The sequence below is a fragment of the Falco rusticolus genome, chromosome 5 (genome assembly GCF_015220075.1).
Source record: "Falco rusticolus isolate bFalRus1 chromosome 5, bFalRus1.pri, whole genome shotgun sequence".
Taxonomy (NCBI): Eukaryota; Metazoa; Chordata; class Aves; order Falconiformes; family Falconidae; genus Falco; species Falco rusticolus.
This window is the reverse complement of record NC_051191.1, coordinates 56,640,911-56,783,670: the sequence shown is the minus strand read 5'-3', so window position 1 is coordinate 56,783,670 and position 142,760 is coordinate 56,640,911. Positions and strand designations below refer to the sequence as shown.

The window sequence follows — 142,760 nt, the reverse complement described above, 5'->3', positions numbered from 1 at the left end:
CCTGTGAATAAAGCCCTGTATGCTCTTAGCTGCCTATGCTGCTGGCACAGAACGTGTACTCCTGAACCTTGCTTTGATTTAAAGCATGCTGTCTGATTTGGCCAGTTGTGGGATCTGAGTGGGGATTGCCCAGGCTGACGTGGCTCAGCATCTCTGCTGTGTATTTGGCATGTAGGAGAGGCAGTCTCCTGGCGGGTGGTAAGGGCTCTGAAGGTAAGGTGGAGTTGATGGCAAGGTCAGCAGTGAAAGAGGGAGGTTTGATAGTGAATGGAAGCTATTACAAAACGATCTGCTGCTTGGGTAAGGACAAGTTTGCCCCTTTTAGGGAAAAGCCAACAACCCCCCCCGCTCATAATCCCTCAGTCTGAAATCATGAAATTTTGGCATCTATCATTTAGTAGCATTATATCAGACCCATTGGAAACAAAGCACTTTGAGTTTCTGTGGCCAGATACTCATGGCTGAACACGTGCTGCCAGGTACCACTGAAACACTCATTTAGGTCTGCCAGGTAACTGTCATGGTGTCAGTCTGTCATGCAGGAGGTCAGTTTAAATAATTTCAGTCCTCCAGCAGTCTTAGGTCTCTCTGAGTGTGGTCAAGGGCAGAAAACACAACTGCAAAAGTGCTGCTGAAGCAATCTTTCCTGTGGACTTTAAATTCTGAATGCCAGTGTAGCATGACAGACCTTTGCTGTTCACGCAATGGAAGCTTGTCTTCATGCAAGCAGATGTTCTCACCTGCGTGGCCTGGCGTGACTGCTGAGCTATGAGTTCACAAAAATATAACCTGCAGCAGATGTTCAAAAGCTGTTTTACTTCCAGTGCTGGTTTTATACGACTGTGTGATTATGGGCTAGAATTATTCATTTGTACATCTTTGCTGTGTGTAAGTAGCTGAAGCGTGATATTAATGAATTACAGGGCGTTTCTTAAGCAGGTTGAATATTCCAAAATATGGTAGAAAGTCAGCAAGATGAATAACTGACAATTTGTAGGGAGAAGCCATTCAGAATGCAAGCAGAGTCCCCTTTCTTTTGAATTTGGTTACAAATTGTGTTTAGGGTCTGTAGGAGGATACTAGAAAATGGAGATGTAGGAAATTCCTAGGAGCCTGGAAAGAGTGCAGTATCCTGATGTAACCTGAAAATAATAAAAACCTTGTTTCAAAGCTCAGAGATAGGACTTGCTGAAGCTGTGCGCTGCTCACATTTGGGGGAATCTCCAGTGGAACCAAGGACTTAATGTTTTAACAGGTTGAAAGGCCTCACTAATGAATTAGGTAGGCCAGCTGGTGGCCCGTGAACTGTAGGAGTGCCCCTGTGCTTCAAGTGATTTCCCGTTTTGGGTCTCTGTCAGAAAGTAGGGCTTGACTGAAGGAGAGCTGCTGTCTAAGGGCTTCAGGCTGGGGTAGGAGGTGATCGAGGTGAATTGGCCACCCTCCCTCAGCAACATGAGATACATGGTGGCTCTTGGCTGTGTGGCAGCTGCCTGATGTGGTTGGTTGGCAAAGGAGCTTGGAGTTTGTCCATCCCCATGCTGCAAAGCAAACATTCACCAGGTACTTCAGGGCTGTGATGGATGTTGTTTTACAGAGTCTTTTAAGGCTGGCTGAGCGGGTGGTGGATTGCTGTTATTTGAGCCATTTTGGTAGCACCTTCCAGACCAGAGCACCCATTGAGTGTAAAGAGAGGAAGATCTTGGAGGCAGAGCCGTGACTGCAGGGACTAATGAGCTGTAGCAGGAGACGGAGGGAAGGGGATGGGTACTGTGATTCTCTCTGCCTCTGGGGGGGTCTCCTGTTCCTTGGCCTGTTGACACACGGTCTGGAGAAGACTCCCTTAATCCAAGAGCGAGGTGACTTTGTGTCAAGGTGGGAACTGGACTTTGCTGCTCAAGGAGTTGGAGCCCTGGTACTCTCTGTCCACTCCTGGTAGGACTCTTAAGCCCCCAAGGAGGGTGGCAGAGCATACAGGCAAACAGGTTTACGTGATGCTGCATCAGCAAGGGACTATGTGTACCTTTTTTCCTGTAGCTATGTAAAGGCAGCCCACAGGCCCCTGGCAAAAACACCTGCAAACATCTTTATCCGTGGAGTGCTAAATGCTCATGATTAGTTTTAATTCCAGCTATTTTCAGCGATTAAAGCACTGGTTTCCTTGCATGGCCTCGTGCTTTTAATTAGCCAAAGCAAACCCATGTGCTATAAAATCCTTTCCTTTGTCCAAATGGAGAGGAGTTTTATCATTTCTGCCACAGTTTTCTCTTCCAGTAATGCAAAGCAGAATCCAGTAGCTGGCAAACCCAGTAGCTGCCAGGAGCCAGCGCTGCTGCAGGCTGTTTCCCTGGCGTAGGAAGAGGGGGATGGAGGACCCTGTCTGCGTGTGTCTGCTCCACTCCTTGGTGAGCTTTGCCTGGGACAGTGGGGACCAAAGATCTGTGATACACATATGCTGTCTCCCCTGGGCTGCTTGCTGTCAAGTGGCATATGCAGTGCCACCAGGCAGTGCCCACCTCATTGTTCTAGCTCAGGTACCTTTGCAGACCTCCTGCCTGCTGTTTCTACAGGCGCCCTTTCTCCTCCTTTCTCCTCTACTGTAAGCACAGATTTTCAGATAAGTGATACAATATCATCTTATTTTGTGTGCTATCTGCCGTGCTAGCCATATTCTCTGAACACAATAGCACAAATTACTTTACGTAACAGAAGTAGGGAATTCAATAATAGCAACAGTGGAGAGGAGGGGGAAATCAGCCACTGAAAAAACAGGAGATGTTTCCAGCTACAAGCTTTAATATTCATAGGAGTTAAATTCAATGCAAGATTGATTTTTCCTTTTTTTTCCCTCTCTTTTTTTTTTTTTTTTTTTTTTTTGGTGGGCCAGTCCTAAAACCACTGAAACACCTTGGTAGGAAGTGGTATGTGGGGAAACCTGGGTGGCTGTTTTGCCTGAAACACAGTGGAGAAGGTAGGGACATGGGGAATGGCCTTAGGCCAGATTCGGTACTCCCATCTACAAGAGCTGTCAGTGTATCTCCTCTGAGATAGTGTAGTGTGATTATGGTCATGGCTATGTTTTACCCAGCCTCCCCATTTCTGTTTCTTTTTCCTTTGAGATGGTGACCAGCACTGCATATCATAATTTTGGTGTGATCCCACCCCAGAATTATAGAGGGCTCAGCATAGTCTTTGTATCATTTCATCCTGTGCCTCCTGTGTTCTGACATCATGGCTGAGTTTTTTGGCACAGCTGCACAGTAAGCTGAGCTCAGCATTCCTATTGCCGTCTTGATTCCTTTCTTTGGTAAGACAGTTATTTCATAAATCTGAAAGATGCGTGAATAATGTACGGTTTCCCCCTCTTCAGAGGTATAATTTGCATTTACTAACATTGAATATAACTTATTATCACATTGTCTATTTGCTTAGGTCTCACTCAGGTTCTTCCTTGTTCCTTCTGGTCTTGGCTACCTTAAATGAGTTGGTGTTGTCTGCAATTTTGTCACTCACTGGGTGTTCTCATTTCTGAATAAGTGTGTTTAAGTGGTATGTGACACAGCCTAGAAATGAATCTCTATCCATCACAAAATTATTTTACTGCCATAGTAAGGATTTTAATCCTGCTGGGACATAAACATTGACCAATTTCATTCATTCACTAACTTGTCCTGTTTAAAGTATTCAGGGGGTGGTAAACATACATGATTTTCTTTAGTGTGTATAAAAAAAAAATAATCTACAGCATGTTCTTCCAGACGTTTACTCTGCTTTTAAAGATTGTTTCATCACATTTTCTGGGCCTAACTTGAAAACTCCCTTGTCTAGAGGTCTCTGGGTTGGGTCCTGAGATGCTTTCCAAATGTAACATGTACCCTGTTAATTCCCCAATTTGGTTGACATTACTGATTTTTTTAAGTGATGGAGCTGCCTCATAGTGCAAGTCATTTAGAGGACATTGGTGTAATAGTTGGGAGTAGCAGCTTCTTGTTTTTTACCATATTAATCTGTTCCTGAGCCACTTCTCCTCCTGGCCTCTCAGTCTTCAGCAGTATTGTTTCACTTTTAGTGCTGAAGAGGATGGAAAAGAGTCCAGAGGAGAAATTATAAGAAGGGGGAATATTAAACTATTTTCAATGAATTGGAGATTAATGAATCTATTCAAGTGCAAGAAAGATGACAGCTTTTACTTGTACAACATCAACAGTAAGAGAGTGGTAGTGGTAGTAGGGGCATGTTTGAGTGAGGTGGCACTTGAGGCAAAATAGGGAAACGGGTCAGGATAAGGGGAAATGAAAGCACGGATGAAGGCTGCAGTGGAAGGGAGACTCAGGGAAACTAATGATGATTAATTTATTAGGCTTCTCTACTAAGTAACATTTCCCATCTGTGCGTCTGAAAGCCATTCAGATGTGCAGCACACATTTAGAGGGTCCTACAGGTAATAAAGAAAATTAGATATGAAGTTACAAATCAATGTATCAGAACAAAAGTTCAGTGCAGTCTTGGGCTGCGCTATTAATGCTATTACTATTGTTATTTTTAGCTCTATTTCCTAAGGAAATGGAGGTGATTGATGTTCCCTGTAAGAACCTGTTGGTCGATTTCAGTCTCAACTTGTGGGTGGATGGAGGAGGGTGGTCCTACTGGTGCCCTCGCTAAAGGAAGGATGAGCAGAGCAGGGTCCTCATCTATTCTGCTTCGTCCACCAGCCACTGCAAGGCAGTGACTGCCTGACCAGCCAGCCTGCCATGCCAGATGGCCAGCCAGCACTTGTGCAGTGCAGAAGCAGTCACAGTGGCTGCTGCTTGCCATGCTGGTAGGGCATGCTGTGCTGGTTAGGGTGCATTGGTAGGAACAAGGAATGGACCTAGGCTGGGAAGGTGGTAACTGTTGAGAAGGTGGTGGGAAGATAGGAAGTAAAATGTTGTGGTGTGATGCAGAGTATACAAAGTTGCAGGAGAAGTTGACCTGAGATGTGTTGCAAGGAAGATGGGAAAACCGAGAGAGGATGAAGAGAGCAGTTTTGTGAGCAGCAGAACTAACGATGCCTCATGTTAGTGTCTCAGCCCCTGCAACCCTCTCTTTCTGAAGCAGGAAGGCTGACCCTTAGGAACGCTGAGTCAGAGACCTGTTCCTGAAAAGGGGGCTTTTGGGGACATAAGATGCAAATCAGAAAAGCTTAATAAATTCTGAACTGCGGAGCACCTTGCTGTCACTATTATGTAGGAGGATCAGGAACCAGTTGTGGTAGACTGTGCGTAAACACAGGAAGAGAAGATGGTCCCTGCCTTAAAGAGTGTGTTGTTTAGGTGTACGACAAGACATCATACGGTAGACCTGGCATGTAGTATTGCTTTTTCCTATGGGATTGGGGTCATTTACACATGTGAGTACGCTCAGCTCTGGGGGCATTCTGGGAAGAGTGAAATGAGAAAAGCAGTGAAAGGGAAAATAAGGGAAATGTTGAAGGATCTGAAAGAATTGAGGTTTTTTTCAGCAGGAAAGATTAAAAGTGCCAGTTATGGGTTTTTTGACTTAGTAACAGGTCAAGGGGTTGCCTTGAAAAAATTTATGACAACAGGAAAAGTTTCTGTCCAAGGGATGGAGAGGACTTACTTTGTGCTTATGTAGAAATCTAGAGCTTATGGAGGAGGAAAGGGACAAAATAGTTTGAATATTCAAAAGAGCTTTGTGCATGTGCAGTTGTTAAGCTGATGAATGCCCCATGGCTTGTGACACTTGCAACCCAGTTCGAACGCGCTAGAAACTCTGTTGCTAGGATCCTTGTAGCTGGAGCCTAGAGAAAGGCCTGATTGCTGCGTGTGCCTCTTGCTGCTGACTCGCATATTTGTAGAGAGAGAAGCATCAGCTCAAGCACAAAATTAAGAAGGAATATGGCAATATTCCAGTCAGTCATACTAGAAGTCCTATCGCTGTTTCCTTGGCTGTAGCCAAAACCCACAAGTCTTAAGAGAGTCCTAGATTTTACTGGATACTATTGTCAGGAGTGATAAAGGCTGAGAGCACCCTCATCCACAGTGGCAGCAGTTTCTAGGTATTGCTGCAGTCCAGGAGGGACCACTTATGGTTTTGTTTTAAGAAAGGGGATCAGAAGGCCACAGCAGGCAAGAGCACATATGGAGACAGCACAACAGAGAGTTACCTACCAAAGGAGGGAGAGCAGCTGTATTGCAAATGAGGAGAAGCTGGGCAGGAGCAAGAGATGTCAATGCTGAATTCCAGGAGGATGCAGCAGCTCAACATTTAAGGCTATGCTAAGGTCAAAGAGAATGAGCCAAGAGAAAAGCTCATGGTTTGCAGAAGATGAGATCATTAGCTATCCCAGGCAGCTCTGGTGTTCTGGCTCTGTCAGAGCCTGATCTAAAAACAGGCTGGGTTTATGCTGTGTTTAAAATTAGGGGTAGCATTTTCCCCTTCCCTGCTTTCCTCAGAAGAGGGAGGGCTGAAAAGTGAGAATATGTCAGGGCAAAGGTGGGGATGTGCAAGGGGTGTAAGTAGTGACATCTAGCAAGGTGCAGGAGGGTAATGGAGGAGAAATTTGGTATTGTGACAGTGGTGTAGCAGAGCTGGGAGAGTGGTGGAAGGAATGGTAAGTAGTGCAAAAGGAACACGAGATGAGGAATACCCTGAGGGATGTGAGAAGGAATAAATGATATCTTGGGAGCAGAGAAAAGCAGCAGCAGGCAGGGGGTGACATTATTGAGACTTAGACCAATCTCACACTGAAAGGAAATGACATGTGCTCTAGCTGCTCATAATACATGTGTGTAAGCTGCAATCCTGCATGCATATGCTTTTTCAGTGATAAGGAAATGAGTAGCAAATTAATTAAGACTTGGAAGCACTGTTCAGACTGGCTGGCTGGCAATCCATAAAGAAAAGATGGTCAAGTGCCATGACTGAAAAGGAGCTTGGAGCTCAGAGAAGGCTTGGACATTTGGCACTCAGGCTAACTGAGCTAGATAAAACATTGCAAAAAATTTGGCTGGCAAAGCAATCTTCCTGAAACTGGCTTATGACACTGCAGCATCCCAGTGCAATACAACCTTGTAGCTGCATTTTCCCTGGACAATGAGCAAAAGCAAATATTCCTCCACCAGTTTATCTTACAGAAGAAGCTGGTGTGAAGAGGATAAGGATGTTGGGCACTTCTAGTGCTGGCCTAAGTCTGAATTGTTGGTTTGACCTCTCTGACAGTGACTGGTGTGGAAGGTGACAGCTGTATTGCCTAGCATGAATCACAGCAGCTGTGCTAATACAAACAATCATTTTTTTATAAATTGAGAATGGGGTATTAAGCAGGGTTTGCTTGGCCTGATCTGTGAAGGTCTGACTCAAAACCAAATAGAGCAAATTGATCCTGGAAGGGAAGGAAAAACCAGAATGAGAATCAGAAAAGTTAATGCTGATGCCCACTTCATCTGCTGTAACTCACAGCTGCCCTCACGTGATGCCTTATTTGCTCCGTGCTCTGGCTCAGACGCCTGCTGCTTGTCTGCCTGTGACCCCTGTATACTTAGGCACTTCAAGAAAATCAAGCGGTAAATGTGATTGCCTTGATTAGAAATGTCATCCAGCTCAGATGAAAGAGGAATGGCTGAGCTGTGGCTGGTCCAGTACATAACTGCTGGTGATTAAACACAGCAGGGAGTACCTCACAAGGTGTCCAGACCTCACTGCAGGTGGGTGTGGATTAATCCCATGTGTATGACTTAGAGATTGGTGTAAGTGCTGGGGCTTTGAGTCTCTCTGCTGATAATTCTGGATATGCTTTTATTTTCCTGTGGATTGGTTGGTCCTATGTTGAATAGTGTGGGGACCCTGGTCTTGCTGCCTTCCTGTGGCAGTGAGTTCTGCTGTTTAATCACATATTGAAATGGGGAGACCAGTATTTTGCCTCTTCCAAGGGGGAATTGGATTTGGATTTGCTGTCTTCTAATGTCACCGTGTATTCTCTTGGCCCTGTGCTGGGAGCACAGAAGTTCCTCAGTGACCATTTTTTGTTGTTTTATACACTTCCATGTTTTTTTCTGTCCAGAGGAGCTCGGGACCAAAAGGGATGGCTGGAGTTGCCTTGGGCAGCACCCTGCAATCACGAGCCACTGTGCTGTTAAGTCCAGAATGAGCTGCCAAAAATGTACTCTCACATGTCAGAGGTCGTGAAATATTTCTGTGTGCTCTACAGCAGATGTATGACCTATTCAGTAGCAGATCAAAAATAGCAGTTCTCAAACAGTAATATACTGTGGTGGCAGTCCTGGGAGAAATAAAGGGTATTGCTAATGTATTGGTGCTTGTAGTGGGGAAGAGGATTTCCTTGGTAAAAGGGACCAGAAACCAGCCCAAAGTTGCCCCTCTCCTTGCAGAGAACAGTGTTCCCAGGCTGTCCTTCATTTCTGTCACCTTTCTCTGAACCTCCTCAGGTTCTACAAAATCCAGCACAACCTGAGGTAACCAGTCCTGCCTAGTATCTGTGGCCTTCCTCCTCCAAGTCTTTTGCTGCTGGACACCTTGTTTGATGGCAGCGTGCTTGGCCAAGGAGCACAGGGCTTTGTGTAGGAACCCCAGCTTCGTTGTACACGCTGTTGCTGCAAGATGACTTGGCACAGCTTTTAATGCTGGTTTTCTAAGATAATTTTGTTTTTATTGACACAGTGTCACCTATCCTTGTGTTGGCCATCAGCCTCACTTGGTTAAGTCTCACTCCAGTACCCGAGAGTCCTCTCTTGTCTTGGGGCTCTTTTGACCTACGCAAAATAACCTGTATCCTCTGTAGATTCTGTGACCCCCTGAGAGCTCCCTTCCCACATCACTCATACATTAAAACCATCTGTGCAGCACTTGTTTCCTTTAGTCTGAACTAAGGTCCTTTTGAATGACTCTCATTGTACTCTAAATGCTTCCCTAAAATCTCATGTCACTTGTGTATCTCTTCATTCACTGCCGCCTCCTAGGACATAGTTGTTAATTAAGTTGTGAACTGTATTACTTAAGGGCTCAAATATTGTGACTTCTTGAGTTAGTTCCTGCATGTTGCTGAAAACTAAGTCAGGAATATCTGCTTTTGCTTGTGGGTCCTCGAATTAGTTGTTTCAAAAATCAATTGTTTAAAGCACTGAGGAGCTGCTGTGTTCTTTGTGCCAGCTTACAGGTGAATTTCTCCATCTTAATTTTCTTTAAATTGTGCCACTGTTTCTTTCAAAACTGCACACCCAGTTGTTTTTATCTAGCGCCCTAATGATAAATGTGCAGCATGGGATTATAAATGTATTACAACTCCTGGGGTTGTGAATTCATGCAGAGTTGATGGTGTTATCTTCTGCACTTAGTTTTCCCCCTTAAGAATTTTTAAGGTTTCTGAATTAACTCCACGGAGGAATTTAAAAGACTGCATTATTCCTCCAACCCTTTGGCTTGAACCCACTTTTCTATATAACTTGCAGCCAGGTATTATAATATCCCATTTTCTTTTTAACGTTCCACCAAGTTTCTGTCATTCATAGTGTATTAGTCATCATCCATTGCCAGGATTTCTAGTTCACCTTAAAATCAGCCCATTTTCAGATGTTTAAAGCTGGGCTTGAAGGGGAGTGGGGGGATTAAAAGGAGGGGAAAAAAGGAGACAGTAGTAAAAATGCTAATGTTGAACCTTCCTCCCTTATTTAAGAGTCTGTGTAAGATGTGACTTGATCAGTCTTTCCTGCTCCTGTCTCCTCTGAAACTGCACAAGTTGCTGAGGGAATGTAATTTCTGGGTTTGGATTTGCCATCTGGTTTAAGTTTTTATCTGCTGTAATGAAAGCAAGCAAGTTGGAGTCAGGCAGGTGAGAAGTAACATTCAGTAATTCCCCTTACTCCGTTCTGCTGTATAAACCTGCTGGATCTAAGGGGCTGAGAGCTATGGGGCTCTGCTGTGTGCCCCTGTTGGCATGGTGCGCTGTGCTGGGAGCAGGACTGCCCACTCCAGGGTGTTGAAAATGAGGGTGCAGTCTCCTGCCCTCACCCCACTGCAAACCCTTGTGTCCTTCAGGCTGGCCCTTCCCTGAAGGGGATGGTGGGCACTGCAAAGGGGCCAAGCCAAAGGAAAACAGGATTAGGCATCCTGGGGAATGGGATAGCTTCCTCCTGGGGGGGCCACATGCCATAGGCTGTGAGATTGCACCAGTCCTTCTCTGTAGGGGTCTGCAGGGAAGAGGCTGATGGGATCTCCCACAGATTAATCTGGTTAAACTGTTCTTCACAGGGCAGATAGTCTCCGTGTCAGCATTTGAGAATTCAGACCCACTGACGAAAGCTCTTCTGCAGCCAGCTGGGAGCTGGATAAATAGGGCAGATACTGCCTAACATAATGGCTTTCAGCACTCTGTACAAACTGAGCCAAAAAAAGGAGCTCAGTGGAGAAAAAGGGACCAAAATTGGGTGTTTTAATCTGTCCGTACATGCATGGTGTCTCAGGTGTGCATTGGAGACAGCATGTGAGTTCCTGCTGGTGCTTCTGGAGAACTTTGCCCTGGAACTGGTTTCAGCTGAAAATTGCTGATTCAGTGAAATCAGCATAAATTTATTGTCACCCTTCCACCCCCTGGAAATGATGTGTATGCTTTAATCAGCCCAACGTGTTTCCTTTTGGCTTTGTACGGTAATGTAAAAGTCAACATGGTCATGGGTGATAGTCAAAACCCTTAGGTCAAAACAATGTACTTCAAACAAGTCAAAGCAAAATGTATTTTTGAATGTATTGTTTCAGGCCATTGCAAATTAAGAAGATGCAGGTTTATGGCACATGGCGTGACATTTGACTTCAAACAGCCTATTAGGAATCTGTGGCCTTAATGTCCAAACAAACACTCAATAAGGTTCAGTTTGTTTCTCTTTTATTTTTTTTTTCAACATAGTTTTGATAACGGCTGCGGGGCTGACAGCTCTGAAGGATGAGCCTTATTGCATTTCTGCAACTCACATCTTTAAAGCTTGATGTGTCCTGGCAATTCCTCCTTAGTTTCTGAAGCTATCTTTTTTTTTTTTTCTTTTTCTTTTCTCCTCTCTCTTCCCTCCTCCCTGCTTTCAAAGCTTGTAATGTTTCAGAGGTAGACATGAACTACATCCATCAAAGTACAAGTTCCGCTGCAAGGTGGACAATGGGGTCTGCATTGCAGCCATGTGTTTTTCCACATGTTGCTGGCTCCAAGCCAACCTCTTGTGCAGGCTTGGAGGGTTTATACTGTGCTCAGGCTGCTTGTGACTGCCCATCCAGACTGCACAAACGAGAAGAGGCAGTGTGTGGCTGGGAGTGCAGAGTCTATGCTGGCACAGGAACTTATTGTGGCCACCAGGGTTTGCAGGAGAGGTAAGGATGAAACCTAGGAGGGAGAGCAGCTTTAGGACCCCTGTTCAACCCACCTGTCCAAAACATTTGCTATGCTTTCAGTTGATTTTGGATAGGAGACTGCTTGCAAGCTCACATTGTCAGAATGGGGACAACCCCGCAGGAAACAAGGCAGGGATGAGTCCCCAAGGGGGGGCTTCCCACTCATCCTCCTGCTATCCCTGTAGGAATGGAGAAGGCAGCAGGGTGAGTCATCTGCAGGGACAAGCCTTAGCATATCCAAGTCCTTCTAGCTCTTTTCTTGGCTGGTGTTTCTCAGAGAAGGGGTGAAATAAGGGCCTATGTTGGAAACCAGGCAGGACACAGGAGGAAGAGGTAAGGAACAGGACCAGGCACGTCAAGGGTCCTTATTGGGCAGAAATGAAGATATCTCGCTGGAGATCTCAGCAGCGTGAACTTGTTCCCATAGAGCAGGGCCTGTACCACCCCTACTCCCATATCCTTCCCGATGCCCATGCAATGTGGGGCAGCTGCAGGGGAAGCAGAGCATGAGCTCTCTTCCAGGGCTGGAGTGCTGCAGGAAGAGGTACAAGTAATGGAAATTGAAATGCAAATTTTTCTTCTGAGTGGAGAAAAGGCCCCCATAAATCAGGAGTGACAGGAACACAAAGACACTATCAGGATGCATTTGCACAATCAAGGGATGTTTCATATATCAGAGAGAACCAAGGCACAACCTCCGCTCCTGAAATAAACAAAATCCATTTTTTTTTCTCATCACCGAAGCAGTCTCTGAAATTCCCTGTTTGAAGAGCAACAGAAAACAGAAAAGAGATTTGAGTTAAATTTTACTCAGACGTGGCATGTTTTCTAATCCAGACAGGAAAACATTTGTTTTAAAGGGTCAGTGAAAACCAAACAATTCCTCCCTCCCTACACATCTAGCAACATGGTAGGGCATCTTCAAATAACACTGCTGCTGAGAACCTTCATAAATGACCCTTTGTAATGTAGTTGTGTAGTCTAGAAGCAAAAAATAACCTCATGACAAAGAGCAGAAATGCTTGAACAGAGATCCTGTCCACAGGACACCAGCAAAAGGAGCCTGTCAGCACAGAGAGCTTTTTCCTAGGCTTGAACATGTAAACGCAACTAAACATTTCACCAGCCTGTGTGTAGGGCTGGGCAAGGTGGAGGTGCTGCTCTAGGAAGAGGTGGAAGTTTTCATCTGAAATCAGAATTGACAGAGCTAAGTGATTGAATCTGGTCTTGCAAGACCTGCCCTGGATTTTAGCTTCTCTCTTCATCATGCTGTCATAAGCACGAAATCCATCCAGCTTTTTCTGTGGTAACTGATAAAATCACTGCGTCTTGCTGCCTTCCATGTTAGCTGAGAAAGGTCTTTCAGGCTTGCCAACTGGCTTTGCTACCTAGACAGTGTGTGCTGGGTGTTTCTTTGCTTCCATTTAAACATTTCTAAGGAGCCCAGCTCCTGTGGGTATGAGATCTTTATCCCAGACCTCCTATGAGGTAGATTTTTCATGTGCAGTTTTCAGTGTGTCTCAAAACCAGGTCGAGGATGTCCAACACTGTCTCAGCGTTGCAGAAAATCTGATTATGTATGTGCAAGTGGTCTAATAAATCAACCATAACAAATTTGAGCTCTGCTTTTGACTGCAGCTCTGTGGTCTTGTCCCACAAATGTAGTCTTAGGTTACACTGGTAAGACTGACGCAGTTGCCATCTTCTGTTCTTCGCCCTATCCCTTTGCTGGAGTCCCCTGCAAGCAAGAAGGGCTGAGCGGGATGTGTCTCTGCCCCTGTGCTGCAAGATATGTGAATTGGTGGAGAGCTCTGCTGACTGGTGGAGGTATAGGCTATTCCTGCCCAGGTACAAATACAGACCCTTTTGGAAAGCCATTGGGTGGTAAGCACTGAAGTTGTCCCAGTTTATATTTCCTCAAGCTGAGCCACCATTCTTTCCTATTCCAGCTGTAGAATAGGGGGATTAGGCAGGCAGGCTTTAACATGATTTGGGATGGATTAAAACTTACAGTTGAGTTACGCAGGTTCTGTGTTAATAAAACCTTTCCATCACACCACCACATGCTCTAAAGCCCATTAGGAAGTGGCTGCATTATGAAGGGCTTGGGGAATTCAGATTTGTTTTCCTGCAGCTGTTTTTCTCTCCCTGCCAGGGTCAGGTGTGTAATGTGGATATTAGGAAAAATTTCTTTACTGAAAAGGTTGTCAAGCATTAGAACAGGCTGCCCAGGGGAGTGGTTGAGTCACCATCCCATGAGGTATTTAAAAGATGTGCAGATGTGGCACTTGGGGACATGGTTTAGTGGTGGACTTGGCAGTGCTAGGTTAGTGGTTGGACTCAGTGATCTTAAAAGATCTTTTCCAACCTAAATGATTCAATGATTTTTGTGTGCCATCAGCCTCACTCTACTGGGGCTGGAAAGAACCATCTCTGTTTCTAGAAGATGACCCACGATAGCTTTTCCAGTGCTAAGCTGCATTTTTACTGCTTTGAACCTTTTCATAACTAGAAGGCAATCAGGAGCATCGCTATAAAATGGGAGGCTCCTTCCTGTGGAAGGGTGATTCTCTCTCCCTGGATCAGGTACAAAACTGGCTGTGTTTCTATGGGAATAACATGCTTTTAATGGGTTCTTGCTCTCCTCTGTCCTGGTTGCTTTATCACTGTTTTGTGCTGTGTCTCACCACTCTGCTGGTGGGACTGTCTGTGCTGAAGTGCTCTGGAATGAGAAACAAAAAGCAAAAAACTGACCCAGAGTGCTCACAGTCACTGGGTGAAAAGGGAATGATTTAGTTTCACTCTTCCCTCAACAAGCAAACGTGTACGTGCATGTCCATACTGCTCCCTCTTTACGTATTGAGCAACAAATTAAATATGGATCCCCAAATTTATGTGGTATTGAGATTAGAGGTGTGGTGGCCAAGATTTGACTGGGGGCTGGAAAGGGGAGCTGGAAATGGTTGTCTAGCCCCACCTCAGATTGTCAAGGTCTTCTCTGTGTTTGGAGAAGTTCAGTGTCTCTGTGCTGTGGGCTGAAAGGTGGTTGCTTTACTCAGGACCTTGTCTGTGCACCATGTAGGGGTTTGCTGGTTCCAGTGGCTTTGTTTTGGAGCTTGATGGTGGTAGTTACAAGGGAAGGTGCTAAAGGCCCACAGCATTTCTTCTATAGATCTGCAGCGTTTCAATGCAGTGCGGATAGGGAATAATGATCTTTTTCATTTCTCTGTTCCTTTTAAATTAGGGTTAATTGGAAAAAGTAGGAGGACTCTTATACATGGAAAGAAAAGGCCTTCTCAAGAGAAAGGTTAAGTTTTCAAATAGGTATGACTGACTTAAAATAGAGGACTTTAACCATTTAAAAAAAATGTGTGCATCAAATGTGTCATCAAAAGGCCTGGGTATGCTAAGTGAAGAAATAAAATACTAGGCAAACCATCAAAACACCTGAATGTACTTGCCTTCCCAATGAAAGATCTCTGTCAGCTGATGATTGTCCTGTGTACGTGGCCTATATCCTTGTATCCATTACACATGCATTGGCATACTTCCTTTGAAAAGCTGTCATGCAGTAGCCTATAACAGGGCCAACCAAGTCTATCATTTCTTTTTTTTTATACACCTTCAAACAAAACCCTGTAAGGCAGCATCCAGGAAGCTGAAATGAAGGGTGTGAGAAAGAAGTGTGACTGCCAATGGAGGAGGGAAGAATCAGACATGTATGTGTGTGGGGAGGCTTCCTGGAAATAGTCTTAAAGCACAGTGAGATAGACAGGACCAGCAAAGAGCTTTGTACATGACAGTGCAGCCTGGCATGATGATTGTCTCTTGGAAATTTATGGTTCTGTGAGGCTAAACAGTGTATTTGAAGGGTCGCTAGAACTAACTATCCTGGAGAAATAAAGCTGGACTTAAAAAAAAAAAAATAATAGGGGTCACAGTGCTCAAAATACTGGTGCAAATTTGTGATTTTCTTCCGTACCCTCTTCCCCAGTCTTAGTGGCAGGTGGGTGGGAAGGGTGAAGTGCAGGGGGTGGGAGTGGGGTGGGAGTGGAGAAAGCCTTACCAGCCTGGCACAGTGTGCAGGGGTTCATACACCTGGCTGGCTCCAGACCTGGCACACTGTGGCTGCCCTGGTCACTGTCTGGAAAGAGTCCCTTGCCCCCATGGGGGCACAGGACTTTGGCTACCTGGCTGCTGGCTGGTGACTTGTCATCTTCCCTGTTGGTGGAGGGGCTATGAGCAGAGCTGGCTTTAGGGACAGGCTGTTCTTTCTGGCAAAGTGATGGGGGCTCTTTTGCACTCATTTTTCGAGATTTACTGTTGGGTCCACAGCAGCTGGCTCCTCCAGGCATGCCAACTCTGTATTTACTATCCTGACCTATACTCTGTTTTTTCTTTTCCTTCCTCTCACTGTCATAAATAATGTGAAAGCTCTTTAAATGTGGTGAAGCTAAGTGGGTGCTCAAAGTGCGCCTAAGAGGAGGCTGTGCTTTACATGCTGTGGAGGTGCAGGTGCCTCCTGCTGTAGGAACAGGCACGGCAACTTCTTTTCCAAAGAACTAGTGGTGCAGAGGGGTTTTCTCCTCTTCCAAAGAGGTGCTGTGATAGGACTGTCCCTTCTTTTCATCCCCAATGAGCAGGGACCCGAGGTGAAAATGTTTTGGTCCTTTACCTGACTCAGACCAAAATAGACATCCTTCCTGCACAGCACAATGACCCGTGGGAATGGGCATGTGAATGAGTGTGCTTCTTGGCAGCAAAATGGGTGGATGCTTGAGGCACAGGTCACAGCAATGACTTCTCATCCCTCAGGCCTCTTTCTGCCTCCTGACTCTCCAGGAAAACTGTTCTTTTCTGCATTTTTATGGTGTTGTCAAATCCTGTCATGGCTGAGTTGCCACAGGTAAACTGAAGTGGGACAGGGCTGTGATCTACGTGGGCTTGGAGAAGCACATGTGTGTGGTCAGCAGAGTACTAGACATGCAACTAGAGGAAGGGAGTCTTTCCATCCAACTCTGAACTTTCCTCTCCAGAGCTGCCACCAAGCTCAGTAGCACCCTGCTGATGGTGACGATGAGGATGCGCTTGGTACTGTCAGTCTGTATCTGCACTGCTTTCCCAGCTAGGTGACATTCTGGGTTTCAAACATCAGCTTGTATGGGAGCACAGACAGCTTCTGGTTTGGGTTTGATAGTCACTGTATGGGCTGCACATGCTGAGTGGATGTGGTGTGCAAACAGGTTATGGGAGAGGAGATAAATCTATTGTCTGGAATGCAGACAGCTGAATGTGTGATGGCCATGAGACCTGTAAGATAATTTGCTTACTGGATACAAGGGTGTCAAGTCCCACAAGGCATGCAAGCATATTAGAGACAGCTGTGAAGGAGCTTTGATCATGGCACATCTTAGTATCAGTGATACAAGAATCTGTAGGAAAGAAGTCTTGAAATGTAAGGGTAGATTATTAGCAAGAAAAGTTAAAGCTTCTACGGTAGTCTTTTCTAGTGCACTGGCTTCATGTCTGATTGTATCTGGACAGGAAGAATCATTCTCAGATGAAAGAAAAGATTGTGCAGAGAAGTGAGCTTTAAGTCACTGCTAAATCTATTTGGAAAGGGATACACTGGGCGTAAGGGGTAGGAGAATAAATTTGCAGAAGGTGATGGGTCTGCCAACTGTAGGTATCCTGAGCCTAGTAGCAGCTGGTATGTTATTTCTGAGAACAGCACAAGAAGCTACTGTTCCTGATGGGCCCTTGGCAGGGCTGCACGGGGTGTGGAAGCTGTCCTAATCCATGAAGAATCAATTTATCACATGTATCTGCTCACTGGTGCCCACCGTTGCTAATGTCTCATCTTGTTGAGCTGGGCAAGTTATCAATTGGTGTCTCTTTGGTTTGGTGATCTACTGATGCAGAGGGTTTCAGAGGTGAAATGTCTGCATCACGACACAGCCTTCTCTGTGGTGGACCTTTGCAGGCTGCTCTGACCCCACCTGAGACCTGTCCTCTGGCGCTGGGAAAGATGGCTGGGTATTGTGCTCTGCTCACCAGCATTTTGTACTTGCTATGTCCGAGCTAAACAATCATCTTTATAGTAAAGTCACTTAATTGTTATAAGCAAAAGGGAAGCAGCCTTCTAGAAATAAAGTAGTTAGGTGTGCAGTACTTAAACGGTATATGTGCTGTGGAGATGGGGGAGGAATCTGAGGGTAGCGGACTTATGGAGAAGGCAATGAAACCGGCATGGGACAATGCCGAGTACCACAGCATCACTCGCATTTCCAGTTACTGTGACGGAAGATGGATGGCTTTAAGACTGTGAAGAGTAATCCAATAAAGCAGAGCAGCTCCTTCAGAGTGACACAGAATAGGGGATGATTATTAAAAATTAAAAAAAACCCCAAACCTATAGGCTCGTTTCGTAAGAGACTCTGAAAAGAGAAAGGTAAATACTTGGCATGGCTGGGAAGGATGGGGCAGTGAGCTAGGCTGTAACTGGTATGTCCAGAATGAAATGAAATTCATGCACATTCATAGTTTCCAACTGGAATCTGTACAGGGAAAAATAACTTAAGCTGTAAATAAGAGGAAGAAGCATATATTTCCAGGCACTGTCAAAAACTCCAGAATAAATAGTGTGTGAAGTCAAATCTATATGAAAGCAAATAGGCCACAGGAATATGAATGTGGTAACAGCAGTGTACTACTAGTTCTAAATCTGATGACAGGTGACGAATACAACAAGCAGAGACATCAAAGAGGTAGCAAAATTATTCCATGCTGATGATGGAGCCTTTAGCTAGCCTGCGCGATCAGTAACTTGCTGTGTAGGAACCACCTTTTTTCTGAAGCTGATTGTTCTGCAGTCAAACATGTTGGTACTTTGTCCTTTTACATAGCATGCTTTTATAGAAGGAACCTGGAGCACTCTTGGAAGCAGCAAATTCTTTGGCATATTGGAAAAAAGACAGATGTGTGGGTGTTAGACTGGACTTGATGTTACGCTATCGTAACTATGGAATGAATGTTATCTTGAGATCCCAACAAAGGTATTGGTGGAAGATGGAGGTAGAGCATAGGTCTTCTGGTTCCCGACTGTCTGTGCACTGCACACCTGACCAGCCAGAGACCTCTCTGGCTGCAGGGAGCCCTACATCTATGATAATCTGTATGCAGTATGTCACTTGACTCTCTGAAGTGGAACTTGGACACTTTTTGCACTGTTCTTAGGAAAGATTTATGGGAGAACCATTCTCCCTGCAGGCACTGTCCTCACCAAATACAGTTGTGAGATGGAGAACAGTCTTTGGTCAGAGGTGCTGCACAACAAATTGGGAGATTCTTGTTCAGTTCCTAGTTGTGCTCCATTGTGTCCTAACTGCCCTTGGGTAAATCCACTCATTTCTTTGTGCTCTGGCTTCTTGTGTGCAAAGCAGAGATCGTAATGCATCGTTAACCTGTCCTGTTCGGTTAGATGAAAAGCTCCTTGGAGCAGGCAGCATGTTTTACCGCATGTTTATGTAACATTTTGCATAATTTGAATTTGATCTTGGCTAGTGTCATCTAGGACATGTGGAAATACCTCATAAATAATACTAATAATATTTTAATATTGATAATGCTTAGCACATTCACAGCATTTAACCCCCCTAAACCAGCACTCAATACTGTTGTCATTGTGGTGATTGAGGATGAGTCATGTTGGCTCCTTTCCCTGGCATGGTGCAATCTGTCACCGAGCCAGAAAGCTGAAGGGTTTAGTGAGTATGTACTGGGTGTCAGGAACACCTGAATTTTAATGTAGTCCCAGGCAGTGACTTACTGTACGATCTCTAGGTAATGTTTTTTCTAAAGGGGACTCTGATCTTTGGCCATCTGACTTGAAGTGGTGGGAGCCAGATGCTCTGAAGTTTCACAATTCTTTTTGGCTGTGTTAGAAATGACAAGTATTACACACTCCTGAAAACTAGGCTTTAAGAAACTCATGCGTCGGAGAATCCAAATCAGGTGCCACATTGGAAAAACCTGCTCCTCTCCTGCTTGCTTTCTTATCACTAACAAAGGGGAGGTATTTATGTACCTTAAGAGGTATTTGTGGAAATTAGTAATTTATGCAGTGTTTTGAAAGAAGCACTAGATGGTTTAAATAATCTCATTTTCACTGAGTACTCTTTGTTGCAGAATGCAAGAGGAGGGAAAGATGAGAAAGAGCAGATGTACAAGGAGAGTACCGGCACATCTGCTTATCCACCACAGGGTCCCTTCTCAGATAAGAAGCTTAAATAATGAGCATCTCTCCCGCCCCTCACAGGTACCTCTGCCATACATACACATCAGGAGCTTCCTTTCCAGGAGACCGTCCATAGCCCATTTGCGTCCTCAAGGAGGTTCCAGCAGCTGCTGTGAGCCTGTGTGCTGGCTGGAGCGCCCAGCCTCCAGTTATCTGCTGAGACAGATTGCAAATGACTGAGCCAATCAGTCCTTCCTCCAGGCATGTGTCCTGCCGGCCATCGTTGCCGGTTCTTCCAGCATACCCTCTGGGAACCAGGGCAAAAGGGCCAGTTACAAGCCTTCAAAAAGTCAAAAACAGGGAGAGAAAAATACGCATTCAAAGTAGGGGGTGGTGGCATCTTGAAACTCCCAAAATTGAGTTTTATTTAATTACAGCTAATAATGAAACAAACAGGAGCTCATACCCAGCTCTTTCTGTTATCATCCTGCATTTTGCTTAGACTGCATGTAATTTCTTCTGGGTAACCTTACCAAGCACTCCCTACACTTCTGAATTAATCTTTACTTACTTTGCTGCAAAGCTTTGTCACCCCATGACTTTCTTTTCTGTACTGAAGCACTCGTCAGAAAAAGCCTGCTAAGCTAAGCATGAAGCACACGATTTAGTGATGCTGTATCCATTGAAATCATTACCTAGCTGGGAGAAGGGAGAAAGGCAAAGTGGCCTTAACCTGTCTTTCTGCCTCTCTAATTCAGGACTGCTACTGGAGTAGCAGTCTTAGAGTACCTTCTAATATCAATTAGTCTTGGAAACTGGTTGTCTGGAGGAGCAAGGTGCTCACTTCCACATCCTTCACCAAGCAATGTGCTGGGGTACAAGATACTGCCCTGGCACCTGCAGAGAGTTCCTGTGCGGAAGAACACATACACATTTTAAACTGTGAGAAGGTCCGTAATCAGTCCTTTGTGCTTTCTTCGTGATCTTCACATTCCTGCAAGCTGAGATGGCCTTTATCAAAAGTGCCCTGCACTCCCTTCAGACATATTTGAGTCACGCGTCCCTGTGAGCTCAGCTTGGATTCTTGTGACCTTTGCCAAAGGTAGGTGGGAAGCTGCAAAGAGTGGAAAAATCAATCTGTAACATCTGAAAACTTGGATAGACTAAAAAGACAACAGTGATGAACAGAGAGACTAGTGCAAGAAAAAAGAGCAGGAAAGGAAGACAGTGTTTGGTGGGCTTTAGACCTTCAGTGCTGAAGAGGTTTCTTCTACTTGTTTTTTTTTTCTCCAGGGAAATGGCTTCTAAAAGACAGATGTTTCCACCATCCCATTGTATTTGCTGTGAAGTAGTAGGGGAGGAAAACGACCCTCAAAAGCAAGACCCAGGACCCACATCTGTCTGTCCTCCAAATTTCTGTGCTGTAGTGCTGGAGAGGTGACCCCCAGCTCTCGAAGCCTTGGCAGTGACAGGCAGCTACATAGCAGCACCTGTTTCAGGAGGTTCATTGGAATATCCTTTGTGCTCCATAGTGTTTTGCAAAGCCCACTGGGCCTAAAACCTGTAACAAAGAGGACAAAACTCACACCCATAAAGCACCAGAAAGAAAGATGAGAAGACACCCCTTTACTGGGAAGGTGAAAGTTGTGCTGGATATGGAAGGAGTCTACCATGCTTTAAACTTTGCTTGGCACTGTGCAGCCTACTTTCCCCACTTCACCTGTGCCTTCCTTTCACCTGTTTGTGTTTGTGAGCTACCGGAGAGCTCATTTGGTAGGCTGGAAGGGCACAATGTGGTCTCACCAAAATCAATGGGAGGCAGGGATCTGTATGCTCAAAAGGTCCCACAAAAATGTTCTTGTGCGTCCTTAAGGGCCTGCATGTCTTCTAGAACCTAGCCCTTTGTTCCTGGTTCCTGAAGAAACATTTATTCCCTTCATTATGATGTTTCATTCCAAACATTTAAGCATTTTTTTCCAATAGAGTGGGAGGAGGAGAGCTCTGGAAAGCAAAACAGAAAAAGACCAAAGCAGAAGAAAAAAACCCCCAAAACCAGAAAATACTAGGAGCGGTAGGGAGGGGAAAAAGTAATGCCTTCCATATTCTTTTTTTTTTTTTTTTAAATTCTCTTTCTTTCCTTGCCCTCCCAAATCCATTATCACTAGTTCTTTCCTTCTCCCTTTCTTGAAGCTGAGTCACACAGACAGTGCTATTATACTGCTGTGTTTATGTGGTGGATACATCTAGTGGATCCACCCAAGGTGAGGACCCCATTCAAACCTATCATGACATGAAGGCCAAAGAAGGGACTGCAGTACTGCCAGACACGGCAGGACTGTTACATAGTTGGACAGGTGCTGGGCAAGACTTGCACAACTTTGGATGGTGTTTCTGGGAGGCAGGACAATGAAGCACAGAATGAGGAGGATTTGGAGATACTTACAATTTTCTTGCAAAGCACTTTGTGTTTTCACACTTAAAGGTAATTTCCATCAAGTAAGCTTGACCACATCTGTCTGAAAGCAGATAAAAAGCCAACAAAAAAAACCTCAAACCCACTATGACTCAGGATCCAGTTTGACAGTGGTGACTCCACCTGTGTCTCTGGTCTTCTCACTTACTGGGGTCATGCGTGATGGGGGCCCTGTATCAGAGCATTCAGCTGCCCCATTCAAATTCAGATATTTTTTTACCCTGGACCACATCAAAAAGTCAAATAAATCCTGGACTGCAAACACCTTGGCTTGCCAAGTTGAGGTCTTCTCTAGAGCAGAAGTCCAACTGAGTGCAGAAACAAAGACTAACTCTTGTAAGATCTCTACTTTGCCACTGATGTCAGGAGAGAATTGCCTCCACAAAGAGAAATATCAGTAAGTAGCAAGAGCTTTAGAGTTTGCATCCCAGTTTTGTGGTTCAGGGGCTTTTCTCTGGTGTCCTTCCCTGGTGTCTGTTACCCCTAAAACTCCATCTGCAGCAGGAAGCAGCTGCTGAACCCGCCACTTTCGCTGGGAGATTTTGAAGCAAAATTCTTTTGTACTGTCATACAGCATAATAATGTTCCAAGCTGCAGTCCTGTAACTTCATGCTGTGACCTTGTTGAAGCTCCTAACGTGAAGCCAGGCCAGATTTTGGATGGCGATCTCCAAGGCAGAGCCAGAATGCTGCAGGAGGTGCCATTTGGGAGTCAGCAGGAGGTGCAATTCCTCAAGTCAGTCCTGAACTGATCCCACAGCATGGTGGAGTATTGCTTTGCTGGCAAGTAAGACATGCAGCCGCAGTCTCAGCCATCTGAGGATATTAAAAAGCTCTTTCTCCAGGAACAGTCATTACCTCTAATACCCTGCTCAAGTTTAAATTTGGGTAATTACTTTCTTCTGACCTAAAAAAAGATTGTTGGGTGTTTTTTTTTCCTGGATACTATATTTTTTTCATGCTTCCTATAGTAAACAGCTTTGTTGGAATGTTACATGCTGTTAAACAGATGCTCTGTTGCACCCTGAAAGCTAGATGCAATTTGGAGGTGGGTCATTATCAGTAGAGAAGCTCTGGGGCCCAGCTGCTACAGGCGGGAGGTAATCATTAGTAGTAGGGCTGTGTAGCTGCTACACAGCATTGATGAAGATACATGGTATTTGTGACATATTTGAATAATTAGCAGTGGGATCTGCACACCTCTTCTGAAGAAAGCACCAGGTTGCTTTAGAAGACCAACATATATCCCATCCAGGTGGTGTGACAGCCAGCCAGAATTTTTGACATAACTTGTGCTGGCTTTAGGATCGATGGGCTTTCCTGTGGTCACTGGTGAAGAGCGCTGTAAAGAAGCCTTGCTTTCCATCTGCAGCCTCCCATCTGGTTAGGGGCCCTCTGTGGCCTGTTGTGCCCCTACACTGGGTCAGAGCTTATTTGCTTTCTATTTCTGGAATATCTGAAGACTTTCCTCATTTTGTTAATACACCTTCTGTCTATTTGCTCTTCAGATTCCTTCTTAGCTTCTTAATCTCCATTGTACGTTTTTCCTGCCAGAGGTTAAATACCTTTCTATTAGTTTTGGTTTTGCTGGGCTTGAGAGTTTAATGGATGCAATTATCAGGTCTGAATAAATCATTATGGAAAGAGTTTTAAGAAATGAGATATTTGCTTCATTTTGTTACTGTAATACTGTAATTAAAAAACCCCCACCTTTCCAAAAGCTGTCTTCAATGCTTGTCTAACTCCACAGGGTGATACGATACGGTGTATGAGATAAAACTGACTAGTTCTCATTAGTCTCTAAGCTAAATCTGAATTTGAGCTATGCATCTAAAAACCTGTGTGGCCTGGTACAGGATCTGCTTTCTGAGCACTCCTGGAGAGTTAGACTGATCAGGGAGGCTGACCTATGGTGCTTTGTCATGTTGGTGTTAATCTGATTTAATATGGCTACAACTTTTTTCTAGTGAATCTATTTTTGATGTGAGGTCCCTTCCAAAGGGCAGAAATACAGAAGTATTGCCAAACATTTAAAATCTCTCTACTGCCTCCCTCTTCTACAGTTTGTCCTGCCCCCCAGCGCCACCATCACAAGTCACGTAAGTCTTCCATAGTGCCTCTCAAATCTGTAAGTCCTGTTGTGTTTGGCAATACTGCAATCCTTTCCTTGGCATCAGTATTGTGAAGACTTGAAGACCTTAGCAATGCATATGTCAGCTGTCTAAAGTTCAGGTGCTCCTATTTCATGAGAGGAGTGTATAAATGATGACGTGATGAAAACGAACATGTACAAGAGATTACCTGACATGGGAACACCTAGAGCATGTCGTCCTTGAGGGCTTTCAGAAAGGCTTTATAAATTGCTCTTTATGGCTTGGCCACCATGACATATTGGCATTTAATTTCCAATTGACTCAGAACTCAAAAAGAGAGAGTTCCAAGTCAGGTCAAAAAACCACAACCTTTTTTCTGTAATGTTGCAACACTTCTTTGCACTAAAAAAGACAAAGGAGAAATGTTTCAGCCTTTCTAAAATAGAATTTTTAAAGCTTTTGTTCTGAAAAATGTTTTGATTGTTTTGATGTATTTGAACACAAGCACATTTTGAGATGTGTTTCCCTTTGGGTGAACATCAGGTGTTACATTCAACTTTTCATAGTGGGTTAGCTTAGCAGATTGAGGCTGAAGAGAAAGAACCCTGTTGCTTCTGTTGACTTCTTTTGTAGAAAAAACCCATGAAACTCCTATCCATCAGCACAGAAGGAACACAAAAGTGAGTGGTGGTAAAAAAAAGTGGGAGGGAGAAAAAACCATGAAACTCACCTGTGAGGGCATCTGCAAAACCCAGCAGCAACGAGGGAGAGAAAATAAGCACTTCTTTCCCTGGAGCTACTTGCTTGTCTGACCTTCACAAAACAAATCACTCGTTCAGTTATAAATGAGATATTAACTGTCCTGCTGCAGTTAGAGCATCCTACTGGCTTCTTGCAGGAGGGTCACAAAGCAGAGGAGGAAAGTAGGGAAGGAATGCAGCGCTGTCCTTGGCTTATTTCAAAAGGAGGGAAAGAAAATGCAGTCACTGTGAACTGGGATCACAAGCTGCAGCCATTTAGCTGGTGGGAAGCGTGGTGGGATGAGAGGTAGGTGAAGAGAAGCCCAAAGGGGAGGTGGAGAGGAGTGATCATGCAAATGTGATGTCTCACCTGCAGGGTGCCCCCAGCAGTGCCTGCCTGGCAGTAGCTTAGAGGTGGGAGGCCACAAGGAGTTGCGTGTATGGGTGGCTGGTGTTTGGGATCCATTGCATGGGGGCTCCCATGTTTCCAGTTTAGTCACTGGAACTGCTCTACTGCAGCAGGCTCTTTTCTCTGTTTTGGGGCAGACAGAGGTGCTGCCGTGACCAGCCGCACCACAGGGCTGGCTTTTCCCCCTTGCTGTAAGTGCTTTGTAGCCAAGGCATTTCTACTGCAGGTTAAACAGGTCTGAGATACTCAAGACATGAACTGGCACAAGGCATACCCTAGGAGTGATTTGGAGATGGCAACAGGAAAGACTGAGGGATTGTCATGCTTGTAAAGCTTATATATTTTCTGTGCCGTTGGGAGCGCCAGCCACTGGGGAGCTGTGCCTGGTGTACTCTTACTCTTCAGCTGATGAAGGAGGAGGAGAGGGGACACGAAAGTATTGCTTCATTTGGCTCTGTTGTATTTTTGTCAGTGGTAAAAAGCAGAGATTGACGCTGATCCAAAGAACATTGTGGTACCCAGTTTTCCAGGCACATGCTATTTACAGCTCCAATATGGCATACCTTGCCTCTGCTATTTGTCGTTCAGTAATCGAGCCCAAAAGCTTTGCCTGTATCCCATCACCTGTTTCTGACATCATCTCACATTACATGGTCATGTTATCAAGCACTACTGCAACATGTCCAGTTCCCAGAAATGCCTGTAGATCTCCTTAACTGTCTTGCAACTTGTGGCTTTTGACACTGACTCTATTCCAGACAATTTGGGGTGGATGATGGTTATTTCTTGGTGTGTACTGGTGATGCATGGCCCTCTTGAGTCTCTCCCTATCCCAAACTTGCTGTCTATTGGAAAACATGATGGAGGGTCAGTAGATACACAGTGGCTGCCTCTGGCCAGCAGCTAGCTGGGCCCTGCTTGGGGCATGGAAGGACAAGGATGGCATCCATTGGCAAAACAGTGTCACTGGCACAGATAGGCACCAGCTATAGAACCAGTGTAAGGAAACGTATTTTAGGTAAAATATAATTAACCTAGAGATAGAACTTGATGCCACATGATGATGCTGAAGCCAAGAGCTTAACAGGACCTTTACAAGGACAACACACTTCTGTGGATAATGAGAATAGCCCTTTTTCCCAAAGAAGAAACCTTTCTTCTTTGCTGTTTTTTCCTTTCATGACCCCTTTATCTGTAAGGGCTTGAATCAACTATTAGCTATCATGGTTAGGGGGAAAAATCTTCCCTCTAAGGGCAAGTTATTAGACAGTGGATTGCTGTGGGTTTTCTGGTACTTTCCTCTGAAGCATCTTGTGGTGGCCAAGAGAGAGGAGCTGACTGTGGGCAGAAATGCCTGGGTCTCCTTTTCATTTCCAAAGCTTGTTGGAGACCCCAGACCTCACTGGGAAAGGTACTGTTAGCAGGGCCATGGGAAAGGAGAGCAGTGGTGAGGAAGGGCTGGAGCAGCAGGGGAGAACATGTGCACGGGTTTACTTGTAATTAGGAGATTTGAACTTTGAAAGAAGTTGATTAATAATGAAACTTTTGACTGAATGATGCAGATTATGAAGACTGGCTTTGTCAGCAGCTGCAATTAATTACAGGCTCAGGCACAGGGAAAAGGAGGGGGTGACGGATGCAGAGAAGGGGAAGCATCACCAAAAGATAGATGATAAACCTGGCTGTAGGCTGTTGCCATGGTGATGGGAGGCAGTCACTGTGGTTGACAGTGGTGACACCTGAAGGTAGTAGGTACTTCTGATTACCCCCTCCACCGACCCAAGCAAGTGGCAACTGTTTCAGACCGGGGGGGGTGTGTGTGCGGATGGGGTGAGGTGGGGAGGGGAGGGGGCAGGAGATGCTCTGGTTTTCTCCTCATGCTTTCTTCTCCACTACAGGTTGGATGTGCCTTTCCAGGGTCTCTGCCTCCTCTGAAAGGAAAACTGTGGGGCTGCAGTTTTTCCTAATGTCAGTTTAATAGCCTGAGAGCAGCCAGTGGTTCAGCAGCATCCTTGGGAAGCCTGGACAAATGCTGGCAGACTTTCAGAGAGGTGGTAGTCAAACAACAGGGGAGGAAAAATTGAGTGCAGCCAGCCACAGCTTTTTGAGCAAGATGCTTGCAAGATGAGCAAGACTTGCACATCTGGCCCAAGTTGCAACATTTTTGGGAGTGCTGGCCAGGTCTTGTCCTTTGGGCTCTTGCCAGCTGCCTGAAGGCACCCTGCCATGGTTGGGGGTGGGGGGCAGGGGTGGGACCACAAGGGGAGCAAGAGGAGCAAAGGTAGTACATGTGTATTCTGACCATGCGTGTGTTGCTGCTGAAGCATGTGCACAACAGTGTAGATTTGTATGAAGTAAACCCCTGACTTTGAGCCCCTTTGCCTGAATTCCCTGACTTCAGCTGTAGTCAGAGTGTACTCCCTGCCTCTGGGTCTCCTGTGTCACATTTTCTGAAGAAAAAGAACTGGCTTCTAAAACAATTTCTGCTTTTTGGTTTTTACATATTAATTTGATCCAGGGTTGTTCAAAGCACTGGCTCTGTCACTACCTCTCCTGACTGTCTTACACCCAGGGAGAGGGACTTCTGCAGCTATGGGCTCAGCCCACACTGGAACATTTTTGGCCCCATGAGCAGTGTTACTTCACACTGATCGGAGCCTCCATCAGGGCTCCACTGGTGCTGCCTTTCCAGTAGCTGTCAAAACACCTGCTGCAAAATGGAGAGGATGAGAGAGCTGGGACTGCTCAGCCTGGAGAAGAGAAGCTTCAGGGGGATCTTATTCTTGTGTATAAATACCTGATAGGAGGACTGAAAAAGGCTGCTCAGTGGTAGCCAGTGACAGGGCAAGAGACAAATGGGCACAGCCTAAAATGTGGGATATCCTATTTAAATGTAAGAGAACACCTTTTCACTGTGTAGATAGTAAAACACCAGAGCAGGCTTCCCAGAGAGTTCTAATGCCTCCGTCTTTGGAATTATTCAAAACCCAGCTGGATGCAACCTTGAACAATCTGCTGTAGTTGATGCTACTTTGAGCAGGGGGGTTGGACAAGATGACCTCCAGAGGCCTCTTCCAACCTCAACCATTTTGTGGGTCTGTAATTCTGTGAAGGACGACGCCAAAAAGATTTTGAACGGTCCAGAAGAGAATTGCAATCCTACCTGTAAAGTCTGTGGGAGCTAGTGGAAACCTCTCCAATTGCTTTCCTGGGCTTTGGATCAAATCGTTAAACCCACGTGTACAAGAAAAGGTGGAAAGCTGAAGTTGTGCTGTGTGGACCTCTGAAAGCAAACATTTTATTTGTGCCCTTTTGGTGTATTCCTTTCAGAAAAGGCCTCTGGTTTTGAAGCCTCCACCGAGGGTGGGTTCCATGAGCATTACTTCGTACAGCACTTGCCATTATTTAGTGAGGGATAGTGATAACATGTTCTTGAAACAGCCTCATTGCATAATTGGCACAGTAGAGCTGGTGCCCTGCTCTTGCCTGATTCTGCAGCTGAGGGTAGCTTGCTAAAAACCAGGTGGGGGAGAAGAGAAAGAATTAATAATCTTCTAGATCAGATTGTGCGGGTTAGTCATGAATCACTGTCAGAGAATGAGCACGGAAGAGTTGCTTAGAATGAACCATAGATGTTGAGTGTCTTTCAGAAGTGACCAGAGATACAGGCCACCGATTTGGAATCATTTCTGCAAGGACTGAAAATGGGTGCACTCAGTGGGTTGTATTTTAAATGGATTTAAATTTTAATTTCTTGGCTCTGTTATTTTAATTATTTTTTTAAATTGTCTGAAAATGGAAACTGAGCAGATATGTTTTTTGCGATGTGTGTTAAAATACCCAAAAAGGATGGTTCTGTTAGAGGCTGGAGGTCCATTCTCATGAGATCTACATCACTGCTTTGCAATGTGAACTCTGTAAAGATATCATAGAAACATCCCTACTTTTAGAGCTAAAATACTGTAAATGAATTCTTGGATAAGTATGTATCAGGTCTTAAGACTCCTTCAGGAGGAGAGGGATGGTGAAGAGGAGGCAGGTAGAGGCTGTGGACAGCACAGGGAAGGACACACAAATACACCATTTTCATCCTGTTCTGTAATACATAAATAAAGTAGCACTTGATGGAATTAGAAAGCAAAGAATTAGAGAATAAATAGGAGGAAACAATTTTGAATATAAAGTATAATTAGCCAATGTAGCTCACGGCTGCCAACTATTATCGAAGCAGATATTTTAGTAAGATTATCAACAAAGGATTCAAATGAATAAGCAAAGCATCTGCAGGGACACCAATGTAGCTGTGAAAACAATTACAGGGGCTATCAATCCTCATGCTGTAGGGTATAAACAGATCATCAGCTGGGGTCAGAAATGCAGTTTTCCCCCATGGTTACTGAATAACTTAATTAGGCACATTGTGGAGTTTCATCCAGTATGGGTCACTGCTGGAAGCAGAATAACAGATTAGATGGACCATTGACCTGTTCTAATATGGCAACTCTTTATCTCCAAGTTCCTGTAGGAAGGGAAGAGGGAGACTTCTAGCTTTGTGCTGTATCCCTTTCCTAGAAGGGCAGTAATCACTAGGCTCACATAGATTTGACTGTCTGTTTTGATTTAGATCCCCAGATCATAGACATCTGTGCTAGATTTGGGTATAGTCCACCATGGAAAGTCTCTTCCGTGTGTTTGGAAGAGTCAGTAAACTGACAAGGGAAGGGACTCAGCAAACCAACAGGAGAGGAGTGAGCATGTGCTTAGCTATGGGAATAATTTGACTTTATAAATACCATAGGTGTTTGTGTTACCTCTGCTTCCTTCTTTTCAAAAGAGTTTTGGCTTAATCAAGAAGTGGAGTAGAGAGGAACTGAGGGGGGGAAAACATAAGAATGTAATAAATCGGCTTACTAGCAGTTGTTATTTCCCTTAATGTTCCTATTTTGTCACCCCGAGCCTAGAGGAAGCTTATCTCAGACATGATGGTTTTACAGAAATTTTCCTTGACTCTTTTCCACGTGGTTTGAGTGTGTCAGCATGATGGTGATTTTGTTAAACTGCGTTACCCTGGGGATGTACCAGCCATGTGAGGATATGGACTGCCTTTCTGACAGGTGTAAAATCTTGCAGGTAAGCAGACTTCCTTCTTGTTGTGATGGTGCCTCAGTCCAAGTCACAAATTTTCATGCATGCTTTCCTTCAGCATGTGGGCAACACCTTCCTAGACAGATTGGCAAGAATGTCCCTGGCAGTAAGCGATCCTGTTGTAAAATGGCAGGAGTTTGCTTTCGGGAGGGGAATGGGGTGAGGGATAGATAATGAATTAGGTCTACTTGTGACCCTGCAATACAGACCAGTTGTTAGCCTTCCTGATCCGGTGCATAAGCAGGCATTTCCTGATATAGACAGCTACAACATACATAGCTCAGAGAAATAATTAAGGTTACAATATCCAGGCAGGAGAGAATAACAGCCTCCCAATGCATTCAGTACTCGGGACAGTAAGAGTACTAAGTCTTCAGGTAATGTTGCATTCAGGATGCCCAAAGGGAGAAGAAACAAAAGGTATGCCAAGAAGAGCCATGGGGACGTCCAGCCTATGAATGCACTAGCTGTGCTTGCTGCTTCCCCGAAGAGAAGGTGACAGTAAATGTCATCTGTAGTGTTGCTAAGGCTGTGACATTCAGATACCTGAAGCTTCCATCTGTGTTTGGTATGTGCAGCTCAAGGTGTATATGAAGCTGCACTATGTCCTTAGCTGAGCTGTTTGCAGCAGAGTGATGGGAAATCACTCCTGGGAGACCTTGGAAAGGGCACTGTTTCCCTGGCCAGGTTTGGGCCTGCTGGTGCTGAGCAAACACCTCCTTTTCAAGTACCTGTAAGGAGTCTCTGAGTCTACAGCGATATCTTCACCCATGGGGAAAAAACCAACTATAAAAGCTCCTTGCTTACTTGAGCAGCAGGAAGCTGTGATGCTAGGGCTGCATGGAAGAAGCTTTTCCAGCCCTGTCTCCAAGTAATTTTTCAGAAGTACTGAAATTTGTATTTACCTCACATTTTGTGTTTTAAAGTCCAAGGCTGAGAATGCTTATCAAATGTACTCTTGGGTTTCTGTTTGGCAGGTATTTGATGACTTCATCTTCATCTTCTTTGCTATGGAAATGGTCTTAAAGATGGTGGCCCTGGGGATCTTTGGCAAGAAGTGTTACCTTGGAGATACCTGGAATCGCCTGGATTTCTTCATTGTTATGGCTGGGTAGGTCGATGGTTTCTGGGATTATTTGTTCAGTGTTTGCTAGAGTCTTGCATGGAACAGAAATGATGTACCTGAGGGGAAGGTTTCCACGTTGGTGCTACTCCAGTACATCTGCTGAGCTGGAATCAGACTCCTTAGGGTTAGCAGTCTATGGAAGAAACATTAGACAATGTAGCTTGGCTCCCCAGCTCATGTGCAGCCATCTATCTTGCACAACTTCAGTGAAGGGTGTTATTTTGTACCAGCTGAAGAGCTAGCCTGGAACCTTTTTTTTTCCGGTTAAAATGTCTGAGTGGAACAGGTGTAACCTTTACCAGGACTAAGCTAGCTTTGTTTCCAGCAGCAGTGTTTCAAAGGTAGGAATGTAATTTTTGTTACTCTTTTTTTTGTCTTTGTATTGCACTGGCCTTACCCATGGTACTATTGGGACAAGTTGACATTTGAGCGTTTTTTACAACAAAGTTGCTATGGTGAAGCTCAGATTTCCCCTCTACGTGTATGAAGTGGAAAGCCTACCAGGATTTGTCTATTGAATCACAGCCAATGTCCATCTCCCCATCTCCAATGCCAGTGGGCATCTGCTTTTGTGAATTTGTCCATTTTCAATTAGATTGCCTTGTGGTATAGTTAATAAAAAAAAAAAAAAAAAAAGAAGGGTCAGAAATAAATACTTAATATTGCTGTTCTTACAGCAAACAAGTGAATGTCTGTTCGGAGAGAAACCCCAACTTTCTTCTTCCTTCCAGCAAGTAATTACCTGCATTTGCTGTCACCTGAAAGTGTGTGTATCACTGACTGAACCAGAGTGAGTTTGAGCTCACTTTGCAGAGTTTTCCTCTGTGGTGCAGCGCAACACTGTCTTTATATTTGCTTTTGACACAGTTCTATAGCAAGACTTGAAAGTCATTCTCTCTGGAAGGGTGTATAATTGTTTGCTTCTGGAGGGAGCAGAGATTTTCAAACTCAGTTCGGGAGTAAAAGTTGGAAGGCTGATTCTCAGCCAGCTTGTGCCTGAAAGGGGAACAGGCAGATGAAAGTTGTAGCTTTTTCTGAATTAACACAACGTGTGAGATGGGAAGACCTTTCTTGTGGCTGAGCCTGCTGTGATTAGCGTCTGATTTAAAATGGCCCGACATGGGGATTGTGAGTTCATTGGGAAAGGCTAAGTTAAAGCTCCTGACACGTGGTGGTGTCAGGTGCTAGCACAGACAATGCCAGATCATTGCCTGTGCTAGCCTGAGCTCCTGGTGGCAAAACTACTGGTGACTGGAGTCCCTACCACATCAGCCTTTGAGGAGGAAAGGGAAAAACAGGTGTGTTGTGTTTGGAAGGGGGACCTTGGAGCCCACAGTGCTCCTCCGTGTGGGTGATGTGCTGCAGTATGCTGGGAGGAAGGCTTTGCTCCAAGTGGGCACGGGATCATTGGTGTATGGGGTAAAAGGCTTGGGAACTGAGGGTTTTGCTCTGCTTAGTGTCCCTGCAAACATGGTATGTGGGTGACGTGATCCGGAGAGATGAAGAAATCGGTGGGGCAATGCTAAAAAATGAGAGTGAGCTCAAATGCTTACTCCATGCAGAAAATTAGTGAAATTCATCCTGCCTAGGTGAGAAGGGAGTAAACCCCATTTATATGTTTCCCTCAGTTGCTGTTGCTGGCAGAAATTTGAACAGAGAGTCTTTTGTGCATCTGATAGCAATACTAGGAAAAAAGCTCGTATCTGAATTCCTTTCAATGCCAAGGAGACTTAGAATCAACTCCTTAGATATGAAATAATCAGTGTGGAGGATTTTTCATTTCAGGTCCAAAACTGAAAGAAATTTGTTTCCTGATTTCTATACAATTTTCCTCATGAGGTGTCAGGCTGAAATGATAGTAATCTCATTAGAATATCTGATCTCAAAAGACTTCTGCTAAAGAAAGATTTTTTTCCATTTGGTTATATAGAACTAATGACTATATAATGTATTTTGAGTTACAAAAGCTTGTGGTTATTAATTCATTATTCTTTGAAATTCATTAAATTTGTCTGCGCTGTTTAAATCAAATCCAAGGCTCAAAATTGCCCTTACATACAGACTATAGGCTTTTACTTAACCTCAAATTTAAGCCCCAAGCTTTATCCTGATTGGTCCCACACCTGGATCTCAGCTTCACCTTACTCTGGGTCCAGATGCTGCCTTAGCCTGCTGACTACGAAAAGACATCCTGCATTAGATCTTGCATCTTTTCTCTATGCCAGTGAGTTAGATCGTGATCCAGAGGCTAATCAGTTTTCTCTAAGGGCCTTCTCCTTTTTCATGGTCCTGGACTGTCACTGCCTTTAAGGGAGGTCATAAATTTGGCTCTGAAGAAAACACCCATGATGTTGGGAAGTAATGCACTGCCTAAAAGATATGCAGCTTCGCTCCATTTCAACAATAAGGACTATACTTCCCAATCTCTGCTCTTCCCTTCTCCCTTTCCAAACAAACACCAACAGGGCAGCAAAAGTTGGAAGAATAAACTGTAGCTTGGAAAAGCAAAGTGCAGGCAAGGGACTGTTCTGTCGGGTGTTCCTAGGCAGCTGAGATACCTCCATCTGGCTTGCTGCATGACAGCATGTTTTATCAAAGAGCATAATGACTATTTGCTGCTATTGCCCCAGACGTGTCTTGGTTACATAAACCATGTATTCAGGCATTCATTCGTAGTTTTCTCCTCACTCCCTTGGAAAGCCAGAAGCTATAGTTTTAGTTAGATGAATTCCCTCATGTGCCCCTGCCCTGCTTGCCCCTGCTCCCCACGCAACCCAGCAGCTCAAGGAGGAAGACTCCATTGTCACTAAAAATGTTCAGTTTCCATGGCGATAGGAGCTGACATCACCAGAACTTTCTCCCCTTTCGCACACTCCCTCCCCCAACCACCTTCAACATGTTTTTTTTTCAGAAAGGATTAGAAAAAAATCAAAACAACAGTCCTAAGTCAATGCTGTCCTTCATTGTTTCCCTCGGAGCTCCTAAAACCAAGCGAGGTAATTTGGGTTGAAGAATGCTGATGCCCTTGTGCACACAAGCAACCAGCGCTGCAGATTCAGCTTGCCGATGCTTCATTTCCCAACTGCTTGCTGGCAACAGGAGGTTGCAGGTTCCCAGACATTTCAAGCAGACTGTGCTCATCACCAGCTGTCCTGGTGGGAGTCCCTCTTCCCCTGTGTTTGTGATTAGGTCTTGTCTGTCATCATGTTTCCCACAGTGATGGGTGCATTTAGAGAGCTCGATCTGAGGCAACTTCAGAGGGCAGCATCCTAAAGTTGAGAGCCTACTACGTTTTGAAAGTTGAGATAATGTGAACACTAATCATATTGGAAATGTCAGCCAGTATCTATACGTGCATTAATTTTGGAGAAGAGTCACTTATTTCTGGGCTAGCGCTCATGTATTTTTTAAGCCAGGCAGTTCTCTAGCAAAAAAAGAGAAAAAAGAGTAAGCAGTTTCTCCTGCTCACTCTGCTCGGTGAGACAGCTTCGTTCACATGTGGTTGGAGATGATGCCACTGCCCTTTTCTGAAGGGAGATGTCCCTTTACATGACTGTCCTGAGTATCCCCATGCAAGGAGTGACTTCATGCAACCTGCCTGGCCTTGGGGACATTCATTCAACCGAGTGGTGGTTCTGCCTCCCTTAAGCCATGGGCTGTAATTAAAAATCTGTGGTGGGAATTATGTCTGTCTCTGCCCTCTTCTGTGGCATCCCCATGACATGTTCTGGTATGCAACTTAGCAGGGAGGTAGGTTAAGGGGGAGAAGGCTTCACTATGTGGCTGGGGGATGATTGTGATTACAAGTGTGTGCCCAAAATACGTCCCAAATCTTTCCTTAACTGCTTGCTGGTTGGAGTCCAATGGCTGAGGAGAAGGCTGGTCTGTCTTTCAGAGGATGCCTCATCTTTGCCCCTCTCCATTATCACACTGGAGCTTGCCACGTAGGATTTCCTAAACTGTGGTTGAATCCCATCCTGACCTTGCCTTTGAGAGGAATGGCATGACTTGTATGTTTTGGCATTTTGAAATATACTTGCAGTGTTTTTTAATAGCTTTTAAAAGTGGTGGACATCAGAACAAGACTCAGCACTCTGTAGCTGCTTCAGTGCAGTTGTGGTTTAACCCTGGCTGGCAACCAAGCCCCACGCAGCCACTCACTCACTCCCCCTCACCCAGAGGGATGGGGAGGAGAATCAGAAAGGACTGTAGAACTCAGGGGTTGAGATAAGAACAATTTAATAGGTAAAGCAGAAGCCACGCACGCAAGCAAAGCAAAACAAGGAATTAATTTGCTACTTCCCATGGGCAGGCAGGTGCTCAGCCATCTCCAGGAAAGCCGGGCTCCGTCATGTGTAACAGTTACCTGGGAAGACAAATGCCGTAACGCCGGATGTCCCTCTGCCCCCTTCCTTCTTCTTTCCCCCAGTTTATATACTCAGCATGATGTCATATGGTATGGAATACCTCTTTGGCTAGTTCAAGTCACCTGTCCTGGCTGTGTCCCCTCCCAGTTTCCTGTGCCCCTCCAGCCCTCTCACTGGCAGGGCCCAAGAAACTGCAAAGTCCTTGACTTAGTATAAACATCACCCAGCAACAACTAAAAACATCAGTGTGTTGTCAACATTGTTCTCACATCAGAGCCAAAACACAGCACTGTACTAACTACTAAGAAGAAAACTAACTCTATCCCAGCTGAAACCAGGACAAATGTCTTCAGTGGTAATACTGTGTCTCTATTCCAGCCTGAAATTTTATACTTCTTACAGCCAAGCATTGCAGTAGCCAACCTAATCAATCACAACATCTCCCTATCAATTTATTCAGCTGCTTTCTCCATTGGTTCCAAGTTTGGTTGGTTGTTTTTTTTTTTCCTCTGTCGTCTCTTCTGATGAGAGAAAATCCTTTCCTATTAGTAGGAACAGCAAACTTTGTTCCCAGATATATGCTGTTCCATTTGTTCACACTGGAATACATATTGTTTGTATTTCCAAAGCAGTTCATACTGTTCTATATGGCTGACTTGTCCTCTTCATTTTGTTTCTGTTCTCCCCAAAATATGCTTCAATGGCAAAATCCATCAGTGATTCTTTTTTCTTTTTTTTTTTTTTTTTTTAATTTTCTGCCAGGTTGTGATAAATAAAGAACAGAGCAGCAAGAATTGTGCATTACAGAAGTACATCTGCTCATGAATGAGTCCCCATTTACTGTTGCATGTGAGGTTTATTACTTAGCCAGTTTTTCTCTAGCTAATGTATGTCATGATGATTTCATATCATTCCAGCCATATCAACATAATTACTTGTGTGAACCAGACTTGTAATCTCATACGAAATTATAGCACATTAGTTTGATGATGTCTATTTTTCCTTAAACCTGTGTTGATTATGGTTAATTTTATTATCCACCTTTAATCTGTAATCTATCAAAGCTGCATATCAGCAATTTCATTACTGTACTGTGATCAGCATCAGTCCAGTCAGCCTACTGAGATCACTGCATTTCTAAAGTACTGGCACAACATCAGAATTTCTTTGACCCTTGGATGCTTTCCCAGTTTTCTGAGACTAATCAAAAATCATCAGTACTGGTTCAGATCTTTTCTGGCCATCTCTTTTAAAACTCTTGGATATAAATTGTCCAGGCCTGCTTATCTTAGCATATTCCTATTTTGATAGGCACAGCTTAAAATACTTGATCACAGCTGGAGCTGAAACTAGCTCATTATCATCTATGGTACACATAGATCATCTGACCTTCCCCATATAACTTTTTTTAATTGAAGCTTTCTGCCTTTTTACACTATTTGTGACAATTCTGTTTTCTTGTTCCAGTGATTAACTTGTACCATTTTATGTCCTCCTTCTTAGAAATTTTCTACAATTTCCTTCTCCTAATTTATATTCATTGGTATTAACTTCCCCTCTCTTGCTATTACATCACTGCTTTTGCTTTCACTTATGTGGTACTATCTTTTTAGCCTATTCAGCTTTCTTGTCTCTATTGAAACTTCTTGGATACCTGATAAATATTCCTAAATACCACTTGATTGTCATCCACAGTTCATGAATCAAAGTCCTTATCCTGACTGGTTTGATGCATAGCTGTTTCTGTGTGTTTTCAACTTCATGAATATGGCCTCTTTAATCCAGCAAGTACATCTAGTAATGTTGATAACCTTACTTGATTTGTACATAACACACATATAATCAAGAGGTCTAGCTTTAAATTCTGTGATATAAAAAAACCCAACCCAGCACTTAATAGACAATCTCTGTATCTTCCATCTTTACATGCAATTTTCTTTGAGTTGTAGAGCACATCGCTGTACATGCTAGGAAACTGCAAGGAGATTTAGGTGTCTCCAAAACATGTTGCCCAAATTCAACTCTTGCAGATGGATAAGGAGAGGGTTTTTCCCCTGTGGATTACAGACCAACACCAAGACAGCTAGTCAGTCTGTTTTTTAGTGTGATCTGGGCACACCTAATCACGTTCATAGGTTCATAGATAATTCAGATTGGAAAGGAGCTTGTGAGGTCTCAGGTCCAATCTTCTTGTTCAAAGGGGAGTCAACAGCAAACTCAGATTAGGTTGCTGCTGAAAGTTGTCCAGTCCAGTCTTGAAAAACACCCCAGACAGAAACTGCACCACCTCTCTGTGCCCCAGCCCCACTACTGTTTTATATCTGTAACTAGTCTGAACCTCCCTTCCCTGCTTGGATTTTTGTCCATTGTGTCACAGGGCAAGTGCTCCAGCCCCCGAGCATCTTCATGACCCTGCACTGAAATTGTTCCAGTGTGTCAACATCTTTCTTGTACTGGGGGATGCAAAACTGAACGTGCTATTTGGTCTACCAAGTGCAAAGTAAAGGGGATAATCCCTTCCCTCATCTACTGGCTGCGCTCCTGTTGGTGCATCTTGGTACGCCATCAGCTTTCCTTGCATGGATGGTGTGTTGCCTACTGTCCCCCAGGAGCCCCAGGTCCTTTTCAGCAGAGCCACTACCTGTTAGCTCTTGGGCAGCAGCAGGTCAGGCCAGCACAGGTGCAGGACCTTGCATTTGTCTGTTGAATTTCATAAGGCTCCTGTCAGCCCATTTCTCTAGCCAGGATGAATTCTCTACTTTATGTGGCAGAAAATGAATCCATAAGTATTAATTTCCAAATTGTCACTGATTCTGTCCTAGAAAATGCCATTTCTGACAGCGTGTGCTACTTCCCCTCCCTTTCTGTCCACTTGAGGCTCCCTAGCTAGGTTAAAATCCTTGATTTTAATATTCCTTTCATGCAGATCTTCCCACCAGGCTTTTTTAACGCCATTTAGGCTGTTTATGCTCATAAAATGAACAATTCCTATTCTCTTTATTACTCAGGCCGCTGGCACTGGTGTGTAGACGATACATATTTCTCCTCTTTACATCTTTCAGTATCTTGATTAGTTTTGTTCTTGACATGGAGGCTCTGTAAGAATTAGCTTTTTTTTCCTAATCTCATCACTTTTCCCTTTGGTCTTTCATTTAACAATCTTCTGACTGGTCTATCTCTGTTCCTTGAAAAAATAATTCTTCTTCTAATGAAATGCTGGTTAATATTTTTACTTCTCCAGGGGTAGCCCAGTGCTCTGCAAGTCTCCTGCGCTATATGGCAGGCCAAGCCAGCAGTTTGTGACCGTATTCCTCTATTATCTCCTTTGTCTTTTGGCAAGGATGGGCCACCAAGCAGCTCAGCTGAATATTTCTTGTCTGTCTTCTTCAGAAATTGTCTAAAATCGGTGGCATATCATGATAAGAAAAATAATTTTAAAACATATCATCATGGGTAAGTATTGTCCTGGAAGTTTGAAACCTTCCCAAGTTTGCTTTTTTAGTCTCATTTCACATAGAGTATGGCAGCACAGCTGTCCCAATATCTTCATTTCTTTTCCAAAGCATCCTTTCTTATCTGAGTAGTTATGCAGCCTTTGGAGATTTTTTTTCTGGCATCTTTGTACAGCTGGAGATGCCTTCTTGGGCATGCCTGATGGCCCCTTAGATTGAGCAGAACATTTCTGCTTGCTTCCTGTGCCTTTTGGCTAGTAACTTCTTCAGGAGCACTTTATGCAGCTTCCACACTGGGAACCTGGAAAGTATTATTCTTTATTAACTAAGATTATTATTATTATGGTTTGTAACTTCTCTCTCTGATAGTTATCTACTGTCATTGATTTCTGCTTCCCATAATTCCTCAGATATCACATCCTTTCTTCCGTAACCCTGCAGCGATGCTGCTTCCTGAGTCCATCCATCCATCCAAGCTCTTTTCAAACCTGTGCAGCATCAGTGTGTGTGCAACAGACTCTCCCCTTAACACAAAGCTGCTGGTTTATACTTACACCGCCAAGTTCATCCCTCTGCATTTCAGCCCAGGAAAGGGGGCTGGCAGCTTTCTGAAGGAGGAGAGGTATCAGCCCCCCAGCCTCAAATACCCTCCTGTTCCCAGGAAACAAAATTGGCATCACGTGGTGCCCATCCATGCTGGGAAGATGCCACTTAGCCTGAAACACACCAGTTGGCCTTAATCTCGCAAGGCGGGAAGTGTGTTGCCAATCTTCTACTTTCTCTTTGCTTTTAATTAAATACGGTCCTTCAGGGACCTGGCCAGAATTTGCATAGTTATGACTTAAAAATCTCAGATCATTAAATACTTATTAGCAGCAGTGTAAACAGCAGAATGCTCAGAAAATCCTACTTAGCTAATCTTCAATGCCAAGTGAAAGTTTCTATGAAATTATGGCAAGTTAAAGAAAACTGTAATAAATACAGCAATTAGGTGTTTCAAGCAGTGATCAGATAAAGATGGAAACCAGCAAGCAGCAGGCTAAATAGTATCTTCACCAAAGGCAGAAATATCAGCAGCACAGCCCTCCCCCCCAACATGCACTCACTTTTTCCTCCTTAATGATACTAATTATTTCATTTGCTTTCTCCTAGTAAAACTATCCATAGATTTGCAACATATTGAAATGAAAGCAGTCATCAAAATGAAATGAATCACACCAGAGAAGAATCAAAATAAGGAGGCAGTGGTACCCTGCATGTGTTATGCGTAGTTCTCAATTATTGTCTCTGAATTCGTTTGCCTCCCTAAAAGCTAATTCCCTACCATGTGAATCTTTAGCTTTATTAAAGGGGGAAAAAAAAAAAAAAAAGGCAACACTAGCAGGCTCGCAGGACTGAAATGCAGACACCCTTTCTTTCTTTTATTTCTCTCCCCCCTCGTAAGCAATGAAATACAGAGCTCAGAGCCTGTGTTCAGACTCCTGGTTTTCAAAAGCGAGGCCCTGTCGCTCGTCTTCAGTCATCTGAGCTTGGCGAGTCCCTCTGGCTTTCTTATCACAGTGTGAAAACCTGCTTATGTCTTTTCATATCATGTCTCCAAAACTATTAAGAAACTCTGACTTTTCTCTTAGTACACAGTTTGGAGAGAAATCTGAGTGTTCAGGGGTGTGAAATAATCACATTCCAGGCAGCAAGGGACCAGTCTCATAGGCTCTGGAAGCTTTCAGCAGCTTTTGGTTGCAGAGCAATTAAGAAAAAAAAAAAAAAAAGGTAAAAAAAAATGTTTTTTACTGGGGGGGCAGTTGCAGGTTATTTTTTTAAGAATACTAAGCATCATAATTCTGGAGCTGACTGTTTAATTAGCAATTGATTTATCACTCCCTGAAGAAATGTCTTTTTACTAACAATTATAGCCTCTTTTTTTTTTTTTTTTAATAAAGGGGAAAAGAAGATGTAATTTTTGCAGTCTTCATTTTACTACCAATGGATATTTTTTTTTCTTCTATCTTTCAGCTTTTATGTTAGCAGAGAGTTGTCTTTTTGCAGCGTGATGAGCTCTAACTTTAAAAGAGATAAGCAGGACTACTTAGCTGAGTACACTGTGGCTTGCAGAGTAATATAGAAGCCTACTGTGTAACGTCAGGGCACATCCTATGCGATGTTATTGCATCCCTTTTACAGTAGTTGTTGAAAGGGGTTCAGCTCATCTGTTTAGGGTGCATTTTGAAGCCTGGCCTGGAGGCACTGAACTGTGCAAAATTTGTGCCTCCTGCATGGCTTGCTCTTCGAATATATATCAAGTGAGCTGATAGTGGATTCAGTGCTGGGGGCTGCCTGGCAGCCCTATGCCTTCTGCACCACGGAGCAATCTATGTCTATATAGCAAAAGATCAGGCCCAAATAACCTGTCAGTTGAGAGCCAGAGCATCTGTGAAGGCAACATTTTTAAGGAGGGGTCTACAGGTGACTGCAGCCCTGACATGGCTGGGAGCTGCATGTGCTTAGCCCAGACCCCACGTGGGCTGGTGTACCATGCGGTCTGAAATGCCTGCCCGTTCCCAATGCACTGGTAAAGGTTGTGCTGCCTTGCAGCTGTGGGCAAGTGAGGGAGGTGGGAGCACAGGCCACAACACAACTTTCTGAGCAGGGAAAAGGGGACACCTAGAAAGAGTCTTTAATTTCTGCCATAGCCCCTGGGACCTTTGGGGACAAGGAAGGATGTGGTTCCAGCTGTAGAGCAAAAAGGCTGGCATGGTGCAGAAATCTTAAAAAATAGGTCCTGCTCAGGAGCCCTGCAGTCCTGGGGCTGGCAAGTAGCCTGCTTGTATGCACTGTGTGTTTTTCCTCTCTGCTGGTATGTGTGTCCTGTAGCTGCAGACTTGAGGTGGAAGCAGTAGCTCTCCTGTCTTGTCGAGCATCTGGGCAGGCCTTGTCAAAATCTCCTGGCTCTGCTTCTGACATCTCCAGATGGGCTTGGGAAAGATCGGATTCATTCCTTAATGGTGCTTGCCTGCTTACAGCTTTCCTTGTGTGCAAGCTAGGGCACATCCAGCCTTAGCAAGGGCTGGCAAGAGGTGTCTTGAATGCCACATGTGTCCCATGCTCTAGCTGTTCAGCTGTGTGCTCTTCCTCCTGCCTCCTTGGTGTTGCTCCAGGGCTCATGGTCCCCCCTATCTAGGCAATCGTGGGCACCACAAAGTGGATTTTGCAGCCTGCCCTCCTCTTTTTTCCACACCACAGATTCAGTTGATAGAGAGCCCCTGGGGGAGCCTGGCCAGCCCTGTTCTCCATGTCCCCTGCCCACTGCTACACCTGTGACCAACAGAGGACCAGGACTGGGTGGATCTAGAATACACATGCTTTCCAATTTCCTTTCATCAGAACAGCTCATTAATATAAGAGGGGAGATACGGGATCACTGGACTACGTCGTCTAGTGAGAGGACTGGCTTTACTCCTTTGCATTGTAGCCACAGTCTTTGAAGCCAGAGCAGAGGCAGTGAGACCTTCCTTTCATTCTGGTGTGTACTACAGAGGTGGGAGGATTTAGGGGTAAATCAGTCTCCCATCACCACCCCACAAACTGCAGGTGGGAGATTTGAGCTGTGGGATGGCTCATACGTGGCTCACATATCAGGGGGATGGACACTTGGTAAATGGAGAGATGTCAGCTGTAAATTTTGGTGCTGGTATCTGAATTAGAAGTTCAGACAGGGAAAACTGGCAGACTTAGTCTTATATTTTCCCTGTGACTCCTATGTTCTGGATCTTCAAAGTGGTAGAAATTGCAGTTTGTGAAATTTGATGGCCGAATCAAGGAGCTGAGGACAGAAAGGCATATTCTTGTATGCAGAAGGCATTAGTAAAATTGCATCTAGTCGTGGTATAGGTAGGTCAGGCTTTAGACCCCTGGCACAGCTGAGATACTGAAGGAATTTGGAGCCGAGAGCAACCAATCTTCTGCCTTGGTCACCCCAGGTGCTCATAGATGCAAGGACCAAATAAAAGTCCAGAGGCAGGAAAAGATGCACTTTGTACAGAGACTCTTAGCAAGCCTGAAATTACAGCTAGGAAGTCACAGCCACAAAGTTTCTGGCTTCAGTGCCAAATCCAGATTTATATGACACAGAAATATGAATTGATTAGACTGCAGTTAATTAGCTTTCAATTGAAATCCCATATCAGAGAAGGGGAATTACCTTTTGAATTTGACAAAAAAATACTGGCTTCATGTCATAAGAAAAATACTGCCTTGGTATTTTTCATGAATGCTTCCAGAATGTATTTTAAATATTATTTCTTGGCTGCTGATTTTCAGCAAATAGAAATTCAGGAGCCAAGATTAGGGAATTTAATAAGTACTTAATAAAGGTGTAAAGAGATGTAAATATGAAGAACTAAATGGTAATATTTGAACTGTTTTAATCATGGATTTCATCAAATGTAATTGCAAGGAAGCTGCTAGGCAGGCATTGTACAAGTACATTGTCTTGAGTTACCTGTACAGCAAGATAAAATCTGAATTTTCTGGACTCTTTACATGGTTTTTCATATTCTCATTATGTCTGTTTTAAATAGTCTTAGTTTTTATTCCTCCATGCTGCTGGACAGTCTGCTCTCCTATGCCTGGCACAGGTCCACACTGGCTGTGCATTTCTGCTGTTGGGCAATGAGCATCACTCTTCTCTCCTGAGTTTCATTGCTGCTGGAGAAGTGAGAGTGCCAAGGCAGATCCAAGCCCACTCTCGAGCTCACAGGTGCAGAGGAACAATAGAAGTGCCAAGATGTAGCTGATGAAGCTATTCTGCTGTTGTAGAGACCTCATGAGCAGTGAAGGTTTGCAATGCTGGTGGTTTATGTGCCTCCTTGTCCCTGTGTGCTCACTGTCTGCTCCAGTGGCTTGGCATGGGATGGAGGTACACCAGACCAGTGTTTTCTGGTCTGTGCTAACAAATTGCTCACTTGTTCCCCACACTAGCTTGGACTTGTCTCAGTTAAACTCAAGGTCTCTTGTGTGTTCAGCTAAGCAGACTTACCTGGGCATAGGCTAATGTTTATTAGCAAGGCAGAAACTAAGTTGGAGGGGAAAGCAAGAAGGTGATGTGTAGGGAAAGGGACAAAAGGAATAAAGAGGAAGATGGAAAAGGAAAGAAAGGATTGAAAAGGGAATTGAAGGGTATGAAGCAAAGTGGGAAAAGGTAAAGGAAAGGCAAAGGGTGAACGAAAAAACTGGAAGTTAAGGAGGAAGATTAAAATGAGAGGTAGAAGTGTTGCAGGCAGGCATGAGTCAGAGGGGTGTAAAAAGACAGAGGGGATAGGGAGGAGGCGGGATACCTTGAGAGTGGGAAGGGAGGCAGAGCTCAAAGAGGCATTCCCTGCCAGGCATTCCCCCCTGCTTATGCAGAATGAACCCATGCATGCATCTAGTGCCCCTGTCCCATTTCCCACCCTGTCAGCGTTACCACCATGCATCAGCCTTGAGCTGTATGGCTTGGGGATGGTGTGTGCATCAATCCCCTCTCTTTCCAGAAGCATTTCATGTGGAAAGTTTTGAAGAAAATCTCTAGCAAGGGAAGAAGAATTACTGTATAAATTCAATTATCTTGACAGCTCAGTGCTCAAATTCCATCACAGATCAGGAGTTTCTCTCTGATTTAGCATAGTTCCAGCTTCCTAACCTGCCCCTGCACTTCCACCCACACCAGAGGACGCAAAATATTTTAGTGGTACCAGTAATGAGCTGCTGTTTCCCTTGGGAGAGATGCATTCCCTGCTGCTGTGTCATGATAAGGGGAAAAGACTGCTCACAACCAGGATAGGCTTCCCCCCCGCTATCCTAGACTTTGTCTGACTGCCCCTGGACCTTAAAGAAACTAAGGCTTTTACTTTTAAAGCAGCCAAAAAAGAGAGAAGAACTAGATGAAGGGCAGTCAAGTCATGGGGGCTACCCTTGTTCATGGCACTGAGCTGCTACAAAGCAAGGACAAAGAACCTGGAAAACTCCTGTAGTTCAATAAGGAGGCAACAATTTTGTACTGGCTTTAACATTTCTGTGCTCTTGGTTTGTGAACAGCCAGCAAACACACGGTTTTCCAGGTTGCTGGTGTGATAAAGATCCGAGCACCAAAGGCCTGAGAGTCCAAGTAGGCACTGTGCACCTAATCCACCATCGCAAGATTTTGAGACGCAGACATGAGAAAATGTGAACCTTCTGACATAAATATGCTGCCAGTTTCTGACTGATCAATTTTTGCAATGAGCCCTTCTGACTCTCTGTCAGCCTGTCACCACCTCCACATGTGGCAGCAGGAGATCAGGTGCAGCCCAAACCTAGAGAGTGTTAAGAGTACAGGATTTCCAGGCAGCGGGGAGCAGGGCTGGCTGGAGAAAGATAAGAGCAAAACCAGCTCGGCTGGCAATTCCTGAACAGCTGCAGATGCCCAGAGACTCCAGCAGAGTCACTTGAGATCTTATTTAATTAAAGAAAGGATGCAACATTTGGATTTGTCGGCTTTACCTACACAGAAAATGTTTGTACTTGTTAATTAATAGAGTATTATTTCACCTTGGTCGCATGTAGGCCATCATGATGTGCACATGCTACCCTTGTGCAAAGAGAAGTGTGAACATCAGTTGATGTTAAAGCCATCACTAGGAAAGGAAAGGCAAGGCAAGAACAAGTGGCCCTAATGCAAAAATTGCACTGGAATTGCATTGGAGATTTTTTGGATATGATTTATGCGACTACAACAGGCATAACTCATCTACAGGGATTTAAGTATCCTCGATGTGTCTCTGTTATTATAGCCAAGATCAGGAGACCTCAGGAAGAACCATAAGCAGAAGAGGTTTGCTAAGTGAGCTGAAGCCCTGGGGCCTGCTAGGGCTGAGCTCGCTTTTGTTAGAAGTTGCTCTCTGAAAAATTTAACAGTTGCCCTTCTATGACCCATCCTTGGGAACAGCCTGCTGTTTTCATTGGCAGAGTGATTGACTATTTGGTCTTTTTTTTTTCTTTTTCCCTAGCTAAACTGGAATGTAATCACAGCAAATCCGCAGCCACCGAGGGCTGCAGGAGGCTGGCTGGCAGGCTGGCTGTCTGAGCGGCACAGTCACAGTTGCAGCTACAGTAGCATTGGTCTTGCTCTGAAAGGACTGTGCTCGCTGCTTTGACGATTATTAGTTTTTTAGTAACACACAGGCTGTGCCACGTAGGTGACAAGCTCATGGTAGCTAGGGGAGAGCAGTGACGTGCACCTGGTTAAGGTTACACCCGTTGTAATGCCAGCAACATGGTTATAGCCACAGGAGGGACAAAACTCGAACAGTTTTGTAAACGGAGGTTCTATTTTTTAATGGATTTTATGTGGCTAAGTCTAAGAAAAGATGTCACTTCTGCCCGCTGGTTTCATCTCAGCCCTAGCCCTGTGCTGTTCCCCTGCGCTCAGTTACTGTGAGGGTCACAGCGTCCTGCAGGACTTCTCATTTGGTCGCTTGCAGTTCAGAAAAGACCACTTTTTGAAATAAGGTTATTTGCTTATTTAGCATCTGACAGAACATGTTTCAGGTTGTTCTGTCACTGCTCAAAAATATTTTTTTTGCCTTCAGAGGTCTAACCTCAGCCTAGTGCTCTAGGGGATGTGGGTTTTTTAGGAGAGGAAAGGAAGTTCTATGGGACTTCACCAAACTTGAAGACCTTCATGTTTCTGTGCTCATACCTACCCCCATAGCAGCATGCAGCGTCGGGACTTCTTCAGTCATGAAGCTGCTTCTATGTGTCAGGTCTCTGTGCTACAAAGAGATGTTAGCCCACACCCCTGGGGCCATACAGCCATGCCTATACAGTGCTTTGCCTTTAACCATAGTTCCAAAGTTTCAGCAGGTCTCTAATTCCGGAGCAACCACACACTGATGAGGCAATCTTGCTTTATGCTTTTGGAGCAAGGTTGATTAGTGCTTGCTGAAGGCTCTTTGCACTGTGTTCTTTAACACCATGCAGGTGTGTCCTTTGTGTGATGCCCTGTAGTCATGCCTGTGCCTTTGTATCTGTGTGCATTCTTCCTCCTTTCATACCCACTTCCCAGTTTCATCTGACTGGATCCTAAGCCTCTGTCTATTACTAATGTTTTCTGTAGGCTAGCTAAATATTGCTGTTTTGTTTGGCGTGGGGTTTTTTTGGGTGGCATTTTTTTTTTTTTAATATTTTGCTTATCTGCATGAAATCCTTCCTTTCTCCTTCTACAGTCAGTATATGTGGAACTGACAGCTCCAGGGAGGTAAATGAATGCCACAGAATTTCAGAGGAAGAATTATTTCATGCAATTACCCTAAAAGTGCATGAGAGAACAGAGTGAAAGGAATGAGGGAGAGAAAGAAAGAGAGCATGAGAGAGAATAATCACAACACTTTGACAAGTTTACCCCGTTGTATTTGAAAATCTATCACTTTGACAAGTCCCCTTTGTGAAAGGTGTAGACAGATGACTAGACATTTGCTCTTCAAGGTCCTTTTGAGTGAAGAAGGTAATCGATAGAAGGATCGGTCCATTTCATTTAAGTTTCACTCAGGTCCTCTCCCTGGTATTTCTTACAGACTGGCTGTACTACATTTCCCCCTCAGCATCTCACTTAAGCTCTCTTATTGACTCCTCAATGGTTCCTGGGCAGAGGGATTTGGGTGGACTTTAGATTACAGGACCATTGACTTCTAGATCTTTTAATATAAATTATGGTTTTGGTTTGAGAAGGGGTTCGGTAACAAAAGGCTGTGTTCCCTGATCCCTCGCCATTTCTTGAGCACGTTGAAAGACCAAGGAAAAAGGACCTTTTTGTAGCTTGATTATTCACATCTGAGAAGGGATTCAGGAGAAGCAGTTCCTGTCCTGATTCTGCTGCTGTTTCACCTGCCAAATTTGTCACCCTCTTGATCCCTCTGCACATCAGGGTCACTCCAGGGAAGCTGGTGACAACAGCCCATGTCTTCCTGGGGGCCTCACACACCTATGTTCGCTAAAATGCTTTGAGATCCTCAGGTGGGAATTGCTGGTCAGGCTAAATGGTTAGTATAATCCAGTTTCTCACCATGCTTTCCAAGAGGCAGGCAAGTTACTGGACATTTGCCGTACTGGGCAAGGAGGGGAATGCTGGGCTAAGGGATGCTGGGCCAGGTCACTTTTTTTACCTGCACCTGCTGCTCATGCAGCAAAGCCAATGCGTTAGTCATAGCTGGTTGCACTTTGGGGTGATTTAGGGAGCATGCTGTTGGGTTAGGAAAGCTAAGGTCTAGCATATGTCCTAAAATTAGGCTTTTCCCTTTTTGGTTGGTATCAGAAAGGAGTGATTCACAGTGGTGGGAGAAGCCTTCCCATCTAGAGGAACTAGTTACTGCTTTAAGTAGAGAGTTTGCTTCTAGATGAGGTAAAACAGGTTAGCTGCAGCCACCTCCAGGGACCTCATGCTGCACTATGAGACGAGGGGAACACAGGAAGCACCCCACTGTGCTGCTGCAAGTAACGCTTAGCAAAACCAGCTACACAGCCCCCCTCCTCCTGGTCTTGAGGGAAATGTCCACCGTGTGTGCGTGCTCTCGCCAGGAGTGCATGCTCCTTGTCGGGGCATCTTCACACAGCTACTTCCCCTCCTGACAGTCACAGCAGGTGAAGTGTTACCGCAGCTCCTGGCCTCCATCCATATGGCATGCTCTCACCACTCATTGCCTTGCTGTGGACAAGTTGCGTTTTCTGCCAAGGGAGCTGTGGGCTCTGGTCCTGCTCCCAGAGGGCTCCTGGAGACTTCAGCTTTGCTTCCCAAGATTCAGGCTTCACCCCGATGAGTTCCAGAAACACTTCAAGGAAGAAATGATGACTCTGTAGCTGAAACCATAATTTTGGATTCTTTTAAACTTTCTTTTTCTCTCTCCCTTTCTACAGGATGGTGGAGTACTCTCTGGATCTCCAAAACATTAACTTATCTGCAATCCGTACTGTCCGTGTCCTGAGACCCCTGAAAGCTATCAACCGTGTGCCTAGTAAGTCATGCTTTCCTCTCACACCTGCTTAGCTTGGGTTGTGGGGAGTACGTGATCAGTAAGGCTGTGTGCGGGTGTTCTCTAGGCAGGGTTCAAGTGCAGACTGAGTGGAGGCTGCTGCATGGTGTGTGCAGGCTTTTTCCCATTGTGGGGCCAAGAGGTGTCATTGGATGGGCAGGAAAACTACAGTCTCCCAGCATATCTGCCCTAGTTATCCTTTGTGCAGGGGCAAGCTGATGGTTCAGCAGCTGAAGCTGAACAATGTGCAGTAGAGGAAAGGGTTTTTTTTCTCACTCTTACTGAAGGACAACGCAGGTTTGATAAAGTCTGCAGCCTGAAAAAGGTGTGTGTGTGAGATCTGGAGAGGGGTGAGCTGAGGGAAGCAGGGAGAATTGGTTTGCTCAGGCTTTCACACACTCTTCCAGATCCTCTCTGAAAAATTTTCACGCCGTTACAGCTTAGGGGCATGTAGCACCAGCTATTCTTTCTCTCCTCCTCACCCTGTGCTTTGTACTCTTGTCTTTTGTGCCAGCTGTTTCCCCTGTGAGCTGGTGTGTGTGTATGAGCAGGACTGAGCGCTGCTGGGCACAGGGCTCCGCCTGAGCCTGGATGTGTCAGCAGCCGAACTGTGCTTACTGGTGCCATTCAGGTCTGAGATGCAGTCCCCAGCTCAGGTCTGCAGGCAAACCAGAGGGGTGTTGCAGCCCTGGGGCATGTGCCACACACACACACTGCTCCCATAGTGGAAGTGGCTCCTCCATAACCTTCACTTCCTTCCTTCCCAGAAGATGGGGACAAGACCAGCCTCTTCGCCGTGCTTTGCAGTTTTTATTGGTGCTGAACTGTTTCTTCCCTTCCTTTGCCTCTCCCCAGACACCCCCCACCCCCCTTCTCTCAAGTCAGTGTTGTTCTCCCTGCAGTCCTGGAGTGAGTAAGCAGGTGTTGCTGTTGTTACTTAACTGCAGGAGACATCGATGGAGGTGGGTCAGGCTTTGCAGTGGTTGCGTCCAGGTGGATGGAAGTGAACTGGTGGGCAGGTTGCATACCGTTGGTATCAGGGTGTTGCAAGAGCACTGAACTCGTCCCGCTGTGTCACTCTGTTTCTGCCTTCCCTGTGCAAAGGCAGCAGCTGCCACATGCAGCCCTGTGAGACTTCAGGCATTTCTTCTGCCTTGCAGAATGGCAGAAAGTCTCTTTGCTGTTCCCCATAATCTCCCTAATCAGTCTGTCTGCAGTGGCTAAGACCTTGCCAGAGCTCTCCTGATCCTTTTCTCAAGCTCACATACTGCTTTTTCTTTTCCAGATCTGAGGAAGTTTGCACAGGCAATCTCCCCAGTCTACATCATATGTTTTCCTTGCGTCAAGGTCACTTTCACGATGCCAGCTATTTCTTGAACATGCTATGGAGGAAGATTTCTGGGTCTCTGGCTCCATGCCCGTCTAGAAAGGGGTCTTGAGTAAATGAAAGTAGGGCAACAGGACAAGTGTAATGGTTTTAAACTGTAAGAGGGTAGATATACATTCAATATTAGAAAGAAATTCTTCACTGTGAGGGTGGTGAGGCACTGGAACAGGTTGCCCAGAGAAGCTGTGAATGCCCCCATCCCTGGCAGTCAAGGCCAGGCTGGATGGGGCTCTGAGCAACCTGGGCTAGTGGAAGGTGTCCCTGCCCATGGCAGGGGGGCTGGAACTAGATGATCGTTAAGGTCTCTTCCATCCCAAACCATTATATTATTCTGCGATAAAGGTGTGATGGAGGAACAGAGGCACAGTCCTGTGTGCCCAGCGTGGCAGGAGGGTGCCAGGCAGAGGAGCAGCTGGTTTGGGCACTGAGTGCCCCCGCTCAGGCAGATAACAGGTCCATCACAGCATGATAACGATGGGAGCCAAGAACAACTTTTTGGCTATCAACTGTCAGCTAAACAACTACCCCAGCCTGTCTCCATCTCTCTGGTCCTTCTCCAGAGAGGAGAGAGCTGGGACCCAGTTACGGTTCTGGCTGTGGACATGCACAGCAGTGGTGGTGGGGCATCTCTTCGGTCAGGAGGTGGCCCAGAGGTCATGCATGGCAGGCTCATCTCTTCCAGGCTGGCTGTGTGAGGGCAGTACCACCTTCACATTATGCAGCCCACTTTCCTCCCTGCTTCATAAGGAGTCCTGTGAGTCTGTGATCAAAGATGACTTTGAGGCTGATCTCTGTTATCAGGGTAGACTTAACCTTGGTGGTGAGTGGGAACATCTCAAATGATATCCAATTGACTCCTGCAGACATCTGTCATGCTAATTGCTGTACACCAGTGGTCAGGAGCAAAGTTTGACTGACAAAGTTGAGGCCTTGTTTTATTTGTTTATCTCCCAGAACAGCTGGAGTTACTCCCCCATCATCAGGAGCTGCCCCAGGGGGGCGGAGTGATGTGAGTGGCATCAGAAAAGACCCACCATGGACCCACTCCATCCATGTGAGGGCATCAGGGGTGCTTTTAAACACCTCACCTGACCTTTGCAGAGCACAGGCCGTTGAATTTCTCCTGACTGTCCTGGCCGTGGTGCGGTGCCTATCTGTTTATTTTATCAGTATAAAACTTTACTATGAAATTGATGCTGTTTTAATTCCCACTCTGTGGTTAAACTTCTATGTATCTTTCTCGTTATGTAATTCTGTGGTTGTATGCAGAGAACATTTTGGAAGAAAGGCATCCTGCCGTTAATTAAAAAAAAAGAATTAAAAAAAAATCTGATTCCCTGGGAGAGGAAGCACTGACCTGAGGGTTGAAAACTGGTGAAGAGGCTGTAAACAAAGGCTTGTGATAAATGGAATGAGGCTGCATTGGAAAAGGTGCCTAGTGGGGTACAACAAACATAATCAATGGGACCTTTGGCCACAAATCTTTTTTAATGTCTTTTTAAAGTTCTTCATTACTGATCTGAAACAAGAGGGAAGTCTATTAGTGAGATATACTGGTGATACCAAGCTGGAGGTGTTGCAGGTGCTAGCAAAGAAAATGGGAAATAAACCAGCAGGAGGCAGAGGGAGATTGATGTCTTGGTGAGAGTGTGAGATATTGGGGGAGGGGCAGGGGAGTTAATCCCAAAGGCAGATATTCAGCCATGTCAGAAGGCTGTGACGGGACAATGTGGCCAGCATTCACTGGTGGCCATTTCAAAGGCTTCCAGGTGGGCACCCAGGTAGGGACCGATTTTCACTGAATAATTGCAATTTATTATCAGGAGAATGGACAAAGTGATTAGGAACCGGAGTGGTTACCGCATGAGTGGAAGAGTGCTGAAGTGGTCTGTCTGTGTAGATATTTAGCACCAAAAGAACAGTAACACTAATAATCAGCCAGTGTTTGAAAAGTCCACATACTGAAGTGAGAAATTTCAGAGCACTTTCATACTATATGAAGCAAAACAAGAAGCAATGCCAGAAGATTGTGAGGGAGGAAATTCAGAATGACTCTAAGGAAATGGTAGCAACATGGTAGAGGAAGAAGTATCACCTGTTAAATAAGTTAAATTAACTTATAAGTTGGCAGGTGGGCAAGGCTGAAGTTTAAATGCCCAAATTGGCTATGTCTGAATTCTGCTTACCTGCGTTCATTCCTAACATGCTGCTGAAAGCCCTTCCTTCCAGTGTGACTTGTGAGGCTTTGAAACAATATCCCACAAGGAGCTGACAAATGCTGTTTGTGTTTGCTGTACGTGTTATGTATAGTATAGAGGATGCATAGACTCTCCTACCTGAATCACGACAGAAGAAGAAAAGGACATCCAGTGTCACCAAAAGGTGGCAAATCTTCATTAAGGAACAAGTTCTCCACCCAGATCATTATTGGGCTGTAAAACTCACTGCCTTGGGAAGTCCTCCCATCCCCAAATCAAGTAAGAGGCACTGTGTGAGTGAAGTAAGTAAAATGGGATTGTCCAAGAGATGAGAGCTCACATGGAGACACTTAACAGATTTCAAACCTCCTCACATCAGGGTTGGAGCTGCTCTTTAGCTACTGGTTGCTGGCAATTGATTGTGTTTCTTGCAGTTCTCACCAGGATGTGCTACTGACCATTTTGGATTTCACTTCTGGATGAAGAAGTCTGTGGGTCTGCCCTGCCCGATCATTCCTCCATTCGCATGTCATCTTTGAAGTGTACTAGAGAATATGTGAAGTACCCTAGTTTTGTAATACATATCACACTTTCATTAGTATTCCTTCCTGCTTATCTCTTACATTCCTGACTACAGGTCCAGGAATGCTGCCTTTTGGAGTTCTGTTTGAAAATGCATGAAACAAAAAATTAGAGATTGTTCTGGTCCTGTTACCATGTGATTCAATTCCATGGCATTGAGCTGGTGTGACAAGCCCTGTGAGTCCCTGAATAAGTCTAAAGAGGGAAAAAATACCCTCCAGGTCTCTGTTAGAGCTCGTTGCTTTCTGCTCTGGGCATGTCTGTGTCCTGGGCTTGGGGTGAAATTCCACATCTATTTGTTGTTGTTATCCTTTTGTGATTGTGTGGCAGGTTGCTAGGTGAAATGTTGCTGTTTCTGCTAGTTTTTCATTCCCTCTTCTCATGGCAAGGCATGAGGTTTAGAGGGGAGGCTGGTTTTGTTTTATTTCTGCCTGCTTTTGAGCAGGGAGTCTGTAGTAAATTCTGATTATTTGCTTCTGTTACTATGTTTTTTGGCCATTGGGGTAGGAAACGTTTCTTCAGTTTACTCTTTCTTGTCACATTGGTCTTCTGTAAAGAAGAGTCTTTGCATTGTTTGATGTCTTCCAGTTTCCACTTACAATTTAGTAACTGATTCATCATTTGGAAGCAGATTACTTCAGCTGAGCACACTGTGCGGAAGTGAAGGACTCTGTTGCAGTGTTGTGTGGCCACTTTATTGAATAGAAAGTGTATACATGTGCTAATACTTGGTGTGTAAGTGCAGTAATACTTATGTGGAGGTATAGGCGTTAGAAATCTAATGTTATATTCTTATTACTAGTTGTGCAGGAAATAGAATTTCAAATTTGTGGGAAGTTCTGCTCTTTCTAAATGTGTATTTTCTCAGTCAGAACAAGAATAAGCATTTCCCTTCCATTTTAATATGGTTTTATTGTAATTTTAGGTGGTTTGTTGGGCTTTTTGATTTTTTCCTATACTTCATCATGACCAAGAAGTTTAAAAATCAAAACTCCTCAACCATGCCATTCTAGTATAAAAACACTTTCCTTTCCACTAAATGTTGTTTCAATAACTATCACAACACTGAAGTGTCTCCACTTCAATGAAATAGTGTTTTTTGCTGGTAAGTGCTGTGTAGGAAAATCTTGGCCTAGATCCATTTTTCTTTATTAATTATTGTTGTTATAGTATCTCCATGGGTCCAGATAGTTTGGAGTTTTCTACCTTTCTTCTACATATCTCAGAGTTATTAACCAAGTCTTGTTAGCTTAATCTTTCTCATGTTTCAGACCAGGTGAGTGAGACCCAGTGAGCGTCACCAACAGACTCAGAAATACAACTGACGTCTCCTAACCCTGTGTTCAGCTCACTAGACCCAATCACCAGTATAAAAATAGTCTGAAGCAGTTGAACCCTGGAATGGGAAAAGCAGATGTTTTGTATTTATATGCCTGCCTAAAATCTGTATTCCACACTGAGCTACGTGTGTTTGGTGCTGTAACAGTGTCGAAGACAGAGTGGCCTGGCTACGCATCCCACACTTGGCACAGGGGAAAAGTGATGACATTTACTTCTCTAAATGTGTTTTTGAAGAACTAATTTCACTGATGAGCGTGTGTGAAATTAGCTTCTGACTGAGATATATTAGGCTGTAAAACAGTCTCATTTACAGTTAGATTGGACAAAAAGCAAGCACATTTGACAGGCATGGTCCTGCCCTAGCAGTTGGAAATGCAGAGAGATTATAAAATTCCTCTTCTAAGACCATCTTACAGGGCCTTTGCTTCAGAAGCCACAGTCTTTCTGAAAAAGGACTGTCACTTTCTTGTTCACTTCCAACACCGATTCCCTTTCAAAAATGTACTCTTCCATTTGACTCATTTGGAAGTACATTTTTTCCCCTCACAGCTTTATTTGTGAAGTGATAACTGAAACTCAGATACTGTTTTGTTTTCCAAATATTTAAACTTACCGCATCCACAATTCTTCTTATAAGCTGCTCTGTAAATATTTGTTATCGCATCTCAGTGACACACAAACTGTACTTACAACTGCGTGCAAATGCATATATACACAGATTTATCCACATGCAGCCACAGTCCTGAGCAGCTTAGTACAGGGACAGGCTTGCAGCATCCATACACAAAAGTTAAGAGGTCCAAAAGCCCTTTTTGTTCCCTGGTCAGGCTATGTGTGGCTGAAATCCATTCAAAGACGAAGCTGCCAGCTTTCTGTAGGCTCTGTCCCAGGCAGGCAGTGAAAGGGTGGAGAAAAGTCGACAGGGGATGGACTTTACTGATGGGGTCAAGTTCAGTCTATATCCTCCCTTCCCAACCCAATATCCTAGCCAAGCAGCCTGAGGCACTGAAGAGAGCAGTGTGATTTGTGCCTAGAGCAGGCTGTTAAAAGATGCCTTTCCTCAGAGAGGGGGATGGCTTGGAGGTGGAAATGTAACTCAGAGCTGCACTTTCCTGTATGTGCAGCTTTTTATCAAGTAAGTTGAGCCCTAAATCAGACAGGTGTTTTCAGGATACAGGGAAACAGTGTGAGGGGGAGCAGAGCAACTTGAGGATTAATAGAAAGGAGAACAGAGAAGGAGCGGGGCTCGAAGGAGAAAGGCACAGGAGGCAAGTGGCAGGGTTTGCGAGGCACAACACATGAAGGTGTGTGTAGGATAATGTGCAGAAAGTGGGGGTGCAGGGAGGGAGAGAAGGGGAGGAAATCAAGACTGAAACAAGGGCAAGGACTAGTATAAAGAAAATCTGTTGAGTCTCAGGTACATATGCTGGATGGGTTTGCAGATCAATGCTTCTGGGCTTTTTAAGAGAGAGGGCTGTTATAGACCGACATCTTGTAGGGCTGGAGGAAGTCTTCAGTCACTGAAGACAGGCTCCAGTTTTATTTACTTGTTTTCTGATCTTGGTGCTGTTTTTCACGTGTATTCTACAATGTCCAATATATTGTCATTTGTTGAAATGGATAATCAAAGTAAATTTGGGAGAAAAAACCAACCCAAAACAAAATTGCATCCCTGTGTTAGTATAGCATCACGGCAGGAAGCTGGAGAACGCTCTGAAGTCAGGAAATTTGGACCTGGTAATGCCTTGTTTTGTACCATACGTTGCTTAGATCCTTTTTTTTTTTGCAGTCACAGATCATGGGGAAAAGTAATCTTTCCCTCTCTGAACTAGTCTGCTCAATTTCATCATTATTATAAACAACTAGTCAAAAGTCACAAATTGAGTGCTTGTAGGTTGTCAGATGGGTTTAAAATCATGAGATCTAAAAAATAAAAACAAATAATAACAGATTATTTTTATTTTTCCCATGGCTTTCAGATCTTTAGACCTGTGACTCAGATCTCGTAGTCCTCTTCCCCCCCCCCCTAATACTGAGGAATAGAAAATACTTTTTTTTCTCTCTCTCTCTATTTTTTTTTTTTAACTGTGATCTGAGATTGTCAAGTCATAGCAAGATTTCACGCCTAAGGGTCCATGCCACGCATCCCAAGACTCCTGATAAAAATCACAAGGGTTAGCAGCATTTCAGAGTTTTTGTTATTGGAAATAAACCAAGCCTGGAAAAAAAAATCCACCTCAAACCAAAAATCAGTCATAAAGAGACCTTTGCTGGAATCTTTATTTCTCCCTTCCCCTCTAGGGGAACTGCACAGCCAGAATTTTGAAAATGCTGAGCACCTCGCAGCTCCCATTGTGACAGTTCTGCTGCCTGTTCAAACAAGCTCAGCCTCCAGTGTACGCAGTGCTCTCGAAAGCCTAGCCACCTATTTTGCTGCCTAAATGGAGCTGAGCTGTTTTGCAAAATCTGTCCCATGGGACCTATCAAGCAATGGATACCATGGAAATGTGAGCAATAATGACAGTGTATTATGGGGTGAAAGATAATGTCGTATTACACTAATGCAAATTACACTTTGTGTGTGTGGGCAGGGCAATTTACAACCATAACCTTAAAATTCTTGATCTTTGTGTATTTCAGGCCCAATTCTCCTCTTCGCGCACATTTCACCTAATGTCACGTCACTGCCTGCAGCAGAACGTGATTCATGCTAGTGACAGCGAGGGAAATTAGTTCTCTTAAATCTTAACCAGAAGTTGCATTAACTGTTTTACATAATATTTTGCATTATTCTGTCCTACTTACACAGCGCTAGAGATGTGTAAAGAACTTATGGGTGTTTATAGAACGGAGGCAAGTGGCTCGCAGCCACAACACTGGAGTTACCTTTTGTCCCTGGTGTTGGGTGACTCCTGCAATTCTGAAAGAAAAGCTGGCACTGTATGTTTTTAATAGAGTTTTCACTGAAAGTGAATCCAGTCATCATTGCAGTGATAAATGGGGGAAAAATGAGATGAACAGTGAATGAACAACAGTAGCAGGTGGTAGTAGGTGTTGCTTATTAGATGTTCAGTCTTGGAAAAAAGAACAGAATGACAGCAATCCCCCAGAGAGACACCTCTCTAAGAAATAATCTGACACCTGGTGTCACTCTTCAAGACAAGATTACTTAACAGCCCAAAGCTTGCAAGGGGTTAATGGGGTGAGAGAGCAAAGAAAGGGGGCTCCTGACTGAGACCTTTGCCTGCGTTCATTTCTGCTCATGTCACAGATTATGTGGCTATCAGCCATGCTATAGTGGCATGTACTGAATGTGAGTGCCTGTGGTGGGTGAGCTTTCTGTTGCTCGCAATGTTCCTAATAGGGTGCAGCCTGCTTCAGCGCTGGGGTGTCTCCTCCTTTTTGGATCACAGCAAAGCTTGGACTGAGGCCCCTCTTTTTCCAGAGATGTCAGCATTTAGGTGTTGAGGTAAATGCTCTGGATTTTGCCCTTGTTCTTGTGGTCACTGTAACCCTAGAGTGAGGTCTGCAATTAGGAGGTCTCACCTCTGTGCTTGCTTGTTCAAAGCACTTGGCATGGCTCCGGTTTCTGGCCCCTCTCTAGGGCTGGGGAGGCTCCAGCTCAGCAGGGAGGAACTAGTTAGTCAACTGAGTCTTGTGCATCTTGGGCAAAGCTGAAAAATATGAGAGCTCAGGACTGCTGTTTAGGCCACCATGTTCTGTGAAAGACTTGGAAGGTACAACAATAGTATGACCCTTCAAGCCACAGTTCATTTTTGGCATTATTTATGATCTAGTGAAAGGATCATTTTCCATTACCTTGGCGTATATTTCTCATAGCATTCTCCAAAAGTTTTGATTTTGGGTTGTTTTTTTTGCTTTTGACATCTTGATATTATCTTTTTTTTTTTTTTCTTTTTAAAAAAGATCATTTATGAAGAGATCTTTGCTGTGCTGTGTTGGAAGCTAGGCCTGTTTCTCTGTAGGATTTACTGAAGGTCTCCAGCAAGGAAACGTGGCAACAACTGCCTGCAATGTTAAGCCAGGCCAGGGCTCCATGGGACTTGTTGCTATATACCATGCTAAAGGGAATTACAGTTTTCAAGGTTGCTGACACTTCTGTGTGCTAAGTCTCACTAGGAGGGGTGTATTTCCTTGATGTGTGTATGACATTAGATGGGCAGGTAGGAAGGAGAACTCTGAGGAATTCAAAATATCAAGATTCAGCCCTGGCTCTGGCAGCTGAGCCACCTTTGGCAGTGCGCTGAGCGTCGTGGCTATGCAGCACCCATGTGTTTGTTTTCTCAACTCTCTCCCAAGGAAAACAGCGTGTCTTGAGTTTCATTTGCACGCTCTTTTTGGCGGTTGTTTTAGCTAAGTGTGTGTTGGGAGGTGTCGTAAGTGGTATATTTTTCCCCCCTTCTTCCTTTTCTTTTTGATGCTCATATTGCCCTGACCTGATCCATCTAAGGTAGGTGTCTTGTTCTCAGAGTGAAAAGCAGTGAGGTCTGTGCTAGTCCCTGGCTCCCAAAGGAATTGTTTCTAGAGCCTCAGAGCAAGCTTGAGAGCACTCTTTCTTTTACATCATTACACTGTAAACCTACTCTGGAGAGTTCTGCTGTCCCAGCAGGGTGAAGTTCTGGCCAACGGCATGTTCCTGGAGCTTTAGTCTCTCTTTTGTCTCCCTCAGGCTTAAGCTGAGGAGTACCTTGAAGATAAGGACTGAGGACACTTAATGCTTGAACTTGTTCAGTGTCCTAAGGGAAGTCACTGCAGCAAGGTGAGGCTTGATGTGCCCATGCTACTGAGAAAATTAACAACAGCTTTTTGTACTGACAGAAGATTTATAAATGCTAGAAGTGTCATGCTTTGATATTTTCTGTGATCAAGCTGAGGAGTGACAAAGATTTTGATAAATGGAGGTTAGGTCATCAACATGCTGTGCAGGATGAGGTGTCTAAGCTGCTCAGAGATGCTACGAAGCAAGTTTTGGGTGTTGGCAAGGCAAGAGTGGGGTGTTGGTGAGAAACTTAGTGGCACTTGTAAACTATGGATCACGCTGACAACCTGCAAGTGCAAAACCCTCAACCCTAAATGTATCCTACAAATGCACCGGGAATCTGACAGCAAGATCAATGGAAAGACTTTGCTTGTGTCTGAACAAGGCCAGCATTTCACTTTTGTGTCTGGTGCAGCTTTTCCTTGGCAGCGGAACTGGATCAAGGTCTCTCACTACCTTGTACTGTCAACTAGACCTGTTCTTCTGTAGGGTTTGTTTAATCTGGGTCAGGCCAGCCATCTGGACATGCTCGCTCTTGCATAGGTGCAAAACAGACAGTCTGCAATATGAGTGAGGCTGGCTTTGCAGCTTGAGGAGAAGGCATCTGGAACTGCATACTGCCTTTTCCAGCCAAGCTCCTCTTGCTTACATGTGTGCTTGCAGGAGAGGCCTCAGTTAGGAGGAATGCAGCAAAGGGAAAAAGACCTGAGTGGTGAAGGAAGCTGAACGATGAACTTGGCAGTGCCTCTGCTGTTGCATGCACAGCTGATTGGTTTCTCTCTGCAGTAGTTTGCACCCACATTTTAGCTGATGTAAATGAATGCAATGTGTGAAATGACAGCTAAGCCTCAGATCAGCAAGAGATCAGCGAGGAAGGTCACAAGTTGGAGCACCACCTTGCACTGTGCACACAGACTGAGATTATTTTAACTGCAGGGATTGGCCACAAAAAAAAGATGCATCCTCTGTCTGTGCTTTCTGCACAAATACAGTCTTATCTGCTGGAATGGTTCCTCAGTTCTGAAAATTCCCATAAAGGAGCATGCATGGGAAAATCTGGCCAACCCCATGCTAGTTGGGTGGGCTGCCATGTGTCCTGGGGCGGGGGGGGAAGGAATGAAGGCACGCTTGGACAAGCGGCCTGGCTGAGGGACAGAATGATGCTTCAGTCTCTGCACTCTGCAACATGGCCTGCCAGCCACAGTCACAAGTGCCGACGGGGAAGAGATTTGCTTTTGCTCCAGTTAAAATGACACTTGGTGGCTTGGCCCATGATGCAGATAAGTTGGGTGCTGAGAATTATGTTCTCTTCTGTCTGGTTTACCCTAAGCAAGGTAACGATTGCCTCCAACTTCTGTCTCCTTTTGACTCTGCACTTACTGGCTTTGTCCCTCGCTGTAGATCTGGGGAGGACTCAAAAGCCTCAGAGGTAGGTGAGATGTAAGAAACCAGAAAGAACAGGATTTCTTACTCTGTCCTGAGACAATGCCCTGTTTAGATCACGGGGTGATTAGTGCTAGGGAGTGAATCAGCTCAGCTGCTGATTCTTAATCTTGGAAAGAGGTAGGTGTGGAGAAGGCAAAGCAACAGTGATGCCGAGCAGGAGCAGGGGGAGGCAGTGGTACGCCAGCAGGCACACCTGCACAGTGCAGCTGGCTCCAGCGGCCTGCAGCTCACCTCCTCCCCAGCCCTGCCCCGGCTGCCACACTTTCTCCAGGGCTGGTGCATGCCAGGCGAATCTGCTTAGCTGTGATGGCCAGGCTAATCAGGGTTGATGGCAAGTGTCTTCAGGGAGCTACAGTCACTGTAGCATCTGCAGAGTTTGTCAGGGTCTCTGGATGCCGTTGGGGCAAGGCAGAGGATTTGCTTTGCCTGAATCCAGAGAGGAGTTCAGGGACTTTGTTTCGTCTTTTGGCTTTGCTCAGCCCTGTGCTTCGCTCTGACAGCTCACTCCCTGGTGTTCCTCTCACCCTCCCACCGCTTCTCCTCCCTGCGATGTACTTCCCCCCACAACATCCACTGCTGTGCTTGTAGCTTTGCTCCCACAGGATATCCTAGCAGGAGTAGCCCTACTGGTGAGGTCCCATCGAGCACTTTTCCCTACCATGGGTGAGGCCAGCAGGGAGGCATTGTCTGAGCATCATTTTATGAGGATACTTCCTTGGATGACCACAGGTGATGCCATTTTGTTTCCTCCTTTCCCCTGGTCACATTGTGAGGGTGAGTGGGGAAGAGAAAAGACCTTTCAGAGCCTACACCTGGCACTCATTAATATTTTATGTTTCTAGCTTTTCTTCCCCTTGAAGAGCAAAACCTTTTTGTATTCGATGCCCTAGGAGCCTGTTGGGTTGCTGAATATTGCTTCATCAATGCTCTCCCTCTCTGCTTTTCCTCCAGACTGCCCACCCCCTTCTCCTTCCTCTTCTCAGGGAACGTCTAGCCTTTTTTCAAAGGCTGCTTCAGGAAAGGTCATTGTCCCATTCATATTCCCTCCTTGCTGTGAGCCAGCATGGCTTCTGCTCTGCCAATGCTAAAGGGCAGACGGGGATGTGGGGAAAGTCAGCAGTGGGGAGGGAGGCCGGGAGACATGTGCATGTACACTGAGAAGCAGTGCAGAGGCAGAGAGGAGATGTAGGCACAGCCACAGAAAAGAGGCAAGGGAGCAGGCAGAAGTGGCAGAAGGTAGAAAGGAGGCAGAAGCAGGACTTTGCTAAAGAACTGGCTTTCCAGCACCTTCCAGAAGTTGTCATATGAGATGCACTGGTGTTGCTGTGGATGGGGGCTTGTCTGGTGAAGATCCCTTGGAAAAGAAAGGCATCCCAGTTCTCCAGGGCAGTATACTCCCAAAGCTGCACTGACAAATATGCCTTCTGCCCATTTCCATTGCCCTGCAGCTGCTTTATAGAGACCTTGTTATCTCAGCCACCAGGGTCTGCAGTAAATGATCACCCTCCAAGGCTTTTCAGCCTTTCTCCCTCTACTTCACACCTTGTGAGTGCTTGAGGAACCAGCGACCATTTGAAACCTGCTCCCAGTCAGGCTGTGCAGACCCTGAAACACGCTACTCCGTGGCCCTGCCTGAGTGGGGCTCATCCCCTCCCACCCATGAAAGCTTTCATTCACCTGGCAGTGAGGGTCTTTCCTTGGAGACCTGCAGCAGATGCCCTAGTGTGGCTGCTGGACCAGCCCATCCCTTCCTGGGTCTGGGGGACTGCAAAGCACCAGCCATGGACAGACCCATGCAGGGCTGCTGGCTTAGGAAGGGACAGGGAGGCTGCGAGGGCTTCCCCCCCAAAGGCCCCATAGGGGCTGGCAGAGGTGCAGGAGGGGCACTGCCAAAATGCCATAGTGGAGGATGGGGCTCAGGGACTCTGACATGGGTATTGCAGGTAGCACAGTGTAGGCAGCAGGGAAGACTAACAATGGAGAGAACAAAGGTACTGAGCTTGTATTTACATGGCCTTTCATCCATGTGGAAGTAGTAGTTGAAGTACCTCCACTAACTGGATGAACTTAGCAGAGAAAGGCCATTTAATGGGAAACTGATGCCTCTGGTGAAAAATGGGTTCCCAGAGCAATTGTTTTGCAGTTTAGGGCAGGAAGCAAAAGAGCCTTTGTGCAAAGGGAAGTGATGGATTTAGTTTAGAGATGGTTGGCCCATGGGAGAATTGCAGTTGATGTTTGGATGGGTGTAGCTTCAGTGTTTAGCTTTTGGAAGAGCCAATCTCATGTCTACAGTCAGCATCAATGGGTAGAGAAGGATGACTGTTCAACTGGGGTATTTTTTTTTTTTTCAATTGGGTTTCATTTGGACTTGGAAATGGAACCTACCAGTGCTGAAATTCTTTGTGATGTGGTACAAACGCCAAGTGCTGGGGCCACTTGCCTGTGGCCACCTGCCTGGTATGGGGCCACCTGCTGGTTCTTGGATTATGGGCCCAGGCACCTCAGAGGGCCCAGCATGAGGGCAATTGCTATGATCTTAGAGCTTTGGATAGCACAGTCCTGTACCATCAGTAGCCCCTCTGAGAGTCAGGATGTTTCCAAAGAAAAGGCAGGCAAGTTTTGCAAGTCACTTTTCTTCTCTTGGAACATGGACAAAATCTATTTTTTCCAAATTCTGACCCAACAAGTGTGTATTCTGTGAAATTCTGGTGGGAATGTCTGTTCTATCTGTTCTGTGTTTCACTGTAAGGGCAGTCTCATTCCTCCAATTACTCCTGCTCTGAGATGGAGCTAGCATCAACTGATCTGTAAAACATCACCCCCTCTTGCAGTGCTGCTGGCACAGCTTCCCATGTCACTTGGCTCTCCTTAATGTGCTGACCAGGACAGTTTATGGGAACTACCGAGCTTGTGCTGTGAAGCAGCATTAGTGCTGGAAACATGCTGCACTGCAGTTGAGGGTGTGTGGCCTTAAAGCTGAAGCGTTGTGCAGAGCATTGCTCCAGAGCCTGGCAGGTCGCAGCGACAGGCAGCAGGGCACTGTGGCTATGCTGTTGGGCTCTGTGCGGTGACAGATCAGAAAGCTATCGGTGACTCACGGCATGTCCGTGATCCCCAGTGAGTGGCTGGAGCTGTGCCCCTGCACTGCTGAGTTACTGATGTAGTCTAGAAACTGCCTTAACTGGTGACTAGTGATACAGCTGGGCAGTCAGGCAAGCAGGGCTTAGCTGCTGCTCCACAGCCTGGCCTTAGAGCTAATGTGATCACTCCTTGTCCTTCATGATCCCATGTACCCGCTGTTAAGCATCTTCTCCTTCGTGTGCATCACCTACCTGCAAATACCACTCCTGTCTCTCCTACCTCCATCTACCCCCCTGAACATTCCCTCCTGAGCTACAACAGTCTGATGTCCCACACCAGGCACCCTTCTCCCTCTCCCTTCAATGTGCATGCACCTGCGCGGTCCTGGTCCCGCAGGCATCACTTCCCTCCCTCCTCCACAGCGTGAGCAGCCCGGGGAATAGAGATAGTGTAATGCATGGCATTGTGTGGCTAATTACTTGATGCTGGGCACACAAGGGGGATTAACTTGTGCCTCAAAGGGCTGTCAGAGAATCCTAATCTTATCTTCCCCTCCTCTTTCCTCTTCCACTGCCATCAGAAGTAATGAACTGGTTATAAATACTTAATTAGATAATTATTTTCTGGCCTACATGGAACATCTTCAGTGAGGGAACTCCCTGGGCCCCCCGAGGAGGGACCTCTGTGGAGGCAAGGATGACCACATGAGGTGTTTGCAGAGGGGTAAAGGCAATATGGTGATGATCAGGAGTTCTAGATTTCTGCCAATACCTGGAGAGCAAAGGAAAAGTCATTAGCTCCATGGAGAAATGAGCCTATCCTTACCCCTACTTGTGGCTGTGTGACTTGAAGAGCCAGAGGAGAAAAGAACCCCCATAAATAATGTATTAGGTATTTAAAATTTTTTTAAAGAAAAGGTTTGTGGAAACATTTGCACTGGCCAGGGGTGCTGTGCTGACAGCATTTCAGGCTGTGTTTGCTGCTTGAGTGCCCCATCCCAGCTGGGGAGGGAAGACTAGCTAAGAGAGGAGAGTACGGTCTCCACGACTGTTCCCTGATGATACTGTAACTAAGGAAACCAATTTATGCCAGTTTATGTGTGCTGGAGAGGTTCATCCCACTAGGCAGGCTGGCCTTTGTCCATCAATGCAATTCTCACAGCGTGCAGTTGTTGAACTGGGATGACTTTCAGTCCGAGCTGTCTAAGGATGGGGCCATTGAGCTGCTGTGCACCTTTGGGATGGTTGTCACTCCATTGCCCTTCAGCAGGGAAGAGGGTGGGAGGGGTAACAGTCAGCTGATGGTACTAGAATTCTCGTTCCCTTTTCTTCTTATTGCTGCAAACGGAGGTCTAGGGTTAAGAGATCACAGCAGCTCTGCTGGCTGCCTGTCAGTAGAGGTTAGGACAAGAAAGGGCAACAATCATAAACCTATCCTGTTTCGGGCAGTAATTAATTTCTGACACTTTGCTTTTATCTTCTTGTGGGTCTTTTTTTTTTTTTTTTTTGTCTCTCTCTCTCCTAAATTTTTCTTTCCTTCTCCTTCCCTTCCTTTTCTCCCTGTTTCTATGTCCCTCCATCCCGCACTTGCTCCTTCTGCTTCTCTTCCCCGCTGCAGGCATGCGCATCCTTGTGAACTTGCTCCTGGACACTTTGCCCATGCTGGGAAACGTCCTTCTTCTCTGCTTCTTTGTCTTCTTCATCTTCGGCATCATCGGGGTGCAGCTGTGGGCTGGGCTGCTCCGCAACCGCTGTTTCATGGAGGAGAACTTCACAATGTGAGTGCCTGGGAGACAACGTCATCTTCCTTTCTTCCAGGGATATTTCTCTTTCCCCTTCCCTGCTCTCTTGTCTTCTGCTGCCTGGCTTTCTGGGTATTGCTTACTCCAAACAGCTCTAGGGGGTAGTGTGCAGAGTGTTGGCTACATCTTGCAGTAGAAAGGGAGGGAGGGCGAGGGCAGCTGTTTTTTGTCTGTCTTCATGGTCCACAGATGCTCAGACTTATTTGGATTTGGCCAAGGCTCAGGCTAGCATAACTGCCTCCTCCAGCCATGCCCAGGGATTCAAGATGCTGCTCCTACTCCAGGAAAGAGTTGAAAGTGAAACACCAGCAATGCCATTTTTCTATTGAACTTGCTCCCTCTTCAAAACACAACTACCAGAGGAGTCTTACAGAAAGCTGTAGTGCTGACGTGCTGCCTCATGCTTCCAGGGACATCTTTGGCACCTCTGAGATGGAGCTGAGGTCACTGTTTGGACAGTAGTGCGTTCCCTCCGGGGTCTTAGGAAGGACACAGGGAAATTGTTGGAAAATTTCAGAAGTAGAATTGCACATGGGAAGTGCCATGGGGAAAGGACAGAGGGTTGCTGGAAGAGGTGTCCCACAGCTGCATTAGTAGAAGTGAGACCATCAAAGTACAGAATAGCTGCTTGAATGGGACAAAAGAACTGTGGGGAAACATGGGCACACATCTGGCAAAGAGAGCCTGGAGCTAGCACAGATATCGATTACAAATACCTGAGGTTTATTCTGGGGAGGTCAGGGTAGAACCTGCAAAGCATGGCTCTCCTCCCCAAAGGCAGTGGGGTGGAAAAGCTCCTGCCTGCCAGGAATTCTCTGACTACCCTCCCGGGGAGCAGAGCACCAGTTCCAGGGCACAGCTCCTCCTGTTGACTTTCTGGCTTTAGCTGATCTTGGGCTTTAAAATGTCCTCTTAAAACCATATACTAATCCCAGGTGTCCTATCAGTTTAGACTGTTTAAAAAAACCTAAAGCTGTAGATCAGTTTAGACTGATTAAACAATTCTGAAGCTTTAGATCATCTCAAATTGGAAAAAAAAAGGAAGTGTGAAAATACTATCAGCAGAACAGCAGTGGGGTTGGAGAGTCAGAGCTGCTTAAAGCAGCCTTTTACTGTGTTTATATATTCCTTGGGGGGAAATGAATGTTTTGGATGATTGTCCTTTGTATAAATCAGGGTAGTACTACTTTAATGAGTGTAATTACATCCATGCAGAGTTGATGTAACTGAGAAGTCAGTTGGGGCTGCAGCCTGCGAAATGACAGATACTAGAAATTCTTTGGCTGACCATTACTAGAGAAATGCATTCTGCAGGCACCCAGTCCACCAGTGACGTGGATGCGTTACAACAGATCTTTGTGGTTTAGTCCCGCTTCATTTAGGATAGAGGCTTTCTGTTTTCTTTATCATCAACACCTGTCCTCTTCCAATGACACTTAGTGAAAAAGTCTGCATTCATGCAGTGTGAAAGCTGTGTATTGTAGCACTGCAAGCAATGCACCAGATAAAGTTTAATTGAAAATTTTAAATCTGTACCTTTCACTTCCCTGATCATTAGATCATCTCCAGCTAGGCAAGCATAGATGACTTTAATTATTCATCCATTTGGAAGGTGCTTGCATTATTTAGAAAAAAGCATGTGAACTTGTCATGAAACATTGCACCCATAATGCCAACTGTCAAGGAGGAGTCAAAGTTAAGGTTAAGTCAATTTTAACTTTGCATCTCCTGATTTTTTTAAGGCTTAGCTGTGCAACCTTAATTATGCATGAATTGGATTTTTTTTTAAAGTACAGAAGGTTCACTGCCAAATGTTATAAAACATGTCCATCAATGGTTACATACATGAGCACATCACAGTAAAGCCTGATGAACTTCCTTAGTATCACTGCATCTGATTTAGCTTTGATGCTAATGGAGAGTGTGATCAGCATGCAAATCTCTGCCTTCCAGCTTTTCTTCATCTCTGTACAAGCAGATTGTGTAATTTGACTTGGGGTGATCTGATGGCAGGCAAAGGTCTGAAAACTGGAGATTCACCCTGGAAATTTCCCATTTTCCAGGACCCCTTTCTTCCCTTCCCTTCTCCTGATGCAATAAACCTGGAAATCCCTTACCCAGTGCAGTCCCTGTGTCAGGACGGGAGCTCCCGTCTCCACTAGTGTCACCCATGGGAAGCTGTCTGTTACACAGACTTCGTTACACAGACTTTGTTACTGTGTTTTTTTTATCCTTGCAGACAAGGTGATATTGTCCTGCCCCCTTATTACCAACCTGAGGAAGATGATGAGATGCCCTTCATCTGCTCACTGTCAGGAGACAATGGAATTATGGGCTGTCATGAGATACCTCCACTGAAGGAGCGGGGCCATGAATGCTGTTTGGACAAGGATGATTACTATTACTACAGCTCAGTCCGGCAAGAGTTCAACATCAGTGGCATGTGTGTCAACTGGAACCAGTACTACAACGTGTGCCGTACAGGCAATGCCAACCCGCACAAGGGTGCCATCAACTTTGACAACATCGGGTATGCCTGGATTGTGATATTTCAGGTAAGACCGAGTTAGCCAGGATCCTAACAAGGCTCAAGCTATTTTTCTTTTTTCTAACTCAATCTTTCTGTGCTCCCGTGATGGTTTCTGCAGGGTATGATACAGCTACAGAGAGAAAAAGTCCTTGTAACTACTCTGGCAAGAGAGACAGAGTGCACACTGTGAACGGTATTCCTGAAGATGAGGAGGAACATAGAACTGTTCCAGGCCCTTGCTGAAATAAGCTACACCCTTCAGGCCAACTTGTACCAGTTTTCCCTTGATCCAGATCACTATAGCAAAGCAATTTTTTTTTATTCCCAAGACATGTTGCAGATGGGAGCTAAAACCTGTGCCTTTTTCTTTTCCACCGGCTGTACACAGTGTCCAGTCCAAGGGGCACAGAAACCTGCTGCAGGTTTTTCCCCTGCTGTGATCCAGGGAAATGAACTATTTTAATGAAATATTCCTGCTGTGGGCTAGCATGATCTCACAGGCTTTGACAGTGTGCCAGTGTCACCAAGCAGTACCACGCTGATTTCCTGGAATGGAAATTTGGACTCCTTGAAAGGAATTGTTGTTTCTCACCATCCTGGGCTTGCAGCAGCCCTGCCAGTATCTGCGTGTATACACTGAGGAGTGAACTCTGGAAGCCCACTTCTCTCCTGTTTCTCTTGTGGTTTGTCTTTATAGGTTATCACACTGGAAGGGTGGGTGGAGATCATGTACTACGTGATGGATGCCCATTCCTTCTACAATTTCATCTACTTTATCTTGCTGATAATTGTAAGTATAAGACTTGATGACTGTCAGCATTGCAGGCTAAGAGCCTACAAAAGACAGGTGTTAGGTCAGCATAGATACTGCCGAAGCAAACCATTTTACCTGGATTTCTTCTAGGAATCTCAGGAACCCAGCTAGTTGATTTTGACTAAGAGTTGGTGGTAGGATCACACAGTTGTCAGCCAGGTTGTTCTCTTTCAATCAAAAAATATGCTCAGGATTGATTCCTAGAGATATACATACACAATGTTGGATAATGTTCTCATCTGCAGATCTTATCTCAAAGTAAATTCCCCAAACCAGTAGGCCCAAAAGTACACAAAACCATTTCTGCATCTGCCCTCCTACTTGGTCTCTTTACGCATTTTAAGCTCTTGGGTTGTTCTTGAGCCATGTTTTGTGGCTTTTGGCAGCACTTGGATTTCTCAGATTCAGATTTCGTCAGATTCAGGGTCTGTCACACTGAATTACTTCTTCACTGTGAACAAAAAGGAGCTGCTGCTTTGATAGTGTCAGCAGTCCAGCATAAACTGGCTGTCTGAGATCACTTGTGGCTGGTGGGGATGGAAAAAGAGAAAAATGTCCGTGATGAGAACTTAATAAGCAGTTTATAAGCCCCATAGATTTGTACAAGTGAAGTTTGAAGGTTGCTTTGCAAATGAAGGACATTTGTTGTCAGTGCCTGGGAAGAGAGGTGAGAAACGTGGTGCCATTGCCTCTTCCCTTCCTCAAGCCTCCCACACGTAATGTTTTTTTGTTTTTTTTGTTTTTTTTTTTTTTGGGGGGGGGGGGCGCGTGCGGGGTGCGGAATATCCTGTTTCTAACGAGGAAGGATTTTGTTTTTATGGAGACTCTTGTGCTTTTCCCACATGGGGACCATAGTCAAGAAGGGAAAGACATAGGATGGATTATAGGAAGTACAAAAACTGTACACGGTAGGTGCAATTTAGTTTTAGGTCACTTAGCCAGTAGGGACCTCAGTGTGTATTTCCAAGGCCTACATGCATTTGGATGGGCTGCTGAATGGACCTGGCTAAGACTCTGCTCTTCATTTGTCCCCTGTGTCCATGCGCTCCTAGAAATAGGATCTCTAGAAGCAGTCACCCAATAACAGACTCACCTGGCACAGGATCTAGTTTAAATTCAAATTGCCATGCAGTGACTTGAGAGCAAACAAACCTTAATCCAGTTTCTAGGAGAAAGACTGCAGCCTGTATGTGTGGGGAGTGGTGCAAGAAAGAAAAAAGTATCTACTAGTCCAGTCAGGTCAGAGAACTTACAAAAAACCTGAATCTTCATAGTATCCCTGATTTCTCCCTGCCTTTTGGCCTTTTACCATCACAAAGGAAAGATAAGGAGAGAAAACCAGAAAGATGACCTACTCCCTGTGGGATGAAGCATAAGCCAGGACAGCAGAGGTGAAATACACCTTAAGAAATGCTGCTTTTACTTTGAGGCTGGAGAGTCCCAAGGAGAGACAATGCAGACATATGATTGCACAGCATGGGTTGTGGGGGTGGTGGTGTACCCCAGCTCTGTTCCCAAAGGCAAACTGAACATCCACTGCTTTTTGTGAGTTCAGAAAACAGCTATTTCTCATAAAGTTTGTTCAGATCTCCCACCATGCAATAGGTATTTAGTACCTACTTGCATTTTCGCTTTGAGCAGCATGACCAGGATACCCAGGTTTGTACAATGTGCAATTCAGCACAGAATTTACTCACCTCAGACACAGCCTCTCCCAGAGCCAGGAAGGACTGTGCCAAGTCAGTGTTTAACCATTGAGGTGGGCATTTCCAGTCTCCTGTGGGCAAGTTCCAAGAACTGCCCCTCATCCCCTACTCCAAACTACATAAATTCTTGTTAGCAATTTTTTGTTTGTTTGTTTCTGAGCAGGAGCATCCTTCTAGTGCTGGCTCACCTCATGTGGATTCCCAGTGATTCAAACTTTGTCTCTGAATTTGCAGGCGTGGAAACCCTCAATTAAACACTCCACCTGATATTTTACTGTGAAGTGTCATTGACATTTCTAGGCACTCCCTCCTCATTTGCAGAAGCCATGTAGGTTTATTTCCATCAAACACAGGAGCACATGAACCTCAGGTTACTCTGGGGACTGCTCAGAACAAAGGAGCCATATGCTAGATGGGATGTTTCCTTTGCCTTTAGTGGAGTTATACCAAGAAAGTGTTTAGCCTTTCTGTTACCTTCTTTGCACATGTAATGCATCTTTTGCAGCACATAGCAACACCACAGTGTGAACTTGCTATCACTTGGTTTCGTTTTCCCTCTGAGTCTTCGTATTCTCACTCTTCAAGTCTTATGAAGTTTCTAAGCAGGATTACTCTGACAGGCATTCTTCAAGCCCTGACTCTGCTTTTCCCCATACATCCTAGCCTTGGCTCAAACTACTCTTCTGGGGCTGGATCTCTGCAGCCTCTTCTTCAGAGCTATGCTTTCATCCATGACTTCTCCATCCCTCACAGAGATATCTTCAAACACCTACATTAGGGCATTACCTGCTACTGCTCATCTGGCAGGAAGAAGGCTCCGCCACCTGAACATATTGCCAGCGTGCTTAGGAGTCCTTCGTGGATGTGCTCCCCCAAGGGGAAGAGTTCTGGCTGACCTTGGCACCCAGAGTGGCCTTGCAGAACAACCTGGTAAAAGCATTTTATGGATTCAGCAAACTGTAAATAGCTTCCTCCTCTGCCAGAGATCAGGGGAGGTGATATGAAGGAAGAACTGTTTTTCACCTCTTGGGTCAGTGTTTCATTTAGGTCTTCCTGCTTAAGGTCCAGCTGTCTCTTTGTCTCTCCAGCTACTTGACCACTGGTGTGGCTCCAGGCCTAGAGAAAGCTCTTCTGAACTTATGCTGGCATCCACATTGCAGCACTCATTGGCCTCCTTGAAGTGCTCTGCTTGCACATGTGGGCTTCAGAAGACAAGCTGGACATCCAGGCATAACTAATAAAAATAATGGGCAAGTAAGTCAGCATCTCCAGCACCAGTCAGATTTTATTAGGTGTTGCACAGACAGGGATTGAACCCTGGGCTGAAAAAGGCCAGGATCTGCTGTGTGTTTCTGAAAGGATTATGCTTAAAATGATGAGGGAGATAAGAAAAATACTTCTGATATTAGAAAGGTTTATAGTAATATTCTGTTGGTGCACAGGGATTGCTTCTTACTAGAGTATTCTTTCTATCTCATGAGTCTCTGTTTTTATCTACTTTTTGTAGATAAAACATTACCCAGCATACCATTTCTGTTTTTTAAATATTTTGCTGCATACTTCTGCCTTTGCCTTATCACCCATTTCTTCACTGAAAGGGTTGTCAAGCGTTGGAACAAGCTGCCCAGGGACATGGTTGAGTCATCATTCCTGGAGGTATTTAAAAGACGTGTAGATGTGGCACTTAGAGATATGGTTTAGTGGTAAATATGCAGTTCTAGATCAGTGGTTGGGCTTGAACTTGAAGGTCTTTTCCAACCTAAATGGTTCCATGATTCCATGAAAGTACAGCTCACTTTCAGGACTGAACGAGACTCCTGTGTTGGGGCTCTGAATCATCTGTCTCCTGCCTCTGTCAGATGCTTTGTCTGACTCCATGTCAAGACACTTTCAGCCTCCGCACTCAGCTATGAGATGGATTGCTCAGTTACAAGCCATCTGGGACCCTTCCTGTCCTTCTGCTAGCTGGGAGGCAGTGTCAAGCTTGGCAGAGCCTTAGAGTTTATGGACTTGCCTGTCATCTTCAGGATTAAACAAGCTCATTTGTTTTGCACTTGATGTTCCTAGCCAAGAGGTTTAAGGATTGGGGGTTAGTTGCCATATCCAGTCCTCTCACTCCTCCCCTTTTTGGTCGTCAGGTGGGAGATCACAGCAAATGGTGTCTGTGAGAACAGAGCCTGGGGACGTGAAACCTGAATCCCCCTCTTGATTCAGCTGCAGGCTGACAGTGGGAACCTGCTGAGGGCATCTTGTTGCCCTCAGCTCCTCTGCTTGTAGTCTTAGAGAGAAGGTGTTGCAAGTCTCAGTCTCTTGTTGCTTGTGGAGTTGTTGGAAGTTGCAAAATACCAGGCAGTGTCACAATTAGCATTCCAGAAATATGTGCACAGCTGGTGTCCAGTTCCCAACCCTGTCTCACTCAGGGCAAGCTGAGGGACATAACTGAATGGGCAAGCCTGTGCGAGTGTCAGTGTCATGTTAGTGCTGAGAGGGAAGAGGGAAGCAGCATGTACTGATGAAGGATTTGGATTCCCAGTTGTACTCTCATCAGTGAAAACATACAAGACAATCATGGACTAGGGAAAGTCTTGGTGGAAGGTGAAGGAATCTGAACGAGGCATCATTTTAATTTCCAAAACCACATAGAGAAGCTGAAGGGGGAATAGGTTGAAATGTAGGTGGGAGGTGAGGGAAGAGAAGAGTTCCGTGATGAAAGGAAAAAGAATTACAATAGCTTTGAAAGGTGCTGAGAGGAGGAGGAAAACCAAAAAAACCCCCAGTGCTTTATTTTGACATGGTTTATTGTCCTTATGTTGAATCTGGTTGGGAAGGGCCTTCGTGTTTCAAAGACTTATTCAGATGGTAGCAGGGACACCTGCCCTTTCAAATACTGAGAGCCACTGTATTGGGCCTCCAGACATGGCTACTGGGCACCTTTGTGCAAGAGTAAGGGACAACAAAGGCAGAAAGCTGGTGGGGGAGCGGCAAGGGCTGTGCACTGAGGGGAAGGCTGCTTGCATAGATAAAACAAGCTGGGGGACTTCTGAAAAACCTCCACCCTTTCCATGCACTAGGGTTGGGGTCAGGTTATCACCAGCCTTGCTCGCCCTCTCCCCTTTGCTGGAAGGCTTATATGGGGGAGGACACATGCGTGAAGGTAAGGGCAGGGATGGATCCAGCTTTGTGTCAGAGCTGTTCGCTTGGACAGGAGTGACAGGGAGCTAAGACTGGGTCCTGTGTGGGTTCATACAGAGGAATGTGGTGCAAGGATATCCCTTAGCGTGGGTGCTCCCTGATCCAGGGGAAGCAGAAATCGAGCTGGTGCTTCCTCCCCTCCCAGGGGCTGCCCTGCAGGGTCTGTTTCAGAGCAGCACAGATGCGTGGTCCTTGTTCAGAGATCAGACGCTGCATTTTATCAATGCTGTGTCGCCACTTACACAGCTCTACGGGGAGTAGACACCAATCGGGGCATCATAGCATTGAGAATGATTTTGAACATGGTTACCAGCCCTTTTATGTATGCAATTCTCATCATATTGAAGCCCAGGTTTTATCCTAAGTATAATGGATAGATCTCTTAATGGCGGTTCATCTGTTATTTCATAACATGTAATGTTGAGAGTGAGATTTTTATCTCCAGATTTCTCAGCACCAAGAAATATTGGCTCCATTTTACAGATAATGGCAAAGGTAGCTTCAAAGGAATATGCAAAGGTGTAAAATAATCCTGGTAGACTTTTTGGCTTCTGTATGGAGAACGAGAACTTAGGCATTTTGTTTTGTTTCTAAGAAACCGGGGAACTGGGTTGTGGTTGTTTTTGTATTTGGAATGGAAAGCCTACCTAGGCTGGAAGACAAGTAAAGTAAGAACTAATATAATAATCTAGTATCAGAAGAATCAGAAGGATAGAAAATGAGCAAGGAAACACTGTTTTACCAAACTTTTTAGTGTTCTCCAAGTAGTTAGTTTTTGTAAACTCCTCTTTGATTTCAAGAACTTTTTCATTTCAGCAAAGTGCCATCTCCTTGTATGGTGAATTAAAGTGTAAACGGTAGAAATTAATAAAATGCTCCAAGAATACTGATATGTCCTCCAAGAGTTGAAGGCCATAAATAACAGTGCGTGATTTTTCCAATAACAAAAGAGCGAGCTGAGGGGAAAGCAACCAAACTAGTCCTCTGTCTCTCACCTTCTGTTTTTAATACTAAGGAGAAGGAAACAAAATGCCCAGTTTTCATCAAACCCTTTGCAGGTAACTTCTAAGTGACTTGCTAAAGGTCCCAAAGCCTGCCAAGTGTCAGACTTGTGTTTCTTGAATTTCAGTTCAGAGCTCTAAGTTCTGTGTGGAAATGACATCGAGTGAATTCTCAAAAACAAGCTCAGCCAGCCTGGCTTTCTTTGAAATCCTATCTCCATACACTGAGTAGTTCTCATTCCTCTGCCTCCCATCACTTTCCCCTCCTCTTTCCTCTTACATTCCCTCTCCCACATGTTCTTCCTCGTGCTGACATTGGCTGTTCCTCCTTCTCCTTTGCTACTAGGTGGGCTCCTTCTTCATGATTAACCTGTGCCTGGTGGTCATTGCCACACAGTTCTCTGAGACCAAGCAGCGGGAGCACCAGCTGATGCAGGAGCAGCGGGCCCGGTACCTCTCCTCCAGTACTGTTGCCAGCTACATGGAGCCGGGAGACTGCTATGAGGAGATCTTCCAGTACATCTGCCACATCATGCGCAAAGCCAAACGCCGCACCCTTGGGCTGTACAACAGCATACAGAGCCGGCGCCGGGGCCACGTGGAGCCGAGCAATGCCAAGCTAGGCATGAACAGGAAAAGCCAGAGGCGCTACAGTAAGAATTGCATGAGTAAAGTTGGAAATGCCAATAGTGGAAATGTGAGAGTAATTGGGAGCATCTTCGTGTGCCAGCTTGCCAAAGGACCTGTGCCTACAAAGCACGGAATCAGAATTAACGTTGGCCATTGTGCATGAGGCCACGGCCAGCCCACCAGACCAGCGAGGTGGGGCTGACCAGCAAGAATGGAAATGAAACAAGTGACCAGCAGGGAACGCATCTGAAACCTGGAGACCATAATGGGATAGCATTAAAGGCACTGGCTGAGGCTTGTAAAGGACTCCAGGTCTGGTATAGCAGGGTGATGACAGCAGTTTGGGAGAGAGAAGTCTTAGAGGGGTATGATGGAGAGGTACTAAGGATTGGAGTGGGTGACATAGCAGGTTCCTCAGAGTTCTTCTCCCAAACTGAGTTGCTGCGGGACCTCAAGAGAGAGGCAGAAGGAGTAGAATTGCAATAGGGTGTCTCCTGAACCAAGGGAGCAATACTGGCGAAGTCAGTTTGATATGCAAGGGCAGTTGGAGACAATTTCTCTTGATGGGAGCACCTGCTGTTGTGTAAAATTAGACAAAATATACCATTTAAATTGGATTCCTGGCCTGAAAAGTGACTGTAAAAATGGTTTTATAGAGTGTAGTATTAACTGCCTGCCAATGCCTTTCCTAAGTTATGCTCCCATTAACAAGCAAAAAGGTGGATTTTCCTTCAGCTGGTCTTTCATTTTCTTTACTTGCTAGGAGAAAAATTTCTGCAGGCTTCATGCACCATGTTAACAAATTAATTGCTTCATTCCCCCAGTGCCCATTTGACCTTCCAGGCCCAACTGGGGGACTGAGGAACAGAAACTTAGTTTTCTCACTGAAGTCAGGAGATCTGTTCTGATTCAGAGTGCATGGACCATCAGGAGGAAGTGTTCTTGCACTGCCTTTTCTGGCTTCTTGAGATGCTTTGCTAATGTAGCCTCTCTAGTTTAGAGAGTTCAGCTCAGCAGGTGGGTTCTTAGACCCCACTTGTAGCAGTTCAAGCCAGACGCCTCTCGTGATCATTTTTGCCTCAGTTCCATTTTAATGCAAGCTACTGAGTCTGAAGTGTGATCCCTGCATCAGACAAAACAGTTCTTCCTTTGGTAGATGTGAACCTCTATTGAGCCTCATCCCTGGCAGCTGAACAGTACCGTACCTTCTGGTGACACAGCCAGTCAGTGTAAAGCCCCCAGTGGCAATGGCTTTTATTGCTGCCCTTGAGGTGATGTGCCAGTGTTGAGTTATCCGTACAGCTAAAAAGCACACTTACCCTGTTTAAATACCCAAAAGCCAAATGTGTCCAGTTTCAATGTCTTTTTCAAAGCCTTCTTTCTCAAGTGTGATCATTTTTCTCCCCAGGGCTTTGCCAGCAGCACAACTCTCTTGACTGCCCTCCTCAGGGCTTGGTCCAGCCCATTGCTGTGACAGCAGTCTCTGATCCCACCAACTGCCCCCAATGTCATAGAGGGGAGCATGAAGCATCCCGAAGGCTTTCTGTCCTGGACAGCGCTGACTCAGACCAGGAGGATGGAGGAGCCAGTGAAGAAGGAGAGGGCAGCAGAGAGGACCAGGGTGCCTCTGTGCTGGAGAGGGAGGAGGAGGAGCTGGAAGAAGGTGGACGGCTGAAGCTTTGCAGTGACATGTGGCGAGAAGTGAGGGTCAAGCTTCGAGTGATTGTGGACAGCAAGTACTTCAACCGTGGGATCATGATCGCAATCTTAGTGAACACAATCAGCATGGGTATTGAGCACCACGAGCAGGTAAGGCACATCAGGGCACAGAATGGGCAGCGGGGACTGGTGAGTCCTTCTTGGGGTTACTGCCTCGCTAAGCAGCTGATGCAACTCGGTGGAGGCAGAGATTGAGCTATTTGGACCCCAGGCCACAGCACAGATGGTCCCAGCATGGCTTTGGAGAAAGCCTCAGAATCTTGCACAGTCTTTTCTTCCTTATCCCTGCGCTTAATCACTTTCACTGTCTTCGTGTAGTTTCCTCTCACCTCCTTTCAATCCCTCTCTTTTCCTCCTCCCTGCTCACTTTTACCCCTCTGCTTTAATTTTTACCCTGTCTTTCCATCTGCCTCTCTCTCCTTCACCCTAATCTCTCTCTCTCTCTCTCTCTCATTTCTCTCTTCATTAGCTTACTGAATCCTTAGTCTATTTGGTTAATTTAATGTGCCCTCTGGGGATGTCACAAGCGTTTCACCAGCATCTCAATTCAAATCCATCAGCTTGCTAGCCTTTCCAGCTTAATTAAGAGATGCCTGAGCACATTCTGTCTATACAGGAAAGCTAGGAAAGGCACCACCTCCCATCTCCAGTCATTCTGGGGGCTCGGATGGCTTGAGCCTTTCCTTTGTCCTGTTAGCAAGAAGTGATAGATAGGTCAAACATAGACAGCAGGTGATGCAGGCACAGTTTTCACTTTCACACCGGTGGTTTGCAGGCAGCTCTGAATCAGCAGTGCACTTTATCCTAATGACAGACTTGTAAGATGGAGAAGGATTGTGTGCCTTCATTTTATAGCTGGGAATAGGCTGTGTCTACTTTGTGATGTGCAGAGCCAGCTTCAGAGGGTGTTAAGCACACCCATGACCTTGCATTTGCATTTCTGGTTGGTAGCTCTGCTGCACTTTGTATTAAAGGGGTCCATGCTGTACATCCATGTCTCAGATCTATGCCACCAGTCTGAATGTGAACATGATTCGCTCCACGTTGTCTGTCCAGATCACAAAAATAATAGATCGCTCCTCTACTGAGATACTGACTGCATTAAAGCTTTGGAGCCAAGGTGAAGTCTAGTCCTGAATGCAGTCTCAGGCAGCAAAGAGACAGGCAGTGAGTCTGGTTCAAGCCAGGCACTCAGATTTGTGCTGTACTTTATCAGGATGGAGATATCTGGAGACCCAGAGTATCTTAAATTCCCTGTTTAAGGCAACATAATATCTGAGTGAGTATTTGAAGCCTCAGATGTCTGGATCCCACCCATGTACCAAGCATTAGACCATTTTTCAAAGCCCAGCTAGTTTCTGATAAAAGGATGGGAAACCTTAATTTGATCCCAGAATGCAAAACTGCACTGGATGCCTCAGTACCAGAAAAATACTGACAGGAGCTCAGAGGAGAGAAGAATGAAGAAGAGGCTGGAGGGGTTGACTCATGAAAAACAGATAAAAAAGAGCAATGTATTTATCACGTAGCAGAGAGATGACTAAGGGTTGGAACCCAGGACAATATGAAAACTGCCCACTGATGTTTTAAAGATGTGAACACCAAGCAGGGAGAGCCATTGTTCATTTTGGTTTATTGGAGACAGTGTGAATTAAGAGTTTAACAGAGGAATATTTGAGCTGGAGGTAGAGAATTCACTCTCATGTTCTAGCTATTATGTGTGCAGATTTAAGCCCTTCTAGGCAGCCTTTGCTGTGTTTGTACAGCCCACAGAAGAGTGGGATCTGCCAGCAGCCTTGAGGTTTCTAGTAGCAGGTTATATTAATGACACATCCTTAGAGTTATGCTATCACTTTTTATCCACAAAGTAGCTAGGAAGACCTTACGACCCTGCACGCTGTTTCTACTAGAAAGAGATGTCAACCAAATTATCATAACTGAAAAATGTGGTACAGACTTTTTATTTAGAATACGTATACTGAATCCTGTTTCCCTGGCACAAGGAGATTTAAAAACATGTGTATTCAGACCATAGCATGAATTCCAGGTCCTCTTCAGTCAGCAGTTAACTCAAAAGCACATAGGCATTTGCACTTCCCTTTGCTCTCTTTCAGTTTTCCTCAAGCCATGCTGTAAGTGTATCTCAGACTGGTGCTTCATCACCTTCTTTTATCTCCTTTTCTCTTTCCTGTTGTTTTTCCTCCCAGAAACACGTATTTTCACACAATGATATCCAGCAAAACCCCTCTGCCCAGAGAGATCTGTGATTTGCAGGGTGACACCATTCCTATGACTGAAGTAGCTTCTATTGCTTCAGCTACTTTATCATATGAATGTCTCCTGGCCCACAGCTTATGTGTATAGAGACCACTCAAGGTTTTATTTTCTGGTGCACATGAGATCACAACCCCAGCCACTCTCTGGGGACATATCTGGCTGGGCAAGAGAATGTGTGAAGGTGTCACAGGTTTGAGCAGTCGTGGGAGCAGCTCGTGGCATGTCCATCAGCTCCTCACTGCTCTACTTGTTCATGGACTGTACACAGGTGAGCTGGCCTGCTGACCAAAGCATCCACCAACCATTTGGTTAAGGGGTAAGAAGGACTGCAGGAGCCAGGCACAAGATTCAGGCTCAGAAACACAGGAACCTGGGGAACAGAGCCTGTGTGCAAGTCTTGCCTTTGATTCCTGAGCGTTGACCAACAGAAAGAAAAAAATGAATTAAAATTATCTGTTTTTTACAGTTCTGGGGTTTAATATTCACAGTGCTTTTCTGCCAGGAGACTTAACCTCAGCAACAAGAATCACTTTACTCGGATCTAAATCACCTTAGAATTTGGCTTTGTTTAGCTTATTCATTCATTAACTTGCCCCGTCCCTTTTTTGTGGCCAAGGCAGCTTCCCATCTCCTTGTGCATTTCTTGTAAGGGAAATCAACTCATTTTGGGACAAACCGCACTGCTGTGAGTCATTTTTAATCCTTAAGCTTATCACAAGTTATCACTTGTAAATAGATAAGTTTATTCAAATCCATCAGTGTGCATTATATCATGTAATACCCTCAGTATTAGGCCTCCAGATATTGCTGGGACATTGCACAAGCCAAAATCCATCATTTCAAGCTTTGTCCTGCTTGAAATAGTTTTTGCAGTTCATCAGATCTGCTTCTACTGGAATTGCCTATTTTTAAAATCCAGCGTAGAAAATATCAGATGCTCATGGCTGTCCAGAAGGATCCTTTTAAGAGGCTTACTTTTCTTAATATTCATAGAGGATCTGGTGCTGCTTGCTTTTCTCCCATATTCAGCATGAGGATGAAAGGCTGGTCCCAGCTGAATGTCCCAGGCTCTCTTTCCCATACATTTCTTGAACGGCCTGTTGAACTCAAGCTTCTTTGCCATTAGTAGCCAATGAGACAATTACTGAATAACTTGGTTTATCTTCTCTAGTATCTAATTACAGTATTCCTTTGTACATCAGATCAATACTTCATGAGGTCTGTCTTGTGTGGATCAAGGGGCGATCCCTTGTTTTCTAACTAGTCCAGCCCTGTGGATCAGTACCTTCATATCCTTTAGCCTGTGTGATTTCCCTTTATACCAGCATTTATTGCATCCACAAATTCATATTTTAAAGTTATTGCTTCTCTTTTTACTATTTGCTGCTTGTTAGAAACATTCAGCAAATGTCCAAGCCAGCTCATCATACTGACATTTAGTAAATGATGGAACAGTCTCCCTGGGGTTGTAGATGAAAGCATGCTACTTCAGTCTTGTAAAACTAGGTTATAACAAGACATCACGAAATCCTGCATTGGTTGTGGGGTAGTGATTAGAGAAAGTAAAAGCTGGTTGGTATGTTCCATGGGTGATTTCTATGACTTTTCTGATTATTGTCAACTGACTTTGAAATGGTGAGTAAAAATGGAATGGAGAGACCTCTCTGTGGAATATTTCTCTCTCATGTTCTCAGAGGCAGTGATGTGCAGGTATGGTTTGGTAGGGCTGGTCTGCATAGATCACATCAATTACTCTTCAGTTTCTAGACAGTTGCAAATTTACTCCTGGTTAGGAGAAACTTCTCCTGCAGGGGCTTCATGTGGTCTGCATATTCTTAACCTTTCCTGTGTTGTAGCAATTTCTGGCTGCTGTCAGATAATGGACTAATTACATTTTTGGTCTAGTCTGACACATGAAGTCCAACGTTAATAAGAAAAAAGGGGGGAAAAAGCTGAGCTGCTACCTTCTGTTGCCTCAGTCCTGGTTCCTGGTCACTGGGCAGGAGCTCTGAAGGAGATCTGAGCTACACATTTCACTCTTAGTATTTGATGTACTTCGTTAGGGATGAAGCGCTTCATGCCATGAAGATGTGGATTAGGTAGTTTCATGGATGTGGAAAGAGATCCATATGCAGAGTAGGTGAACCAGTCAGGTTAAAACAGTGGCTCTGAGCATGCTTTGCACCCTGGGATCTCTCTCCCCTTCAAGCCACCCTCCTCATCCAATACCCAGCTCCCACAGTTTTGTTCAAGTTTCTCTCCTAGTGTATGCATAAACCAGTCTATCCTGGCTTGGCAATACGAACAGACTTCTTGTGGGGAGATTTCTGGTGTTCCCTGTTTTTTCTTGGACTAAAAAACCCTTCAGTCCAGGCCTTTCCTTGTGGAAACTTCAATTTACAGTTTCTAGGTAAACCTTGGTGGCCTGGGAGAAGGAAGCCTTGCTAATGGTTTTGATGATAAATGCCTGAGTACTGTCTGTGGGAGCCTGGGGATCTCACAACTGTGAAGTGACACATTCATTGTGTTGGAGATCCCATCTGTCAGTAGGACAAAAAGGAGAGAACCACTTCCCTGTCTGCTTGTCCCCTTCATCAAGTTCACGATTCCCTGGCCAGAGAGATGCCCCCACACCAGCTGTGTCCCAGCCAACAGCCTTGTCGACTGTCACTCATGGCCACACTGCCCTGGGTGCGAGGGCATCTGCGTACAGGCCCTGGTGGCCCCCACGCTGCCACCCTGGCACCCAGCTGATGGGTCTTTGCACTCTGCCAAATTATCTGTATCTCCAGAAATGGCTGCAATGCAGGATCTGCCTTCAGCCAGTGAGTGTGTCTTTCCAGATGGCTCCTCTATCTTTTTAATGTTTTTCCCCCCCCCGAATTCATTCCTTTTGTGTTGCACTTCCTTCCACAGCCTTTACTTCTTTCCTACTCCGTATTTTAAAATCTTTCCTTCTGTACTTCTTGTGTGTGTCAGTGAATGTGTTTTACTTTTTTTTTTCCAGCGTTGCGTTTTGAATCTTCTTTCGCTGCCTTCTCTCTGCCCATCTCCCTTTCCTTTTCCTGCCCCTCTCTCTAGGAAGGATGCTTTGCTGGGGCTGATTGATGGCCCATTAGAAAAAGATTAACAGGTGGAGGCTTGACTAGAGAAATAGATGTCAGGGAGGGAAGGAGAGGTGAGGGAACAGGTGACCTTTTCCACAAGTAAGGTGCAAGTATGGCTTTTCAAACATCAATTGCTCCCTACGACAGCACAAGAGAGAATGTGTGGACAGCAGAGAGGAGGATAATCCACCATCATAGCCTGTCACTTTTTTACATTGCTCATTTTCACTGACATAATCATTTGATTCAGGCTGAAATTGGCATCTCTGTTTAGCATATGGACCTCATGTTCCCAGCAAGTGTCATTACTGCCTGGCTCTCTGTGAAGTGATCATCTTTCCCTTCCCGCGTGCACTTTCTCGTTCTTTCTCTCTCTGCTCCTATCTCACTTCCTTTCCCCCTCATTTTCAGGATGGTTTTGTTATTCAAATGTAATTATGGATGGAAATTGAGCCATCTGCCCTTTTTTGACTTCAAAGAAATAGAGTATTTCAATAAAAAGCTGCAATGAAGAGTGCAAGAAATTAGGAAAGGGTGTGAGAATCCACAGATGTGAGGAGCAGTTTGTAGTCCATTTGCTCTCTTAGGAGGATCTGGGCCCCTGGGGGCCCCAGAGCAGAGGTTAAAGCAGCCCCCAGCTTCAGGGGGAGGGTCAGATCCAGAATCACATTCCTTTCTCACCTTCCCTTCCACTAGCTGAATAAAGAGCAGGCACAGCCAGCACAAAGACTGCCCTTCAGAAAAGCAGCAATTTTGCAATCATCAGGGAAAGACCATGACTCCCCTTCCCAGTGGGAACTAATACTGAATTCATGATAAAAATATTGGCTCTGGCCTGCAGGGACTCACTTCTTTGTTTCCACAGTGCCAGGAGTGTCTGTCGTCTCTTGCCTTGAACAACAGGCTTGTGAAGTTTTCTTGTTCTCATCCATTTTATGTGATGCTTGAAAGAGTGGCCTGGTGGCCAGGCATAGCTCAGACCAATGCGAAGGAAGAGAGGAGTCTTCAGCCACCTTTTTGGCATGGGTATCCAAACAGTGAGAGCAGTACTACCTGCTGCCACAGAGCCTGGATCAGACTCATGTCGGAGACTTGGAGCTGGGGCTCAGTGATGCAGTAGGTTAAATGTCAAATATGTAACCTTGTCTGAGGTGTGATATACCTGCCCGAAGGTAAACATGGAAACTTGGGCCAGAGGAGCCCTGCAGAAGTGCCTTGGAGCTGCCATGCCTTGGCCCTCTGGTTGGGAAGATGACACACCTTCATCTGGAGCGGGTCCCCACCAGCTGCTGCTTGGGAAGGTGATGGCCAGCAGCATGCTACAGCCAGATGAACTGGCCTGGCAGTCTTGTGCAGTCTGAAGGCCATGGGTTTTCTAACCTGTCCCCAAGATGCAACCCATTATACTGGCAGAAAATTTTTCTCTTTGGGAACATTTTGTACCTTGCCATTACTGTGGAAGTCTTCCTGAGCTATGTATGTGTATGTCTGAGTATGTGCAAACATGGGCAGGCTTGCGTATGTGTTGTCCCTCATGCATCTGACCTTGTTTGAGACCTCAGCCCTTGCAGTCTGGCCTGGTTCAGTCCTAGTAGCTGGGTGAGAAGTACTTTGGGCAGATGAATCCATCCCAAATTCAGTGCAGGGAATGCCTCCATTTCAAAGGGGATGGCAATACCCTGACATCCCTCATCAATGACACCAGTGCAACCTCTGTCTCCCTCTGCAGCAACGTTTCATCATTCCTGAGGAAACAATCTAGACCCTTTCCTGACCTTGTCAGAGAAGTTTCCACTTCTGCATACACTGAATTCAGAAACCAAAAGGAGGAGTAATTTAATTTGCTTAGGCTTGTTCCACTGATGGAATCATTAAAACATTTTCATAAGCACAAACACATTGGTCTCTGCTGGATAAGGCTTATCGCAGGGGCTGAAAGACATGTCAGATTCAACAGAAAAGCATGTCCAAGGCAGGGTCAGATTGCTTTTTTTTCCTCTTTTTTTTTTTTTTTTCCTTTCTTCTTTCAACACAGTCATCTTGTGTCATCCCTGGAGTTTTCACCTTGTATATCTGCCTTTCTCTTCTTCCTTCATTTTTATCTTTTCCTCACTCTGTTCCTGCTCTTCCTGTCCCTTACAGGTTGGTGTTAGCAGTGTACGTGTCCTCACTGTTTTATTAAGCCAGTCTGATATTTGCATGGGTAATTATTGAGACCACTTTCAGGACAGAGGCATGAGAAAAGGCTGCTGCAGCAAGACTGGAAGACTAGTGCATACCAAGGATGTGACGGGAAGCAGGGGAGATAAAAATGGGGAAGGGAAAAAATAAGAGAGGAAAGGGGCAGAGAAGTGCCATAAGGTTTAGAGGAAGATGGGGAACTGTTTCCCTATCAGCCAAATGTTTTCAGAATTTGAGCAAAAAGTGGTGTGATCTACCTGTGGAAACCTCAGAGGAAGAAGTCCTTGAAGAAAGAAGCTGACCACAGATGAGCCACTTTTGCCCTGCTTCAAAATGTGTTCAAGTTCTTTGCACAAAGTAAAGCAGCCTTTAGCCGGGGGACCAGCGTATGGAGTGGGATGGGGAGAGGCTTGGTCAGCTGTGGCTGTGTGAATGGCTGTGGGGCTCCTGACCACCTCTAGTAAAAGAATTTGTTAGAGACATAATCTATGATGAAGGTAGTAAATGTGCAAAGGAATTAGAGTGCAAGTGGCTCTATCCTGCGCCCCTCTAATCTCACTCATGGGAGCTTTACAGCTTCCTACAAAGCCTGTCCTCTGGGAACACTGGCACTTTATTCCCCATAATTTCAGGGTTCTTTCAGTTCTGACTCTCTCAGTTTGCCTTCTCTCCAGCCAGAGGAATTGACCAACATCTTGGAGATCAGCAACGTTGTCTTTACAAGCATGTTTGCGCTGGAGATGATCCTGAAACTTGCTGCTTTTGGTCTCTTTGATTACCTCCGCAACCCCTACAACATCTTTGACAGTATCATCGTCATCATCAGGTGACAAGGGCTGTGGGGATCAACTGAAATACACATAGAAAAGAGTACTGTAGAGCTTGCACATTTTACTGTGCCTTTTCAAAAAGGATTTAGCAGCTATATTAGGGGGAGCTGAGCTGATACACAAGGCCAAAGACTGGGAGACCAAGATGTCTTTTCCCAACACGTGGTGACCCTAGGCAAGCCACATAACATTTCTGCCCCTCAGTTCTCTCCTCTGTAGCATGAAGGCAATTGCAATTGCCTTGTAAGTCCGTAATAAATTTTAGCTGTGGAATATAAAAATGCATAAATTAAGGGTGCTACAAAGGTTTAGTGTGTGGTAGAAGAATTTGGCTTGCTGGAATTGAATGCTGCAAACCTTTCCTCATTCCTGCCACAGGCAGTGCTATTTCATATTCTTAAGGGAGAAATGCAGCTTTCTACACATAAGTATAAACATATAGCGTATACTTCTAATTATATCTTGCTCAGACAAGTTTTCTCTCTGACCCCTTTATACTTGCTGCCAACACAGAGGTGAAAACTTGGATTAATGCTGTTACTCTTCTCTCTCTTCTGTTTGTTCACTTGACTTTCATTTTGTCCCTTGTGCTCCCTGTGCCTCTCTGGGCTATAGCATCTGGGAGATCATCGGCCAGTCGGACGGGGGCCTCTCTGTGCTGAGGACTTTCCGCCTCCTGCGGGTACTGAAGCTGGTGCGTTTCATGCCTGCGCTGCGCCGCCAGCTTGTGGTACTGATGAAGACTATGGACAACGTAGCCACCTTCTGCATGCTTCTCATGCTCTTCATCTTTATATTCAGGTGAGGAGGCAGTTAGTTGACTCCTAGTGTTTTGGAGAGGCACTGTATGGCTCATGTGGACAGCAACTTCAGAGCGTGATTGCATGGCTTGTCTTGCCCATTGCTCTAGGCTCATGTGGGTTCCTCATGTGGGAGCACTGACAAAAGTTTATTTGTTCATAAGGGCTGAGGTTACTGCTGCCCTAAACTGGGTTCAGCAGCTGAAGATTTGGCCTGGACAGGGTGGAGAAATGCTGCCACCAAATGTGCACGTTGAGCATAATGTCCCATTGCAGGATAGGTGAAGTCTCTTGGGAATCAACACTGGCTGCAGGAGCAGTTCAGTCTGGAGGCTGACTCTGGCAGAAGGGTGATAGGAAGCAACCAAGAAAGTCTGTTGCATCCAAAGTGGATGCAGTGCTAGGGAGATGAAGAAAAATCAGAGCAAACAAGAATAATGGAGAGAATAGATCTGAAGGGCAGGCTGGAGGGAGTACATGAGCACTGAGGCAGTACAGAGGGAAAGCAAGGGTTTTTTGTGAGCTGTAGAGCTGCAATACACAGCTCGTTCGTGATGGATAGATCCCAGTGGTCTGGCTGTGGTGTTCTACCCTTTGCCTCAGTGGTGTTGCATTATGTTGTTGTGAGGAAAAGAGAATGACTCTTATGAGCTGGTTGTGATGGCAGAGATGTTTAAATTTGACACCATCTCCACTTCTTGTCCCAACAGCATCCTGGGAATGCACATCTTTGGTTGCAAGTTTAGCCTCAGGACAGACACAGGAGATACAGTTCCTGACCGGAAGAATTTTGACTCCCTGCTGTGGGCCATTGTGACTGTCTTCCAGGTGATCCCACTTTGCTTTCTACAGGTGGGCTAGGGCAAAGCAGAGAGGATCAGGAGGAGCTTTTTCTCATTGTGGAGCCTCGCACTTGCTCCTGACAACACAAAAGACCACGCAAAAGACTGCGGCATGTGATGTTTGGAGGAACAATTGTGCGTTGTAACCAAACAACTGGTGTATCCTCAGACAGGGATGCTTCTTCCTTCCTAGGAGACAGTTTGCAAAGGTCGCTCCTGTTGTGGCAACTCCCAGTTTAACACCATCACCTCAGTACATGACTGCCCTCATGGTCGCTCCTGTTTCTTCTTGTTCAGCTCATGTTATCAGGGCAGCACAGCAGCTGGACAGTGACAGTGGGCAGTGAGTGTGTGGTTATGGGGAAGTTAAGAGGCCTGTTGTGGTCCTGATGTGTATCCTTTCACTGTCCTTTTCTGAGAATCCCCTTTGTGTTCTTCCTTCTTGTTTATGTGGCCTCTGCTCCTGGTTGCAGATCCTAACCCAGGAGGACTGGAATGTTGTGCTCTATAATGGCATGGCCTCCACCTCACCATGGGCATCCCTCTACTTTGTGGCTCTCATGACATTTGGCAATTACGTGCTCTTCAATCTGCTGGTAGCCATTCTCGTGGAGGGGTTCCAGGCTGAGGTGAGTTGCCACCAGAACTTCATCAGGAGGAGGAATAGAGGTGCTAAAAAGGAGACTTCTGAGAAACTGTGAGGGTACTGGGCTGGAGGACTCCCAAAGTATCATGCCTCTGTCATTTCCCTTGCTAAGTTCAGAGTGGGCTTCATTTTAAAAAAAAAAAAAAAAAAAGATTACAAAGATGACAGAATTAATCCTTGCAAGGAAAGAGACAAGCCCTCTGGAAGGCAGTTCACAATTTCCATCCTCTTCCACAGACCCTGCCCTGCTCTACTAGGGTGAGTCCTTTGCCTCTCCAAAAGCAAGAACACAGTATGTCAGCCATCCCAGGTCACGTGAGACACTTTCCAGTGATCATACTGATGCCTCACTTCCAAGGAAGATTTAACAGTTGTTATAGCAATGAAAGACAAGAAGAAATGTTCTGTTCTGTTTATGAGCTCCCAACTTCATAATTTGTGTGTTCCAGGGTGATGCCAACCGGTCATTCTCAGATGAAGATCAGAGTTCATCAAACATGGAGGAGTTAGATCAGTTCCAAGAGGACCAGGAAGGCTCAGGTACAATAGGTCAAACAGCCTCATTTGCTTATCTTCCATTGCTGTTTAGTGAGAAATCTGAGAGCAGATTCTGCAGAAAATACAATTCCAATAACTTACTAGGTTTCATTTTGAACTTTACGCTAGTTTGTAGTGTTGTCTGTACAAAAACAGAGCCGTGTTGACATCCTAAGGAGTGTGATAGCTAAGGGGAGCCGTTCTTGAACAACCTACAGAATGGCAGCTAGGAGTGAGAAGTGAGACTGCCTGTGCTTAGCTTTGGGGGCACCATTTCAGGAACACTGTGTCCAAAGCTGGGACCCACATTTGAATAGGGGATAGCAACACATTAAAAAGGACTCAGACAAATCTGGAAGTCTTGCCTCTTAGTGAGAGGCTAATGAAGCTTAGAGAAACCAGATAAGTGATTCGATCACATACGCTGTAAGTGCCGACCATAAGGAGAGATTTCTGATGGTAGATGGCTCTTTAATTGAGCAGAAAAAAAAGCATAATGAGATTGTAAAGGCTGGAAGCCGAAGCTAGACAAATTCAGACTGAAAAAAGCCACATTTTTAAGGAAAGATAATTAACTGTTGGAACAGCCTGCCTACAAACTACCATGTGAGACCTCCACCCCTCAAAGTCTTTCCATGAAGACTGCAAGTCTTTCTACAAGAGATACTATAGTTCAGGCAGAACTTGGTGGTAGGGAGCAGCAAGAGTAGCTTGCTCTGCAGTGGATGGTGAGCAAGGAGCTGAAGGGAGTGACAGCTAGGCAGGACCACACTGACAAAGGCACAATACTTGCACAAGGTGAGCAGAGCAGGTCCACTGATACTAGTCAGGGTCAGCCAATGGTTCAGTGATTGCCAGGCAAGTCCACAGTGGTGAGCCAGGTCTAAGGTCAAGCCAAGCAGTCCAGATGGTGAGGCAAGATCAGGATCAGCAAGGTGCAAGGACAGGCACAAGCATACTCACCCAGACAAGGACCACAGGCACAGGTCCGAGCTTAAATGCGGCTCCTGCAGAAAGGGGCAGTGGCCACAGTACTGGCTTGCCACAGCTCTTTGCTGCAACTTAGCTGTTCTCACAGCAGTCTGATCCTGGGTTACATGGCTGTGCCATATCAAAGTTTACCTTGAATGTAGGGAGCTAAACCACTAGGAAGGCAGATCAGGAAAAAGTTATGGAGCTTTTCGGTGAACTCATGGCTGTGATGCTGCATGTAGGTGAGGATATGTGACCTTCATTATGCAACAGGTCAAACAAAAAAGATTGTTCCAGTCATTTCAGGCATTAAAATCCAGTACCCCATCCTCTCCATCCATCTTGACAAATGCTGATGGTCATCCACAGAACCTAACATACCCCTCCAAAGTGTCCTGGATCTTCAAGGTCAATAATTGGTAATTGGTCATTTCAAGGGGCCCAGTGCAGTAGGATAGACTGGGATGAAGAGTATGATTGCCAAAATTTAAAGGTGACCCCAGCACATAGATGGCTGCAGGTCTCCCCATATCTTAGTCTCTTCCTCAGTGTCTCAGCCTAACTGCTTTTAAATAGACTGTCTGACAGTCGGTGGTATTTGTTCAGACCTGAAGATGCAGGTGCCTGTTCTTGGCATGCAGAAGCGTATTTTCCTCCCCTTGCTGCCAGGGTTTGGCTTCTTGGAATGCCTGTCAGCCTGAGTCTGCCTGACCAGCACTCTGCTCGTCTGTCTGGCCCCAAGGAGAGCTGCCGTCAGTTTTGGGGACTGAGGAGATTACTTCAAAGTCTTCCCAGTGTGATTTTGCCACAGCACCCTAAATCAGAATCCATGCTGACTGATGCTGAACAGTTAATATTCTGTTAGCTGCTGCTAACATGCTAAACAGCTTAGATCGAAACAGTCACTGGATAGTGAGGAACCCACCTTCTTTTTTTTTTTTTTTTTTCTTCTTTCTGCATCTTTCCACCCAGATCCCAAGCTCTGTGCAATTCCTGTGACACCTAATGGACACTTAGACCCATCCTTGCCCTCTTCCAACCCACCAGTGGGTGCTGGGGGAATCACTAACTCTTCACGCAACTCCCTGCAGCCCGACCAGATCCGTCTTGCTGTTGGCTCCCGGAAGAGCAGTGTGATGTCTCTGGGGAGAATGACCTATGACCAACGGTCCTTGGTGAGTGAGTGAGTAGAAATGTGTGTCACATCCTTCTTTTGAAGTCCAAGCACTCTGCTATATTTCTGCCATCATCTGGGGATGGCTGTGGAGGATTGCACTTGTGCTGTAGGCTTCTAACACAAGCCCATTGCCTGTCTTTAGGAAGCCAGGGAAGGTCACATTATGTATCTAAATTTCCAAATTACTGAAGTCTATTTCCAGTTTGTTGATGTATATTCCATTAAGTGTGGGATTCAGGTCTTTTGTATTCCTTTGGTTGGAGAGGGGGAGCGCTAAGGAGACAGTCTCCCTCTTAGAATGAAACACATTTTGTCACCTTGCTGTTTCCTTCTTTTTGTAGAGCACAGGACACAAAATGATGCCATAAGTGTTAAGAGCATAGGAGTATCTGGGTGATGCCAGAACTGCCAAGTCCCATAACAGATGGGTTTTCTGGAAGCTTTTGTAACAATGAAGAGAGGAATCTTGACTTGGAGCTCCCCATAGCAGGTCCTGCTGCCTCTTAGCACTTCCTCAAGCACTGCTGGCTGTCCAGCCAATGCATCTCAGACCTGACCACCTTGTAATGTCAGCTTCTGGGCTTTCTGCCCACTGACATACAGAGCTTTTGGGGGTGCATTGGTGCTCAAAGGGTTCGTGCCACTGTTACTTCTAAACAGGGAGAGCTGGCAGTGTGTGTCAGATGGTGTGTCAGATTATCCATCGCTCTGTACCTTGTATAATCCTTTACCGCAGGGCAGTGTAAAATGATGCCAGTTGGATTCTTTGAGAGCTTTATTCCTGCTCTGTGCTGGTGTAGGTAACAACATCAGGCACCTGGCCTTTGGCTTTATTATTTACCTTCCCTGTAAGTACTTTGCACACAGATGGTGCTATAAAGTAATCACAGCCAACACCATTGCTAACTCATTATCAATTTATTGTCAGATTTACAGAGATTGCTGCTAAATTCCCACCATGCAACTCCCTCAACGGCTGAAAAATGGCAACCTCCTGGCTTAGGGGCCCAGGGAGAAGTCTGTGATCTGAAATAGGATCGCATGCTCCCTCCTTGTGCCTGGAGTCGCTGAGTCCCCGTACCGCTCTCTTACAGTCCAGCTCCCGCAGTTCCCACTACGGTGCCTGGGGCCGCAGCGGAGCCTGGGGGAGCCGTCGCTCCAGCTGGAACAGCCTTGCCCGGGGACATAGCCTGAAGCACAAACCTCCCTCTGCTGAGCACGAATCCCTCCTGTCTGGAGAAAGGCACAGGGTGGTTGATGGGGAGACGGATGGGACAGGAAGGGTGTTTCATCACCGCCGGACACTCTCCCTGGACAACAAAGACTCTGGTGACCTGCTGGAGTTGGCCTCGGTCACATCCAGCCACAGAGTGACCTGTAAGCTGGGAGCAGCATCTGGGGCCAGCGAGCATCAAGACTGCAATGGCAAAATGCCCAGTATTTCCAAGGAGATCTTCCCCAAGATGAACAATCGCAAGGAACAGGGAGAGGATGATGAAGAGATAGATTATGTGAGTATTCAGTGGAGGGAACCTGGGGTTACACTGCAGCACTGTGGAAAACCTTAAAGCCTTGAGTTTCAGTCTCCCTGCCATGTGGATGGGAGAGCTTGCAATGGTGCTTTAAGTACAGCAGACTGAATGCAGATGGGACCTTCTGGGCCCCGACAGGCTCAAACCACGTTGTCAGGCAGCCTGCAAGGCAGTCATACAGGTGGATGGTGTGAGGAAGGCAGATGTGAGGCACATGCGTGGACATTTGGGGGCTGTTGTTTCAGAGCAGTGTGGCCAGTGATTTCTACTGGCTCGGTAAGGTCAGGCTGTGTGAGCAGCGAGAGCTCTGCTGGGGGAACACTGGCAGATCAGGGGAGGAAGCACAGGCACAAGAGACAAGGCAAGTCAGTTTTGCAGTGCCAGCCTGGGAGACCACAGTGCCCAATCTGTGAGCAGATCCAAGGGTGGAAAAAGCGGAGGGAGGGTCAGTAGAACTTTGAACAGATGCTGTATGAAATTAAATTACTTCCAAGCCCAAGTGCCAACTGAAGGCCTTCCTATCCTGGCCTCTTGTTTAGCTGGGGTAGCGAGGAAACACTGTCTTTATGTCACAGAGACACTCCAACAGCTCTGAGAAGGCATCATGGACAACATCCTGCTCTAGAAAGGTCACCAGCAGTTTTATTTGTAATGATCTGGGGAGAAAAGCAGATGCCAAGAGGTAAACAGGCCCTGGCAAAGCATCTCCTACTGCCTTTTCAGTGGCTTGTTGCTCTTTGAGTTCATTTCCTTCTTTGAGGTCTTAGAGAAAGGCAGGTAGTGCACCTGGTGAACTGCAGGTAATGGTGTTTTGGGGTAAGGTGTGAAAGTAAGAGTGCCTCTCAGGCAAGTGGGAAGTAACCAGTGGCACTTGTTTCTGCTGCCTTCCTCCAGAGCCTGTGCTTTCGCATACGGAAGATGATGGAAGTCTATAAGCCAGACTGGTGTGAGTTACGGGAAGACTGGTCCATATATCTCTTCTCTCCACAAAACAGGTTTGCACAGTTTTTGCAATGAGAGGGTTGAGAAGATGGGGCAGATTCTGTTGGCATGTTGGCCACATCCCCTGAGCTGCATGTAAGGTTGCAACTTTAAGCTTAGAAGCTGGGAATGTGTTTTGTCTCCTCCATCTCTCCTTCTACAGCCAAACAACATTTTTCTTCATTGATTCTGGAGATGAAAGGAAGGGTGAGAATCCTAAATAGCTGTTGTAATTTTCCCTCCTTTTGGAGAATCCCATTTTTCTTTCGTGTAATCATGAATATTTATAGCAAAGCAAGGCAGGGAATGCTAACATTAACCCAAAAAGGAGAAGGAATATATTATTGACAACTCCATAATACTGATATTTCCTCCCCTGGTACCAGAACAGTCTCTCCATTTCACTTTCAGTCCCAGTACCAACTTACCAGCAGTCATATTACATCTTTTAGGGCAAAGTTAGAACTCTTCTTGCCTGAAAAAAAGAAATTTTGGATAAATTCTCCTGGTGAGAAGACCCCTTTAGCAAAATGAAAATGTCCGTGTACCCCAGCCAACAGCATTCTCACCCATGTGTATTGCCCCTTGAAAAGAAGTGGGTTTCATTACAGGTTATGAGGGAGAGCTCTTTTTTCTGTGTGACACCTATGCTGATGGGTACAGTGTCTTTCAGAGTGGACAGAATTGTGGTCCCCATGACTGCAAACCTACCCACCTCTCCTAAGCTTTCAGCATGTGGCCTCTGTCCTGGCATGGCACAAAGTGTGAGTTTGGAAGGAAAATTCAAACTCAGCCTCTTCTCTACAGAGCAAGAGAGAAGAGCACAGAGCCATAGTGGTTAGGAAACCACTCTAGCACGGGGGCAATGGGTGAAGGTTCAGCTCCTTGCTCTGTCCATGCTCTGCTTCAGGCTCCCTGTGTGACCATGGGCCACCCTAGGATATTGCCATGGCAAGGGACATCAGTGTCAATGATAGGAAAGCTGCTATGTCAGAGCTCAGTTTTGGCCAGACCTCTCTGTTCTCATAGCTCCTAACTTTGCTCTTCTCAAGGCTCAAGTGCCTGCTGGAACTGTCTTGCAGGTTTCGCCTCCTCTGCCAAACCGTCATTGCTCACAAACTCTTTGACTATGTTGTGCTGGCCTTCATCTTCCTGAACTGCATCACCATTGCCCTGGAGAGACCGCAGATTGAACACAGAAGCACGGTGAGCACAATTTGCTCCCACCTGCTTTTTTAGCACAGCCTCTGACAGAGGTTTGTGTTCGTGGCGCTGGTATGACCTCTGAAAGAACTTCAGCATCAAACACCAGCTCCCACTCATGTATTCAAAATGCGCAAGTATTAGTAATTTGCATAGCGTGTACTTCCCCTGCAGGGTCCTATAGTGGGGCCACTCACTTTATGATACAGTAATCCTAGTTGCCTACTTCTTGGAAAGTAAAAGTCCCCCAGGCACCTGCAGTTAAGAGATGACTGACAAAGGATAGGAACAAGGAACTAAAAGATAGTAGTAACGCTTCCATTCTGTGAGGATGGCATGTCATCATTCACATACGCTGCTTTTGAGCCAACTTGGAGATGACTCAAGCTGGCAATTGAAATGGGGTTTTCTGCTTGTTAGCTGACCCCCAGACTTTACTGCATTACACACAGTTGAGTGGTGAGTGCTCAGCAGCCCTTCAGGAAGGAGTGCCAGGTCGGTGCAGCAGGTCAGGACTGAGCAGCACTAGCAGAATGGAACAGACAGCACCTTGAAACCAAATGTGCAGGATGCATTGCAAATCCCATCCACTGTGCTCTTGCAGAATTGTGCAGGATCTTGTCCCAGCTATGGCACAGCACTGAGTGTATGAGTATGAGCTAAAGGTTTCCCAGCAGTCACCTTTGCCAAGGGCACCTCTCTTATTTCCTCAACCTTCAGACCCTTCACAGGAAAGCAAAAGATACCAAGTCCATCAGAGGCATGACAGAGTAACAAGAAGTCAAGATATATTTAAGGCCTTTCTCTGCTTTTTCTAGGAGAGAATCTTTCTCACTGTGTCCAACTACATTTTCACAGCAATTTTTGTAGCTGAGATGACACTGAAGGTAAGTTACTGGAGATGAACAGCTCAGAGCCTTTCCCCGGTGTCAGGAACAACATGATTCATGTTTGCTCAGCACCCTTCTAAAATCTCTCCATCTTTTCCGTGTGCCAGTCCTTCCCTCTACCTTGGTAAAGGTAGATACTGAATCCCCTCTTGGGGATCATCATCCTGTGGAGGGGATGTTTACAGTAGGCTTTAAATCCAAAGGAATCTTAGTATCCAGGAGGAGGAATAGCTTGCCTTCAGGTATGATTTAGTAATGATGTCAAATGTCCGTTCCCTTTCCCCTGGAGCAAGAATGGGGGAAATAATAACAATCTTAGTAACAAGTCCTTAGTTGCGACAATTATTCAATAGGTGTCTAAGCACTCCACAACAATAGGGGAATCCTGTTATTTGCCTCTTGTGATTGGGAAAGACCCTTAAAACTGAGTGCCTGAAGTTAAACCCTAAAGTTCATACCTGAATTACAGCTGTGATTTACAGGGTGTTCAGCTCTCCCCAAGGCCAACAACTTCTGTAGCACCTGCTGGTGTTGAGAACTGCTGAGAGTCAAACTGTTCCCTTAAGAGCCAAAGTACAGGTTTTGGTGCCTGATTTTACTTCCCAGATGATCTCTGGACTGGGAGACTTGCCCCAGGTCTGTGGTATGGCAGGGAAAGGTTTTCTGTGTGTTCCCTACAGTGTGCTCTTGCTCAGGGAGGCAGAGGAAAGGTGAGAAGACACCATGGCCCTGTTATTTTTGGAGTTATGTGCCACCACTTTCCCCATGGATGTTCTCCTTCATAGCCATCCAGGAGAAAAGAAAAGATGATGAGATGACACTTCAATGTCACATGGAGTTGATAACTGTTCCCCATCCCCCCCCTCTCTACAGCTGCCCTCTACCAGGCAACATGGACATGAGCCATTTAACCACCTCTCCTCTCCCCTCTCTTGCAGGTGGTCTCTCTAGGCCTGTATTTTGGGGATCAGGCTTATCTCCGCAGCAGCTGGAACATCTTGGATGGCTTTTTGGTCTTCGTGTCTCTTATTGACATTGTGGTCTCAGTGGCCTCTGCTGGTGGCGCCAAAATCCTGGGAGTGCTGCGAGTCCTCCGGCTGTTGCGCACCTTGCGTCCCCTCCGGTCAGAGCCCCACTGAGCCCTGCTTGGTCCCCTCTTCCCACTAGGCCCCCCTGGGAAATGTCCCAGAATCAGATCCTGCTATGCCAGGTGAAGTGTGGTCTTTGAAAAGCCATAAGCCACAGGGAGGTTCCTCTTAGCCATATGGCTCTGGCCCAGGAGGTACCTCATCAGACATCGAACCCATGGGACAAAAGAAGCTTTTTGGTCACAGGAGAGGGATCCCTAATGCTGGGTCACTGCACAGGGAGAGTGGGGGTCTGCTGCTGCTGAAAATGCTTAGCTTAGGCCAAACATCCCTCTGTCACCCCTTCCCTTCCTTCCCTTCCAGAGTCATCAGCCGAGCCCCTGGCCTGAAGCTGGTGGTAGAGACGCTCATTTCTTCCCTCAAGCCCATAGGAAACATTGTCCTCATCTGCTGCGCTTTCTTCATCATCTTTGGCATCCTGGGTGTGCAGGTAGGTTGTTACTGCTCATCAAACAGTCCCTGTGTCCCCACCCCTGCCATAGGCACCTGCACCCCCAGGTGCTGCGACAGACACAGGGAGCCAAGCAGAGCAGGAGGGACAGGCAAGCCAGGAAATTTTCTGCACCTGCCCTCCTCCATGAGCTGTCTTTCACCATAATGTCTCTACAGCCATTGACAAGGACAGCCATGTGCCAGGTTTTGCTGGATGTGTGAGACAGGAGTTGATGCTCACACCTGGAAGGAGTTGGATCAGGGTTTGGGTCAGCATTATAGGGAGAGTCCAGGGCTGGCATAGCACAGGGTGTGCCGGGCACATCCATGTTACACCACAAGGGCAAGCAGCTCGGTGCCTGCTTGCACAAACCCTGCCTCCAGTCAGCTCTCTTTCTCCCCTCACTCTGAGCCCTAAATCCACCCACAACCTTTTTTTATTTTTTTATTTAATCCTCTTTATTTTTGGCTGTTGCATTGCAGAGGAGCAAGGGCGTGGGCGTTACTTCCATCTCAGGGAATGCGCTATACTTAGTCTGCTCTGATGCATCTGTACAAATGCACAATCCAGTACCTTCCATATGGGGAAAGGAGCCCTGGGCAGAAGAGCCACAGCAGTGCAGCGCAGCTTTGTGAAAAAAAGAACTTGAGAAGCAGGGGATGTTTTTTCTGCTTCTTTACCCTCAATTGAGGTCTTCTTTTCCTATCAGCTCTTTCAGTAACTGTGAAGCTGGGAGGGGAGATTACTCTTGGGGACCGAACAGAAGATTATTTTTTTTCATTTTGGGCTAGTGGCTCTAACTGCACCCGGAAAGCTGCCCTAAAGGTTGTCAGATGGTAAGGGCTTACAGTAACTGTTGACCTGGGGCAATGGAGGAGGCTGAAAAGGCAGGTGTGCATTTAAGAAGGTGGCCCTGGCTCCTTAGCAATATTTGAGCCTGTGCTTTATGTTGCATTGGTGGTCCTCCCTACCTGTCATGCTTCACCTGGCTTGCAGCCCACCTACCATCTCAGGAGCTTCTGCACATCCCAGGGAGCATGGGGAACCCTGTAGGGAAAAGGTCTGATGGGGTCGTTCCCCTCCTGCAGCTTTTCAAGGGCAAGTTCTACCACTGCCTGGGAGTTGACATCAGGAACATAACCAACCGGTCCGACTGCATGGCCGCCAACTACAAGTGGGTGCACCACAAATATAACTTTGACAACCTGGGACAGGTGAGTGTACCTGCAGCCCCTGTCTCTGGGAACCTAGCACAGGGTTTGTCTCCCCCTATACATACCCTTCCCTGGGGCATAGGTGCAGTGCCTGGAGAGCTGATTCCGGGGCCAGGAGCAGTAGTTATGTGGCATGGGTATTCATGCAGAAGCTGTGTCACTAGTGGGTTGGTATCAGGATGATGTTTACAGGTTGTGGGGAAAAGTGGTGGCAGCAGAGAGCTTGGTTTTCTTTTTCCTCCTACTGCAAAGCAGATGTTTTTCACAACCTCTCTCTTCTGGTTGGTCTGGCTGCATATGGCTTCCTGTCCCTAACTCCCTCCCCTCCACGGGGGAAGGAGCAGGTTTTGATGTGTGCAGAGACACAGGCAAGAAGAATATTTCAATGTTGTGTGTGTTAGAGCATAAAACCACATTTTTTTTCCCCCAGCATGCCAGATGCACCTGCCTCACATCTGTTTTGCTTTGTATGTTGCAGGCTCTGATGTCCCTCTTTGTTCTGGCGTCAAAGGATGGCTGGGTCAATATTATGTATAATGGACTAGATGCTGTGGCTGTTGACCAGCAGGTATAAATAATTCCTTGTGAAAGGACCTTTTTCACTTTCCTCAGGCTAGTAAGGCAGAAGCATGCTTTAACATCCTGCTTCAGACACATCCCTCAAACCAAGACCCCCTCCCAGGGCTCTTCTGAATCTTTTGCTTACCTATTTGCAAGGGGTCAGGGTCATGACTGGTCCATGCAGGGAGGTGCAGTGGGTGTCTAGTAATTCTCACTCTCTACTCAGTCTGGATCTCACAGCAGGCCTTGATCTATTTGTGATGATGGAGCAACAATGCTGTGTGCCCTTCTGGGCATGCTGACTCCCTCCTGGCCCACGGATGGTTATTTTAATACCCTGTAAAGCATGGGCTGTTGGGCTGCTGCCTGCTACATCCCAATTCCTCTACTGCTAAGGCAGTGACCTTGATAGTGTCCAGTGTAGGTACCTGCCACCATGGGATGCAGTGCCACAGGCTTAAACCTTGGGGATAATGCTCTATTTACCTCTGAACCTCTGCACAAGGTGCACCACTGTTGGTTTTGTAGGCTTTTTGTCAGGAGACTCAGTCAAAGTCAGGGCCTCCTTTCTCTCTGATCCTGAATGACATTCTATTTCAGTCTTGTTGCTGTTTTGGTGGTGTGCGGATGTGTTCTTTACTTGCCCTTGGGCTGAAGGTGCTCCTGGTACCTGGACCACCCATTTTACCACATACTGGTGTTGTACTAGACATGGAGCTGTGCCTGTGCCTGAGTTGTGGGTGACTCTGTGCAGGCAGACCCTTGCCCTTGGCTCCCACCCACTCTATCAATTGCCAGCTGTGGCCGAAATCCAGTCAGGCAATCATGAACTGCCTTGCCTGTAGCCCCAGCTATTCCCAGCTCACTCCCCTGATTTCCATAAGCCCTCCCCACCTCCCCAGCAGCCAGTCACCGTGGCATGTCCCACCCCCATCATTTCCATACCACCACTATCCAACTGATTGACCCCCTCTGTTCTCCTCCCTCCTCCAGCCAGTGACTAACAACAACCCCTGGATGCTCCTCTACTTCATCTCCTTCCTCCTCATCGTCAGCTTCTTTGTACTCAACATGTTTGTGGGGGTGGTGGTGGAGAACTTCCACAAGTGTCGGCAGCACCAGGAGGCTGAGGAGGCGCGCCGGCGGGAGGAGAAGCGCCTGCGCCGCCTGGAGAAGAAGCGAAGGAGTAAGACACAGCCTAAGTGTTTGGTTGGTTCGTAGGCCAAGGTTTTCTAAGAAAAACCTTCTCCTCTTCTTCTTCTTTCCTGATGGACCGATCTCCAAAATGCATCACTTCTGGCTGTGCTCTCAGCCTTCCTTTGCGTGCCACTACCATGTTGCTATGCACCTCACTGGGGCGGTCTGGGGAAGAGGGATGGCTGACGAGCTCTGCTGGGACTCCGGGGAAGCTGCTGGGATTTTAGCTTCCTGCCCCTCAGGAGATAACATGTACCAAAACCACCTACATGCATGTGCTGGCATGCACTGTCAACACAGGGTGTGCATGCATTGGTACACCTCCTGGGCTTGGGATAGTCACACCTGAGCTTCCTGCAACCCAGCTGATGTTTGGGGGAAGACCTGGACATACTAGCTTTTGTATTTAAACCCAAATTTAAAGAAGGAGTTGGTGGGGGGTGGGTGGGGGGAGAGGAAGACCCCTGTGTTTCGTTCCTGGCTCTTTCCATCAATGTTGCAGTGTCACTCCTTGGATTCCCAGACCCTCTGTGGTAAAGCAAGCCCCTTCCTGGTGTTTCTGTCCTCTTCTGTATTACCTTTAGACAAACATTGTGCAAGCATACTTGCCCCAAGAAATCATCCCTACTACCCCAGACTGATGTTTTCTTCCATTCACAGCCTGTGGGCATGCTTTCTCTTCTTTTGCTCCAGTTTTCTCCCTCTCTCCTGTGACACCCTGGGGCCTCTCCTGGAACCATCTGCTCCCTTTTATCATTTGTGATCTTAATTTGTCGAGACATGAAATGCTGATTTAGCACCATTCCCACAAACATAGACTATCAGATTTTCTTTCTAGCATTCCTTTTCTTGTCTTTTTTTTCTACTTATTTTTTTACCAACTTCTGCTTTTCTTTTTTGCATGTTTTCCCCTCCTTCCCCTGTCCCCTGTCTTTTACCTATCCTTTTCTGTTCTTTCTCTCTCCCAACTTCATTCCCTTTTCTTTCAACACCTATCACCACTCCTATGCCTGCTCCCCTCTCAGTGTTTCTTACCCATTTCTCTCTTTATTCCAATTTCTTCCTAACTCTGCCCGTCTCCCTCTTTCCACTGAAGAGGCGCAGCGTTTGCCGTACTATGCTACCTACTGCCCCATACGCCTCCTTATTCATTCGGTCTGCACCAGCCACTATCTGGACATCTTCATCACTTTCATCATCTGCCTCAACGTGGTCACTATGTCCTTGGAGCACTACAACCAGCCTGTGGTGAGTGAGATCATGGGGATAAGCCCTGCCTGTAGTCGTTATGTTATTTTGCTACAGCTCACTGATGACCACTGCCCGCCAGCATAGGTAGGATACTTGAGTGTCTCTAAAAAAATACCATTAAAGTGTTGCAAGCGTTATTGTAGTGGGCAAAAGTATGTGAAGAGTTTTGTATGTATCCAGACAGGTAGCGCCTACTCAGACACTTGTTATCCATTAGGATCAATAGAGAGAAGGCATCTAAGCAAGAGCTGGGCCTATGGAAAGCATGGTGCAATTAAGTCTTTGTGCTTTGTATTATTAAGTAGATATGTGGGTCACCCAGATCTAGCTGCCTGGTCTTTTTTGTGTGTTCCCCTGGGTCCTAAGAGGAGTGGTGGAAGCACCAGTGTCCTGGGAGCTTCAGGCTTTGCATCAGGTTTCCAAACGTTAGTCCAGTTCCCCTGCCGTGTGGCCTGCGCTGTGAGGACTAGATTGGCTGGCTGCATGTCGTGGGATGAGATGTCTTTTCTGAGCCACCTTTTTTCTGTAAGAGAGGCTGCAGGGCCAAAGTGCTGAGCAGAGCCTCTCTCAGCTGCAAGGGGTGATTCCCAGTAAAGGGCCTTGAAGGCCAAGTAAGTTTTATCCTTTGGCTGGGGAAGACCATGTACCTCTAGTGTTCCTGGCAAAGCTCTCGATGCATTTGATGGAAAAAAAATGGTTGCACATATCAAAGGAGCTTTCTGCCTCCATATGTAGGCAGAGCATTCATCATGACATCTTCCTGGTGGCATTTCAGTTTTCTCTTCAGGAGACCCTTGGTTTAGGTGACAGCTCTGGTGTCTGAGCAGGCGCTGTTCGAGATAGCTCAAGCTTTGATACAGAACTGAATCTGTCCATCCTTATTCAAATCCACTGCCAGGCTCCTCTGTTTCTTGCCCAGCTACCCAGCTTTTATCTTACCCTTGATGGTGCCCAGTTTTACTATGCAGGAACTCTCAATCGTTATCTGTTGTCATCCTCACATCAGGCCTTTGTTCCTGAACAAGTCACTCCTCTTCCTTACTCCTCAGCTCCTTCCACTGGAATGCAGGTCCAGCCATGTCAGCCTGCTGTCAGGTTCTGCTAAAGAATCTTCCCAAAGCACCTCAAACCCTTCCAGTATGAAGTACCACCACATGCTGCCCACTGCCCACTGGTCCTTGGTGGCAGAGAAGGAGCAGCACATAAAAGAACCGGAAGCCCAACAGCTAAGAGATATGACATATACCTGCCCCAGCAGGCAGGCACAGAGGGGTTTCTCCCCATCAGAGATGACTTGTATCCTCACCTGGAATAACTTTCATGCCTCATACTGGTTGATAGCTATGCCAGTGCTGTTAACATGGTGTCATCCAGGTGGCATGGGCTACTGGCAGAAGAAGAGGCTGATGGTACCTGGTGGACTCTTCTTGCAATAGCCTCCTCCTCCCTAACATGCTGAGCAGTACAGAGGAAAGGAGCAATAACCAGTCCTGAGAACAACATGCGGCAGAGGGGCCAGCTGGTGGTTGCCCTTAGTAGGCAGCCTCCACATTCAAGTAGATAGGAGGCATGGGGTAGCTTCCTCACCAACAAGGGAATTCCTGGCACTCAGAAGAGTCCCCCCACAGGTTTGTGCACGCGATGTTGCTTTTGCCTCAATTCTTTACCCTCTCTTTCCGCTGGCAGTCCCTGGAGACCGCCCTCAAGTACTGCAACTACCTGTTCACCACTGTCTTTGTGTTGGAGGCAGTCCTCAAGCTGGTGGCGTTTGGTCTGCGGCGATTCTTCAAAGACAGGTGAGCAGAGGGTTATGTCAACCGTGGCTGCGAGACAGCTGGGTTTGGGGTGGAGGTTTTGAGGATGGATCCCTGTCTGGAGTGTGAGAGGGTAGCAGAGTGCTCTGACTGCCTTCCAGTTCTGCACAGCAAGGACTTACCCTTAGCCCACCTGAGCTGCAATGCCTAGGTAATAATAAGAGTTGTCCAGAAATTGCCTCTTGGTTGGCATCTGCTGGTTAGGCTAGAAAGCAAAGGAGGTGGGGTTAAGGAAAGCCATATTTTTTCCTGCCCTTGAGGCAAACTAGGAGCACACTGAAGCAGAACAGTACATAACAAAGCTGATTCAAGGTAGTAAGGTCGTAAAAAGCTGAGCCCATTAGTCAAAGCATAGCACCACAGTAACACAGTTTCGTGCTTTCAGATCAGGCTGGCTTGCCTCTGGCTGCTCAGGGTGTGTGCAAAGTGAATCTCTGTTTGTCTACAAAAGCCCATATAGGCTGACTCGGAGCAGGGCCTTGAACTCATACATAAAGAAATATTTAGGTTGAAGTGGAGACAATTCACTTTCTTTTTCAGGGAAATGGAAAAACTCCATCTTCCTTTGTTCTCTTCAATTTTTCTTCTTAAGGTGGAACCAGCTAGATCTGGCAATTGTGCTGCTGTCTGTCATGGGCATCACGCTGGAAGAGATTGAAATCAATGCTGCTCTCCCAATTAACCCCACTATCATCCGGATCATGAGGGTGCTGCGTATCGCCCGGGGTGAGAGAGACACTAGCCAAAGGCAGGGGTGTAGGTGACCATGGAGTGGGACTTGGTGCCATAACTCATTGAGCAGTAGCCGCGGAGTCATGGGCTCACCCTGCGCCTAGCCCTGGGAGAGAGGCGAGGATGTGGCAAAGGACAGCTTGGAGGCTAAGGCTTTCTGGCTTCCTTTAGCGAGGTATTTAGATGTGGTGGTTTGAACGGGAGGTGAAGGACCAGGAGGGTAAGTAGATCACACAAGAGCTGAACTTTCGCTGTTTTTCTTTTATGGGGCAAGTATGGCAGCGGTGTTTGGAGAGGGGACCACCAAGCAGGTTGAAGTTTACATGGGGAGGGGACTGAATCTTCCTGGTGGTGGCCAAAGTGTGCTGAGCTGCCAGGTGGCTGGAGGAAGAAAAAGTGGTGGAATGAAAAGTCAGAGCAGAGGGAGAATTGTGATACACGTTGCTGGGGGAAAGAGGCCTCTTGACCAGACTGGGTGAAGCAAAAGAAGTTCAATAGGCACGGGTGGCAGGAACAGAGTATTTACTAAAGAGATGGACTGGAGGAGAAGGAACCACTGGCATTGTACAGTCAAAAGAAGTGGGAAAAGGGAGAAGGGAGCTGAGGGGGACAATCCAGGTTTTCTAGGGCAAAAGGAGACAGGACATCTGTCCTGTGCTACTGCCATTAGTAAGTCACACAGAGGATGGACCTACTGATCTCAGTCTGAGTGACTTCTCTTGTGCTTGTTGTGGCAGTCCTGAAGCTACTGAAGATGGCCACAGGAATGCGAGCACTGCTGGATACAGTTGTTCAAGCCCTGCCACAGGTAAAACAGACCAGCTGCCCCAAAGACTCTCCTTTTCTGCTCCCTTTTTCCACAGGGTTAATTCATGTTGAGTCTCAGAGGTGATGTCTACTGTGTTGTGCAGGCAACTGCCTGAAGGTGATGTCCATGTTTTCGTGTCATTCACGGGGGTACAACTCTTTTCAGATAGGTGTTGTCCAGGTTATCATGTCAATCACGGGGATGCAGCTTACCTCACATCTGTTTTCCAGCAGGTGAATGAAATAAGGCTTGATTCCCTGGATAAGGGCAGATTTCTTCCCACCATGTCTAGCTAGTGTCTAACTGCTTGCAGCTAGCCCCCGGCTCCTCTCTGCCCTCTCCGTAAGAAGGGAAGACTGACTGGCAGCCATTTCAGGAGGAAAGGAGGTCTTTGCATTTCTGCCCTCTCACCTTTCCCTGTGCCCCATTTCCCCCCCTGCCTCTTTCTTTCACGCTGCTGTCACTACTTTTCTTAGCCAGTGCCTCCCCTTTCCTACTTTCTTTTCTTCCTTTCTCCTCCTGGATCTCTTTGTGTTTCTGAGCCTCTCATGTATGAGGAGCAGTGACACGCTCTGTTGTGACTCACGCAGCCGGCAGTTAAGTGTCTACTGCAAGACAGCTAGACAGAAGGATTTCATGAGCTGTGAGCGGCAGCTGTTCCCAAATGAGATGCTGACATGGTGCTTTACACAGGCTTCAAGCCCACTGAGAGGATCCTCTGTGATGGATGAGCAGCCAAGGAGACTGGTCCCCTTCCTTTTGGATCCGTGAGAGAGATTTGTTAAGCAGGGAGTAATGGCACCAAGGGCTCTACTGATCATACATCAGACCATTCCCCTGGCAGGCCCTGAGCAGGCAGCTGTAATGCACGGTATCAAAATGCACAGGCATTTTTCAGTTGATTTATCAGCTAATGTGCCAGGCTTGGTGAGCGATGCAGGGCTGAGAATCAATCTGAAAACAGCACGAGTAGTTACCCAAGGAGCTTACTTTAATGTTGGTGACAGTAAATGTCAATCTGAATTAGAGGAATCTTATGACACAAAAGCAAGGAGGAAACACTGTGACCATTTATGGATCCTGAGCACTGTCTGATCTCCCATGCTTTTTATTAAACAACAATAATTTGTGATTTTGTAATAATAATTGTATAATTCATATGTAGAATAGATAATTATATAATCATTCAGGGTAGTTGGGGGCTGGGTAGTTGGGAGATATACTGGACAATGAAAGAAACAGGAGAATAAGGGTGTTCTTATAGCAGACAGCTTTGCGCCAGTAATGTTTACTAGTTCTGGTTCTGCTGCCCCAGACTGGCTCAGTGCAGCTTCTTTGCACCTTGCTCTTTTCCATTCCAGGAGCCACCACAGCTGATTTTTCTCACGTGAGGATATGGAATGGAGCAGTCTCCAGATCCAGTGTCTGCATGTCTGTGGCATGTTTCTTCTGCAACCCAGATAAATGCACACAGCTATTAAGAGCTGACTGAAGTAGTATCCAGAAGCCCTTGGTCAGAGGACTCTGCAATATATTTGCACCTAAATGTTGAGACCAACTTCTGTCCCCAAAATATAGAGAATAAATGAGTGAGGATGAAACATTCATATCCCTGTCATGTAGATGGAGAAACTGAGTCATCAGGCAGTGAGGTGTTTTGCTCAGGATGGCAGAAAGCACAACTGGGACCTCAGCTCAAGCCTCTGAGCCCTGCTCTAGTCCTAGCCACAAACCACAAGTATATTCTTCCATATTTTATAAGTTCTGGGGTTTCTGTCTCACATTCATCTACAGCTTCTTTACTAACCAAGATGTTAGGTCAGATCTTCTGGATCGTCATTAATATCTGCCACAAAACCCTTGCAAGCAGATGTGTAAAGGTCTGGCCTCCAGGTATTCCCTGGAAGGTAATAACAAGCAGTGCTTAATTCTTCCAGCATCAAAGCCTGTGATCAATCCACTTCCTGTTGACTGGCTTTTGCTTCCTTCTGTAACAGGTTGACTTTAATACAGTTATATAATAGATGGATCAAAAGTCACTGCATTGTTAAAGTTGTGTTAAAATCTGCACTTAAAGAAGGACTAAAATCCCCCAGTTTTACTGCTAAAAGATTGAATTTAGTCTCCATATTTTATACGCTGGGTCTTCAGGGGACAATTGAATTATCTGTAATATTATTCTCCAAGATTTATTGGCTTTGCCAAAAGAAGCAGTTTAAAATAAGCTGTCCTTCCCCTTGCGCTTTTTCCTCCTCTCGACCTTTCTCTTTATGTTCCTAGACCACAGACTCACATCAGGGATTTTGGCTTGCTAATGGCATGTAAGGTATCGTCAGTTGTCCTGTTTCAGTTCCCTTCCTGCCTTTGTTATACTGCAACAATTCTTAATACTGAATAGAGTCTTAATTTTAAAAAGCCCTTTGGAAATTCAGCCCTTAGCTAAGTTTTATTAACTCTTTTTTTTTTTCTTTTTTTCTTTTTTTTTTTTTTTAATGTCCTGTAGGCACAGACCCAGAGGTGTGTGTTCACAGCATTTACTATGGTGTCATCAGAAACAATTCCTTCCACTGGGCATGTAGGGAGCCAGGATATGGCAGCCCAGGGGAGTGGGTGGGCTGAATCATTTATATCTCTCCTGAAACTGAATGGCACAGTGGCTGCAGTGACTAAATTAGACTCCTGAAGTGGATGATCCTAACAAAGGCCCAGTGACCGCATGCATTCAGACCAGACACTGTTCAGTTTTTCAGAAACACCCATATACCAGTTAGGGCCTTAATTTTTCCCTGCACTTCTGTCATTCCACCAACAGTGTGCTAACCGTTACTGGTACATTCTGTTCTGGTTCAGCCTACCTCTTCCAAAACCCCCTCCTGCTCCTCACATATAACCTGGCTGCCCCACATGCTGGGAGGCAGGAGATTCGGAGGCAAGCAGTGGTTTGGGAGAGTGAGGACTTGGCGGCAGTGCTTTTTAGCACTTTTTAGGTGATAGAAAAAAATAAGACACTTTGCTGGTGGCACTGCTGCCTTTGTGCACCACAGAGCAGCAATCCCTGCGTTGGGGGTTTCCAAACAGCAGCTGCTGGAGGTCCAGAAATCAGGCTTTGACCTATCATTCACGAGATGCAAAGAAAGCTCTGCTTCCTCTCTTGACTCCTTCATAGTCTCCTCTTCCCTCTTCTCCTCGTCTCCATGCATTTCAGAAGTGCCTCTTTACCCTTCTTCCTTCCCACCTGCCTACTCCTTCCATAAGCCCTGTTGTAACCTGTACGTGTATCTGGTGCCTTGCCCCACCGTGCTTTGCCTGGTTCATGGCAGGAGCTGGTGTTCCTGTGTCCCTGCCTCTTTGGGGCACTGCTATTGCACTCTTCACTTGAGCATAAAACTTCAAGGGACTCGAGCGGTTTGGTGGGGCATATAGCACTGTAGGACGTATGCTGTAATTTGTAGCTTGTCCTTCACCCTGCTCCAATGTGCTTGTCTTCAGTGCGGCTGGAAACTGTACACTTTTGTCAGTCCTGACCACAGCTTGTGCTGGAGTGGAGGTAGCTGGGAAAAGAGCATCCTTCAAAGCCAGTTGCAACTGGTGCCATCACTGGTGATTTCCCCAGTGCTGAACAATTGTTTGGTTGCATTTGTACACTGGGAATTTGCTGCTGTTCTCTTCAGGCTTTGAAAGATAGAAACACTTCCCTGTACAGATGAAAGGGACTTTGGGGTAGGCTGACCATGCCGTTTGCTTTCAGGTGGGAAACCTTGGACTCCTTTTCATGCTCCTCTTCTTCATCTATGCTGCTCTAGGAGTGGAGCTCTTTGGAAAATTGGGTAAGTCTCAAGCAGACCATGCTCCAGTGTGAGTTACAGACCTGCTGGGAAACTGAGATTTCTCAAAATCAGTACTCATTCAATAAAGGGACTGAATTACTTGATGACCTGTGTTCTCCCTTATGTGTAATTGATAGAAGAGGAATTTCTCTCTAAATTGTTATTGTCCTAACAGCCTAACGAAATAAAAGCAGCATCTGGTTTCTCCTTCATTCTTAAACTTTTGCTTTTTCTGTACTGCCTACCTTGATACTGCCTCCAAGATTACAAGAAACTCAGGGAGAGTTTATTTACATATCTTGTCATGGAATATTGATCAAGAAGAAAGGCAGCACAATGACACATTGGGAGGATACTCCCGAGCAACTGAGTTATGCTGCCTGATATCCCAGGGCTGGGCCATCGGGGATTTCTGTGTATTGCTGGACAACAGCCAACTGTTGGGCAGGGTGCTGATGCCATTACCTGAGGTCTCCAAGCTGTGAGAAGCCTGAAGTCCCCTTCCCTGGTTCCTGCTGTTGATCTCTCAGGGCTGGCAGTGTGTCCTCCGCTGATAACCACGATCCCCTTCCTTTCAGTATGCAATGATGAGAACCCTTGCGAGGGCATGAGCCGCCACGCCACCTTTGAGAACTTCGGGATGGCCTTTCTCACACTCTTCCAGGTGTCCACAGGAGACAACTGGAACGGGATCATGAAGGTAACTGGGCCTCAGGGATGTGGATGTCCTTATTGTGGGGAAGGAGAAATCCTGACGGTGTGCTCTGTTCAGCAGTGCTTGGTCTAGAAAAGGGAAGGAGCGCAGGAGCTGGGTTGCTAGATAAGGTCCCTGCTTGGGCCAGAATCTCCCTCCCCACCACGGTAACTCAGACCTGGGGCTCGTCTAGTCCTACAGACATCTGACTGAGAGAACTGCAGATTGTCCTTAAGAGGAACAAGAAGACTGTCCAGGCTAAGAGGGAATATCCACTGTTGTAAGGTCTATTATGAAAGCTGAGTGTGTGGTGGGCATGGCACCCATCTGCAGAGCTACCAGGGCCAAATATAATAAATACTTTCTTCCTTCAATGGACATGGAGAGAGGAAAGTTCTTTAAACACATATGGTGCTTTTGAGTCTGGATGGGAGAAGACAGTACCAGACTGCTAATTTTTGTTCTTGCTCATGTGTATGGGGGTATCAGTGGCAGCAACATGTGGTGGTCTGAAAGTAGTTTGTTTTGTACACCTTTGGACGTATTTGCTCTGAAGCAGAGAGCACGTGATCAGATAGTGTCCTAGGTTCTTTGAGGACCTCATGATCCCAGAGGGTGTGGGGTGATAGAAATGTTTGCCTTGTTATTTCATTGGCATCAGTGTTTTTTGACAGAAGGAGCAGCCAAGCTTGTATTCTTACTTTAGTCCTTCCTTCCTTGCATCGTTCCCTCTCAAACCCAACTTCCCCTCAAGGATACCTTGCGTGACTGCAGCCACGATGACAGAAGCTGCCTCAGCAACTTGCAGTTCATCTCCCCACTGTACTTTGTCAGCTTTGTGCTCACAGCCCAGTTTGTCCTCATCAATGTGGTGGTAGCTGTGCTCATGAAACATCTTGACGACAGCAACAAGGAGGCCCAGGAGGATGCAGAGATGGATGCTGAGATTGAGCTGGAAATTGCACATGGGCTGTGCTCCCGCAAGTCAGGCTCCTCAAATTCAGGACAGGGAAAAGGAGCAGGAAGTGGAGGAGGCGGTGGGAGAACAGATCCTGAAGGACGTCTATGCATGAGATGTTACTCTCCAGCACAGGTGAGTATGCCTATGAGCTTACCAGCCAGACTGCAGGAAGTAGCTGTGGGGAGAAGCTGGGCAGCCTAGATGACTGAGGGCTTAGCAGTAGCAGACACTTCCACCTGATGATGAGAGGTTTGCTTTCAGCAGTAGACTTACGAGTTGGTAGCATTGTGTAGGGACAAGGCTGTAACAGCAGTGGGTTCTGTTCGTTGTCATTGTGTAGGAACCTGAGGGCCAGCAGAGGAGGGGTGGAGCAGATCAGTTGAAGGTGTGCTAGGAACAAATTTGAGAGAGGAGCTCAGGAGAAGAGAGTGAGAGAATGGCAGATCAGTAGCGAGGCACTCCAGCAGAGCTGGAAGACAGGCATGAGCAGTGCCGTGGTGCACTGACAGTGAGTGAAGACAGTCGTGTCATTCCCCTCCCCCCCCCCCCCCCCTTTTTTTTTTTTGCACTGAACTCCGGCACCTTTACACACCCTAAGGAGCAAATACTCCCCCAGTGACCCTGTGCAGGTACCTGCAGAACAAGGTGCTGCTCCAGCTGAGTCAGGGTGGAGAACCCAGCCCCAAATTCACATGAAAATCTGAAGCAAAACACTCGGCATTCTTAAAATGACCTCTCCCATCCTCCCCCCTTTCTTGTCCCCTAGGAGAACTTATGGCTGGACAGTGTCTCTTTAATTATTAAGGACTCCTTCGACGGGGAGTTAATGATCATCGATAACCTATCGGGCTCCGTCTTCCATCATTACTCCTCGCCGGCCATGTGCGAGAAGTGTAACCATGACAAGCAAGAGGTAACCTGCGTACGAGGATGCGTGAGGGGACTCTCCCCCCCAAGACCTGCACACCCATGCCCACATGCCCGCAGGTCATCTGATGTGTGCTCCTGGCTGTGGATTGTGTAGACAGACAGCTTGTTGACCTGTGTTTGTCATCTGTCATGAATCGCTGATACTGTCTCTAGTACAGGCCTGCCCTCCTTAGCCACGGGGGAACTCTTGAGGTGGTGGAAAGATGAGATATGCCAGGACGCAGGTCAGGAGGGACTGAATGAACTATAAAGAAATGACTATGAAGGCATCCTGGCAGCTCTTGTTGTGTTCAATTCTGCAAGAAAAGCAGAGGTTCAAGCTCATGTTGTATGGACAACTCAAAGAATCTCACCCCAATGACAGCACTTGGGGGCAATTCAGTGAGAGATTTAATCATGTGTTTTGTCTTCATTTTAAGCTTGTGCTTGCTTATTCCCTAGTGAGGTCAATGAATTAAGCACATGCTTAAATGCTTTGTTGAATAGTCACCGCCTGTGAGCAAGGATTGGTTTGTGGTGAAAACCAGTTAATTAGTTTGAGCAAAAATTACATAAAAATGGGCCCACTGAGAAAGTTTGAGAGTCTCTTTTCTGATGTAGAGCCTGTTGGCTACAAAGGATTTGTTGTTAAGAGCAGGACATCAGATGGCTTAGAGTTGTGCTTCTAAAGTTAGTAGACGCTTTGGAAAACTTCCCTAAGCAATTAGTCTTTTCAGGTTGTGAAACTTCAGGAGCAAAGTAGTCTGGGAGAAGTTAGGTGAGTAGCAGATTTAATTTTGTTCCTGAAATAATTTGATTGTATTTAAGTGCTGTGATTGTGGTCAGACTTGTAACAGTAGTGTGACTCATCTGACAGTAAATCAGTACATCAGTGGCATTCTCCACCATCTCCTTCCCCATAACTAACCTGATGTGTTGCTATTGCTTATAAAGAAACCAGGCAGCCTGGGAAGAGAGCTCTCACTGGCAAATTACTCTATCCATGTTTGAAGAAAACAGTATTTTGTTTGGCTTCAGATGCCTAATTCTGATGCTCCGATTTTTTTTTAGCCTTTCAGCCATCTGCTTGTCTCGTAGCTTCCCTTTGCAAGTATCAAATTTTGAATGTTGCTGTAGTTCATCAGTACTGCAACACTTCACACATGGATGCTGCTTTAATGCAGCCAAATAACTAGTTTTCAATTAACTGCTATTTCCATTGTTTTACTTAAGTCCTTATATTCAAGAATCGGTGCTCAGCCTTCTCAGAAAATCAGGTCTTCTAAGGCATTCCAGAATTACTACCCCAAAATTAAGTCATTTGCATCTAGTTTGCTGCATTTGAAAACCTTCCAGAACTTCAGTACCCTGCCTAGGGATGAAGACAACAACAGATTTTTCTTACCTTCCCATCAAGGAAACTAGACAGTAAAATCTTTTAAATGCAACCCACAGCCACAGCAAAGAGTTTAACAGAATAATCAGAACCAAAGAATTATTCTTAGGTCATCTTTTCTAATGGCTGTTATAGAGACATAAATTATTTTTCAAAATTGGTATTTCAATACATCTGAAATGTGGAACTTAAAAGAAACTACATCTGCAAGGATAATTTTAGAAGTAAAATGTAGATATTTTATTTCTGATCATATGAATCAAAACTACAGCTCAGGATTTTAAGTCATGGTTGATCATGACCTTCTCTTCATATTTCATAGTATAAAAAACATTGAGGAAATTCCAACAAGAAAACACTACATGGAGTCAGAAAGTTTTCAACAAAACAGTTTTTATCCAGTCCAATACATGTGTTTTCGAAAACAGTATGCTTGCTGCCCATCAAATCACCCTTGTCCCTGCCCTGTAGACAAAAATCACATATTAGCCAAAAATGTTCACTGCCGTTTCGTTTCCAGTTTAATCTGTCAAGATGCTGAGCACAGTGGATGGACACAACACTTAAACATATGCTCAGAGGTATTAATGTGTGCTAAGCTTTTTGTTGCGTTGAGTAGAAATGCTCAATATCTTTCCCAGTTATGCTGCTGGCGTCTTATTTTCAAACCAATTATTTGTACAATTAAGGATTTTTGTAATCATGGGTCTCTGTTTTTAAAGATATAACTGCAACTAGTTATTTTCTGAGGCATATGTGTGCACAGTTCATAGTCTCAGGTTGATGTCCCTGGCAGTTTTCATGGATTGTGCACCTAGTGAACAGCCCCTTCTCCCCCGCTGCAATTTAAAAAAATTTTTGTTCCTCATCTTTAGTCAGAAGATTTTAAAATATTCTGCAGTAAGGGAAACTACAAGAACAAACCATCTTTTTTTTTTTCATACCGCTAACCTCTTCTCTTGTCATTGCTGTCCTTTCACTCTTGGGCTGGTTGACAGTTAGACGTCTGTGTATTGGTGGCTGATAGTGTGTTTAGCCAGAGGCCAGAGTTTGCCAGTGAGCAGCAGTGAACCGTGTTTCCACCCATGTCATTTAACTGTTCATTACTTTGCTGATTATGGTTTTTGTATAGATCCCAGGGTGGCTAGAATTTGTGAGCCAGCAGTTCAGTGAAGAACGGACTATTCTGACTTTTGTTAACCCCCTTTTTTATGGATGGAGAAGGTAGCTGCAGATGTTATCACATTTCACGCTTGTGTCTGTACAATTACAGCTGTAAGGCTGTTCTGGTGTAACAAGCACTTAGGCGAGTAATGGATGAGTACGCACGTTAAGTGGGACTGAATGAAGACTGTGTTTCTCTACGCAAGTAGTTGCTGACTGGTGACTGTGTAGCGTGCTTGACATAACTTCATTGTGTGCTCTCTGGTGCATCTGCGCTCTGAGTTGTTGGCTTGGACTCTCTTCATGGTTGAACAGCACGATGTTCCTATGTCAAATAATATCCCAAATAAGGATGGCATTTGTGCCCTTTACTTAAATCCAGCTCTGGTTTTCCACCCTGTTTGTTCCAAGTGCGTTATCCCTCAGATGGAGACCTCTTCCAGTCTCTGGCATTGGCACAAACCACGAAACTCCCAGCTCGAAGGAGTCATCTCTCCAAATGTTCCACCTGCTCTTATAGCACAAAAGCAGTACCCACCTCTTGCAAACATAAACACAAGGGAGGACAAGATAAATGGTCAGGAAGCAAGCTGTCCTGACTGAGACAACCCAGAATATAGCTCTCAAGAGTGTCAGGTGTTGGTGGTGGGAACTGGTGGGCCTCTAGAGACAGTGACAGAAAGCCAAGCACAGGAGGGACAGAGCAGCTGCTAAGGTTACTAGAAAAAGGAGATGCTTTTCAAGCATTGTGGGAAAGAGATATCAGGCAGAGGGAAATTGAAAGCTTAGGGGAAAGAGGATGGGAGAAGGGCATGTGTAGTGTAAAACAGGCCAAAAGATGCAGCAAGGTCAGGCGTGGGACTCGAGTGGAGCTGGGGCTCAAGGATGAGAAAGATGCAGTGGTCAGACTTGGTTTCAGAAACCACAGGTATGAGTGTGGGGGACAGGTGAGTTTAGGGAGGGAGAGCAGGATGGGAGGTGGTGTTAGCTGAGATCTTGGGTAGGTTAGAGGGGAGGGGAGAGGGAAGACACAGGGAAACTGGAGGGGAAATAGGGTTTCAGTGGTGAAGGTAAGAGAATATGAAAAGCATGATACTGGCATGGACTGCAAGAGGCATGACTATCCCTGGAATGAAAGCATCTTCATGTTTAAGCAGGGCTGTCCATGGCACCTTCCGAGAGAGGGGTCCACTCCTTGTCCCTCAGCAGAGCAGGCCCTTGTCAGAGGCCTGAGGGAGCCCTCTCCCTGCCTGGCTTTACTTGCAGGGCCTTGTGCCAGCCGTACCGCTGGGGCAGATTCAGGATTCCTTCCTCCAGCTCTAGCACTAGAGGAGCATGGACGGGTGGTGGGCTGCTTGCAGATCATATGCTCAGCCTTGCTTAAAAAGTGGATTCTCCTGCTCAGCCCAGGTCTGGGTTAGGCAGTATCTGATGTATCCAAGGAATATAACCTGAAATTGATCTTGGGTCTACAGGCTCTCATTTGTCCACCACAAACAGTGTGACTGCTTGAAATGTGGATGTCAGACATGACCCGTGACAGCTCCTTTCCCTTCCTGCAGGTCCAGCTGGCTGAAATGGAAGCATTATCCCTCAACTCAGACAAGTCCTCTTCCATCCTTCTAGGAGATGAGTCAGACAATCGCAGCACTTCTCAGCTGAGTCCTAAGGAGATCAAGGTTAGCCTCAGGCAGTTATGGGCATGTTATGCCATGTGCTGTGTTTCTGCCCCTGCTTATTTGAAGTGCTCTGTATTCATCCAAGTGTCCCTGCTGAGGAATATAAATTTTGGTCACTCTTCAAGAGCTTCTCCATAGAGACATATCATGGGGAAGGATTTGAGGAGAGAAAGGGGATGTATATTTTTAGAAGTTCTCTTTACTGCTGTCAGTAACTTCCTCTGAATGAGCCTAAATTTAGGGTATTTGGGCTGGAAACCTAAGCATCCCTTAGCTAGTTTGAAGGTGTCTTCAGAATCAGCCCTCCTTGAGCCTTTGACAAGTCTGCTGTGTCATCTGCCATTAAACTTCACTTATTTTTTCCAGCAGGATAGCCAGGACAGCCCTGACTCCAATGGGGTAGGCAATGTGGGGGAATGCCTGCTCCCAGTATCCAGTGCAGATGGCTCTACGAACCCAGACAGTTACCTGTGTGAAAAGGAGAACACTTCTTTCAACTCTGTCCAGTCTTGGCTAAAGCATGAAAGTACCAAAGGTGAGCACAGCTCTCCTCATTCTCTGGGTCTGCTGAAAGCATGGGTTGGTTCAGCTAACCTGCCTTTCTCCTGCTGCCTCCCTGCCAGGAATGCAGTTAGTGTGATGTGGAGTTACACTAACCAAGAGTTAGCTTTCAGTTTGCCAGGCTTCAGGAATGGAGTGAGGAGAATTTCCTTCTTTTGCTGCTAGACCTTATATCCTCCTCAGTCTTGACTATCTGAAGGATCATGAAGAAGCCGATTCCCATTCACAGCAGTGTACCCATGCAGGGTCAGAGAAGAGAGGGGACAGAGTCCCCTGATGAACCAGCCGGATGAACTGTGCTCGCTCATCACGGTAAAATCTGGCTGCCCCCCTGAGACCAGGCTCCTCAGGGTCAGGGAACATGTAATACGTGTCTGCCCTTGGTGCAAGTGCTCCAGGTTCTACTCTTGAGCACACTCTGATGTCCTGTGGTCCCCAGGTTTCCCAAACTGCCGGTTTATTTATCTCCCTTTGTCCCTTGCCTTGCAGGATCTGGGATGAAAGTCCTCTGGCAGTGATGCACACAGAACATTTCTCTGCGAACGCAGAGGGAGAGGCAAACTGGGCTGTTGCTTTATAGCTCTGAGCTATGTTATACCTTCTGGATCTGGTGCAGGTTTTGGTCCTTGTGTAGAAAGTGTGAACACTAGACTGAGACTTCTTGGCCAGGAGTGTGTGTTACTAAATGTCCTCTGTACACTAGACTTCCAGGACACTTGGTATACAGCAGCAAAAGTACTAAATCAAATCAAAGGACTCTTCAACTTCTTGTTTTTTTTCTGTTTCTGTTCTCCTTCCCATTTCTTTTGATGTTTTGTCAGTTCCTCCCAGCCCCTTCTCTCCAGGTGCGTCTTGCCCTCTGTTGCCTGTACCAGCAGAATTTTTCCACCCAGCCATCTCTGCCACCCAGACAGGGCCTGAGAAAGTATCATGTCCGCAGAACCTTCCTAAGATCTCTCTGCAAGGCTCATGGGCATCACTGAGATCTCCGAGTGTGAACTGCTCACTTCTTCATCAGGTGAGGGCCTCCGCTTCCCTCTGTTGAGAAAGCTTGATCTTCACATCACGCCCAAATAGAGGGGGCTGAATGGAGTGGATGGCAGAGGAAGAAGAGAGGTAGCTGTGGCCATGGGCTGGGCAACCTGGCTCTGACCTGCTGGAGGAGCACAGTGGACTGCAGAGTGCAGGAGAGCCAGGGAGGAAAGAGGGTTGTATAGCAAAGGGGTGGTTGTATAGCTCTCACCCCCTGAAATCATCTATTCTTCTGCTTTAGATTAAAAAATAACTTGATAGCTGCAGCTAGCCCCACATAAAGATGAAATCACATCACCTTTTAGCTCACTCCAGGGTCCCCTGCAACAAGTGTGCTGCAGACACCTGCATGCACAGCAGCCGCAGTGTGAGCCAGGAAGATGACAGCCGCCTCAGCTCCTCTTGGCGCCGTGACTCCAGATCACGCACCTTCTTGGTTGGAACAGGCTCCTCTCCACCTACCTCCTCCACAGCCCTTCGTGCCACATCCACACACTGCATCCCTGAGCTCACTGTTTTCTCCTGCCCACTTAGCTCTTACATCCCAGCAAAGTGCTATCTCTTTCTGAAAAGGCAGCTATTTCTCACTAATGAAAGAAAAGAATAAAAGTGTTGAGGGAAGATCAAGTGTTTCTGAAGAGTAGAGGAGACAGAGGTCAAAGTCCAGTAGAGGTCCCTGTTATTTTCTTGGAAGATACTCCACAAACAATTCCTGTTGGAGGAGTACAAGGACACTCTATTCCAGACAAACTAAAAAATAGAAATAAAATCATATGTTATCCAGTTCTATGTGACAGACACTGTTGGCACAATACAAATGTGTATAAATTCACCAAGGATAAATTTAGCTTTGAGCTGAGACCGCTGAGTTGTTGCGGTGTTGAAACTTCAAGTATAAGTTTAGACATGAAGAGAAAGAGCTCCGGAGCTGGCATACCACTGGGGCAAAAGTGCTGAACACTTGTAAAGGAGAAATTGGTAAACTGATTACATGATGCAGACTGTATTGAACAGCTGTGGTTCAGGAGACTGCTTCCAGTCCTGCATGCACCATTCCCAGTGCTGTGTCCCAGTGATGATCTCCTGGAGCAGACCAGTTTCCTAGGAACAACTGAAATGCAGCTCAACTATAACTGAGCCTTGATACAAGGAAATTAAGGCTGTTCCCTGCTGGAAGGGGACCCCAACTTTCTGCCCTACATACCATCACTGCCACTAGTGCTGGTCAGAAGAACCATGAGGCCTCTTTTCTCTTCCCAAACATTGCTGATTTTTTTAATGAGAAGAGGTCTCTGTACAGGGCCTAAGGTCAATGTGCAGAAACCCCATTACTTCCGACCAGCTGATGGTTTTGATGTGTCTGCAGCCTGTGTGGCAGGTTCACAGGGAAGCCAAGAGCAAGGACCCACAGGGATTCTTGGCTCTGCTGCCTACTGGACCACCAGTGGTTAGGGACAACCCAGTGGTGAGAGCTGTAGAGCTCGCAGCAGATCCAGCAACCCTTCCTTTTGGTGAAACATTTCACATGGGAGAGGAAGATTAATTCTGGAGCAGAATGAAATCAGAGCTTAAAATATTGAAATCTTTCCTCCTTCCCTGGAAGGGAATTACCTGGTGCTTTGTATCATTGCTCAGGTGGTTTATAACTGCCCTCCCCAGCAGAGAACAGCAAGAGAGGAATTGGAGTTTTTTTCCCTTTTTTTATAATTGTGGTTTATTTTCACACCCCAAATAGCTTTAAAAAAAAAAAAAAAAAAAAAAAAAAAGACGGCAAAGTGTCTTGCCTCCTGCCCATCTCTCTCCTGAGACCTGTATTTTTGCACTCCTGCTCCCCAGGCCCCTGAGAGCGATACCTCGCTGGACAGCCGGAGCAGCAGCTCGGCAGGCAGCTTGCAGACCACACTGGAGGACAGCCTCAACCTCAGCGACTCTCCTCAGTGCACCCTGGACCTCCCGGTGGCTCTGTGCCCTGTGCCAGCTGCCAGCAGCCAAAGACCCTTGGCAGCCCCCCTCTCCCCCACCTCTCGCCACCGGAGCCTGCGGGGCAGGGGGCTCTTCAGCCTGCGAAGCATCTGTCGTCACCAGCGCAGTCACAGCAGTGGCGGGAGCACCAGCCCTGGCTGCACCCACCACGACTCCATGGACCCCTCGGATGAGGAGGGGGCAGGCAGCAGCTTGCGGGGGGGTGGCAACAACAGTGAGCCTTTTGAGACCCTCAGCAGCCTCTCGCTGACCTCACTTTTCTCACCCCCACCGCCGGGGCTGACGCTGGTGAAGAAGTGCAGCAGCACCAGCAGCCTCCATACCAGCCCCTCGCCGCGTCGCCCTGCTGTCCACCACGCCAAGCCCTTCTACACCGTTGACCCCCGGGGCTTCCTCTCAATGCCCTCCTGGGTGACAGACTTCTGCAAGGACACCCCATCGCCCAGGGGAGGAGAAGACCCAGATGGCCCAGGCAGACTGGGAACAGGGGACCACGGCTCCCCGCTCCCATCTAAGCTGGAGCTGGGTGACGGAGTCAGCAAGAGGAACAGATGAGGGTCCCTGGGGCGCAGGGAGGGAGTGTTTGGTCTCTGGCACGGGGAGCATGTTTCACTAGTTTCTCCCCAGCGGCAATTCCAAAGGATTTGCAGGAAAAAGAACCAGGCAAACAAAAATTTATAAATATATATATATACGTAAATATATATATATATATACATATATATATATAAAAAAATAAATACTCTGGTACCGTACCTCAGAGGCATGGGAGAGTGCAAGCAATATGGGGACAGTCCTGCCCAAGGGCGCGACCTGGACTATCACCGCAGAGACTATAGTGACAAAAGGCCATGGGGCAGGGAGGGACAGGACCCTCCAGCCAGAACTGCCGCGTGGCAGCTGTTTAGTTATATACATATACATATACAGAGAGATTGATTTATTTATTTTTTTTACTGAGAGATTATGAATTTCAGAAAGTGCTAAAGAGGAACAAGCAAACAGGGGCTGAAGAAGGTGCTACACCAAACTAGGAGGGAGAGGGCGAAGGGAAGGGAAGCAGGGTGAGCAGTGAGGGAAGAATATCTGGGGTTTGCCTCGCCTGTTTCTGGGAACTTCCTTATTGTCCATACTTCCATTTCAAACATTAAAAATCGTGGGCCAGATCTTCAGGTCGAGCGTAAATTGGCAAAATGCAATTGTGTGCTTCTGTTGGTGTAAAGCAGCAGAGCTCTGGCTTGAGGTGGATTCATGCTGATTTACAGCAGGTGAAAATCTGGCCCCAGCAGCAGGGAAAAGCAAACAGCCATGGAGCACAGGAAACGTTTTGAGGTGAAAAGCCTTGCTTCGAAGGGAATGTGTGAGCACAGCAGGCAAGCTCATGGGAGGAGGGGATGGAGGCTCCATGGCATGTTTTTGTGGTTGTTTTTTTGGGGTTTGTTTCTTTCATTTTCCAAAGAAAGAAAACTGCTAAGGGAAAAGAAATTACAAGATATGTAGGGAAATCTGGAGTGGGAGAGACAGGGTGAAAGGGGAGGGGGAGGTCAGAAGGGGAGACAAAATTGAACTTTTCCCCCTTTCATTTGCAGTAATTGTGATATTTTATTTTAGAAGCCCAAAGGTGCAAAAATCATCTCTAGAGAAACCTATCTGTTATTTTTGTATCTATAGCTATATATATTAAAAGAAAATAAAACCTAGAATTTAAAAAAAGACAAATAAAAGCAAAGGGAGCTTCAGCAACACAAAATATAGTCAGTCCCCTGGCCAAGGGCTAGCCCTGTTCCAAGTCCCGCCGAGAAGACCCTACAAGAACATCCTTATCTCAGTGGTGGCTCTGCCTCCTCTCCAGCACATCACCTTCAACTTCTGGCATTTTCCCGATGTGCATCAGTGTAGCTGGGACCAGAGTCCTGCTCAATGCCAACTGCGGACATGGAGAGCAGGGAATGTTGGCCTCTGTGTGTGTGTGTGTGCATGCAAATGTAAGGATGTTTGTGTGTGTTGTGTCCAGGCTGACTGGCTCACCAGCTAGGGAGGTGGCGGGGAAGGGAGTAGGAGAACTGCAGCTCTCCTTGCCTCTGCCTCGCAGGGGAGTGCGGCCGGGGAGGGCTGCGGTGTGGAGGGTGAAGGCAGACTGACTCCTTGAACCATGACCTGCTTCAGGATCCAGGATCTGGTCCCACAGACGTGATCTTCTCCTGGTGTGGCTCCAGCAAAGCCTCTGGAAGCTGCATGCCTCCTTGCCTTTCCAGCGGTATGGCTGCACATGTCTCCTTCCTGGCCAGGGCCAGCCTGGATCTCCTCCTACAGCAACTCCAAGGTTTTGTGCCCTTCCCACGTTTTCAGGTGGGTAGGAAAGCTGGCCCCCTGGGGGCCACAAAGAATTTCGGATGTCACCTGTCACCCCTGGGAAGCTCCACTAAGGTGTGTCAGAAAAGACAAGAGAAGAGCGGCAGGAGAGAGAGGTAGCAGTGCAGTGGAGACGGGAAGGTTTGGAGGCTGGGACATTGCTCAGAGAACGAGTGGGGCTTCCTCAGGGATTCCTGTCCCATTTTTTCCATCAGATCAAGAGGGCCCCTGTAGCCTGCCCAAAGCTCTCCCAGCTGGCATATGAAGCATTATGAAGTGGGCAGTACAAAACAGATGTTCCAGTTTTATTGTGACCTGCCTGATTTTTAAGCAGCTGCTGCATCTTACGAACTGGGGCTGTAAACAGTGAGCGCGTCAGATGGGACCAACAGCCAGAGAAAGGATAATTACTGTGTGGACTTGATTTATTTGCTGCAAGGAACGTTTGCTGTGTTGCAAGTGTGCACACTGACTGCAGGGAGATCAGGCCTGTGGGAGAGGACAGGAGAGCCTAGGTCCTTGTCCTTGCAGAAAGGATGCTGATCTAGATTTATTAAAGCAATAATAAGGGTCTTTAAATGCTTTTTTTGCACTGGTGGTTCTTTGGATGAGTTGCCCCTGCTTGCTTACCCGTGGGCAAAGGAGAGACATGACACGTGGTTTCACATCCTTGGGGAAAGAGGGCAGTCAGCCCACAAATGGCTGAACGATGAACTTGGGCTGCACAAGGCTTAGGCTCAAGCCCAGAGCTGCTTTGAAGCCAGGGGTAGTGCTTGCCAACAAGACCCAAACAGTTAAAACCCATCCAAACCGCAGACCATGCAATGCATAGAGCGTTTCCTGGAAGATGGCCACAATGGGACTTGGAAGTGGGACTCCGAACTGTCCTGGCAGCTGTGTAAAGCCACAAAGCCGGTTCAGTGACCCTGCTTTAGCAGGGTGTCGGACTAGGTGATCTCCAGAGGCCCCTTTCAACCCCAGCCATTCTGTGATTCTGTGTGGACTGTGAAACGTTTCAGCTGAGGAATGAGAGAAAGGTTAGAGATCGGTGCAGTGCTAGAAGCTACCCCAACATTCAGTCATGACAGAAGTCTGGCCTGCACTTGGGATAGCTGGAAGGGGACAAGGGTCAACAGATGGTGGTGGTGACCTCATAGGGTGACTTACAGCCCCTAGGGTAGATGCTCTCTCAGCTTATTTTGGTGGTTCCTGGAAGTGACTTACAAGGACAACCTTCTTTGTTTCTCTTGTGGTTTGGGGTTCATGACAGTTCTTTTGCTTTGCACAGTGTCTCCCCTTTGCCTTCCAGCAGGGTCATGCCACCCGTCCCACCTCCCTGCAAAAGGGCTTTTACCCTCCACCTTAGGACTCGAGCAAAAGCCTTCTGGCTTAGGAAGGAGATTGCCATGGAAACAGAAGACTGGGTTATCTTTGGAGAATATTTTGTCTCTCTCTTTTAATTATTTACTAACTGTTTGAAGAAGAAGGAGGAAACATCCATCCTTCCTGAAGAGGAAGCAGAATACTAAAACCCAGCAAATGCCTTGTGTTTTTGCTGGGGATTTCTGTGGTGGGGCAGGTTGTGTGGTTTCTCCTGGCAAGAGCTGCCTTTCCCAGCTATGCCTGGCTGTTGGCACCAAGAGAAACCTCTGTCATCACCCACCCACCTCCCAGACAACACCTGAGGGCAGTCCAGGAATTGCCCAGGCATCTTTTCAGCCTCCCATCCTCCCCACTTCCCACAGGGGACTATATCGTGGGCAGCTCCTGCCAGGAGGCTCTTTGCTGTTGTCAGCCTGAGATCGCTCTGTTTTGTCCCGATGCCACGTTACCCTCGTGCTTGGCTCCCCCACGTCTGCCACTGAAAGCGGTCCCTCTTCCTGCTCGGTGCTGAGCTCCTCCACGTGCTCACACACCGTACCATGTCCAGCTCCGGCTGCTGCTCTGTCAAGTTTGGTGTATTTAGCTCTTTTCATCTTGGCTTGCCTGCTGGTTCCTCCACCTCTTTTCAATATTTTTCTCAGTGTTTTTTTCTAAGCCTTCCCTGTACATACGCAGCCTCTGGGCCCACCAGTGTGGTTTATTGCAGCTGTGGAGCAGAGCCCATCCCTAATGCTTTCCACCTTCTCTTCCACATTGTCCTCAACTGCTCCAACCTGCCCATGGAAAGCACACACCCATACTTAGCATTTTTTCTGCACCCAGAGACCCTGCCTCAGGACTGCCAAACGAATGAAGTGTACTGCTAGGTGTACTTCTTGTGGCATCTCCATCTTCATCTGCCTTACTACTACCAAAAGTTTCCTTAAGAAATTAGACATATGGGAAGCAATTGCCAGTGCGACCACTGTTTTGTTTCATGGGAAGCTGGCAGTGTGGTGCATTTGGGGTTTGGTGTGGTTTTTGTTGTTGTTTTGGGGGTTTTTGCGAGGCTAGGTCCTGTGAAAGACTGAACACCACCAGCTTTCTGTGAAATGAATACGGGTTGAGTAGGCCTGGGGGAGGCGGAAATTGAAAGTGTAATTGTGCAGGAAAATAATCTTCCAGACAAAAGAAACCTACAGCAAAAAACTTAGATGCTGTTAAGGAATTTTGTACTTTTCCTTCTTGCTGAGAATGAAATGATTCCTGCCAAAATGGCTGTCATGTCCAACATGCTCCCACAGGGCATCACAGAGGTGTTGTGTCCTGTGTGGCCCCTGATGACTGTCTCCTCAAGACACCGGTCCACTCATCCACCCCACACACAGAGCACTGAAGACGGGTCCCCAGGCAGTGACATGCCTGCAAGGCACAGCGGGAAATGTGCCCTGCACGCCCACTGTGCAATGAGAGCAAAAGGCATCCTAGCAGCAGCCCAGAAGCAGAGATTTGATTTTAGCCATCATAACTAAAAACTCAAAATTTGTTACGGAAGACGTGGAGGTAAGCAGCTTTGGTTTGCTTGTTCTCATCACAAGAATTTCACAGAGAAGAGAAAAATTAAACCCCGCTGATTTTCTGACTAGCTGCAATACAGAACACACAGTGCACTTTCTAGGAAGTGCTTGGTACTTTGCGAAGTCAGGCCCCTGGATGTATGCCACCCACTTCAGTTTATCTGCGTACGATCTAACTTTCCAAATATTCCCTTCCCTGGTCTTCATGAATACTTTATTTTATGAGATCTGCCTTACATCTCAGGTTTTCCTGTGTTATTTCTGTTCCTTGCTAGGGACTGGCTTCCAGTAGGAACTCAATAGCTCAGTATCTTTGAGTTATCATTCATTTCCCCCCACTCATTTAGACATATATGTTTCTTCTCTAGCACTTTTTTCTTCTTTGCATATTTCCAAGCTCCCTGTTTATTTTTGCTAAGATCCTGTCACACTTTGGGTGGATGCTGGCAAGGCGATACTCAATATTGGTGCCTCCCAGCCACTTCCAGAGCAGATGTGCTCAATTTACAAGAGCTTTCACCACCAACAAAACCGGCATCCCAGCCTACATTTGCAGCATGCCTCTGCTTTTGCTCCAACAGCAGTTGCAGTAATAAGGGCTGTGCCCTTTCCCTTATGACAACGATGGGATTGCACAGATGCTCCTTATGGCCAGGTACGTCCTCAGTTTCACTTTGTACATCAGCAAAGCTGCTGAGCATCTTTCGTGCTTGTGACATTAGTAGTAGAAGGGAGGACTCGGCACCTCATGAAGTTTCTTCCATGAGTGGTTGGGCTGTTGCCTTGCAAGCTACAGCAGGCTCCAGCTCACGCTCTCCCTTTGCTGTGCAGAGCTGTGGGCACACAGGAAAACAAACCTTTTTCCTTACCTGTTTTGCTTGAAGTCACCAAAGTCAGCAGATACAGCTCTCTTTTTGTCTCATGGTCTGCGAAGCAGAATGATAGAGTGGGGGAGGCACTGTTTTTCCAAGAATTTTTTCCTGGACACCAGAGCACTTTAACCCCTCTGGCTAACACTGTTTTAGTTACCTGTATTATTTCTGAAAACTTTGAAAGGTGCTTTGGCTTGGGATTTTTTTTTTTGTTTGTTTCTGGTTGTTGGGGAGGGTCGGTGCACACAGTGCACCATGCAAAACAGCTGCAGCTCCTCCTGCAGCTCTTCCCTTCCCTTTCCTCCAGCTTAACATCCTGGATGAAATTTTTGTACTGTAAGTTACCTGTCTGGGCTGACCACAGTGTGGTGGGATTTGCAGCCTGCCATCGCTCTGTTGCCACAACTTACTTTCTCTCACCTTTCTTATGACTGCTGCTAAGGCAAGAACACTGTTGCCTTGCAGAGCCTGGCAAAGCATCTCCAAAAAGGGGGCTGCAAACCACCCAGCACAAGCCGGTGGCCACCAGTCCTTCAGTCAGAAACACCCATAAGGGGTAAGGTGCTGCTTCAAAACAAATCAGCAGCAATGTTGGGCTGTGTGGATAGCAAAAAAGGGAAAATATTTTTCAGTGAAACATATTTAATCCAAGCTTTTGCTCTTAAATTGCAAAGTGCCTTCTTAGGAGAAAGATACCCACCCAAACACAAGGAGGAGAAATGTCATACAGGAGCCCAAGGTACATGGTCCACACACAAGCAGGCATTTTTATTACCCTGCAAGTCCTTGGTATAAGTCTTGCTTTCAAGCTATCACAGCTTTGGATATGAGGTACCAGGTGGGCTTTCCTCTAAAACTTCCATTGTCATTTTTAGCTGCATCTAATAGTCACTGGGATGATAACAATGAAAGTGGATGACCCCATTTCTCCTTTCAATTACAACTTCACAGTTAATTTATTTCTCATTTATGTACTTCTCCCACTTCCTTATCTGAGCCATATGAAGGGATTGTTTCAAGATATGATCTACACACAGAAATACTACAGAATTCTAGATAATAATAGATATTTCTAAGAAAGAGTTGAGTGCAATGTAAGTGGATTGGCATGGATAAAAAAAATCTGCTTTTGTGTGTATATTCCCTCTACATACATACACATACCACCCCCACACCCCGTACACTTATATTTCCTGTCACAGTCTTTAAAAATGACCTTCCATTGAATGTAGAGTTACTAACATGTGAGGGACTGTTAATCATCATTGGCCACTGATTACTTTCTGCTGTTATAGTAAGCCCAGGCATAGGAAATAAATCAGGAAGAAAAAAAAATAAAAGAGAAACCAACAATAAACAACATGGCATTGAATAAAAAAAAACCCAGAGAGACTATTCTGAAAATCCCTTACTGTCTGCTCAAGTATTTATTCTCGTGCTTCCATAGTCACTGCCACTTTATGTGTGTGTGTGTGTATGTGGGTGTGGGCATGTACCTGTTTCAGGATGGCTGTGGTTTATAATCAGATCTCCAATTAGTCTTTTTTTTCCAAGTGTATATTAAAGCAATAAACAGACTGAACTGCTGACACAGGACACTACTCATCAGTAGTCCCCGCAGCACTGACAGGCAATGCCCGGGCAGCACTTCCATCACTGTCTGCAATGAGTTGCAGAGGTCTCTGCTCACCCCAGGGCAGAGAGCCCCTTTCCATCCATGCACCATGGACCTGGAGCAAGGGGCAGCCTCAGAGTGTTACAGCCTGAGATGCCAGGCACAGCTCAGCTGCAGCCCATGCTAGTCACTGTGGCACGTTCATATCTGCTACTCAGGGACTGGCATCTGTGGGGAGGGGAAATCAGGGTGGCGCGTAACTGTGGCAGACCGCATGGTCAGGCATGCAAGGGCCTGGGGCCCCTGGACCCACCACGTGTATGTGTGCATGTATGTACACTGGGGGGGACCACCAGGACCTTCCTCGCAAGTGTAAATTGCTAGTCCATCTGCAATTCAGGACTTGAGCTGTGGCACTTCAGCATCAACCATTCCCTCAGGAACCAAATAAGGTCACAGGTCCATGTTGAAACATGTTGAAATATTGTCCCTTTTCAGCAAGGCCATGCAGGCACTCACACGAGGGAGGCCAGGGGAACGGCAGCTCGCTCTGCGGTGGAAACCACCAGTGCACGGAGCCCTGGCTGGGGTGGGCAAGCAGGACAGGTACCCCTGTGCTGCTCACAAATTCAGAAGGCTAGTTATCACCTACCTGAGCATTGTTCCTACGTGGGTTTGCACATGAAATGGAGACAGTGTTGGCAGCAAGGAGGGACCAGGAGCCCCTGCCCTTGGCCCCGACATCCTGGAGCCTGACTGAAGTCTGACCCGTAACATGGGACTTTGCTTTCAGTCCTGGGCACCTCTGATGTGGGCATGGCTTAACAGCCCGAAATCTCACAACAAAGCAAGGGTGCCTGTGCAGCTGCCGGTTCTTTGACCAATGTCAAGCCCAGGGCTCTAGATCCTGCTCCAGCGTGACCCCTCCGGGCCTCTTCTGTAATTCTGCTTTGTGACCAGCACAGAGGCAGAGCCATCGCCTCCATCCCAGCTAACTCCAACACCCCGATCTGCTGGGACCCGCCGGCAGGCTGAGCCATGGGGCTGGGAGGGCTGGCTCCACCTGAGCCTGGCTGGTAAACAGCCCTTCCTTCTGTGCTTGGATGGACACAACATTTTAATGTTTATTTGTGTCCAACCAGGCAAAAATACAGCCTAGGTAGCAAACAGATGAAAAGGCCTGAGGGGAATTTGCACTAACTGTGGAGAAAGCTAGTTAAGGGTCTGGAGGAGGTGAAGATCTGACTCCTGGCTTGAGACATGGATGATTCACCCTGAGGGACACACCAAAGGTGCAGGTTTCTTCCCTCCAGCCTCATGCTCACTGCTGCTGCATTTTTCTGCTCTGTAAATACTGCAGGAATCAATGCAGCGGCTAATGTAGCATTTTTGACATTTGAGGGAAGATTACCTCAGAAGCAAGTGTATAAATCTGCTTCATCAAAAGTCCAGAGGCAGAAAGCAGATGCTGACTTGGAGACTCTCTCTGCCTGCCTGGAGTCTCCTGGTGGCAGCCCCAGAGGGGCAGGACCCATGGATGTGGGAAGCTGTGGGGCTGTTGCAGCACCGGATGGGTCTGAGCACGCAGGTAGGGAGGGAAAGAGGCAGCCTGGCTGGTTGTGTTGTTTGCTTTGCACTGGTGATGATGCAGTGGTATCATTTTCATGCTAAATGCTAATTTTCTGCTTTGCTGGCCTCAGAATCGCCTACATTCATATCCTTCATTGCAGCAATTAAAGGGCTGGGTGCTTGAGCTGAGGCACTTGCGATGAGCAGGATTTTAATCGGTGTGCATTGGAGAGAAGGAGGAATGTGATTGCCTTGCTGTTGCTGTGGGAACGTGGGCAAGCAAACCTGGGCCCATGATGGGTAGGAGAGCCCCTACCGCAGTACACATGTGCATCGGCTTCAGCCCAGTGCTGGACCAGGGAATTCAGGCTTGCTGCATCTTCCACTTCTCCACCTGGTCAGGTATTGCTGTACAACTTCAGCAAAACTTTGAAGCAAATCACCTGCTCCCCTGCCTCATGTTCCTACCCTGTGAAACCACCCTCCAAGGTGCCATGCATCACGCAGTGGTCCCCAGCACATTGCAGGACAGGTTGAGCATCACTGGCGTGTCCCCTCCGATGGAGGCAGGGCAGAGGGAGAGGGCTTCAGTGTGCACCTGGGTTTCCCAGGTGTGCCTGTAGGCAGAAGGAGGCAATTACATAGGTCCCTGCTATGAGACCGCAGCTGAGGCTGCTCTGCACAGGTTGGCAGGAGAGTCCGTTTGTGAAAGTGCTAGGAAAGATGTTAGCGTGTGAGTACTTAAGCATTTACACTGTTTGCCTAAATCATAAAGCTTGTGCTGGTGGATATGCTCCACAGATCCTCTCTGACTCTCCAGCAGACTTAAATGTTCCTCCAGAGGGGAACAGGGGCTGCAGCACTTCAATCCTTGCTGGTTTGCTTTCCCTTGGTGCGGCTCAATGCCCATGTTTGCAGGGAGGGGACCATCCTGCCAGGGTCCCCAGCAGAACTGTAACACTCTCTGCTGCTGCTGCTGCAGCATCATGGAAGCCATGGCACGTGACATGGGCAAAAAACCCCTGAGAGATGGAGTGGAGAGGGGGTCCGGGGCTCACCCTGTCTTTGTGCCCCATGTCAAGGGATTTCCACATGCAGGGGCATCTGCAGGAAAGGAACACCAAAGGAGAGACCAAGCCCATATGAAGTCTGCAGGAGCCACTGGAAGGGAATGGAGTAAGGGATGGTAATTAATGCTCTTGGGGCAGAGAAAAGCTTCCTAGGTCATCATTTCCGCTCCTCCTTGAATTCACCCAAATTCCTTCCTACACACCCCTCTCCTGTTTTCACTCCTTTCTCTCCTGAGCTCATGTATTTGGCTCTGGGGGGGACACAGGCGAATGGGTCAGTTACAGCCTCTTTTATCTGACATGAGGCTGCTTGCGCCGGTCTCCTTACACACCTTGAGCTATGTGGGTCCCTCAGCATGGGCATCCATGTTTTTTAAGTCCCTTTCAAGTTCAGGTGTCACCACCATGTTAATGCTCCTTGCATTATGTCCATGCTGAGTCAGTTTCCCCAGTCCCACTCCTGGCTTTCAGCATCACTTCTGCTACCAGGGGTCCTCAAACTTTTTAACCAGGGGGCTGGCGCACGGATGCAGTGGCAGGCAGTCATCTGCGGCTGCTTGGTTCCCCCCAACCCCCGGCGGGGGGGGGATGGGGGGTGTCTGTAAGTGCGGGGGGCCGGATTGAGGACCCTGGGGGGCTGTATCCGGCCCGTGGGCCGTAGTTTGAGGACCTCTGTGCTACACCCTCTGTCAAAGGTACTGATGCATGCCCCCTTCTGGGACCTCCCCAGTCACTTCAAAGTCTCATGCCCGACCCACCCACAGGAAGGGGCTGGTGTCCCCTCACAACTCTTCCTGCATCGTGGGTGCTAGAAGGCAGGAAGGGGTGTGGGAAAACACACCTTTTCCAACTGCTCTCAGTAGGTCTGAGCATTCTCTGAAAATGTCCTGAGGAGGAAACCCTCTGTCCATGCTGCCTCTGAGAAGTGGGAAGGGAGAAGGGGGTGTTAGTGGACCAATGCTGGCTGTGCGTGATCCGTGCCCAGGAGCCAGGCTCAGGGCACACAAGCATCCAGGGTGATGGGCACAGGGTGAGGAGGCCATGCCAGCTGTGAGGCAGGGGTGCACTCAGCCCATAGGGCTGTAGACCAAAGTGGGGTGTGGAGACAAACCTGAGCTTGCTTCACCATAAGTACTCCGGGCGGTTACTTGTGAAGGTGTGGAAGAAGAAGGCTTCAGCATGCACTCCCCATGTGCACATGGGACATGGGACCACACAGGTCTGCGCCAGGGTAGTTTCACTGCTCCCTGCACCCAGGCTGGCATGAAATGAAAGCAGCCTGAGACGACTTCACCTGCTGCAATTCTACCACTGATGGCCACGGAGACGTGCCTTATTTCTGTCTTACTCCTTGACCCTCTGTTCTTCCATCTGAAGTCCCTGTCTGTCTCGCTTCCCCGTTTTGTAGCGCACCCCCTTTTTGTAGCAGTCAGAGGTGGGAACTGCAGACAACACAGAAATCAGAGGAGTGGCTGGTTTTGTTTCCTTCACCAGTTCAGCAAAGATTTTGAATCTTCTGTCCAGATTAGCCGCATATTGCAATGCCTGTCTTGTTTCCATGTTCCCATCAGTAAATTTCATCTCAGAGACATTTGAAAACTCCTTGTTTTTCTGGAGGTTTTAGCAATGCTATTGCTCTCTGTTCAGGCAGAAGGCAGTGGGCAAGCCTCAGCAAACAGCCCAGGCACACCTACAGCACGGCTCCGCAGCACGCCGTGCCTCTGTGGCACATGTGGTCTGGGCAGGTCGGAGCTGCTTTGTGTACACGTGTCAGCAGCACAGCACGGTTACAGAAAAGCTGCCTTTACCCAGCCTGGGCTACAAGATACACATCTTTTCGACCTTCTGCTTCCCAGCCAGGGGCCAACCTGAAGGACTCGTGGAGGAGGAAGCAGTTGGGGAGGAGGTGGGTTCTTCCCTCACTGAGCTCACAGCTCCTTCGCAGCAGGACCCTCTGTCAGGCTCCATCTGACCCCTCTAGAAAGCATCTTTTCAGTCTGAGGCAGCACTTGAGAAGGGAGGACAGACACAGTGAGCCAGAGATGTAAGTTTGTTATTTAAAAAAATATAAATGTTTGTGATAAGCAGTATCTGAAACAAGGTGCTATTTCTCTTTTCATCATGGACAGGTGGACTCCCAAGGCTCAGGTATGTGGGCAGGAGGTGCTTGTCGGGTGGAGTGAAGGGGCCACATTTGGACCCACTGCACATCCCAAAGGTACATATCAGCCAGGTCTCCCTGCTGCAGAAAGAGGATGACCAAGACCCTGGCTGGGGTAGACACAGGCTTGGACACAGAGGTAGCAAATTCTCTCTCCCTCCTTCAGAAACATGGGTGAGAAGGGAGCTTTCTCCCACACCAGCCGAACTTTGTGCACAGCCCATCTTCCTCCTGCTGCGTGCTAACAAGAGCGCAAGGAGGAGAGGAGCTGGAGACTGACAGCCATGAGGATTTCTACTGCTGTTTAGGACAGACCTCTCTCCATCTCTTCTCCTGTCTTTCCATTTGTTTTGCCATCTCCCTCTTTTTCCTTCCTCCACCCATTCTCCAGCCGAACACCCTTCCCTCAAGCTCAGCCCTCCACTCCCTTATGTCCTAGTCCTCCATCCCTTTTCTGTAAGTAAGGAATTAAATAGGCCTCTGTGGAGGCAAACCCAGGTAAGTAGCTTCTCACTTTATTCCCTGGCTAGGATATCAATACAATTAAAGAAGAAGCACCTCCTAAGGACACTGCATTGATTTTGCTGTCAAGTCCAGCATGCACCAGGTCAGGGTTTTGCAAGCATCCTTAGAGCTACAGGCACATTTGCAGCATGAGAGCTCACTGTGAGGTCTCAAAGCCCCTACCTACCCAGGTCCCTGCCACCTAAAGTAGCAATAACCATCCTCCAGGCACTGCCCCACACATAGGACCAGGGAAGTTGGGATCTGACTGGCACCAGGGGCTCTCCATCACTCAGATGAGGCCCACCTGGAAGCCAGTTAACAGAGAGGGGTAAAGGGTACCAGCCTCAGGACATTTGCATTTAGCGGGTAATTAAGTGAATCTGAAGGTAGTAGGATCAAATAAAAAAAAAAAGGACAGACAGGAAAGTTTTTTTTTGTTTTGCAGAGCTTTCTTGGCTGGGGCTGTCCATTGGTGCTGCTGCTATCTCATATCCATGCCGTTAGAGTAAATAAACCTCCTCTTGTAAATGCTGGCCTTAAGCCGTGCAGTAAATTTTTATGCCAGCTGAACCTGTGCTTGGTCACTCGCAGCAGTGTGTTGCTTCTTGATATGATGCTGCTGTATTGCTTTCACTGCAAGCGCCAGAGGGAAAGCCGTGAGATGCTTTCTTTTGGGTCTCGGTTCCAGGTACGCTCCAGTATCTGGCCAGTCTTCTTTATTGCTTGCTCTTACTCTTCATATTGTAGCAAAGTTTCCTGTGACATTTTATGCCATGTTTCTGCTTCAGACCTGACCCAGTCTTTGCATTTTCCTCTCCCTGTTAATCTTGGGATTAAGAAAAAGCTGTGCAAGTATGACTTGAGCTTTTAGAAACATTTTCTCCTTTAAAAAAAGAATTAGCTTGCAATGAGCAATGCTTTTTATTTAGAACTGAATTAATGAGTTTTAACTGAAGATGGGCATGTTGGGCATTAATATGTGTATAATTATGCAAAACCACTGTTATGTCTCTAATGAAAATTAGATTCTACCACCGAGGCTGTGTTTTGTAATAATGTATATCTTCATTTGTGCTGGTGTTTTGTTGTTGTTTTTTTTTCCTAGCTGTATGACCTGGGATTACAGTTGCTATGGTGATAAGACAGTTAGTGAAAGAAGGAGTGAAAGGTAAGTTTGTATGTCTGCCTGTGCTGGGGGGGCGGGGGGGGGGGGCTGGCAGTCTCCTTCCCTGGTGCTGCATCTGCCACTTGCTCTTGCTGGGACTGAAAAACACTACTGTGCAGGCTATGGTATTTTCTTAGTAGCTTGGGAAAGGGCACTCAAGCAGTGATAGCAAGTTGGGGATTTTTCCCCCAGCAATAAGTGTGTGTGACCAGGCCATGGGATTGCTGTACTGGGAGTGTTTTTTAGTGGGGTGGGAGGGGACCGATCTCCTGTGTGTGTGTCTGTGCCCTTGGCCTTACAGGGGTTTAGAGGTGGCAATGCCTGGGCTAGTGGGACCCAGAGTAAAACCTTCCAACTACTCTTGTGTATTAGTTAACCTGTGTTTGTGATTCTCTGTGCCCTGGGCTTGGAGTTGGGGATGCTGAGCACAAGTGGCAGCTCCATCTCTCCTGTACTCTGAGTTATGTTACCAGCCCTTCTGTTGGGGTTTGCTTCATGGTGCTTACTGCAGGCGAGGCAGTGTCCCCCAAAACCCTTCCAGCAGCCAATGCCACCTCCAGACCTCAGCAACTAGCTCTGGGGTACAGGGTTTGTTCTGTTTTGATAAGTAATTGATAGTCGAGGACAGTCTGTCCTAGGTGCATCTTTCTTTATTGACAAGGAACATACACAAGGTCCTGTTTCCCTGAACATAGCTGCCCAAAACTCCCAGTGTGTCTCCTACCCTGTGCTCTGCAAGCAAAGCTCTCCCTTAGCTCGCTCTGTGTTGTGCAAGAAGTGCTTCCCTGGCTCCCAGCCTGCCTCTCCTGTTCTGCTGCCCCTGCCTTTCTCTGCGCCCCTCCATCAAAACTGCCCTCACCGTTTGCTTTAAGCTCCTGGTGGAAATGCTTACCATGGAAACTCAGGCTGACTAGCCTTGGTGATTGCAAGACTGATTCAGGCAGATTTTTTTGCAATTGCCTATTCCAAAACAGCTGAACAGCTTCTTTCTCCTGAAAGAACAGTGGCTGCTACTACCACCAGCTTAAAAATTTTCACCTGATCCTCCCAGCAGCAATGCTTCTTTGTAGCTCTGTGGAGCTCTGGGTCGTGTTCTTCTCTTGGGTACGTTGTGAATTAACATATTGAAGGCCAGAGTCTCAGGCTTTCACCAACTGGTCTCAGTAGCCTTGAATATCTCCTTGGACTTGTTGAACATTTTATTGGGTATTGGTTTTCTACCAGAGGTCTTATTACTGTGATTATCAAAAGACAAAAGTGTTTTAAAAGTCTCTCCTCTCCTGCCCCACCATGCTTTGTGTTTTTTCCCAAGTGAACTCTTTGCCTGTTTGCAGCTTATCAACAGCACGACTGCTGTAATGCAAGCAGACAGCGCTCTCCCGCTCACCTGGGCAGGGGTAAGGCAAATGAACTGGCTGACAGGGACAATCCTGTGCTTGCAGTGCTTTCTCCCCTTGAGGGAAACTCTTCCAAGCTGCTAAGCAAGCCTCGGAAAGGGATCCTCTTCATGCTCAGCCACCCTCCCACCCACAGCCATCAGTGGCTGCACAAAATGCCTGTGCTCACAGAGGGCCCCACAGCTGGGGGAGAAGGTGGAAAAACCTGATGGGCGATGCCCAGTGGTGACTAGAGAACAGGGGCAGTCGCTTGTCAGCCTTAAGGTAAGGGTGGGAACTTGAAGGAGCTGGATTTCAGCCTGTTGGAGAGTTGTTGCTGCTCTCTCATGGAAGAGATGGTATCCTAAGGGCTAAGACTCTTCTAGCTCAGAAGGTGGGGAGCACTGAAATAACAGAGCAGCTGCTTCATCTACTCCTCCAGTGGGAGTCTGTCTTCCTTCCAATCCCCGAATACCATATCAGGTGCCAAGGACAGAACAAACCTGCAGCCTGCTCCCCGCTGCCCACATGGGACTGCTCAACAAACTAAATTTGCCTGCATCTTCTCCAAACTGCAGGGCTTGGCAGCGCAGGTGCCCAGCTTTCCCCCTGAGGACTGCTAGAGCCTGCCTGCTCTAGGTGAACCTGCTTTAGCAGGGGGGTGGGCTTGATGTGCTCCAGAGATACCTTCCAACCCCAACCATTCTGTGATTCTGTGACTGTTTCAAAGTGCTGGCAAATGTAGCCAAGAATATGCTTCTGTGTGCAAACCCTCGAAAAGCAAAAAAGAATGAAGACCTCTGCAAGGGGAGGTGCGGCTCAGGAGTGAAACAAACTCACATTTTTTTAACTCTTCTTCCTGAGGTGAGGAAAAAAATGGCTCTTTCTCCTTCTTACCTGTTCTGGCTGAGTCCTGCTTCAGCTGTACCACATCTCAAGGTACACTTGAGATAGGTATGAGGCTCTGCAAATGGAACTGAACAATAACAAGGATGATGGTTCATCTAGCCTGGAGGTGCCACTGAAGTTAAGTTGGCCTATATCTTGCATCAAAACTGCTTACATAAAGGAAAAAAGATGGGTCATTGTCACAGGACACTCCCTTCTGAAGGGAACAGAAGGCCCAATAGGCAGACTGGACCCACTTCTTACGGGAGTCTTCTGCCTGCCCTGGGGCCAGGGTTAAAGATGTGAAAGGAAGCTTCCTACCCTGATACAGCCCTCAGGTTATTATCCATTATTGATTATTTTTTTTTAGGTAGGCAGGGATGAAGTTGCAACAAGAAGTTTGAAGGCAATCAAGAGAGGCTTCAGGGCCTTGGGACAACTGGTTAAGGGATCGGGAGCACAAGCAGTGTTCTCCTCTGGCCTTCCAGTTGCAGGGAATGATGAGGGAAGAAACAGGAAGAGCCAGCAGATCAGTACCTGGCTCTGAGCTTGATGTCATCAGCAGAATTTTGGGGTTTTTGATTGTGTGTCGGTTTACATGACGCCAGGCCTTCTGGCAACAGATGGGGTACACCTGTCTCAAAGGGGGAGAAGGGTCTTTGCACAGGACTTAGCAGGGCTCATTGAAAGAACTTTAAACTAGATTTGAAGGGGGAAGGTGATAAAAGCAGGCTTCCTAGAGATAAGCCTGGAGGTGACACACCAGTGTTTGAGCGACAGTGTGCTAGTGAGGTCATTTGGTCTGCCATCTCAGTGGAGGTAGGGGAAGGATAGCCATGTGGCATCAAAGATGCTAGAGTTACTGATGTGTTAGAAACCATGGAAACACCTGAGAATGGTCATGTATGAATTAGGGCTTCACCCGGCTAAAAGGTGGCCGGATCAATAGACCCACTGAAGTGCATCTATGCTAATGCACACAGCAGGGGCACCAAACACGAGGAACTGGAAGCCATTGTGCAGCAAGAAAACTATGACATGGTTACCATCATGGAAACAAGGTGGGATGAGTTGCACAACTGGAGTGCTGCAGTGGATGGCTATAAACACTTCAGAAGGGATGGGCAAGGAAGGAGAAGCCCTATATGTTAGCGAGTGTTTTGATTGTCTAGAGCTTAATGATGGTGACAATAGGGTTGAGTGTTTGTGGTAAGGATCAGGGGAAAGGCCAACAAGGCAGATGTGATGGTCGGAGTCTGTTATAGACCACCCAACCGGGATGAAGAGGCAGACAAAGTATTCTATAATCAGCTGGGAGAAGTCTCACATTTGCTAGCCCTTGTTCTCATGGGGGACTTACCAGATATCTGCTGGAAATACAATACAGTAGAGAGGAAACAGTCTAGGAGGTTCCTGGAGTGTGTGGAAGATAACTGCCTGACACAGCTGGCGAGGGAGCCTGTTAGGGAAGGCGCCCCGCTGGACCTGTTGTTTGTGAACAGAGAAGGACTTGTGGGTGATGGGATGGCTGGAGGCCGTCTTGGTCATAATGATCACAAAATAATAGTTTTCAGTACTCAGAGAAGTGTGGATGGGGGTCAGCAGGACTGCTACCTTGGAATTCTGGAGGGCCGACTTTGGGCTGTTTAAGAGCCTGGTTGACAGAGTGCCTTGGGAAGCAGTCCTGAAGGGCAAAGGAGTTCAGGAAGGCTGGAGAGAAGGAAATCTTAAAGGTGCAGTAGCAGGCTGTCCCTATGGGCTGAAAGATGAGCCAGTAGGGAAGACCACCAGCCTGGCTGGAACTCAGGCAAAAAAGGAGAGTTTATGACCATTGAAAGAAGGGATAAGCAACTCGAGGGGGGGCTACAGAAGTGTCATGAGGTTATGCAGGGAGAAAATCAGAAGGGCCAAAGCCCAGCTAGAATTTAATCTGGCTACTACTGTAAAAGACATTTTAAAAAGTTTCTCTAAATATGTTAGCAACAAAAGGAGAGCTAAGGAGAATCTCCAGCCTTTATTGGATGCAGGAGCAAACGGTGACAAAGGGTGAGGAAAAAGCTGAGGTATGTAATGCCTTCTTTGCCTCAGTCTTTGAAAGTAAGACCAGTTGTTCTCTGGGTACTCAGCCCCCTGGGCTGGAAGGCAAGGCTGGGGAGCATAGTGAAGCCCCCATGATCCAAGGGGAAACGGTCAGCAACCTGCTACACCACTTAGGCACACACACGTCTACGGGGCTGGATGGGATGTACCCGAGGGTACTGAGGGAGCTGGTGGAAGCGCTCACCAAGCTGCTTTCTATCATTTATCAGCAGTCCTGGCTAACCAGGGAGGTCCCGGTCGACTGGAAGTTAGAAAATGTGATTCCCATCCACAAGAAGGGCTGGAAGGAGGATGCAGGGAACTACAGGCCTGTCAGTGTGACCTTGCTGTCAGGGAAGGTTATAGAGCACATTGTCTTGAGTGCCATCACATGGCATGTACAGGACAACCAGGTGATCAGGCCCAGCTAGCATGAGTTTATGAAAGGCAGGTCGTGCTTGACTAACCTGATCTCCATCTATGACAAGGTGACGCACTTTGTGAATGAGGGAAAGGCTGTGGATGTGGTCTACCTAGGCTTTAGCAAAGCTTTTGGCACCATTTCCCACAGCATTCTCCTAGAAAGATCTAGAGAACAAGTCTTATGAGGAGTGGCTGAGGGAACTGGGGTTGATAAGCCTGGAGAAAAGGAGGCTTGGAGGAGACCTTATTGCTCTCTACAGCTCCCTGAAAGGAGGCTGTAGTGCAGCGGGTGTTGGTTTCTTCTCCCAAGTAACAAGTGATAGGACAAGCAGCAATGGCCTGAAGTTCTACTAGGCTAGGGGAGGTTTAGATTGGATGTTAGGAAAATTTCTTCACTGAAAGAGTTGTCAGGCATTGGAACAGGCTGCCCAGGGAGGTGGCTGAGTCACCATCCCTGGAGGTATTTAAAAGATCTGTAAATTTGGTGCTTAGGGACATGATTTAGTGGTGCACTTGGCAGTGCTAGGTTAATGGTTGGACTTGATCTTAAAGGTCTTTTCCAAGCTAAAAAATTCTGTGATTCTGGTATGTCATCTATGAGCTGAGGCTTTCCAAGCTGTGGACCTTCTCGTCTCAGTTGAGGTTGAACCAAGGAGGTGTATGCAAAGTAAAGGCAGATTTTTTGCATGATCCCTGATGAGTCTGGTTAATGCAGCAGGTTGCCTGGTAGTAGTGAAGTGTCAGATGGTAACAATCCTTAAAGGGGAGGCATTAAGCCTTTTATAGGCTTGGTTATACTGTGGGTCCAACCTAGGTCAGCAGCATAGAGTAATAAACACCAGGCTGATATTTGGGAGTGATCTAACAGTTTTGGGCTTCAATTTGGATCTGCTAGTGCCAGGTCAGAAAAATCAATACAGCACTGAGCAGTGTCTTCATCAGCTTTTGACTTCTCTGATCTCCTCCCTTAGCCTTCTGCAGGTTAGTGCTGAGGTGGGTGAGATGTGTGTGTGTACATACAAACTCACAGTGCCTCTGCCAGCTGGGTATAAACAGAGAGCTGGAAGCAGCCTGGGTGGCTGTCGGGCTGGGGCTGGCCTCTTGTCTCGAAGAAAACCTGCTGCAAAAAAATAAGATACCTTCATTATTCCTCCTCCCCTTTCTGTAAATACTCATCATAAGCCGTTAAAAGGTGGGAGCTGTGGACTATGAGTCCTGGCTTGCCATTGTCCTGCATCGGGAGGACAGCCCAGTCAGCACTTGAATATCCTTCCCCTCTCTCTGCCGCCTCTGCGTGCTGCATCCTCATGCCAGGGGTTCATAAAGAGCATACAGAGAGGTATGTAGCAAACGTGCTGTGCCTGTGACCATAATCTCAAATGAACTAGTGAGGTGCTTAAGGACAGAAGCTACTACCAGGGTAGGAGCATTTGGACAAATGCAAGGTGGCCGTGTGGAGGGATTGCCATCACAGGTTTGGTCTCTCGGAGGGATGGGTGGACAATAGGGTCAGAAGAGGTCACAGCCCGACTTTTACATCTTCAGACACTGATGCAGCAGCATGGTTCCATTGCAGCCCTTGTAGCCTGTCCACAAAAGCACCATCAAATACAGGCATGTCATCTTGAGGACCAACAAGTAACCAGGAGCTCTGTGGGTGGAGCCCTGAGGGTCCCGTGTGTTTGGCAGGGAAATGAGAGAGGTGGTGGGTTTTCCTTGTTGCAGGACAGAAGGAAATGGTGGTATGTGGGAGGGATGCAGCTGGCTGATGAATTGACCACCTGCTTTGGGATCCAGTGTAATTGCAGTGCTTATAGGCAGGTTATCAGCCACAGAGCACAGCAAATAGGTGGCAATTTGTGCGGGTCGGGGTGTTTCGGCGTTTTTGCTTTGTTTTTTGCAAGAGCCATGAGATGCTGTAATGTGCCTTTACATCAGATGTCTGTGCTCCCAGGTTGACCCAGGTCACCAAGTTTCCTTCTAGACTTAGCTCTGGGCCAGCAGGGGTGTGTTGTGTCCTTACCCTTGTGGGATGGTGGGGGAATGGGCTTTAGCTGAGAGCTGCAGTGGGTCCTCAGGGAGGACGAGCAGAGACTGCTGCATTGTATTGCAGTGTCACAGCATGGTTATCCTCTCCTGGCATCACATGCAGGCTGCAGTGAGAGCAGTCCCTCATGCAGGGGAGGGATGGAGGGTGGGTGAGTGGGTGCAGCAGGGACATGGGTCTCCAAGGGGAGCAGAGGCAGTATCTGTTTCCCATGACCTGGCTGGCAGTTCGCTTATTTCTGCAGTTTATCAAACCCTGCATGGCCTGGCAGTTTTAGTACCTAGGGCATAGCTTGCCTGCCTAAGTCTTTGCCTTTGCCTAAGTAGTCATCACTTCTCTGAGCTTGCTGGCAGGAGTGTTGGATGAGGCTGCTCTGATCACTACAAGGGATCACCTCAGCAGCTGGTGGGCTCCCCCTGTGGCACAGGCATATGCATTTATTTTCCTAAGCTACATCTTTCCCACTAAGGTTTTCCTCTCACATGCAATAGGGTGGAGAAGGGCGTGTGTTTTCTGTTCGGTTCTCCTCTTTGGCTGGGGGTAAAGTGTTTTGGCTGGAGGTCTGGTGCCTGGGATTTCATCTGCAGGGGCTGGGGTCCTGCTGTGACTGAATGCTAGTGACCTCTAATGGACAGCTCTGAAAAGCCTTACGGAGGGATGGAGGCCTTTTAGACATGAAGCTTTATTGTTACCGTCATTTTTATACATAGCTACTGTGGATGTAGCATTAGAGATATCTCAAACACCTTTAAGGCAGTCCTGTTGCTTATGACTTATATACTTGCTTTTGCATTTCTATTCCTTCTTAACCAGCAGGAAAGAAGCAGCTGAAACACCCCAATTTGTTGATCTTTATAGTTCATTTGTTTTTCTTGGCATCTGGAGAGCAGGGAAGTTGAAAGGGGTGCAGGAGGGACAAGTAGAAAATGAGGAATGTAGTCAGCTTCTTAGTGCTCTTTAAATAGCACTTTGCTAATCAGAGTGACCACTGTGGCTCTTCTGTTTCATGCATCTGTTTGTGATTTGAAGCACACAGATCACTTTAAGTGCTGCTTTGTTTTTTACAAGTTGGAGTAAAGTTAAATCCACGTGGAAGATAAGGAGCCTTTCTTATCTCCTAAATCAAGGGAGAGGGATGGTGACTGTTGACAGCCTACACAGCAACGTACCCTGCAACCCTTACACTCTTTGCTAGTGAAAGTGTTTGACATCCTAAGACACCTGCTGAAAGCAAAAAATTGGTGCTTACACCTTGAGAAGTGTTGGGAGCATTTGGTATCTCTTTTCCTATATCCTCTTAAGGCTTCTTTTTTCTTTCTGGCTCTGGTGTCTCGGGATGAACTCTAGCTGTGGGCCACAGGTGTGCTTTTTCCAAAGCAGGAAAGAAACAGCACTTCAGTTCTCTCTGTATCAGCTGTTTTGAGATGCCTGAAATACAGTACTACATTCAAAGGACATCTGATTAAATTAAAAGAGGGCAAGCTTGGAACTAAGCTGCAGATCACTGCCAAGTGAAAGCATGCTGTAAAACTAACTCCCTGCCCCAGAACAACACCAAAAGCAGGATCTCTGTGAGATTCATTGGGCTGGACATGAGAGGTGGCTGAGAAAATCCAGAGGTTTCAGAATAAATAATGGTATTTACTGATAGTACGCTAAACCCTATGCTTCAGTTCCTCAGCCAATTTCTATTAGGAGCATGATAAAATTAACACAGAAGATCAATGCTTCTGCATTATTTACCTTCTCTGTAGCATCTGGCAGTGGCCACAGGGAGACCGAACTGACAAAGGGCTTGGCCTGGGACAGCAGCCCTGTGCTTTGCCAGGGAGCTGCATGTCTCCTTCCCTAGCTCCCTCCTTACTCGTGGCTGCCACTGATGTTTACAAGGATGATTAAGTTAACCGGAGGGTTGGCTGATCCAGGGCATGGCTTACAGCTTCCCCTTCCAGATGAATGAGCAGCTGGCAATGTAAATGGGGGCTGTCACCTTGTAACTGGGACCTCCCGATGGCTCATTTGTACCTGTCCCCTCCTGGGGCAGGTCGGGGTGCCTGGGGAGGAGGGAACCCTTTTGGAAGGTGATGGTTCTCCCCATAATGGTGCTCAGCAGCTCCCATGCTGGGCTGGCATGGGCATTTCTGAGGCAGGCTTGACCCCACCTGCTCAGAAAGCAAATTAAATAGCCTGTGCTTTGGAATAGCAATAATTCAGGGGGCAAGGCTGAAATAACTAAATATGAACGGCTTCATTAGGTGGATCCTGAAAGGTGGCTGTAACAACCTCGCACTGGCGAGGATGGCACAAGGCTGGGGTGCTGGGAGGGAAGGGAAATTGAGGGTGGTAAAAGCAGATATAACCTGGAGTAATGACGTGGGGCTAAGCGTGAGAAATGGAGCCTGCGGATCAGCAAGGGATTACTGATTTATTAGCCTCTGGATTAGTGTCTCAGGGCCAGAGACTGCAGAATAGACTGTATTGAATTATTCCTTATCAGCTGGTGCTGACTGACTCAGGGCTGTCCCAGTAAGCTCCCTGGGTTGGGGAGGTACTTTCTGTGTCAGGCTGGCGTGCCACAGTAAATAGCTTGGAGAGAGATGGCTTTCAGGAACAAAAAAGCCATATGGAGATGAGAAATTATAGGAGAACTTGGGGGTGAAAGAGTCACACAGTAGTTGCTCA

General features: G+C 46.5%; 1 protein-coding gene across 2 annotated transcripts; it reads left to right on the top strand.

The window, feature by feature from the left end:
• The first annotated feature begins 30,375 nt into the window (after positions 1 to 30,375).
• On the top strand, positions 30,376 to 122,403 carry CACNA1I (calcium voltage-gated channel subunit alpha1 I). Of its 2 annotated transcripts, XM_037390312.1 has the most exons (35): positions 30,376 to 30,468; positions 31,461 to 31,594; positions 49,353 to 49,450; positions 65,901 to 66,060; positions 68,324 to 68,639; positions 69,312 to 69,404; positions 75,674 to 75,980; positions 77,366 to 77,766; positions 85,916 to 86,067; positions 86,687 to 86,872; positions 87,582 to 87,699; positions 88,187 to 88,342; positions 88,809 to 88,899; positions 90,841 to 91,043; positions 92,140 to 92,556; positions 93,472 to 93,572; positions 94,641 to 94,764; positions 95,580 to 95,648; positions 96,590 to 96,774; positions 97,103 to 97,229; positions 98,321 to 98,446; positions 98,925 to 99,014; positions 100,001 to 100,193; positions 101,301 to 101,452; positions 103,142 to 103,251; positions 103,862 to 103,995; positions 104,739 to 104,809; positions 108,558 to 108,636; positions 109,215 to 109,336; positions 110,085 to 110,423; positions 111,058 to 111,204; positions 115,323 to 115,439; positions 115,806 to 115,974; positions 116,822 to 117,018; positions 118,869 to 122,403. In XM_037390312.1, exons 1-35 carry the CDS (start codon positions 30,376 to 30,378, stop codon positions 119,568 to 119,570), a joined length of 6,279 nt encoding a protein of 2,092 aa, XP_037246209.1. In that variant the 3' UTR covers positions 119,571 to 122,403. The 2 variants fall into 2 exon arrangements, with proteins under 2 accessions (XP_037246209.1, XP_037246208.1); XM_037390311.1 differs by lacking the exons at positions 30,376 to 30,468; positions 31,461 to 31,594; positions 49,353 to 49,450; positions 65,901 to 66,060 and having other exon boundaries at positions 68,330 to 68,639; positions 115,809 to 115,974.
• Positions 122,404 to 142,760: the final 20,357 nt, after the last annotated feature.

What these genes read in the sequence shown, in the direction of transcription:
- CACNA1I (XM_037390312.1), top strand. Translation starts at nt 30,376, where the DNA reads ATGATGGTGATTTTGTTAAACTGCGTTACCCTGGGGATGTACCAGCCA. An exon ending in CCTATGACCAACGGTCCTTG is followed by an intron (nt 91,044 to 92,139) that starts GTGAGTGAGTGA and finishes GCTCTCTTACAG; the next exon opens with TCCAGCTCCCGCAGTTCCCA. An exon ending in TTGTTCAAGCCCTGCCACAG is followed by an intron (nt 104,810 to 108,557) that starts GTAAAACAGACC and finishes GTTTGCTTTCAG; the next exon opens with GTGGGAAACCTTGGACTCCT.